The following is a 144179-nucleotide window of genomic DNA, read 5'->3' as shown; positions in this document are numbered from 1 at the left end:
CGTGAGCACATTTTGGGCAGCCCGGGCCCCCCAAAAAATGACAAAACGTGAGTATGTACAAATGGCTATGAACTATTGCACACCGTCATCGCACCCTACTCCTAGTATAGTCCCTGGCCTCCCCCATCTGCTCCCATCACAGTCGCGTGGCTCTCTCATCCCACTCCTACAAAGTACGTGGGCTTTCCCCACCCCATCACAGACCCTGGGCTCTCCCCACCCTGCTCCCACCACTATCCCAGTGCTCCCGCCCATCCTGCTCCCATCACAGTCCCTGGGCTCCCTCCACCCCGTTCCCAACACAGTCCGAGGGCCAGTGGGAGCAGGTGCATTTTTTAAGTGGAGGGGCATAAATATTCCCCACAAAAATGCTGTAGCGACTGAGCGTAGCGAGGGAGCCGGAATCAAACATGGGGGGGGTTTAGAGGTAATCCGCCTGTGAATCGTTTTAAAATAATGGGTTCAAATGTTGCGTGAGAAAGCATGGTATTTTTGACTGGACATCTATGATAGATCTCCAGTAAAAAAAATACCATCCCTGTCCCCTGGGCTCCACAGCGCCTCAGAAGGAGAGCTGATTTTGGCAGGTGGGTAGGGGGGTTGTGCAGCAAGGGCATGTTTAAAATGCCTTTGTTGTACAACCCTCCTTCCCCCCTCACTTCCCACTTGCCAAAATCAGCTCAACGGACCAAAACAAACACACATTCACACAGCATTCTCTATATCATTCATATGAGCACCCATCACCATACACTCATTCATAACACGAGCATACACGCATCCACATACATATTTAAATAAAAAATAATTGAACATAAATGTACCTTCTGCAGGGACCTGCACGTGGGTGCTGAAATGCTACGCTCCAGGTTGCTCTGTCCATATGTGCGAGGAGGCGCAGGAGCTCCCCCTCGCACATACAGACATGCAGTGCCCCAGCCACCATTTCCAATGATCTATGCAAGGCTGGTGAAGCAAAACGCCCCCAGCCTTGCATTGCTCAGTGAACATGTGTGACTGGGGAACTGAACTGTCAAAGGGAAACGGTGTTTCCCTTTGACAGTCCAGCTAGCCCAGGAGCACTCCCTCAGCTGGAAAAAGCAGCTCCTCCATTATGGGTGAGGGGGCCACTGGGTGGATGCCGCCTCACCCATGATTGATGAGTCGCCAGGCTCGGACTGGCCTGTAGGGCAATGCCTGTACCAAAAATGCAAAATTGTAGTGTAGGCCAGACAAAATGGGTCACTTTTTTGGCCAATGTGGGCCAGTTTGATGAGTTACTTCACTATGCAGCTAGTAGTTTTGACCATTGTTGCTGGATAAATATTCTTTAAATATCACAATTTGCTTACATTTTAACCCAAATAAAACCTTGGGTACTAGTCAAACAGTCTGTGACTAAAGGAATGAATATCCATTTGCAACTGCCGGCCACTTTTTCATTTGTGCCTGAGACAGTTTTATGGTCCAGTCCGACCATGTGAGCCGCCCCTGCCCATTTCCTTCAAACTAAAATAAATAATTTTTAAAAATTATCTTTTTTTACATTTTTTTAACATTTCATGCTGGGCTCTCACACCCCCCCTGGGATGTGGCCACGCCCCCACCCCCCAGGGGGACGCACCCCACAGTTTGAAGACCTCTCCCTTAATGTTTTACAAGCATTACTAAAAAAAAAGAAATGAAGCCATTGGCATAGCCAAACAAATGAGGCTATTCCCCGGCTGCATGTGTTACAGTCTACTTCATTTTTTCCTGTAACCTTGCCCTTGCACCTATATCTCAGACTACAGGATGGGTTTGTACTGCGATTTCTCGACGCCAATACATCTTTCTAAGAATAAACAATCATACATAAATAGCAGTATGACCAACTAAATATTGGCGGTTACCCTGCTTTTGGTACACTCCTGCTGTTTTATTTGGGGCCTCTTCAATAACTTTAATAGGGGCGTTTAGATTTTCTTAACTCACATTTAGGTGAGTATTATGCATTTATATCTTCTTTACTTCTGACTAGCAGCTGAAAAAAGTGAACTTTCGTAAAACAAAAAATCTTTCTTTGTGATCAAAGAAAAGGAGCAATATTCCCAGCTCAAAATGGAGGTCAGCATCATGGTTTTAGGATAAACATTCACCAACAACCCCACACCATAAACCAGTCCAGGGCAAATGAGTCATCCCTTCCTGAAGCTGCGGCATGTTCCCCAAACACGAGAGGAGAATAGTTCATCATGGAGAAGATCAAATTGACTTGGAGCTCCTCCACCACGCCATCTATTCCCAAAGGTATAGCTTCACCCTTTCTAGATGACCACTGCAAAAATAGAAGAAACAATAGTGGTAGGAGTGATAAAGCTTGCCTCTGTGTCTCTTAATAGGATTTACACCTATGATTAGATTAGATGAAAGAAGGGGGGTTTGGACATTCTATGTCAAGACCAGAGACTTCTTGTTGTGCAAGATCAGATCCCTTTCAATACAGTTACATGTTTATGGTAGAATACTTTGACTTCTGACTTCTTGACCCAGTCAGCCGGTGAATGTATCTCTTCTGAATTCCCTCCCAGTAACACTGATTCTGAAGCCATAGGCCCTGTTTTAGAATGGGCGCCAACCACAGAAAAATCAATGCTCACTTCCTTCATCACTCAAAGCATCAAATGAACGAGGGTAGCTGAAGAAACTGTCCATTGTGGTTTTCTAAATGGAAGTGTTGCTGAGAGGTTGAAGGCGGTCTGAGGACATTGCAGACATTGTAACACACAAAATGTATGATTCTCCTGAAAGGAACGATAAGACACTGAAAAGGTCATTCATTTTGTTCTTTGTTTAATGAAAAATGTTACATTGTCAGGATAATATATCTTATTGTCAACATCAAAGCTTTATCATCAAACACTCTTTAAATATACACATGGCACAATAGCATACTGAGTTTCACACAGAATTTCTGTAGGGATAGGGAGTCATTCTCAGCCAAGACTGAAATAGATGAAGGACTATATTTACATGCCAAAAAAGCAGAACACTTGGCCTGAGGTAGTACCTTAATCCAGATTTAATGCATCACCTTCCTAACTTCCTTCCCACCGGTTCACCCTTGACTTGAATGCAACCGCCAAAGTAGCTGATCTGAATCTATCTTTAAATCAGGAACTCAGGAAGTTGACAACCTCTTGTGGAGGAGCAGGTATAGGATTATTATGTCCATCCATGCACAAGCCCACCCACCACAACCTAGCAGAGGAGTATGAAGACTGGCTGGATTGTTGACACGATTCCATGATGCCTTGAAAATCATCCCCCCTGAAGGCCTGGAAAATACTGGGATGCACAGAAATCTTCTAACCCATGAAGGATAGATGACCTTCCATAACCATCTTATGACAAACTTTGTGTTGATAGATGAGGATGCAATGGGAGAAGGTTGGGATAGTCTGCTGTTATTTGAAGGAGGGCAGTAAATGAAACCCAAGAATGCCAAAATGGATAGAGTAGATCAATAGTGTACTGCTGTCTGCATATTTGAACCAGAGCTATCATTGAGAAGTGGGGAATGTCATATCCCTTTATCTAGCACCAATCCAGCAGTATGGCATCCACTGGTATGGTGTCCAGCTCTGGGTGCTGGTTGATACATTTGGGGATCTCTGACAATTGAGTCTTGAGGCAAAGAAGTCTATGTCTAATGAAACCCAAAGAGAATTGGGCAGATAAAGAATTTGAGGTCCAGCATTCATTAGTGGTTGTCCTGCAGATACCTGAAATTCCAGTCTTCTACCATGTCTGCCAACTCTCCGCTGGTAGATTAATATTTCTGTTTAGACAAAAATGCCCCTTCGTTTTTTCACTCCCAGCTTGTTCGTGTATACGACTGCTGAAATGTTGTCCTTCAGGCGGACATAGCTGAGCTGTTGGTCTTTGTTTTTACTAAGTTCTTCAGAGCAAAAGAGCCTGCCAAAGTTCTAGACAGATAAAATGCAGACTGTGTTCACCCTTTGGAGATGTCCTCCCATTGACCCCTGCATCGAAGGTTGTTTGAATCTGATTCCAATGCTATATCGGGAGTCTGACCAAAGATTACCCTACTGTTTAGGCTTCCATGTTTTGGCTCCACCAAGTATGCTACTCTCGGGCAACTGAGGGCAGCTGAATGAAGAGAGCATAGGCTAGATTGTTTCACAGATGTCTGGTCTTTAGACGCAGAAGGGCCCTGTAATGGAGGGGGCATGGACAATTGCTTGAATAGAAGCTGACTAAATCCTTACAACTCTTGCCTGAGTCTGAGGGAGGACTGAATCTCATGACAGATTCAAATATTTGGGTAAGGTATCTCAGAATATCCAAGAGACTGGCTTGGCATGACATTATGCTGAGTTCTTATGACCTTATGGTTTCATTGATCTCGTTCTTGAGGATCTATGCCCTTCTTGGCCAGGAAAGAGACCATGTACTTCTCTTATCCGTTTGTCTGGACAACCTTATCCAGGAGCACCAACCTAGGGCATTCAGAATGTAACTTGTTGCACTGTCCCTTTTCCAAAGATTTCTGGACCCAATGTCTGAGGAATGAGGCCATTCCGCTGCTGACCTGAGGGTTGTATATTATAGTGGTCAAGGACGTGCTCACCCAATTGATTTAGGATTACTAGGCCAGAAGGAGTAGAGCATTCCTAGGATTTTGCCCTTCTTTTCTCATGTTTTGGGTGTGGGGGAATAAGGACCCTCAGATAGTGAGGCGTCAAAAATGGAAAACATCAGACAGGATCCTAAATAAACTACACTCTTATGTTTGCAGGGAACTAGCAGCTCCACTTCTAGTTTTCTCTTTTTATCACTTTTGAGGGAGGAACTGATTCTGCTGCCTCAAATGCATAATTTTTCCCACATACTTTCTGTGCCCCAGAGGCTTAGAGGTGAGTGTTCTGCATTTGGAATGGATGCCGGGGTATTATCAGCCTGAACATTAGCAATTATTTGAATAAACCGATCCCTTAAAGCCAAGTCTCCAGTCGGTTGGACTAACCTAGCTATTGAAGTGAATGAGGGCTCCCCTGCTTTCAAATCAACTTCCATCCTCTCAGGAGGCTCTCCATTGCTATCTTCAGCAGTCAGAAGGGCAAGAATGCTCCACATTGTCTGAAACATTTTTGCCCACATTTTTCTCTTCATTCTGTATTGTACCCTCCAAACCTCTGAAGGTATCCATCCCCAAAATGACAATAAATACAAACTCTTTCATTTGCAGTTTTCTGTGGCATTTTGTACACAGAGAGAAGCCCCCCTCCAATGAAGGCCCAACAGTCCCGAGAGCAGGTGTGGCAGTCGTGCAAGCTGTGGGGGTTAGTGTTCAGGGAGGAGGTACCAGAGTCCGGCAGGCTCTAATACCGAGAATGGGGATCCCTGCAGGTAAACAAACCATCACAGAGATGCACAGGTAAAGAGGAGCCTGTGAAAAGAGAACCACATTTCAAAAATAGTGGTTAAGATCCACTAAGGTCTTGCATTTGGCACAAGCCCCACAGATTCAGGAGAAGCGTGCAACCCGCGTGAGTGTTCAGCTTGTGAAATAGGTATCCAGTAATGTTACCGAAATGTAAATAACAAATGAAATATTACAGAAAAGGTACAGAAAAAATACATAGAGGCTGGGGGTAAAGGGTTAAAAGGTGAGGGGGTGGTTCAGGGTGGGGTTGCAAGCATGGGCAAACAGGGTGTTTGTGGAGGGACCCCCCCAATTTAAAAAAAGAAATCAATATTTTCTTTTTCCGGCAACGTTTCATTTGTTGAACTACATTTCGTTAATATCACCTGGAACCTGTGGAATAGACTGCAGTGTTCCCTTGGTTAGAAAGGTATCCACCCAGGGACCTTGTGGAAAGGTCTGCATACGCCCCAGAGCTGTACATTTGCTCAATGGAGACAACATGCTTGTAAGCAAAAGCAAATCTCATAACAATTAAAGATGCTGATAATAGATAATATAACATATAAGCGTAGTGACAATTACCCACCAGTATATGGAAGACGGTAAGGTGCTTTAACTCGTGTTGGTGTAGCAACACACAAGAGGATGACGCATTAGCTCTTTTCCGGTTATAAATGATGTTCCTGCTCCCTGTTCACTTTTTATTCTTGTTGAGCAAAATGTTCATTTTTAGTTTGGGCTTCTAAGCGGCACTTTACCCAACCTATAATCCAATGCTATTGCATTCGAATACAGATAGGGAGAAATGGGATATGAGGAGGGACACAAAGCTTGCAGGCGTTGTTTGATTACTTGCCCACCCTTTGACTGCCCATGGCCATGCTAATCCCTATGGTCATTCACACGAAGTTCCTGCCAGCCCCCCCCCAAAACTCCTCCTCATGGGAACTCTTTGAGCTAGCTTCATTCAAGCCTTACCATCAAGCTTTGCACTCGAAGAGCCTGCCAGTGTTTTTTTTTAAATAAGTCTCGTGAGAGTTAATGACTTAATTGGAGTTGTAAACCTGCTACTGGTGCGATAACAAAAAAAATTCTAAATCAGGTCTGGTTTTAGCCAATCTATTTATAAGCACAACGCATATCCTTCACTAAAGTCCTGTGAAAAACAAGCACTGGCAAAGCCAACAGTTTGGACTTGTGTGCACGCATTGGCCATTTGTCAGGCAATGCTATTAGACACCCATGTGCTCGCCCCATTTTGCACCTGCTACCATCAATAGCCAGTTATTACATCTATGGCAGTGCCTGCTAAGTGCCTTTCCCATGCCTATACTGAAGCCCAAACTGTCGGCATTGCCAATGTTTTTTTTTTTTGTGTTGCTACTGGCTGGAAGTGAAGAAAATATACATGCATATTAAGAAGCCTTTGATCATGACACGGAAGGGCATATTCTTGCGCGAGGGGATTCTCCGCGTTTCCCAGCACTCATGCTTGGCTTGGAGGGCAAGCGGAAATAGCAGTGACATCCTGAGCCCTCAGATGTGCGCAGTCTCACAGAGACTGCCTGCTTATTGTTGCATTCCGCTGGCAGGGTGTTTTCCTGGCACATGTTTTAGCCATCTCTAGCATACTTACATTATTCTTTCTCTGCAGTGGAGCGCAGGTGCTTCTGCTTTCCTGTCGCCCCAGAGAATACAGGCATATTTATATCCACAGATGCCAATATTTCAGTCTCTCTGGGCGTATAAAGGTAAGGCCAGATCTGCAATTACTTGAGGTTTAAGGAGGCGCTCTGCTAATGACAACAAGCCATCCCAAGAGATGCGTTATAAGGTGGCTTACTAGTTAGTATACGGGTCTTCTTTCTTTTCTAATTTCTTTAATTACGCGAATGGCTGGTACTCATTCCTATGAAGTGTGAATTGTTATGTTTTTTTTCTCGAATATTCCATGAACAGCACATTTATTTTACAAGTGCACTTGGTAGGGCCTTCTCTAGATCATTAATGCTGACACTTCACTCTGCAAACAGGGGGAATGCTTCGTGCCCTGGCAGGAAGCCATACATTCCTAATGCTGGCATGCAGTTGGAAGACTTCCCTTTCTCTGATTAGGGTTTGTCTCATAGGTTTTGTTTTGCAACACTAGGAGCTCATTTTATTCAGCCACAGAGCTCGGCGGCGGGGACCCGTTACGGGTCGACATTCATGTAGGTGGGTCCCCACCTCCGAATATTGATAATTTGTATGGCCGAGTGCATGAGTGCAGGGCAAAAGGAGGCGCACAAGCGAGCACACTGCCTTGTGTCCTGCACTCCGATGCAGAAATGAAGTAAACGCTGCTTGCCATGTAAGCATGGCATTCTGTGTTTTCAATGGATCCCTATGGGGTCCGCTTGCTTTTTGCTTGAGCATAAAGCATTCAGCGCCTCTATGCCTGTGGGCTGCAGTGCGTTTTACAAATGTAAAATAAATAAAATAAAGCGGGTGGGGGCTCCCTGACATGCGCCGGCATAAAAATACATCCCTGCGCAAATGCTGCAGCATTTGTATGGTGGAGAGGAAGGGAGGCAGCAGAAACACAAGTTGTGTTCCGCCCCTCCTCTCCACCATACAAATGAATGAAAATGGGGCATGATGTAAGACTGTTTCTGGCCTCCACCATCTGGCAACTGCAGCATAGGCCTGCTTTTAGGCCAGTCAAGGTATCCTCCCTGGCCCAGTGTAGGCCTCTGCAGCAGTCACAGCCACAGCAGAGACAGTCTTTCTCGCCAGTTGGGTATCCTCCCTCCCCCTACCATAGGCCTCTGATGCCATAACATGAGCCTGCTCCTCGGCAAGGTGGGATTCCTCCACTTCTTGTGCACAGGTCTCTGTAGATGCTGCAGCAGAAGTAGCTGTGGCCTACTCTTGGTCAAGCCAAGCTGTTGACTACTGCTGGAGGAGGGCTGGGGCACGATGGTGTCAGCTGTTGGTAGGCCAGTGTCCCATGGAGCTTAAGACTCCTCAACGTGTCCATGACCTGGTTTTGTTGCAGGTGGAGGGGAAATGGGAGGTGGAAACGATACTCCTGTTCTATGCTCCCTGCCTCCAAAATGCACTTCAATAACCTTGTCTGTAAGTAAATGGGTGGAGGCCGGGGCTACACGTTTATATCCGTCTTTGAGACCTTTTGAAGCAATGTGCCAAATGCCTTCTTCATACAAAGCTGCACTGATTGGACATAGCCTGATTTTCCAATGTTTTCTCCCATGTGTCTATGCAGGCATGGATGCAAACATTTAATGGGCCTTCCAACTCTCTCCTCCATACCCCGAGCTCTATGTGAAAAACCAGACCATTCAATTGGTTAATGGCGTAATGTTGAGAGGAGGCTGCATGTGTTTCTACGTTAATGTTAAGGGGACAAGAGAGGCACGCGGATGCATATTTTAGACAGCGAGCGCTACGCCAGGCAAGGAGGGTGACTAGTGCGCAGGTAAGTGACCTATTCATTCACATCCGACAGTGCATGCAAAGCATCTTGTATTTGTTGTAGATTGTGGGACAAGGATGCCATGCATGTGTCCCCTTTGGAAGTCACATGGGCCTTCATTTCTACATCCACGGAGTGCAGAAACATGCATGCACAAATGGGTCATGGGTAGGCAAAAGATACATCATGTGTTTTGCATCTCCTGGACAATTTGTGTAGAGTGTATGTGGGTCACGAGACAAGATGGGCATTGCTGACAACACCATCTGCTCCATAAGGTCTATTTCTGAAATAACACATGCATGTGACTCCATGAGCGTTTGATGCATGTGTCCCCTATGAGCGCAGGCTGTATTGGCCAGCATTTTGAAGCTTGAGATTGCCCCCACCATGCACGTCTGATCTGTGGCTGACGCAGCATTACATGTGCTGAGCACTGAGGCCATTAGCAACAGAGACATGTGTTGGGTGAGGAGACTTTGTGAATACCACATATCCATTTTAGCAGTAACAGAGGGGTGGTGGTTGTCTTGGGAGCTTGTGGACATTTGTGGCAGGAATTTAAAGTATTTCACACTTTACCATGACGTTTTCTGTAAGTCTACCTCATGCATGCAGTGTACTCTAATCTTCCAGTTCCCTCAAGGATGCTGGCATCTGTGGGATGTTTTTACCCATGCATCCAAGCCCTACCATAAAACTGTGCAGTACTGGCATGGAAAACATCATGATGGCCAGAACTCCCCAGAGAGTGCACAGGGAAAACATGAAGAATAGGCTGCCACCCATTTTTGCATATGTTGTTAGCACAGGAGGGCACTGCCTAAAACCACCATTGGGCTACACACACAGTAGCCTGAAACCATTGGGAATGGCAATGCTGATTGCCAAAAAGCAACTCAGAACTGTGGGGAATTCATTTTCTTAATCCCAAAAATGGTTGCATTACCAGTACTCACCAATATCAGAAAGCCGGCGTTTTAAAACCACCAGATGTTTGTGTAAAAATGAACAAATGAAACAAAACCAGACCAAGGAAAGACTTGCTAAGAGGTGGATACAATGTAAAACTATATTCTGAAATGACTTGAAGGAAGTAATTATTTAATGTATAGGTAAAAATTGTCAGTTTGATTTGAATGTAGAAAACTGGGAACAAAAGGTGACATTTAGCTGAAACCTGGCTTAATGAAACTGAATTCTGCCTGACAACTACCCCCAACAGGAGTTGAAACTGGATCAACAGCCACTCTTCCCAGGCCTAGCTGCATCCTGCCGCCCCTTGCCAAAAGGAGTTGTCACCTATCTGATTAGATTAGGGGTGGAGCACCTGGGAACTGGAAGGGACAGAACAATGCAACTTCCTTGACTCAGGCAAATGTTATATCGGGGGCGTCGTAAAATAGCTTCCTCTTGGGAGGAACTGGGGGGCAGCTGTGCCTCTGTGAACAAGCTGGCTTGGGGGAAGTGGATAAACCAGTTATTCCACCCTGCGATGTGGGAAGCCACACTCCTTTTTGACCAGAGCACAATTTTAAAAAGATAGATAACTCATAGTGTGGACTTGTCAGAATTATATAAGTAATATCATTATTTTTGTGATTTTTCTGTGAACATTTTAAGAGGCGTTAGGACCCTGTGGTGTATTCTGGGGGGTTGATAGCGGAAAATAGGGTCTCACTCCAAATGTATGCATGTTAAAAATCTGACACTTTATCATCTGCAACCCATATCCCTGGTGCACATTTGTGTAAAATCTGGAAAGGTTTAGAGGTCGTTATCTGGATGAAAAGGGGAGAATTCTGTCATCAGTGGACACAACATCGTACAAAGACAGGGATCGGATGGTTTGGTGCTACAGAAAATATGTTAACTGAACCTATAATATTAGAAAAATGGTACATAGATAAATATGTATTTGGGTCAGAAATAGATTTGTGTGCAATCTGACAAGGGGAGGTTCCTCTGACCATAAAACCTACAGCATCACTCTGACTCACATTTCCTTCCCCCAATCAAGGGAGAGAGAAGGAAATGGCCAATGATAAGGGAGAGGGGCAGGTTTAGTTATGACCAACGCACACACCCACTTTCCAAAACACATAAAAAGAGACTGCTGGGACAGGTAGAGACATTCAATTCCATTTGCTGCGGAGCATGCTGACCGACGACTTCACATCCAGAGATCCAGACTTCAAATCCATCAATCTCCAGAACCTGTGGCAGAAATTAACTCCAGAATTTGCAGCAGAGAGGCCTGAATCCACCAGCTGAATCCTCTTCAGCAGGCCTCAAAACTAACCAAACTATTCAACAGCCGGGCGAGCTGTTTGAAGTTTTGCCAAGAATTTTTGCAAGAACCTGTAGCAGTACCCAGAAAGCAGTGTTACATCCAGAATCCAGAGAGGCTAGACCAGCAGAGCAGAGCTGACCCAGATCGCTGTGAGCAGAACCGGTGCCTGATTGACCCGCCGAGCAGACATAACCGCAGCCGGACGTGTTGACCAGATCCGTGACGAGGCCTAGTTCAAATTTATATTGTGAGTACCTAGCAGAACTGTGCAGAACCAATCTCTTAGTTAAAATAATCTAATCCAAACTATTTTAACCTAAGTAGAACTGCCTCCTAGAAATCGTGTCATCTGTCATTTTTAAAGCTGCACAACTGTCACCTGTCAATTCTGCAGCTGCAAGCTTTCACCTGTCATTTTGAGTTTACTTTAAATCCGAAAAACTACCTTTATTTAATCGTCCGTATCTCTGGAACCATTTGGGCTAGGAACGAAATTTAACTTTCATCCGAAAGCTTAGAATCTAGGCTGTCCAACGAACCTAGAACCTACTCCCTATACGTAATCGCGATTCACGCACTCGCGAAATGTACCACGATTTGCGATTTTGGCTCAATTTCTCCACTTGTCAAAATAGCAGCTCCATTCTTTCTTTTGTTAAAATCTGGTAATAACTCATAGAGCATTGCTAAAGTGAGCCTGAACTAATACCAACACGCATCTCCCACTCACCCTGAATCTCTAGAGGAAATTAAAATCAGTTGGCACATTTTCCCATCCATTGCCATCACATTTAAAAGCATTTTGGGCCTGTGTTTCAAACTCCTACCTGTTTCCTCTAAGCTTGCTGGGGGGAACTGAATTTCGTGTTGTATTTGATTGCATTCCTGAGAACTGTGTGCTCCTCTTTCCATCTCCTTCCATTTCTTACATTGCATAGGGAAGGTGGGTGAATTGCCAGAGAAAAAGGGATTATCTTATCTTTTGCTAAAATCATATCAAGTATTTCTGTACTGCATTTTATTCCTCATTGCTTTTCCCTTGAAACCATAAAAGTATTTTTGCTACTTTATCCATCCTATACTAACTCCTCATTGATTGTAAAGAAGTGTGCTAGTGCCAGATTACCCATTGCTGATCAACATCATATGTCTAAGTGTACTATCAGATATTCATTTATTATAAAAGTGTAATATATATATATTGTTTAATTTTTCAAATAAACCTTTTAATTTGCAAAACAGACCTACTTCTTGGCTCAGTGGGGTCAGGGGGATTCTAAGAGGGGGGTGTTATACAAGGGTTGTCATCCAGAGTACTGAACTGGATATAAAAATACATCAATAAGGGTTTTCCTCAGCATCCCCGACTAGGCATTGACTTAGCTGTAGTGTTGATTGAATATCGCTTACACATCAATGGTGGTCATCGCCTGCTCCTCCCACGGCCGTAGGCCCAGGGCGGGAGTGATGAGCCTCCTCGTGTGGGGTTTGGTGACCGGCTTCCAGCACGCATCTTCTGGTTTCAGAAGAATATTCTCAATGTATTTTTCTGGTCCTGCTAACGCTTCTGTATCTGGGTCACCCTGCGAGGTGCTGCTGCGTTTTACAAGATGGTCTTCCAGAGTGTGTTGCATTGACATTGCGAGATATTCCAGACATGCACGTAATTAACGACTCCCTCCACCAGCACCTTCACCTCCTTGTCTAAGAACTTTGTGCAGCGCTGCTGTGGCATGGACCGGGTGTGTGCCCGGTGTTGTGAGGAAGCGATGGAGTCACACTGGTTAGGCAGGGAGTGTGTCAGTGGCAGCCTCTACAGAAGCAGGGAATTGAACAATGAACTTTGGATTTTTGGGGAAGACAGAGACTGTGGATGCAGCAACTCTGGGACAAGCACATTAGGTTATAGGTACCAGATGCCAGATGGTGGTGCAAGGAGAATGGAGCTGAGGGGGGGGGATGGCTTCTTGCAGGGATGATGGTGCACAGCCATCAGGGTTCAATTGGGGGGCCCTCAGTAGGGACAAACATGGAGTGTCACTTGTCATGGGATGGGTCAGAAGGGCCAGACAGATGGTGTCACCTGTACGGGAGGCAACATAAATCGGGGGGAACAATGGACAGCAGAAATCAAGGGGCAGGCAGGCTGTATCAATACACTTTGGAAACACATGCCCGAAGTAATTAGTCTTTTGGGGAATACCCTGTGTGGAAGGTTTACGTGAGAGATGTGGACGACCACCTAGTGGTCCATATGTCTGCTCAAGAAGGTATTATGAGCTATTCAATATACCCAGCACTCTTAGTCGCGTAGGGCAGATGGAATCCTTATTGCGAGTTTTGACATAACTTAAGAAATGTCTCCATCTCTCGTGGGAGAGTGCTGTTTTGTGTTAGATGGTATATATTTGCTTTTCACTTATTAATAAAGGCCATCTCTGGGACCACCAGTCAGCCCGAGAGGGCATTCTTGCTGATTTGCGCGGGGCAGCAATATTTGCTATATTTGCTACCAGCAGTATTGCTTTTAGCGCTGGCTGATGAGCCTGGTGTGATCGCCTGTGACGTCTCTTGAATCCTCCTCAAAGGCAGGAGGTTGGCTTGACCGGCAGGGTCTAGTTGGACATTTGATTTAGTAGGTGGACCACCGCCACCCATGTGAGTTTTGGGCTTTGTCCCCATGTGTGCATGTAAGTACCTTATTCGCCCACCTCTGCCAGCATGGGCCACTGCCGTTCCCATGTGTTTGGTTCTGCTATGGCTAAGATGTCCATCCACCAAGAATTTGACCCCCCTCTCGGTGTACTGTACACTAGGGGTAGATTGTCGAAACCCTCTCAATACACAAACCCTTACTCTCTCTGGGTATGTCACTCCTAGGTCCTTATGCCAAGCATTAGCGTAGTGGGGTATGCTCTCATTCAAATTGGAGTTAAGGCATAAGTACAGACGAGAGCTTAGTTCTGTGGTGTTGTTTGCAGAGAATGCAATTGTCTGAAAGGTTGTGAGGGTCATGACAGAGTGGCCTAGTCTCAGCAGACCTAATATGTACTTGTTGGTCCCTGTGATGTGGCTGCCAGTTGCAGTAGTGGTTATGTTCGTCCAATTCAAACATACCTTTGCAAGAATCAAAGGGACTGGTTTGCCCATCTTCAAACATATGAGAGAGGAATTCTCACCCACCCCGCTTCCATTTAGAAAAAGCAGAACCCTTGTAGGATAGGGAGAACTCAGTATTCATGTGTTTGGGAGTGATCTGAAAAGGCTAAAAGGTTAGTCCCACTGTGAGGGCTAGTCCATCCCATACCTGAAGGGTCGTTTTTAGTGGGTGAGAAGTCATAAATGCTCAGGCGTGTGTCATTTCATGGGAGCCATGGCAAATACCTGAGGAATTTGCCCGTTACTGTCTTCTCCAGATGTTTCCAGCCTTTGTCTGAGTGTGGGTGGATCTCATTTGCAATTGAGAAGTCCACAAGTATTACCATGGGCTGTTCAATGACTCTCTAGCAAGCCTTATTTGCCATTCTAGAGAAGCCCAAGGGTACACTTATGTAACAAAGAGCATATGCATATGAGGTGATGATTTCTAATACATCAATCAAGGTAGTGAGGTGTAACATAATGAATCCAGCCATGTTTGTAGCCGAACCTGTAGATGAAGGTGATCATGTGCATGACTGTTCAAATTATGTAGACTTTTATGATGAAATACCCTGTGTGAAAGAAAACGCTTTACCGCGAGAGGAAATTCTCTTTATTGATGGTTATTCATAAAAATTGACCAAACTAGTGGGGAGAGGCATTCAGGCTCCACGGTTGTTCAAACAGTGAATTTGAGGTAGTGTCGTGTACAAGACTACCGTCTCATTTTTCATCACATGTGGCAGAATTGGTAGCGCTTGTTGTTGCTCTAAAAATATGAAGGGCATGAAGTGACAGTGTACAGTGACTCCGCCTATGTGACATCAACCGTACACGCAGGGCTGTCACGCTAGAAAGGAAGGGCTATCTCCACACAGACGGGACTCCAGTGCAATATGCGTCTTTATTGGACAGGCTCATTAAGGCACTACAACTCCCAGTAGTTATAGCGGTCGTAAAATGTGCAGCACATACTAAACAAATAGACTTGATCTCTCGCAGAAATGAAGCAGCAGACGTGGAAGCCAAAATAGTTGTATATTCTTCAGAAATGTTGAGTTTCGATACTGAAAATATTAAGGAAATATTGAATAGAAGTATGCTAATACAAGAGGGGTTTAATATGCTGTCTATTACGCAACTAATAGTGATACAGGGTAGAGCCCAACAAGAAGAGCAGGAGCTATGGTGATATAGCGAGTGCTCTTTATCCCCCAAAGAAGCCTTATGGAGACAGACAGCACTGGAAAGCCAGTGATGCCAGTGGCATTGTTAAAAGTCTCACACAAGCAGTTGCATTACCCTGCGCATATAACAAGAGGAAGACTTGCTGCCACAATTGCAGAAGACTGGTTTGTTCCCAATCTATTAGAACACGTTGGACAGTTCATTGTGAATTGCATCGTGTCTCAAATGTTTACAGCTGGGCATACACTGAGAACAATTAGAGGAGGAATGCCCTGCCCAAAAGGTCTGTTTCAACATTTGCATATCGATTATGTTGATATGCTGCAGACAGGTAATGGCTACAGGTATCTATTAGTGGTGGTGTGCCCCTTCTCTAATTGGATTGAAACCTGTCCCTGTACGCACCCTGATACCACTTGCACAGCAAAGGTTTTAGTGCACAAAGTATTTCCAAGATGGGGCGTGTGCAAAGTATTATGGTCCGATAATGGGCCACATTTTGTCAATGAGCTATTTGAACAAATAGGACTTCTATTGAGCATGAAGCACACATTTTCTTCTGCTTATGGATGATAAGCAGAAGAAAACAAGCAAGCAAACGGGATACCAGCAAACAGGATATGTGAGAGACTCAATGGCCTCCTCAAAGAGAGGATAGTCGAGATCAAATTAAAGTTGAAAAAGGGATGGCTATATTGCCTACCCCTAGCTTTATATGCCCTTCGAAATCAGCCAGGTTCAGATCACCATCTTACGCCCACAAGTTAGTGACATGGCGTCGCATGAGGGCACCGCTTACATCTCTATCTAGAGTCAGGATTGATGCCCATAGTGTAGCAAAGGCTCTAGGTGATGAAATGCACAATTATTTGACATGTATGACTGCCAGTGTTTCTTTTACTGCAGATCAAGTCAAGTATCGGAGGGAGGGGTCAAGAAACACTGAAGAGGACAGCCCAGTAACCAACCCAAGTGAATTATTGGCACCTCTGAATTTGTATGTTCGAGACCAAATCTGTATCAAGAATTTCACCCGGAGATGGCATGAGATGAGATTTAATGGCCCCTTTTGTGCTGAGGAAGTGTCCCCTACTGCAGTTAAGGGATCAGGAAGAAGAGGTTGGTTGCATTTAGGAGACATAAAAATCTACAAAGTGGAGAGCCTCCCTCCAGCACTCATTGACGAAGAAGCAAAACAAGAAGAATTTCTGCATGTGCAGATTGATTCGATCGATGACCAAGAAGAAGGATGATAAACAGCTTGTGGTTAGCACGTATTTCTTTTGGACTGGAATTCAGTTGACACACCTTAAAACTTGTAGCAGGAAGTGGTAGGACTTGCAGAGATTTCCAGAGGTTAAATGCACTTTTTAGAAATTCTTTGAAGGAATAAATATTGCATCAGTACTATGCCTGAATGTGAGTTTCTGATTAGAAATTGGAAGAGAGATCAATACCCAGATTCATTTCCCAAGAGCATATCTTTTTTAAGGATAATATATGATACCCATCAACAGTGACACATATCTGCTTTTAGTTGCTATTTTTGTGTTTATACTTCAGTCATATCCTGCTCTTGTTAGGAGAGATGTTAATATTCGCACCTTTCTTCATGACCCTAAAAATGGTCCAGTGATAAAGAGATGCTTAAATGCAATAATTGAGCAGATTGTGCTACTACGAATGTTAATTGAACACCTGTATTAAAAATTATTTGTGAAGAGAATAATGTGATTATAGAAAGAGCATGAGTTCAACAAGTATCAGGGTGGCACAGTGAATGTTTTTCTAGACTTCTATGCCTAATATACATATTCTTGTGCATTTTCTTCATCTTTCTGTATCTTACATTTCAAAGTCTTTATTTTCCTAATGGTCCCATTGAAAAAACAACTCCTATGATTTTTCCTAGCATGGGCACAAATAATGATAATTTCTTTGACCTCTATGGACATGTCAGGCGACATAAGAGGGATGCAGAGGAAGATAAACAGGGGATAAATACTTGCCTTGATAACTCAGCTCACCTGGGGAATAATATGTGGTACCAACACATGAAAAAGGTGGGGGAGAGAACCTCTGATGAGAATTGCTACGTGTGATTGCTCATCCCCTATGCCATGACTACAGTAAGAACCTTCATTTCAAAAGGGACGTTGGCGCAAGATGCAAAGTGCCTCAGTCATCTAGCAGCATATACTACTAGAGGACAGTTGCAAGGGGACTGTGCAACCTTGCGATGGAGATCAAGACATTAATTTCCATACCAGGATGATTATATCAAGACAACACAAATGGAAAACGAGCCTGGATGGACATACAAGATGCTGCAGGACAAGATAAAGTGATTGTTGATGAAATGAAGAGAATTAACTGTGCATTAACATGACAGAAAAGACTGGAATTGTGATACCTTTTCACCACTTGTCCTTGTGGGCAGCCTGGAAACACTGTTCGCGAGTCACAGGTGCCATTTTTCCTTCCAAGATGGAGCCCAATATTACTCCTGGAAGGCCACCCGACGGTCTAGTCCCGTGAGACAGACGCTGCCAGTGCTCAGCACATCTCAATTCTAGTTTTCCTGATACCTAGCTCAGCCCTTACCTTCCTTCCTTGTTGCTATTCCTTGTCTCGTTCCTCCTTTCCTCCTCCTGGCTCTCGTGTGCTTCCTTCTTGGTCTCCTTGTTCTGCCTCATTCAGCCATGTTCTATCCAGTGCTGCTGGGCCACAGAGCAGGTTTTTTTCCTCTGCAGAGTTTTTCCTGTTTCTGGCAGTCTTCCAGGAGTTCCCTTGCCAGAGTGTTCATCCCTCAGGAGAAGAATCTAAGTAAATCTTCATGCAAGAAAACACAGGTGATTAGTTCCTTTGCCCATTCCACCTAACCCCTGGCACACCGTATCGATGGATTATATTGTGGACCTTCCACCAGATAAAGTATGTACAACAATATTAGTGGTTGTGGATGTGTTAACCAAGGCCAGACAAATTATCCCCATCAAGGGTGCAGCTACTACCCCATCATTGGCACAGGCCTTCTTGCAAAACATTGTGAAACTTCACAAATTGCCCAATCAAGTGATCTCAGAGCGCGGAGCTCAATTTGTATCTAGGTTTTGGCAAGCCTTCTGCAAGGAGTTGAAGATTGAAATCAACTTAAACACTAGCTATCACCCAGAGGCCAATGGTCAGACTTAGAGGGTGAATCAGGAGTTGGAAATGTATTTGCGTTGCTATCTTGAACCAGATGGAAGTTGGTTGGAACTATTGTGGCCAGCAGAATTTTGTTACATTAACACTGTGAAGGATTCCACTAACATGTCTCAGTTTTTCATTAACCAGGGTTTTCATCCGCGATTTCTGAGGATTGATCTTGGAAGAAACAGGTGTGTGGAGAACAGGCTTCAAATTATGGGGCAACATCTAGAAAGAGCAATACAAGCTTTGCAAAAGAGTAAGATGAGCTACAAGAAGTTCACTGACCGCAAACGTAGACAAACACCTGAATATGAGTAGGGGGAGTTAGTTTGGCTTTCCACAAAGAATATAGCCCTTAAGGGAAAGAACGAGTTTAGTCACGTTTTATTGGTCCATTCAAAATTGTCATTTGGCCAGTTTCGGCTAAGCTGAAATTACTGCAAGGTTTAAGAGTGCATCCCACATTTCATGTGAGCCTGTTGAAGTCTTCCAATAAGGGAACTAGGTTGCACGGAGTGCCTGGTCCAGTATATTCTGTAGTTGAGAGTGAGTATGAGATACAATCTATACTGGATTCCAGAATTTGGCGTGGGAGGCTGCAGTACCTAGTGGATTGGAGAGAGTATGGTCCGGAGGAAAGATTGTGGGTAGGAGTGGAGGATGTTCATGCCCTGTGGTTGAAAATAGTTTCATTGTCTCAGGCTGGAGAAACCAGGCCCTCGGACAGGGCATTAAGGAGGGGGTACTGTCATTTTTCCCCTTAGTGCAATGTCATGTTTCCCTTTACTGTACCATTCAGGAGGGTCCATTCTTAGTCTCGAATTGAGTGCTAGCATTTACTTTCTAACAGCTGCTGTTTGTGTGTTGTTCAAGAAACCCATATGTCACCATAGTTTTCTTAACCCATACATTGCAGGAGTCTGCAGTCATCCCATTTCAAGATGGTGATAGCAGTCCTCAGATTTGATTGGACCCTGATCCTTTGCGAGGTAGTTTGGGATCCTGCCTTCCATTCTAAACTGCCTTTCATTCAGACTCTTGACCAAAAAGGTCACAGTTTTCTTAGATCCAGATTTTAACATTAGGAAAATACATCATACAGAGGATGAACTTCAAGAGAAGGTCAAGTTAAGAACTCAACCTTCAGACAGACAAAATATTCAGCTACAGCAACAGGAAGCTAAGTGGAGCTTAATTTACTTTGAAAAAGAACTGTGAACGAGTTTCAAGTAAAGCTTTATTATATTCATATGTTTATGTTTCAACAGGTTGGTAACGTGATTGGAATGGTCTGTAGTTGTGCACCCTATCTTTGAAAACATCTATTTCATGCGCACAAATCCTTGATTGAGCACAAGTGGCAATGAACCGTAAATTACATTACTAACCCTTGGTGCAGCAGCATTAATCTTATGTGCACGATCTTCGTTCTCCTTTGCAAGCGACAGGAGAGAAGACAGTGAGTCTGTAATGCTAGAGGAAGGGACCTAGTGGTGCATCGTACCTGCACACGTAATCCCCATATCTTTTCTGTCTGCATTTGCCGTCTGCATCAGAGATTACTTTGTATCTTCCCTCAGAAGTACCGCGGTCCCCCATGACAGTTGATTATAGCGCGGCAAGTCAGCACCTGTGAAGTTGGTTTACTGCATATCTTCCCTCGGAAGTACCGCAGTTTTCTGTGACAGTTTCTCATAGCACGGCGAGCCGGCAACAATGAAGGGAGACGCTTGTATTTTTATGAGTGAAAGTTAAGTAAGCAGTTCTGTGCTGTGTCACAGTTATTTTTAAAAAAAACATTTTTTAACATCTTTATCATTTTCAAACAAGCACATGTAAGATGTCACAATACATACTCAAATATTTACAATGTAGAACTGCAATCCTAACACATATATTTATTTAATATCAATCATACCCCATAAATTATACATAGATTAATCAATTACATATGCATCAGGGTAATAATTGCCAATCCTAATAACATTGTTTCTAGCTACAAAGAGATTATTTATTTTCCATTATTTAGAGTAGAAGTAGCCTTGAATTTTAAAGGCATTACGTTTTGACAAGTTTATAGCAAAACAGTTTGAAAATGGTTTTAGCTGTTAAGAGACTTGGAAACTACAGAAGTTAACAAGCGAGTTACAACAAGTTAAGGCAATTCCAGAGCAGTGAGGATTATACATTGAGGATTATACATTGAAAAATAACAATGGCACCATCTGAGAGCATAGAGAAAAGATAACCAGATCCTTCTAAGAAGATTTATTTACAGACTTTCAGCAATCTGCAGAGGCTTTCAGGTACTAGTGGGAGATAAGGGGTGGAATTCATAGAAGGGAAGGAAGTAATGAAATGTATGGATCAGTAAATAATGATGTGTTTTTGCTTTCAGATCAGTGAAGTCCTCAAACCCAGTCCAGCGATCCCAAGGCAGCAACAGAACCTGATTTGTTATTTTATCCACTTGCCCTTTCCCCTCAGGTTTGTCAGCCCTGCAATTTTTTGAATTGAGGATTGCAGAGTAGGCAAACCAGGTGGGTTTGTGGGCCGATCAGCTGCTCCTGTAGGAAGTTGGAACTGGGACCTTACAGACTCTGACAGGAATGCCTGGATGCTGAGAACGTTCACAGCTGCTAATTTATGGACGAGCGAGTACAACCAAAGGATGGGAAGATGTCCTTTGCAGCTCATCTGCTGAGGAAGGAGGGAGTGCAAAGGGTGCAGAAGGTTAATGATGTGTCTAAAGTCATAGGCCAAATACTCTAAACTGCTGACATGGGTGGAAGATGAAGCCGGCCCAGTGTCTGTAGTCCCACTGGTTAATGTGAGACTCTGCTTTCGGAGCTAGGGAAAAAATTACGTTGGACATACTAAAGGCTGCAAGAACACAATTGACGTTCCAGGGATCAGGAGAGGGACAGCTGTTTTGATTGATCGGTATTGGGCTTGCGGATCTAGAGCATATATGAAACTGCCAGGAATTGAGGTGGAGTGTGTTCCTTGGTACATATCCATGTTCTAGCATTGGTGATTCATCAGAGCGATCTAAAAATGGATGAATTTCCAAAATGTGAACAATCACCTGAGAAAAAGGATGTCACTAGAGCTCTGGTGGATGAGGAGGGGGAATTATTTCTCAGAAAAATCACTAACGGCTTAAGAAGACATTCCTGACAAGCACAAATTGTTCAGCAGGACTGCAGTAATGTTGACATCTATGTTCATGCCTGGAATTCAAACAATGGTGAATGCCAAATGGCTACAGATCACCAGATGGGAGCTGCTGCAAACAATCAATGTCACTATAAAAGGATTTAATTTCATAAAAAAAGAGCTGAGGGCCATAAGATTAATGACCCTCCAGAATAGGTATGTCCTCGACATGATTACAGCAATGGAAGGAGGTGTTTGTGGCAAGATTAGGCCATCATGTTGCGCATTCACACCATCTCATGACGGTGAGAACAGGACTTTGACAGAGGCTCTATCGATGTTGACAGATCTACACGTAAAATGATGGATGAGACAGGGGCCATTGGAGATGACAGTTGGTTCACACTCCTGTTTTCATGTATTCCTGATTGGATGGCAAACTTATTCAAGTTCCTTGGAGCAATATTGGTGATAATATTTGGATTCTGTATGATAAGGATAATAATTGGACAATGTCAGAAAACGGCAAAGAAAGCAGTGGGAATGAAGATTATGATTGATGCAAATGATGAACTAGAGGATAAAGTGCTGACCGATGATGCCATCAGAGGCCATATAAAAGCAAGTATTGTGGCACCTGAAGAAACACAATTCTGGTATCCAAAGGATTATAAGAATTATGTGGGACGTTGGGTCTGCTGTACCCCGAATGGACAATGCAATTACATGACCTGGAGTCTGGAGAAACACATTAAAACAGCAGGCACACTGAGGGGGGTGACGTAGATATGGACACCCAAGAAACACATCTTCAAAACAAAATACAAAGAAGCAGGAAAACATGAGGTGGTCGAGGACTCGACCATAGGGGGGGAATGTAGAGGAACAGATGTATAGCTCTGCAGGAGATCCCGCCCCTACCTTCTTTGTATTGGAGAAAATGAGACCGTGCCTTGCCTGACACCAGTCGTTGTACCAATACTGCAGCAAGTATTTGGAAGGAGATACCCATTGAGACAACCCTATCGAATGTACCCCTCAAGTGATGACAACCTGCAGGAAGAACTTCCTGAAGGAATATGTGTCATCCGACATGCCGGATGGCGGTTACTTCTGCGTTGGAAGCTCCATTGCGGATGATTGCAATACTAGTTCCGGCACGTTTCTTTCCATCCTTTTGGTGCAGGTCTAGTTGTTGCACGTCCTAGCGGCCGCCGGGAAGTATTTACTCGTTTCACTTCCGGCGACCGTTGCGTTGCAACCCCTTAGTTTAGGCTTTACGCTCACCTTTGGGTAAGACGCTTGTTTTCCTCTCTCTCTCGGCTTCCTCCTAGCCGCCCTCTCTTCACTCGGATTCGCTCTGCTGGCGTTTCCGCCCCTCCTCTTCTTTCCCTGATCCACTTTTCTCTGCTGCTCTTTCCTTTACTCAGCCGACACTGTCGCTGCTTGGACTTTCTTTCCTCCAGCTACTGCTTTCAGTCTAGCCTGCTGTTGTTCTCGGCAGACTCCCCTGCTTGGCGCCGGTTCCTGCTCTGCAGCCAGTTCGCCATCGTCAACACCGCTCCTCTATATTGGTTCATTCCTCACCTCATTTGGAATGGAGTTACTACAAAAGGGTTTTTTCTGCCATTCCGGCTTTTTCCCTTTAACCTGTCTGACTGCGGCAATGGGGTCACAGGACTGCTGGTTAAATAGCAGTCACTGTGGCGTCCTTTCGCGGCAGGCTAACCCCACAAAAGAAAGAGAAGGATTACCTTACGCGTCAGCATCTCAGCCCCGAAGACTTGGAGATCAACTTCTCAGGTGAGGAGAGTGGGGAGGAGGAAGTGCTAGAAATTACAAACTGGGACAGTTTGCAACGCCAAAATAAAATGTCAGCAGAGGAGCAGATCCAAAAACTGTGGAAAGCCATTCAAGGTATATCTCAAGAACTACAGACCGTAAAGGCGGAGAATGCCATTCTAAAAGAAATAGCTACAGCACGGGAACCTCCCTCGGCTGAATTACCAACAATGTCCCTCCCCTCTGGGAAGTTTGACGGTTGTCCAAAAAAGGTGAAGGAATTTCTGAAAGCCTGCATTGTGTATTTCACTTTCAGACCCCGTTCCTTCGCTACTGATCAATCTAAAGTCAGATTCTTGATATCCAACATGACGGGTAATGCACTGTCATGGGCCACTCCATTAGTAGCCAGTACAAATCCTATCTTACACGACTTTACGGCATTCCAAACTCTATTGAAACAGACCTTTGAGCAACCGGAATTAACCTTTACTGCCTGCGAAGACTTGTTAGACGTTCGACAAGAAGCTACAGACGTCCTTATCTACATATCCCGTTTCAAGACATTAGCCGCTGGTGCTGGCTGGCCTGAACAAGCACAGCATGCCATTTTTAGAAGAGGCTTAAAGGAAGAGATTAAAGACGAGCTCGCTAGGTCTTCTCGACCTCAGACTTACGTTCATCAGTGTTACAGAGAGAATACCGAATACAGGAACAGCGTTCGGAACGTCGCAGACATCGTACTACTACGCAGAGTTTGGATTCCGTGCCTTCTACATCATCTCTGCCCTCTTCCTCCCACTCCCATGAAGAAGCAATGCAAATTGGAGCCAACAGGGGCCCGCTATCCTCAGCTGAAAGAAGACGAAGAAAAGAAAAGGGACTCTGTGCGTACTGTGGTTCGGAGCAGCATCTTCTTAAAGATTGCCCGGATGTTCCAACCAAACGACAGGGAAACAAATACCCTTGGCACAAGTAGGGACTAGGTTCCGGGGGCATCTTGTGATTCACGTAGTCCCTATGTTTCTCTCTCTGTTTCTTCTCCCAATGCTCAGGAAGATTCTAGGTTGATGGTAATTCCAGTCCTCATCAAAATACCCACAATACCCACAAGACCAGTGGAATCCCTAGCCCTCCTGGATTACGGAGCAGTGGGCAACTTTGTGGACACACTTTGGGCAGAAAAAGTGGGCTTCGCAGAGTAGTTCGCAATCATAACCAAAAGGTAGAAGGAGTTGACGGTTCCCCCCTTTCTTCGGGACCCATAACACACACTACTGAGGAACTTGCTATTACCATTTTTCAACACTCAAGTCCCTTAAATTTGACATAATACGATCTGCCCATTTCCCCATTATTGTCGGAATAACCTGGCTAAGGAAGCACAATCCTCAGATAAATTGGACTAACAATCAGCTGAGTTTCAGATACTCATACTGCCAACTTCATTGCTTTCCTGTTGCTAATAAAAGCGATTTCCATACCTTGGCCACACTACCAAGCAATCACGTGGGAATACACGCTTTACCACAGTACTGTACACCATACCAAGAAGTCTTCATGGAAAAAAGGCCTGCTGCATTGCCTCCTCATAGGCCAGAGGACTGCACCATAGATTTGGAATACAACGCTCTGGTTCCCTTCGGACGAATGTTTCCTTTGACTCAAGTGGAAAGACAGGTTCTCAAAGACTATTTGGATACTGACCTGCAGAATGGTCTTATTCAGCCTTCAAAGTCTCCTGCTGGAGCCTCTCTATTCTTCATTAAGAAGAGAGATTCCACCAAAATCCGGCCCTGCATAGACAATAGGGGTCTCAATAAAGTTACCATCCATGACCGCTACCCCATGCCGCTGATATCTGAAATCATTGAGGCAGTGCAAGGTGTTCACATCTTCACCAAGTTAGAACTTCGGAATGCATATCACTTACTTTGCATTGCTGAAGGTGACGAGTGGAAGACGGCCTTCCGTACCCCTTTTGGTTTGTACGAAAATAAGGTCATGCCGTTCGGACTCGTCAATGCACCGGCTGTGTTTCAGCGGTTTATGGACCGAGTGTTTTCAGATCTACTCTCGGTAACAGTCATCGTCTACTTAGACAATATATTGATCTATTCATCCAACATAGCAGAACATACTCGCCATGTCCAACAAGTATTGGAACGTCTCAAACAATACCAGCTCCTTGTAAAACCGGAGAAATGTGTGTTTGCAGTATCCCCGTACTCTATCTGGGGTATATTCTCTCGGAAGATGGTATCTCCATGGATCCTGGCAAAGTCTCCGCTATACTAGGTTGGTCTTTACCTACCAATGTCAAAGAAGTTCAAAGATTCCTCGGTCTATCCAACTTCTACAGGAGATTCATTCACAATTTCTCAGAGATCGTCCTTCCCATCACCAAACTACTTAAAAGGAGTGCTGGGGTTTTCAAATGGTCTGCAGAGGCAGAACAAAGTTTTGATCAGCTGAAAAGATTATTCTGTTCCGCTTCCATTCTTCGTCACCCCGACCAGAAACGGCAGTTCATCGTGGAGACAGATGCCTCCGCTTCAGCCATAGGAGCGGTTCTGCTTCAATCTTACGAAGGTTTAGAACATCCAGTGGCATACCTTTCTAAAACACTGTCGCCTAGTCAACTTAACTATTCTGTACTGGAGAAAGAGCTACTCGCTATCAAACAGGCTTGTGAGGAATGGTGACACTTACTTATGGGATCTCGTCACCAGTTTCTCATTCGTACTGATCATAAGAACCTACGAGGTTTGCAGAACATGGAGTGCGTTAACTCAAGACAAGCCAGATGGGCTTATTTCTTCGCCCAATACAACTTCCTAATCACTTATCTACCGGGTACTCACAACAAAGTAGCCGATGCCTTGTCTAGAAAAGAGACCACCGGCAAGGGGGATATCCTTCCCACGGAACGCATGTTCCAAAGAAACAAGATACTGGGTCTGACTGCAACTTTTTTCCAAGAGATCAAGACTGCCCTGACAACCGAAATGCCTCAACTATTACATCAGGAAGGTATGGACTACACCGAGAAGGATGGCCTAGTATTTCATGGTAGTCGCCTTTACATCCCTTCCGGTACGTGGCGATAGAGGATTATTAGTTGGTGTCACGATCCACCCACAGCAGGTCACAGAGGATTGCAGAACACCACTGAACTTGTAGCAAGATCATTCTTCTGGCCTGGATTTAGGAAGGACGTCAAAGAATATCTCAAAGCTTGCCCGGTATATACCACCGCCAAATATCCTTCTGGTAAACCGTTAGGACTGCTCACTCAATCCGAGATGCCTACTCATCCTTGGGGTCTGATTTCGACTGACTTTATAGTTGACTTACCTGTTTCAAATTCCTGTACCTGCATTATGGTGACAATAGATACGTTCACCAAGTTGGCACACTTTTCTCCACTGCCGGGATTACCAACGGTCACTGAGATGGCAGAAACTTTTGCACAAGACGTATTTCGTCTACACGGCCTTCCAGACAAGATTATATCTGATCGAGGAAGCCAATACATCTCAAATTTCCGGAAGGCCCTCTGTGCCCGGGTTGGAATTGAAAGAGCCTTGTCCTCGGGATTTCATCCCCAGTCAAACAGCCAGACCGAATGACTAAATGGCACTTTAGAGCAGTATCTACGATGCTACAGCAACAAATACCAGGATAACTGGGTTTCTTTATTGCCAACGGCAGAATTCACATATAATAACTCAAAACATTCAGCCATCGGTCACACTCCATTCTATTGTACTTAAGGTGTACACCCCAAATCCTTTCTTCCCACTCTTCCTGTTCCCACTAACTCTCCTACTGCTGAAGCTGTCCTCCAATCCATTCGAGAAGCCCACTACTCAGCCAAACAGTGCTTAGTAAGAAGTAGGAAACAGAACAAGGTCCAGGCAGATAAACACCGCCGGAACTGTCCTAATTGGGAGAAAGGTGACAGAGTATGGCTCTCTACCAAGTATTTGCCCAAATGGGTTCATCCTTCCAAACGTTCTCCCCGTTTCTTGGGTCCTTTCACTATTCTCTCTAAGATCAACCCTGTTTCTTACAAACTTCCTCCTCATCTCAGTAGAATATACCCTGTTTTTCACTTTTCTCTCCTCAAACCTTTTGTGCCCGATACTTACCAGAGGACATTTCCCAGTCAATCTTTTGCCCATTCCAAAAAGGAAGACGAATATGAGGTCTCCGCTATTAGGGATTCCCGGTATTACCGGGGACGCTTGGAATACTTGATTTCATGGAAGGGGTACCCTGAGTCGGAGGACACTTGGGAACCAGCTTTTCATGTCCATGCCCCTAGGTTGCTGAGCCGGTTTCACCGGTTAAACCCTAGTAAACCCGGGGTCCTTCGTACTGGAAGGGGGCATACTGACATCCGACGTGCTGGATGGCAGTTACTTCCGCGTTGGAAGCTCCATCGCAGACGATTGCAATACTAGTTCTGGCATGTTTCTTTACATCCTTGCGGTGCAGGTCTAGTTGTTGCACATCCTGGCGGCCTCCGGGAAGTATTTACTCATTTCACTTCCGGCGACCGTTGCGTTGCAACCCCTTAGTTTAGGCTTTTCGCTCACCTTTGGGTAAGACGCTTGTTTTCCTCTCTCTCTCGGCTTCCTCCTAGCCACCCTCTCTTCACTCGGATTCGCTCTGCTGGCATTTCCGACCCTCCTCCTCTCTCCCTGGTCCACTTTTCTCTGCTGCTCTCTCCTTTACTCAGCCGACACTGTCGCCGCTTGGACTTTCTTTCCTCCAGCTACTGCTTTCAGTCTAGCCTGCTGTTGTTCTCGGCAGACTCCTCTGCTTGGCGCCGGTTTCTGCTCTGCAGCCAGGTCGCCATCGCCAACACCGCTCCTCTATACCGGTTCATTCCTCACCTCATTTGGAACGGAGTTACTACAAAAGGGTTTTTTCTGCCATTCCGTCTTTTTCCCTTTAACCTGTCTGACCGCGGGAACAGAGCCACAGGACTGCTTGTTAAATAGCGGTCACTGTGGCTTCCTCTCACGGCAGGCTAAGCCCACAAAAGAAAGAGAAGGATTACCTTACACGTCGGCATCTCAGCCCCAAAGACTTGGAGATCAACTTCTCAGGTGAGGAGAGTGGGGAGAAGGAGGGGCTAGAAATTACAAATTGGGACAATATGAGCAAGAGCTAAGAAAATTAACGGATGATGTCATAAGAAAGTGTGCACAACGTCCTTAGATACTGAATGAAGATGATATATGATATATGGTATGATATTTTCCTAGAGGACAAATGATGGAAGTAAAGAACCGTGTGGACTATCAAAGTGGAAAAAATGAAGATTGCATGTTAACAAAGTGCTACAGACTCTGAAACGCAAGGTAGATCAAGTCATCGTAATACGCTAGCTATGAGTAGTGAATAGAATGCAGGTGAAAACGCCATTGTACAGATAATGGACTTTGGTACCATGCAATAGTAAGCCAAAAAACCATGAAGGGAGTATCAAAAGCTCTTTCGCAGCAGAATAAGCAGGCTAGTGGAGCTGCGTGGCGAGGCTGTCTGGCCTGAAATCAAGATTCTAGAAAGTGAGGTCAGCTATCTACTCTGAAGAGAGCGAGTGTGCAGATGATGAATCCTCTCAGGTTAAGATGCAAGAAAGAATACAAAGGTTGCAAACTTTGAATTCATTTAAAGCATTTAAAAGCTGCAGAATGGACCAACTCGTGGTCTCTTGTCACGTGAGCCAAAGATGGAAATAGGGCTCGAACTTGGAGTTCCAGACAAATTACTCAGGACGGAAATACTTTTCAAGGCAAAGTACAAAGACAATTTGTTGGCAGAAGACATGTGTGATGAGAGATGCTGGGCTAGTTGGGTGGTGAGGTAGCTTCATGCCCTTGCACCTGGGTTTTGGCTTACGTGCTGCTAAATGAACCAAACGTTCCAGACATGGCAAAAGCGTGCCAACCAATTGGATTAGTACATATAACAAAGGACCTTATAGCTTAGGATATCAATGAAACACAATGTAACGAGTGTTTCTGAAATGACATGTTTGAAGAGGTAGGTATAAGTTGTCCACCTGATAAAGGACAGCTAATAAAAATCCTAGCTCCCATATGATTGTATATCTAGATGTTTCCCATAACCAATCCTGACCCTTGATGGGTTTTTCACTATTGCCACGTAGTATGACGTCACTCTGACGCATAAAGGAGTATATGAATTGTATTTTTTGTTTTAGATCATAGTTAATAAAACACTAACTTGCAATCTTCTTGAGTTTGTCTGTTTATTTGGACTCAGAATTATTCTGGTGTAGTCCCATTCATTACATATGCAGGTTCCAAAGGGCCATAAGCTCACTGGAATATCAGTAGATGGAAAATGTTATCCCCATTCCTGTGGAGTCCGATTGGACTCCACGGGAATGGGGACTCAGAAACACCGGCACCGTTAGTAATGGTGCCGGTGCTTCCATAACAAGTGTGCCTACCGGGCCCGATGCACCCGGCATTTATGACCTGCTCTGACAGGCAGAGTTGTAGATTGTCGGTCCGAAACTGGTGCCACTACGTTGCTACCGGCACCCTTATTTCCGTACTGGCAGACTCGTAATGAGGCCCAATTTGTCTGATACATTATCATGAATTACACTAATTCATATATGTCTTTTGGAAGATAAAAGGGTTGGCATCCCAGTACCTGATGTATGGTCACTAAGCACAATTTATAGCAACATGTGGAGGTCTGTACCCTGTTGATCCCAGATGTTTTGTGCCAGAACTCCCATAATCCCTTACCATTGATCATGCTGGCTGGGGCTGATGGGAGCTGTAATGAAAAATATCTGTAGAGCTGAAACTTGTAGATCTATGATTTGTACATTGCCAAGAACGCCCCTTCGTAATGCTTCTCATGGTTTCAATTACACTCTTAAAGTATGTGAATGCTGCCGACTTTCGACAATGAATAGCAGTATATTCAGTGACCATAAATCTGTCATTGGGAATTACCATGTTAATCTTGTCCTTTGACAGAACAGAAATTGCATGTCTGAAAGCTCTGCTCAGCATAATCACTGACTCTGGTTTTCATTGAGTCGGGTTGCATTGTCATGGGTATTAAAGACTGGTTTAGAAAAAGAGGAAGTAGTCTATAATTGTTCCGTTTAAAATGTTGCACTGGCCATGACCCTGCCCCGAGCACTGCAACTCCAACGTTACAACAGCCACTGGCTGAGGTCAGGCACCAAACGTGCATTAGAGAGTTGATTGGCAATTGCAGCAACTTAGTGTCTTTGGGGGAATGGGCACTGCAATGGTAGCAATGTTAAAGATAGCTTTTATGGAACCCCAATGTGAATGTGCCAGAAGGGAGTGGAAAAGCCTATAGTTCCTGCCACACAGTCTTTGACTAGCTATGGTCCTGTTAAAATGCCATTACCAGAGTCGATATCAAGTGAGTGGCTTAAAATAAGGTGTGGATGCGCCGCCCTGCTCTTAGAGGAGTCAGATGTAGAGAGGCAAGAGAATATAAGTGTGGGTCAAGGGGATAGGGCGGAATAACGAAAATAAAAGACAAAAAGTGTGTGCTGCCTTCTCAGTCATGCAGTAATTATACAGTATGCTCAAGAGGGGTGCTGATCATGTTACTGTTGGGGCACAAGGGTTTGGCTAGTGAAACCTATACTGTATCCTAACAGTGAACGCTGGCAACTGATTGTCACCTTGAAGCTCAGTGCATTGTACATTCGTAATTGAGTGCATTGTGAGGGTTTAGGTCTACTTGATCGAAAAATGTGGACCTTTTTCAATTTGACCTAATTTTTTGGGGTTGTTTATTTGTTCGAAAATGCGGTGGTAGACCAGGCGCATCCACACCCCTGCTTTCCCCCACCTTAGCCTATTCCCTTACCCCACCCCATATATATATTTAATTACATTTGACCAAAATTCCCCCCAAAATGATCAAATAAATGTGATCAAATTTAAAAGGTCAATTTGTTTTTCGACCAAGTATGCTAATACCCATTGTGAGACATGGGGATAAGTTGAATCTCATATATGCTTCTCTAGGCTTCGTCATCACAGTGCTAGTTGTGAAGCAGCAAGAGCATTCACCTCCAGCCGGCAGTACCTGGGTTTCATTCCTAACGCCTTTTGGAATTGGCCTGTTTGTATTAATGCTGCAAGGTCTCAAAAGCTGGAGGAGGGGAGGTAAGCCATGGGAGAACAGCGTGAGCCGATACCGCTTTTGAGGAAGGTGGTGTAGTAGCATGGGGGGTCCATCCAGAAGTGTACTGCACAGTAAATTGTAAAACAAAAATGAAAATTATGAATAGATAATTAATATATTTTTCTGGTGTCAAATGTACACATTAAGTAACACCATTTTTTAAAAAAAGGATTTGATGCTTTTGCAATGCACGAAAGAATAAGAAAATAGCAATCTCTTTAGTAAAAAGACATACAAAGCAGGGGGTGGAATAAAAACTTTCAAAAAGGGAACTCAAAAATATTTATAAAAATATACATGCAGCAGCTATAAAATGAACAAATTAACAAATGCATGAAAAGTAGCAGCAATGGGGAGATCAAAACCAGGAATCTAGTTGACTGAGGGAGTCACCCAATTAATGAGGCTCACACAAGCTTTGAACCCTGGCCCCAAATCTGTCACAGGTGCACAAGGTAGGAGTTCAATAACATGGCCAATGCCGTTACAAGGAGTAGCCTATGCATTTGAAAGGATGCTTACATCACACTCTCCTCCCACTAGCAGCGGGCCTTCTGGCTAGGGTCAGCGCATAAAGGGGCAGGTAGACCCACCCCCATTTAAAGGCAAGGAGGCAGCTAGTAGTAAGATAATTAACAGCAACTTGAAAGCTGTGAATGATCAATATCAAAGGTAGATAGGGGCCAAACCAGCACCAAGATCTGTGGCCGATACAGCCAATAAAACAATCAATATGTACATAATGCACTTTCAGGTAGTATATATCATATGCATTTTAAAGAGTCTTTAACCCCCGCTGAATGTGATATAAATTGGATACACTTTAATAGAATTTTTTTGTTTGTCATTTTTTATCCAATGTACATGGTTTAGTTGAAGGCATATATAGTAGTAAGCGCAGTTCGTAGATAACACGTACATTTTTTAGGTTGTATGTTTTTTCAACTGCCAATGTCAAAAATATAGTTCCATTTTTTATATTTTTAATTGTTTACGTTTTGACGGAAGTCATGTTTCTGGTTTTGCTAGAGCATTTTTCAAAATGTTTCCCCTAAAATCGTGAGGATGGTAAACTTCACATTTGTGGCAAAACTTTCAGAGGTTCAAGCTGCCAATGTTCAGAAATTATGTTGTAAAAATGCATTTTCCATATCATCTGCGCAACAGGGGTGCGAAATTAAGGTGGCTTTAACTGAATTCCAGGGGTTTTGTTGCATTAAGTTCTCACCTTAACGTCCCTGCAACTAAAGTTTTTTCCTTGAATTCCATAGGTTTTGTTACAATGTATTGCTCACCTTAACATCCCTGCAACAAGAGTTTGTTCCTTGAATTTCAAGGGTTTTGTTATTCTATAGATTTTAGAATGCTTCCAGACCACTAGAATGGTCTTCGGCCATGGTCAGTGGGAATGGTGTTTGGCTGTGTGCACTGTCCATTTTAAAACGCTACAAGAGTGAACCGGAGGCTTCCAGCCCTTTAAGATGAGTAGCAATACCCTGGAGATGGATGGGGATGCAGATTTTAATCAAACATCAATAATTCAGATGACACAAATAGCTTGGCAAAGGTTTGTCTGTTTTAATGCAAGTAATTAAAACAGGGAGTACAACGAACATCAGCAATCGCTCGATACTCGGCTCTCTCCACATTTCATTAAAAAGCTGGGTTCTTAAACCCAAAATTGGTCATAGCTGACGGGCTGACCTGCGTCATTACCAACGTCATCCTATGTGGCAAACTTCTAAAACCTATCGGGATGCGGGATTGGTTCCAAGTGAATAACTAAGCATAAGTGTTATATCTGTATAGAGGAACAGAGCGAAATAATTGGATATTTAACATCAGGTGCAGCAACTAAGCCCTCCCTTCAAAATGGCCAGTATGAACATCACTAAATGTACGACGTCCCATTGGCTAGACAACCTATAGGGCCCCCAACTACGTGGTCCTCTACAATTGTTTGGCTACTAACCCCGTCAGTAACTTTCCACCTACATGAGCAGCACGCAGACTGAACAACCAGGTGGGGGCAAGCTTGTCTTGATACCAGCTTCCCACCAATTAAAAGTACACTCCATCATCACCTCAATGGTTCAGTGTCAATTAGTGTTTTGAAGTTGCCCTTGAGTTTGTACTGTACTCTGGGACTTTTTAAGGAGTATGGGTACTGTCTGGCTTCCATGCGTAGGTGTGATCGTCTCATGCATCCAACGTTTTTCCATCACGTGACTGGACACCACGATTTGAGCCCTTTTTCGTGTATTTGATTTTATTCTCCAATAGTCCTATGATGTTTTTTGTTTTCATTTGACCTTCTTGAACAGGAGCTTCTTTTCTTTCATGTTAATTGTATCCAGTGTCAGCCAATTTCTAGTTCTGATAAGACCTTGGCTTTCTTGGCTCAGCAAACTCCTTAACTGCACTATATTCTGTTTAATGTAATTGCTTTTGTAACTGCGACACTGAATTGAGGCCTTCCTCGTTGCTCAAGACTGCTTTATACTTCGTGGAACATTCATTCTTTTCTCAATCCATATGTATCTATGAGGTATATATGTATATGTTGGCGCTTGCCACAGTCTATGCACTATTAAAAGCATGTGGCTAGCTTCATGATTGCTTTGCTGCTTGCGTTTCATTGCATCTGTACACGTTTAAACTAACTATGTATCTTCATCATACTTATGGCATAAGTCTCTTCATCTTGATCCCAAGATGTCACTTATCCTTGGTACTTTTTTGTTCTTCATACATCGTCTGCCTCTCTGGTCTAGTTATCTTCTATATGGGGTCGATTCAGCTTTGTATGATGTCACCATTCATCTTGGCCATTCAGTTTCTTTGTCTTGGATGTAGGTATGGTTTCCTCAATGGGTACTTCACTTCCCATATTCTCTTAGGTATAGGTATTCTTATGGGTACTGAACAGAGTCATTGCTCTTCTTGCTTTCTTATTGGTGTAGTTGTTAAGGATTTCAAACAGGCGATACACTCTGCTCTCGGCCTAGTGTAAAGCGCAATGAAAAAACTTATTTGATATATAGATTCAATTATTTGAAAGATGTACCACTCGTATCACACCCCTTAAAAATACCCCGGGTCACGATGGACCAGGAATCAGGCTGGTTTGTAAAATGTATTATTTATTTATTTAAGATCAAAATCACAATATATATTTTAATAGATACAACAATCACCAATGGGGTGACAGTACACAGAATAATATCTTTAATGCACTGGGAATCAATTTATAAACACAAGCAGAATGCAGCGGAGAACACAAAACTTTTAATGGGTCTGAAACAGATAGCACTGTGGTTAACAATTCCCCCTGCAACACACCTCCACCCACCAATAAGCAAATTTAAATAGCACCATGGTTACTGAATACCGCGTAATGAGGCCCACTTCCCCCTCCCCCTTACACAGAAAGAGAAAAACAAAGTGGGCTTTCAACTGTCAGAATGACTTTTAAAGTGGCTGAGCAAGAACTCTAAATGTGTGGGAAAATGCTTAACTGATTATAAATTCCTACAGGAGTCGCTTTGAACAAATGCAAACAATCACAAGCAATGGTTTAATCAGAAGAAAGTAGTTTGGATCTCAAAGGCAAAGTGGGAAAATTATAGAAAGAGTGTTCACACGTTTAAGGTTTTGGCAAAGATGTAAATTTGCGGCAAACCTTTCCTTGCGCGATATTCGCAATAATTGGAGAATCACACTGTTTTGCAATGCGGTTTCTATGGATAGCTATGGATGTTAGGTGCAAGTAGGAATTGGAATTTTGTTTCTAGCTATAAAGGTGAAAAGTTACAGAGGCTTTAGTGAGGGGCGTTTTTCAAAAATATAGGCACGAATTTGGACAGAGGCTTCAGTTTTAAAATCAGAGAAATATTGACTATGGACTAGAGCATCCCAGCTAAGCCACCAGGCCGGCACAATGTAAGAATCAGGAGTGATTTGCGACTCAATCCTGGTTCTTCGATGTCCACCTTGGAACGCTAGGCTGGTCACTCGAATTAAATTAATAGATCAAATTTGACAAAATGACTAGGAAAAGGATGCTTTTACAGATAGACAGAATAAGATTTCACTACGGATTTAGACAATGTTACTGATTATGGAAGTAAGGATAGTTCAGAAGTTAGGAGGGGACAAGATAATGCACAGTAATCAACAGTTTCTAGATTTCTGTTAATACTGACAAAACAAATGAATTTAAGATTTTGGACCGTCAGGATTCTGGACCATTGAATCGGCTCTATCAGGGACTGACAGCTGGGCACATCTGACTGGACAGGGTCAGCAAGGCTCTTTGGTCACAGCAAGGCACAGGACTGCACAGGATCTGCCCTTCTTGGTTCTGAGGCACGCCCGGCTGTTTTATGATGCTTTCCCTAGGCTTTTGGGATTCTTTTCTATAATTTGAGACCTAGCTGAGAATGCTTCAGCTATGCATAGGCCTTTGCTTTGCCAAGTTCCTGGAGTCTGGAACAAGGAAGATGTAGATTTCAGCAGCAGAGCGCTCCGCCAGCAGTCAGGAGAGTTGTCAGCTGTCCCTATACATTTTGCCAGATGACATCACGAAAGGGGAGTATTGGGGCGGCTTAGCTAAGCTTGCCCCTGTGAAAGGTGATTGGGTCAGAGTCTACTCTCTGCCTTGATAGGAGGAGAGAAACAGAGTGTCATCTTTATGGTATCATTTTATGATGCTGAGAATCCACCCCTAGCCACTGGAACACAAAGTCTAATTTTGGCAAAATACATATTTACACATGTGCAACCTCTATAAAAGTTACATACACAGATTTAATGGAGTATCTGCTCCTCAAAATCCCATAGCTCTGAGACTTTGTTTTGCCTTTCTGCAGAATTTTGTGAATTTTGTAATGAGAATAGGTTCCAATATTTCTGTAAATTTCCACAAATATGCACATTTACCATGGGAATGTGTATATCACAATTCTAGCTGAAATACAGTCCCCATAAACCCACATTTATTGTCATTCCTGTTTGAATAAGCTGCACGGTAATATTAAGTTGTCAAAGATAGTGCTAAAATTAGGTTAATTAATCTGCCATTTTCAGATTTTGCACCCCTTCTGATAATAAGTTATACATCTTCTAAAAATGTCCATTACATATCCTGTTAACACCAAATGGTCTGTATTTGTCACTCCTTGAAGCATGTGGTTGCCCCGTACTTAGGAATTTTCTTCTGTCAGCCAGGAGTTTCCTGGGGCTGCAGCAGTTTTACGACCTTTCACACCTTCAATATCCTGGGTTGGAGGATGTCCATTGTTTAGTCCTGGGCTGGAGACAATAGTCTGCCCTAGCCTGTAATTAGCACAGTTCAGCCAGCATCTGCTGAAAGGAATACCCTCCCCCTGGATAGAATTACATCCCCTAGCCAGGCTTAATTTAATTGTTGAATTCTTTTGGCTTTACTTTAGCACAAAACAGACTTGTTGCATCAAATAACAGATAGAATTCTCATTCAAGATTTTAAACCTATGGGATCAAAAACAACTACAATATTGGTTACTATCAGTAACAGGTCTCTTATATTGCAAACAATTGACTTTCAGTTTATAACCATTTAAAGTTCAATCAGGAAGACCCCTGACAGCTGTCATCACAGGTCGCCCTCTGCTGCACAGAGATTCTTTGACAGATCCACAGGCAGGCCACTTTTGCTGTGGAGATTTCTTTTTGCTCTTATCCTTTCAGGACCTTGTAAATTCAAAGTGATTCCTTAAACTAAGTGAATTGTAGCACCCAGCGAGAATTTTGAATATTTTGAAGGGGTTATGTACCGGCATTCTGAAGTTTCAGCAGCGAAGACGAGGTGATTTAAAGCAATATTTGAAGTTTTATTTAGCAAAGCACTGCTTTTTCCTTCTGTACTCCACTTTCAATTGTTGTGGAGCCCAGTGACACATTTCAGTAGTGAGAGCTCTCTTCCACCACTGACAACATGCATGGCAGATTGGGCAGTCATCTTTTTGTGTGTTAAAAAGTGTGATTTTCAGGGGTTTTGGGCGCGCACAAGGGTTTTGCGGCCATTTTGCTCTTTCTGTCACCATAACTGGCAGGGTGGTGCCGCATAGCATAGCGGGGTGGGTCAATACATTCCACAGAGTCCCCCCTTCCGACTTGGTTTTCACCTCCCGTCACGGCTAAGTCGGGAGATTGGGATGTTCTTTTTCTGTCTGTGTGGAGAATTTCAGTTGCTTCTCCCGTCAGTGCTGGAGGTGACCCGCTCTCCTCGCCGGTTCCGGTCAGGAGTATTGCTGGTTCTGGTTGGGCGTATTGCTGGTTTTGGTTGGGAGTATGGAGCGGCACTCCGGGCTCCTTGGGTCTTTCTTCCCGGTCCCCGAGTGGTGCTCCTTGGTAATCCTTAGGATGATTCTTAGTCCAGATGCTAGAAGATAGAACATAACATGGTTATGGATATTTTCTCACTACTGTGTCCACACGTCATCTGGGGATGTCAGCAGTGGGAAAGACACTTGCATAGCTTATAATTGGCAATATTCCCCATCTATGTTTACTAATGGTCTTAACACACTTCTTGCACATACACGGTGAACATTTAGTGATTCTTTTATGTTTCCGGATTTTCCCCCTCTGGATTTCCGGTTGGCTCCTCTATTTGCCGCAAAGTATGCCTGGGATGGCAACTCTTCAGCTGGTTTATGTGGACCCACTTGTCTTCCCCTTCTGCCAAACTGCCCTTCGGGATGTAGATTCTGTAGGCGACTGGTGAGATTCTGTCCACAATTTCAAAAGGACCCCGCCAAGTTGGGAGGAATTTGCGCTCTTTGGCTTGGTTCCTTTGGAAATTGTAGAAGTAGACCCGGTCTCCTACTTAATATTCCTTTTTAGTCGTCTTAAGGTCGTAGTGGGTCTTCATACTGTCTGCAGATCTTTCTAGATTCTGCTGAGCATAGGCAAAAGCATGTTGAAGGTGTTTTCTCAGATTCTCGACATACTCATGAGTTGTGGAGGCATTTATCAAGGTCTGTTCTTGGGTTCTGTAGAGCAGATGCTGGGGTAGCATCATCCTTCGTCCAGTCATCAGCTCAAATGGAGACATTCTTGTTGCAGAAGAAGGGGTATATCTGATGGCCATCAGGACAAGGGGTAATCGAATGTCCCTACTTGGCCCAGAATCTGCCACAAACATTTTTAATATGCTCACAATAGTTTTATTGTACCTCTCAACTCCACCACTAGAGGACTGGCGGTAGGCAATATGTAGTTTCCTTTTGACCCCAAGCATCTCCCACATCTTTGTCATCACTTCACTGGTGAAGTGCCTGCCTCGGTCTGACTCAATCCTTTGGGGTAGTCCAAAACACGAACAGATGTGATTGATCATCAGGGCAGCTGCTGTTTCTGCCTTGCAATTTGGGGCCGGGAGACATTACACCCATTTAGTAAACAAGCATGTTACGGTCAACATGTACTTGTTCCCCCTAGAGGAGAGAATCACAGACCCGATAAAGTCGACTTGTAAATCTGACCAAGGTAGTGTCATCCCCCGATTTTGGAGGGGAGCACGGTGTGATGTTGTTGATGTTGGCTGAAATTGTGCACACAGAAGACACCCCTTCAAGTATTGGTCGAGGTCCTTCCCCATGTGTGGTCAGTATGCAACCTATCGCAAGATTTTTAATGTTGTATAAAACCCCCGATGGCCGGCTGTGGCTGCATCATGGGTGTGACTTAGCATCAGGATTCGGAATGAGGTAGGGACCACCCACTGGTCATGGCCAGATATGGATATCCTCACTAGCAAACCGTCTTGGATTCTGAAAATGTTTAGACATTTCATCAACACTCTGAGGTCCTCTTTCCCAATGTAATCGGTAGCCATCAAGGGAAAGTTCTCAGGGTCCTCAATGTGTTGATAAAACTTACCAATTATTGGATCCCCTTTTTGAGGCATAATCAAATCAGCATCTGGGGTCTCCTTACTCCATTGTGCAGTTGAGAGTTCATTGTGAGCATTTGTCTGGGACCTAGTGATAGCAGTGACCTGGATTTCCCCCAACCGGGACTCAATCTCATGTATATCCCCTTGGATGGCTCTGGTTTTGGCCAGCTGATCAGCGAGGTAATTTCCAGTTTTGTCTGTTCCCTCTACTTTAGAATGACCCTTAATCTTTTTCCAGTAGATGGTCATCCCATTCGATGTGAGAAAATCATAAATATTTTATATTAATTTTCCGTGTTTTAAAGGTTTATTATTAGCACATAGCATGCCTCTGGTTTTCCAGTTAACCAGGTGCTCCACGAACCCGTTCCGTACATAATCTGAATCAGTGATTATGACCAGTTCGTGGAGTTTGTGTTGGACAGCAGTGAGGATGGCTTAATGCACATCGATATGCTCTGCCACTTGACTATTTTGGGGACCAATTTTGTACCCAGCGAAGGGTTCTGGGGCATCATTCACCCATGCAGTCCCCACGCCAGCCACAAGTTCCTTTTCCCGTTGTTGTCAACATGGTAGGAGCACCCCTCCACATAGACAGTGGGTATTCCCTCACACTTGTCTTCTTCATAGACTTTGTGTGGGGAATTAAGGTATGCTTCCATGTTGTCCTTGATTTTAAGACTTTCGTCCTCGAGACAGTTTTCTCTGGCACAATCATGCAAGTCAGCCAGACCTTGCACGAGGGGACTCTTCTTGTTTTGGCCATATCTGACCTCCACAGGAAAGCCTTGCATTGACAGAATCCAGGAAGTAATTCGGGAATTACTCACATTTTTGGCCCGGATTCAGTCACTTTGAAGATATTACAAAGGTTGGTGTGGAGTCTCCACTATGATGTGTTCCCCCTGGATAAACGGGCGGTAATTCTTCAATGCCCACACCGTTGCCAGGAGCGCCTTCTCACAATCGTTGAATTTTTCCTCCACCGAGGATAAAGTCTTACTCGCATAGGAGATTACTTTATTGACCTTGTCATGCTTTTGATATAATACTGCAGTCAAGCATGTATTTGAGAACCCTTTCTCCAAGAAGAATTCTTTTTTTTGACAGGGTAAGCTAGGCAAGGCGCTTGTGAGAGGCTTTTTTTGAGTTGTCTTACTGCCTTGGCTTGTTCTAGAGCCCACTCACACTTTACCCCCCTTTCAACAGATGGATCCAGGGTCTTGTGATCTCTGCGTAGTCCTCAATGAACTTTCTGCTGTAAGTAGTTAGTCCAAGGAGGCTCCTTAGTTCCTGCAGAGTTGTGGGGTCTTTTATTTTCTGGAGTGCTTCTACTTTCTTTTCCTGGGGACAGAGACCCTCGGGAGTTATCTCATGCCCCAAGAAATTGACACGGGTTCTGCACCACTGTGCCTTTTGGAAAGAGAGTTTTGCTCCGGCAGCCCTCAACTGTGTCAGAACATAACAGATCTCCACTATATGTTCCTCCACACCTGAGCTTTTGATTAGAACATCATCTACATAGGACAGGTTACCCCTTTCACCCAAGTTGGGCATGGCCTTATGCAGAAAGATGTTAAATTAATTGCCGGAGTTGATGTATCCGAAGGGAGTCCGGGTCCAAGTGTACTGCTGCCCCCCCCGAAGGTAAAGGCCAGTTTGTATAGGTCCTCCCTACTGACAGGTACAGTCCAGTACCCATTGGTCAGGTCAATTGCAGTGAATACCTTTGACCCTTGGATCTGGGCCAGCCCTTGGTCAATGTAGGGAAGAGGCCACTGGGAAGTATGGACCCGTTTGTTGAGCTCCTGTCATGCACCCTTTGGCCCATAACCCTCATTTGTGCAAACACTCCACAACACAACAGAAAACACACCCATTTGACCATGTTGCCCACCTGCAGCATCGGAGAGGCGGAGCGGTGCTGCCAGGCTCACGGTCACCATTCCTCCATGCCTGGCAGCTTCCGTGGCGGAAATGGGCTCCCTTGGCTGACAGGCAAAAAATCACCATCCCGGTGCACAGAGAGAACGGCAGAAACGGGACCCGATCACGTGACAGGATTCCATGGACTACAACCCGTTATGCATTCCGGTCACGTGATACACTTAACAAGATGACATGCTCCAACCGGAAATAAAACAGCACCTCTCCCGACGAACATTGCTTCTCAGCTGTTTTTCTGGCGAGTGGCGTTTTTCTGCATTACGGATGCCTTCTTGGCTTTTGAACTTGGATCGTATCTTGGACTGCCTTGCATACTCCTTCTGTTTACCTTGCTTGACCTCGGATTGTTGACTGGATTACTTTTGGATTTACCCTTGACACTTGGATACCTTTGGAAATTACCTGACCTGAACCCTTTTGCCACGCGGTACTGGTAGCCTTGGTTCATTGACTCTGTCATCCTTGATACAGGTGCTGCTGGTGGGATAACTGGTTGTTTTCACCCTGTCTCTTCAGTCCTACTTCAGTCCTCCATAAGGAACAGGATACAGTAACCCAATCCTCCTTCAGTTCCATCCTCTGCTATTCCAATGGGTAGGTGATTGTGTTTTTGTCACTAAGCACTGTAGAGTGTGTTATTGGCCACTTCCCTTAACCTGCATATTCTTTTGCAGCAGCCGCCTGGAGGTCTCGGTGTTCCTGTTCCATCCACCACCTGTGGCTCTAATCCTCAAACAGCGTGTGGATTCTATTCTTCGCTGTTTGTTGATTAGGGACGGAGACCCATTTACTCCACGCTACAATCAAGTCTTAACAGACTGAGAAGCCGTTGGCCTGGAGTATGGATCCCTTCACCGGAGACCCAGTGGCTACATTGGTCCAAGCTATTGCTGTGCTCTGCTCCGATATGGCAGAGGCCACGGCAACGATCCATCAGCACCTGGACACCATCCAGAGCAGGCGTCATGCATTACCTGCAGACCCTGAATTTGGTGACCCCGAACCACAACCAAGCACTCCCCAACCCGGCCCAGCAGTTCCCACGCAGGTCTTTGTCCCGACTCCTTTCCCTTTAGAAGCTCCAGAAAAGTTCCAGGGTGACCCCCGTAAATTCCGGACATTCCTGAACCAATGCAAGTTACACTTCCTATGTAGACCCCAAGCATTCCCGGATGCAACCACCAAGTCCGCCTTCACTTTGTCACACTTAGGGGGTATCGCTGCCACCTGGGCCAACCCACTGCTTGAAAATGACAGTCCTGTACTCTATGATTTCGATCTCCTGGTTGCCGAAATGACCAAAGGTTTCGACACACGGCACAAAGCACAATCCGGAGATCTAGAGCTCCTTAATTTAACACAGGGAAAGTACTCTCTCATTGAGTACATTACCCGTTATAACCAGTTGGCTGTTGAGACAGCCTGGGCCGAAGCCAAAAAGGCGGTAGTATTCTACAAGGGTTTAAGTGAAAGCATGAAAGATGCCTTGGCTGTAGTCCCTTCTTTGCCTGCTCAATACCATGAGCTTGTGGATTTAGCGTTACAGGTTGACGCCCGCCGTTCTGAACGTAAGGCAGAGGCCAGTTTTGGTCCTGCTAAGCCGTTCACGGTTAGTGAACCATCGGGAGAGCCTATGCAAATCGGCAGGGTCCATAGTCCAATTACGGCCGTCGAGAGGGAACGAAGGTCAGCCAAGGCATGCTTTTACTGTGGTCTCAATGGGCACTATGTTAAGGAATGTCCCCGCCGGCCCAAACTAAAGACACCAGGTTTTCCCAAGGCACGTCCCTAGACCAGGGGGCAGGGACGGGCCAGGACAGGACCCCCTCTCACCCTCAGAAGATCTGGCCCTCAAGGACTATATACAGAACGCACTACGCCTGGGTCATATTCAACCGTCGGTATCTCCTGCAGAAAGTCCCATCTTCTTTGTCCCAAAACGTGAAGGGGATCTCCTCCCCTGTGTTGACTACAGGAAGTTAAATGCCATCACCATCAAAGATCGTTACCCCATAGCCCTTATTGGGCCCTTATTAGACCGATTGTCTCATGCTTTTGTTTATACCAAGTTGGATTTAAGGGGTGCTTACAACCTGGTCCGGGTACGCAAAGGCGATGAGTGGAAGACTGCTTTCTGTATCAGGTATGGGTTGTACAAATACATGTTCATGCCATTTGGCCTCTGCAACGCACCTGCAACCTTTCAAAGATTTATGAACGACATCTTTAGTGACATACTAGACACTTTTGTTATCGTCTATCTTGACGGTATTCTGACATTCTCCTCTTCCCTGCAAGAACATATGGCCCATGTACGTGAAGTACTGTGACATCTTTGTACGCATACCCTCTTTGCCAAACCTGAAAAATGCCTGTTTCATGTAGACCACATGGATTTCTTGGGCTTCTCTATTTCACCACAGGGATTGGCCATGAACATCGCCAAAATACGGGCTGTGTTAGACTGCCCTGTTCCTAATTCTGTAAAGGCCCTACAATCATTTCTTGGTTTCGCCAATTTTTACAGGCGTTTCATATCAGGTTTCTCTTCAATTACCGCACCACTTACAGCACTCACTAGTCCCCAGGTCCCTTACGTTTGGACTTCTATGCACCAAGAATCATTCTATGCATTAAAAAATGCTTTCACATCAGCGCCCGTCCTACAGCATCCAAACCCGGATCTACCATTTGTGGTAGAGGCGGTTGCTTCCTCGTTTGCCTTGGGTGCTGTTGTTTCCCAGTTCTGCCCTGATACCGGCCTCCTACACCCTGTGGCCTTTCATTCTCGCAAGTTTACCCCCGCTGAAACCCACTATACGTCACTGAAAAAGAGTTGTTAGCCATAAAGGAGGCTTTCCAGGTATGGAGGCATCACCTCCTCGCGGCTAGCCATCAGACCATGGTCTACACGGACCATCGAAACCTACAGGACTTGGCATCCATGAAATGTTCAAACAGCAGACAAGTACGGTGGCATTTGTTTTTTTCTGCATATGATTTTGTTGTCAGACATAGAGCTGGCAGTTCTCATGGGAAATCTGCTGCTTGTCCCGATCTCCGGGGGTGTCTCTTTACCCATCTACCCTGAATTTTTGTTAGAGAAAAAACATTTTGTTTGTTTGTGTACACCTCCACCCGATCTTCATTCTTCCATTCGAGATTCGGTTTCCACCCACCTAGAACAACTGATTGAATGGGATTTTGTGATACATGAAGGCCTACCCTTTCTTCAGGAGTAACTATTCCTCCCTACTCCAGACACTCATGTCCGAGCTTTGGAGTGGTCCCATGACGCGCCAATCAATGCACATCCTGGTCAAAAACGTACCTTGGCGTTACTCCAATGATGGTTTTGGTGGCCATCAATTTCGCAAGGACGTTCAAGCATATGTCAATACCTGCTCAATATGCGCTCAATGTAAAAGTAGAAAGGGACGCCCGTTGGGTTTACTCCAACCCCTACCCGTACCTCCCCGACCATGGCAAACAGTCTCTTTGGATTTTGTTACGGATCTAACCAAAGTAAATAGTTTTAACACAGTATCGGTGATTGTGTATTCCTTCACAAAGATGGCCAGGTTTATTCCCTGTCCTGGTGTTCCATCTGCTCCCAAGTTAGCACGCATGTTCTTTAGGAGGGAACCCGCTACTGATGTCCATGCCTCGCTCCTGATTTCCCGTTTCCATAGGGAGAACCTGTCCAGCCCACGGGGTCGTGGGCCATTGGGGGGGGTTCTGTCATGCACCCTTCGGCCCATAACCCTCATTTGTGCAAACACTCCACAACACAACAAAAAACACACCCTTTCCACCATGTTGCCCACCTGCAGCATCGGAAAGGTGGAGCAGCACTGCCGGGCTCACGGCCACCATTCCTCCATGCCTAGCGGCTTCCGTGGCGGAAATGGGCTCCCTTGGCTGGCAGGCAAAAAATCGCCATCCCGGTGCACAGAAAGAATGGCAGGCACGGGACCCGATCACGTGACAGGATTCCATGGACTACAACCCGTTATGCATTCCTGTCACATGATACACATAACAAGATCACATGCTCCAACCGGAAATAAAACAGCACCTCTCCCGACGAACATTGCTTCTCAGCTGTTTTTCTGGCGAGTGGCGTTTTTCTGCATTACGGATGCCTTCTTGGCTTTTGAACTCGGATCGTATCTTGGACTGCCTTGCGTACTCCTTCTGCTACTTCTCGACCACGTGTTTACCTGGCTTGACCTCGAATTGTTGACTGGATTACTTTTGGATTTACCCTTGACACTTGGATACCTTTGGAAATTACATGACCTGAACCCTTTTGCTTTCAGGGCCACACGATACTGGTAGCCTTGGTTCATTGACTCTGTCATCCTTGATACAGGTGCTGCTGGTGGGCTAACTGGTTGTTTTCACCCTGTCTCTTCAGTCCTACTTCCAGTCCCCCATAAGGAACAGGATACAGTTACCCAATCCTCCTTCAGTTCCATCCTCTGCTATTCCAACGGGTAGGTGATTGTGTTTTTGTCACTAAGTACTGTAGAGTGTGTTATTGGCCACTTCCCTTAACCTGCATATTCTTTTGCAGCAGCCACCCGGAGGTCTAGGTGTTCCTGTTCCATCAACCACCTGTGGCTCTAATCCTCAAACAGCGAGTGGATTCTATTCTACGCTGTTTGTTGCTTAGGGACGGAGGCCCATTTACTCCATGCTACAATCAAGTCTTAACAGCTCCCTTAGATCAGCACAGAGTCTCCACTGGCTGTTCGGTTTCAAAATCCCCAGCACCAAATTATTGAAGTTGCTGTGGACTGGACTAATTATCCCATGGGACTCAAGGTTCTTAATTATTTCAATAAGGGATTCCATTGATGCGAGAGGCAAGCGATATTGCTTCACAAACACTGGAGTCATGCCAGGGTCCGTGGGAATTTTTGTTGTGTGGATTTCGGTGTGACCACAGTCATATGAGTCCACCGCAAAGAGATCTTGAAAATCTAAGAAAACTTGTTTCAATTTTTGCTTTTGCTCCAGAGGCTCACAGGCATCAGCTAGGTTGACTCTCTCTTCAACCATCTGCCTGAATCCCGGAAAGACTTCTGGTTTGGCTATCTCAGCGGCCTCCTCCAGCGGGGTGGAGAAGTCCCTGGTCAAAGTACTGACTTGGACTGATGGCTTCGGGTGGGGAAGGCAGTCCAGGTGGACATGAAAGATCACATCTTCCTTACCATAAGGGCATGAAGAGTACACCAGGAAATTCCCCCCATTGCGGGTGTAGATCCTGTCTGGTGTTGTGTCATTGTCGCTATCACTGTGAAAACAGTCCTTGGGGATCGGTCCTATAAGTTTGTTACATAAATCTATGGAAAAATATCAGTCATCAACCGCCATTTCAATAATGGTGCCTGCGCCCAGAGTGATACTCTTTAGGTCGCTGTTATCCACCTCTATTGGAATGGTGTTGTGTTCTGTATTGACTAGTGGTGTTGGGTTCACCCCCAACCCTTGCTGTTGGAAATTAGCATTGAGATGAACATAGGCATCAGGATGTTTCAGTTTATGTCCTCTTTTAATTTTGACTTCAAGTGAGAATTGTCAGGTCCGTTCTGGGATGGTGACTTCCTCTCCAATCTGAATTTCAACTGCATATGGCAGCAATTGAGCTGACTGAAATGCTTTCTCTGGGTCATCAAAGTCCATGGGATTACCCACTAATCGGGACCAGGCTTTGAAGTTTATTAGGTCCAAACTAATGGCAAAGCAATTGAGAATGTCACTGCCTAAATAAAATGCAGCAGGGACATCTCGCAAGACCCAACAATTATGGACTATGCTCTTGTTACCTATGGACATTTTGAGCATACACCTGCTAGGCGGGAGATGTTTGGAATTGGGTGTTTCCAGGTCCATTTCCCATTTGTCTAACAGTTTACATGTGGGAATGGCTGGATCTTTTGAGAGTTTTCGGAACATGGCTTCGCTGATGAAGCTCTTACCATTGTTCACGCACACTCGGGCGAGAACAGAGTCCTTACCCTCATTTAACTGAATAGGGATGAACAACTGCTCTCCAATTTTCTGAATGTCAGCCAAGCTTTGAGCTGGTTTCTAATCATTTTGGACTATAGGAGTGGGATTTTCTGATTGTGAATTTGTATAGAATTTCAGAGTGTTCCTTTTCAGTATGGAATGCCACTTGAGACTGAAAGGAAGGTTGATTTTCAGAAATAGAGAGGACTTCCCTTCACCAGTTTGTTGTCCTACTGCAATTACTGTCACGTCAGGGACTTGGTTATTTTGGAAATGGAATTCAATTTGGTCAGGTTTTTGTTCAACCATGTGGCATGTGCCATTTAAACTAACATGGTTGACACTATGTTTTAATTTTATCGGTCGGTTAGTCTGGGTCTAGGACCTTGTTTACACAATCTATGAGGGGAGATAATCTACGCAGGATGTCATTCCCTAGTAAACATTTTGTGCCCTCTGAAGTCACAACTATGATCGGGTGCTTCACCTTGTGTTGCCCAATTTTAATGTCTAAATCCGCATTCCCCTCAACAGGAATTTCCTTCCCATCGAAGTTCTGAAGTTGTCCAGGAAGAGGGGTGAGAGGGATTTGGTATTTCTCCCCCCTTCCCGACTTCAGCTGATCAAAGGCCCTTTTTGAAGGAAGGGTGGTTTGGGATCCAGTGTCCACCAGTGCCAAAAATGTACATTGCCCCTGTATTTGGACCGGGGCATAAAATCTTCCTTCCTTCTCCTCAAGTGGGCAAAGATAATGCGCATTTTTGGCCAATTGGTGGGTTAATTTCTTTGCTTTGGATTCTGACAGAGGGGTGATTTGGGCAGGATTTTGTTTGGGATCTTGGGAACCTGTAAGAAAAAGGTGACAGCTGGATATGGGGGGAGTTTTGGACTCCCCTGGTTCTGATTCTGGGCTGCCCCCTCACCCCCGTTTTGGAGGCAGTCACCAGAATTGGTTTGAACAAGGTGATTTCCTTGCTGGTCATTCTGGGGTTAAATGCGGGCGCTTTAGACTCAGTCCCCACATCCACCCAGTCTTGATCAGGATTTCTAGGGACCCATTTTTCTTTGGGAGGAGTTCCCCCCCATCCCTGAAGGAGAATATCCTTTTCCCAGAATCCTCTAAGGACCCCTCTCTTTCAAATTGGAAGATTCACATCTCCTCCACAAAATGGGTCTTTTTAGGCTCTTTCTTTCTCCTACCTGCCCTCTGTTCCTTGGGTTGCAGATTTTCGGGGGCAGGAGATTCTGGTTCCGGTTCCTGGGTTGCTAGGGGCTTTTCACAAGTGGGGAATGAAGTTTCCTCTAAGGCTTTACACCCCCCCTTCCCCTTGTGCCTCCTCCCTGGGACCCGGTGGGTTGTCGGGGTTCCCTCCCTGTCATTGCTCTGGAGCACCAGACCCTTGATTTAAGGAGTTCTGAGTCACCATGTTCATTGCAGGGTTTTGCTGCACCCTCAACATACAACCCAGATCCTGTGCCAAGTTCTGGACCTGGCGCTCCAGTTGGGACACCCACTCTGGCTGGTACGGGGTTCTCTGGTCTACCCTAGGTTAATCACAGGAAGGGTAACTGTCCCTTCTCCCATAATACCCTTGGTTGGGATAGTTTTGGTACCCCTCCACCCTTGGCCTCCCCTCTCCCGGATTGGGCTTTCTGGGCTCAGGAAAGTGGGGAAAGAAAGAGGGGATGTTTTGGAGGTTGGTGTTTGGCGGGTACCGGGGAAAGAAATTTAACCCGGCATCTGGGGGATTACTGCCCTCCTGGGGAAAGTGAGGAGGGAAGTTTCCTTGGTTGGCGGCTGCCTGGTTGGACCCCCCGCTTGGGCTGGGGGAGTCCACACATAGCCCAGGATGGGTCTATTGCCCTTGTAACAGGGGCTGATGTAGTCAGGGGACTTAAGGGTCCCATTTGTGGGGTTATTTCCTTTACTCCCTGTTTGGGATTGGCCCGAGGGCCTTCTGGGTCTTTGGTTTTTGGGATTTTGCACGGGAATGTTTTTAGGCCCCCCATCTCCAGATCAAAAGTGAGGGCAACGTTCACCTCCGCCACCTTAGCAGCAGCAGGGGTGTTGGTTGGTTTTGGGTTTTTATTAGCACTTTTACTTTCTACTGGCTTCTGCACTTCGTAGATGCGAGTTGCTTGTTCAATGACCCAGTCTAGTGATCCTTTCTCTTGAAAGTCCCTCACCAGCTGGTTCATAATGTGTTTAGGGAGGGCATGAAAGAAGGTATTGATAAATTCCCTACTGTCGGTACACACCCTCCTGGTGGTCTGCGCAAAGGCACGTTTCAGCTCTTGGACAAATTATTGTGGGGCCTGGTCTTCCCCACATTGCAGGTTGTAGGCTGCCTTGCGGGCCTTTTGAGGGTGTCTATGGATTGAAAATGCTTTAAGATGGCCGCCCTATAGGTGGACCATCTTGAACGGTTCTGATCCTCCAGCCCCGCAAAGAAGCTGGAGTATTCAGGTGAAAATGTCCATTTGACATACTGAATACAGCTTTGGCTGTCCTTCAGGTGGAAAGTCTCCATCATTTGCTCAAACAATTCGTGCTCCTAAACTGAATATTTGGCATTTTTATGGTAGGGCGTGATGACTCTCCTAATAGCCTTGATTTGCTTCAGGGGATCTTTCAGCAGAGCCCTCTTAATTTTGTTGGCCTTTTTAGTTTTGGTCACCCTGGTCCACTCATCCTCTGACTCATGGTACTGCTGCCATAGGTGGCTGTCTGTTCCTCTAGGCTCTCCTTGATTCTGCGAGCTTGGGAATGGCTGGCAGAATGTGGGGGCCTAGTCTCTTGAAACCTGTGGCACTTAGAAGAGTCTTCTGACTCTCCCTTGTTCCCAGGATTGGCTGAGTAGCCCCCCCCGCCCCACTGTCCCAGCTGGGAAGAGGTTTTTAAGATGCTTTTTGTGGTTATATTTTCATAAAATTCCCCACCACATTTTACTGACTGATCTCTTGGTAGGTGATCTTTCTGAGGATCCAGTTCTCAGATTCTCCCCTCACTGGAGTCTCCCTGATCAGAGAGGCTGGCCCTAGCATTTGCGAACCTGCACATAGATGCCCGCCCAGACATTTCTGGGTGGTGCCGATCTATCAGTCCCATATTTCCCATTGTGTTGAAGTCTGCCATTCCGTGGCCCTTGGTCCATGTGAGCCAGTGGACATGAGGGTGGCAGAGTCCATGGAATTGAAGGGATTAAAGGATTAAAGGATTAAAGTCCCTGATGCCAGGGTTCCTGAGGTTATGCTCATGGGTTTCTCTCTCCCATCTTACCTCATCTTTTTCAGCCCCTATTGCCTGATGACATGCCAAAATCTGACCTTTTTGCTCCTCTATTAAGGCCTTACTGGTCTCTATGAGTTGTTATTGCATGGCTATCTGTTTGTGGAGCCTGTCATTCTTTTCACAGAGAGCCACAGAGAGCCTCGTGGTCTCTGTGCTTCCTGCCTGAATTGGGAGAACTGGTCCAATCTCTGCTGCAGGCGATTCAACTCCTGAGTTATAGCATCTTTGGCCTGATTGCTCTCTCCCATCTTCCACCCTCCTGGTATGCTCTAGTAGCTTCTCATATTCGTTTTTGACTCCACTAAGCTCTTGGAGGGCCAACTTTCTTTCTTCTAACCTGGTTTTTAACTGGCTCATTTCCTGGCCTAAGGTGTCCCTCTCTTGACATAGAGTTCCCCTCTGCTCAGCCAGGTCGTCCCTTTGTTTTCTAATGGCATATAATTTCTGGCGCTCCTCATCAAAATCTGTTTGAGTGTGGAGATCCTTCAATATTAATTTATTATTTTCCTCCTTTATTTCATCAATCTGACTTTCTAGGGCAATTATCTACCCTGCGCAGGCTCTATTATAATTTAGTTGTTGTGCCAGCTTGTGTTGACTCTCTTGCAGAGAGTCCACCCTTTCCTGACACTCCTTTTTCAGTGTCTGTAATTTGGTATCTTGCTCTGCCTTCTCTTGCTGCAGGAGAGCCAGATCTTCATTTAATTTTGCCAGGCACTGTTTGGTTACTATCTCTGATTCTTGGCTCTTTTGTAGCCTTTGCTCTGCAGAGTCCAGATCAGTTTGGGTTTTCTCTGGGGATTGTACTTGCCTCTTTGCCAGATTTAGGCTTTCGGCATGTTTTTCCTGTATTACCCCAATGTGGAGGTACAGGTATGCCACTATTTTGGCAATTTTGCATTGCTCTTCTTTTACTTTTGGGGCCATATACAGTTCACTAAGTGCCTGGTCTAATGGACCCTGGTCCTGCCATGTATCTAAGTCTATGGCAGTGACTTGTTGTTTGATTTCCTGCAGCCAGGCTTTCTCATCCTGCTCTGGCCACTCGCCCCAGACAAACAGTTTGTGCAGGAGGTGTTCCCTAGCAATAGTGATTTCCATTGGGGTTGTCATTTTGGAAATATCAATTTCCTAGATTAATTATTTCAGGGTAAATTTACTTTTACATACAGCCCTGATTTCTAGTGTATTTATTTTAGGGGTGCTTATACAGTGTAGCACAGTACTCACACCACACAAAGTATTATTACTCTGCAGGTTAGACTGCTGTGTTAGACTGTCACGGGTGGCAATCAATCAAACCCCGAACTCGAGCCCCCAGATTTGTTAAGGATTTCAATCAGACGATACACTCTGCTCTCGGCCTAGTGTACAGCGCAATGGAAACACTTATTTGATATATAGATTAAATTATTTGAAAGATGTACCACTCGTATCACACCCCTTACTTAAAAATACCCCGGGTCACGCTGGACCAGGAATCAGGCCGGTTTGTAAAAGGTATTATTTATTTATTTAAGATCAAAATCACAATATTTATTTTAATAGATACAACAATCACCAATGGGGTGACAGTACACAGAATAATATCTGTAATGCACTGGGAATCAATTTATAAACACAAGCAGAATGCAGCATAGAACATAACACTTTGAATGGGTCTGAAACAGATAGCACTGTGGTTAACAATTCCCCCTGCAACACATCTCCACCCACCAATAAGCAAATTTAAATATATGTGAGGAGATAGCAGGAATTCAGAAATAGTACAGATCAAACAGTGTCTCACTCCCCCCCTTACACAGAAAGAGAAAAACGAAGTGGGCTTTTCAACTGTCAGAATGACTTTTAAAGTGGCTGAGTAAGAACTCTAAATGTGTGGAGAAATGCTTAAATTATAAATTCCTACGGGAGCCGCTTTGAACAAATGCAAATAATCACAAGCAATGGTTTAATCAGAAGAAAGTAGTTTGGATCTCAAAGGCAAAGTGGGAAATTATAGAAAGAGATTTCACACGTTTAAGGTTTTGGCAAAAATGCAAATTCGTGGCAAACTTTTCCTTGCGCGATATTCGCGATGACGGGAGAATCGCACTGTTTTACAATGCGGTTTTGGGTTCTATGGATAGCTATTGATGTTAGGTACAAGTAGGAATTGGAATGTCGTTTCTAGCTATAAAGGTAAAAAAGTTACAGAGGCTTTAGTGAGGGGCATTTTTCAAAAATATAGGCACAAATTTGGACAGAGGGTTCAGTTTTAAAATCAGAGAATGGACTAGAGCATCCAAGCTAAGCCACCAGGACGGCAAGACGTAAGAGTCAGGAGTGATTCACGACTCAATCCTGGTTCCTTGATGTCCACCTTGGAGTGCTAGGCTGGTCAATCGAATGAAATTAATAGATCAAAGTTGACAAAATGACTAGGAAAAGGATGCTTTTACAGATAGACAGAATAAGATTTCACTACGGATTTAGACAATGTTACTGATTATGGAAGTAAGGATAGTTCAGAAGTTAGGATGAGACAAGATAATGCACGGTAATCAACTGTTTCTAGCTTCCTGTTAATACTCACAAAACAAATTAATTTAAGATTTTGGACCGTCAGGATTCTGGACCATTGAATCGGATCTATCAGGGACTGACAGCTGGGCATATCGGACTGGACAGGGTCAGCAAGGCTCTTTGGTCACAGCACGGCACAGGACTGCACGGGATCTGCCCGTCTTGGTTCTGAGGATATTTCAATTCAGCAGGCAAGCATTAACAGCACGCCCGGCTGTATTATGATGCTTCCCCTAGGCTTTTGGGATTCTTTTCTAAAATTTGAGGCCTAGCTGAGAATGGTTCAGCTATGCATAGGCCTTTGCTTTGCCAAGTTTTCGGACTCTGGAACAAGGAAGATGTAGATTTCAGCAGCAGAGGGCTCCGCCAGCAGTCAGGGGATAGAAAAATTGTAATCGTCCCTATGTGTTGTCAGCTGTCCCTATATATTATGCCAGATGACATCACGAAAGGGGAGTATTGGGGCGGTTTAGCTAAGCTTGCCCCTGTGAAAGGTGATTGGGTCAGAGTCTACTCTCTGCCTTGATAGGAGGAGAGAAACAGAGTGTCATCTTTATGGTATAGTTTTATGATGCTGATAATCCACCCCTAGCCACTGGAACACAAAGTCGAGCCCACATTTATTGCCATTCCTGATCAGAATAAGCTACTCGGTTGTACTAGGTTTTCAAAGGTAGTGCTAAAAATTAGGTTAATTAATCTGCCATTTTCAGATTTTACACCCCTTCTGATAATAAGTTAAACACCTTTTAAAAATGTCCATTACATATCCTGTTAACACCAAATGGTCAGTATTTGCATGTGTTAGCCCACTCCTTTGGAATTTTCTTTTGTCAGCCAGGAGTTTCCTGGGCTGCAGCAGTTTTATGACCTTTCACACCTTCAATATCCTGGGTTGGAGGATGTCCATTGATTAATCCTGGGCTGGAGACAATAGTCTGGCCTAGCCTGTAATTAACACAGTTCAGCCAGCATCTGCTGAGAGGAATGCCCTCCCCCTGGATAGAATTACATCCCCCAACCAGGCTTAATTTAATTGTTAAATTATTTTGGCTTTACTTTAGCACAAAACAGACTTGTTGCATCAAATAACAGATAGAATTCTCATTCAAGATTTTAAACCTATAGGATCAAAAACAACTACAATATGGGTTACTATCAGTAACAGGCCTCTTATATTGCAAACAATTGACTTTCAGTTTATAACCTTTTAAAGTTTAATCAGGAAGGCCCCTGACAGCTGTCATCACAGGTAGCCCTCTGCTGCACAGAGATTCTTTGACAGATCCACAGGCAGGCCACTTCTGCTGTGGAGATCTCTTTTTGCTCTTAGCCTTTCAGAACCTTGTATGTTCACAGTGATTCCTTAAACTAAGTGAATTGTAGCACACAGCGAGAATTTTGAATATTTGGAAGGGGTTATGTACCGGCATTCTGAAGTTTCAGCAGTGAAGAAAAGGTGATTTAAAGCAATATTTGAAGTTTTATTCAGCAAAGCACTGCTTTTTCCTTCTGTACTCCACTTTCAATTGTTGTGGAGCCCAGTGACACATTTCAGTAGTGAGAGCTCTGTTCCACCACTGACAACATGTGTGGCAGATTGGGCAGCCATCTTTTTGTGTGTTAAAAAGTACAATTTTCAGGGGTTTTGGGAGCGCACAAGGGTTTTGTGGCCATTTTGCTGTTTCTGTCACCATAACTGGCAGGGTGATGCTGCATAGCATAGCGGAGTGGGTCAATACATCCCACAGAGTATACGTCACATACTTTGGTTCATACTTTTCTGGTAATGTAGGCGGGGCAGGTGGAGTGGGGGTACCTGGCTTCTCCTCTGCACTCCCCCCTCTGGGTGATTTATCAACCACTCTCACATCGTCTTCTATTCCTAGACATCCTTGTCTGAAGAAGTGCCTCTTAGGGACCCATATTTTTATGACTCCCTTTAGGCATCCAGTTGATTTCACATGCTCATCTTTGTTCCATGTCATGAGCATGCACTTTCCACTTGGACTGCAGTAGATACATCTTCACACATATTTCTTGTGGTCCTTTGGATACAAGAACTTTGCTCCCTCTGGTGTATGGATACCAGACTTCACAAAGTCTCTGATTTCTTCATCAGTCAAGTCTTTAGGCTTCCATCCTGGTTCAACTTCGATCATGATCTTCATTCCTATGGCTTTCTTTGCTGTCTTCTTAAATTGTGAGATTATTATCTTGATCACACAGAATCCAAGCATCACTAATAATAGCAAAGCTCCAAGACATTTGAACGTATCTGCCATCCATTGTGGAACCCATGAGAAGAGTGATCCAATCCAGCTGTCATCAGCAATATCTTCTACTTGTTCTATCATCTGGCCATGGAGATTCGTCAACATGTCTATGGCCTCTGTCAAAGTTCCATTCTCGTCATCGTGAGAAGGTATAAATGTGCAATATGATTCTCCAATTGTGGCACAAACAACTCCATCCATGGCTGTGATCATGTCCAGGACATATCTGTTCTGGAGAGCCATTAATCTAGCTGCTCTCAGTTCTTCGCTGATTGCATTGAATCCTTTTATAGTTGTGTTAAATGTCTGCAGCAATTCCCACCTGGTGATTTGTAACCACTTGGTATTTGTTCCAACCTGGATTCTTGGCATAAAGATCATCGTGAACACTGATGAGGTCCTGCTGAACAGCATGTGTTCATACGGATAGCACCAAAGGCTTCTATTGATTTAGCAGAGAAGTAGTTCTCTCTCTCTGTTCGATTTATCAGTTCTACAGATCTCTTCTTCCTCAGGTGAGCATCTGCTTTTGGGAAACTATCAATGTTCAGGTCACCTTTAGGAATCTTTTACGAAAAATGGGGGGGGATGAAAGAGTGAGTTAACAGAGAAGTGCCCTTACTCTATGAACATGATACCACAAAATGTAGGGCAAATGCCAACTGTGATTCTAATTTAGTTAAAACCAAAGCACGTCTGATCTCCAAAAACAGGCAAGCCACCTGCTTTATGGATAAAACTACTGTGGTTGAGGGCAGAATTAGTTTTAAAGGGAGACAACAGAAAACTGCTGTGGATTTAGCCACTCGCAGAAAAAACAAGGCTGTGGAAGAGGACAGAAAGGGATAGAGTTGAATTTCTGAATATCCCTTCCTCCTACCCAAATCTGTCCCTGTGTAGCGCTGGTGTATCGCCTACAAATAGGAGACAGAATAAGAAAATAAACTATTTACTTTTAGTTGTTGTTAATAACATTCAGCCTTGTTGAAGTCATGCTCCTCAACCACTCTCTTCCACTATGTGACTGTATTGGAAGAGACAAATAGCCAGGTTTACAAGCGGTAGTGTAGTGGTTGGGTGTGTACACATCCACTGGGTTATAAAATCTTTAATGACCTCGGGATTGTGTAACAACCACACACATCAAAGTTTAAAAAGAAGAAACACAAATACAAACACAATGTATAAAAACTCAAAAATTGTGTTTTAAACCAACATAAAGACGATCCTCACTTCAGTATGAGTTTCCCTAGATGTTATTCTTACTGCATATAGTGGAGTGAGGTAAAAAATTGCTCATATATTGAAAGTTGCATTTGTATCTATAGACTGTAGCAATTACTGTCTACCGGTTTCAGCGACAGCGTGTGTGATGTGGTCGCTTTCTTCAGGACAGTCTTATGGTTGTCAACTAGGAGGTAGGTCTAATTAGTACATACCAATAGTTGGATTTCAAGCAAATAAAGAAGGTGGGAGAGTTACTTTACCACCTCCTTAGTGTGTCTTTTGGCTGGGACAGACGCGTGACCCTGTGTAACAAAAACAACAATATACACACGTCACCGTTGGATTAATAACTGCCATTAATGGCTTTCGAATGAACAGTTCTATTGGTACTATTCAAACTGTAAATACACAACACAAGATATGATTGGTTCTTGCCTCTTATCATAATTCACAATCTGGTGTTAGTCTATGTTCCATTTACTATTTTCCCACAACTTTGCATATTTTCGCCTACTGGTGTTATTTTGTACTCTATGCATCTATGCATGCCATTTGCTGTGTATTATTCAACAGGACCCTGGTGTATACAATATATATAATGTATATATATACATCATATCGCGTTGGCGACCATTAGGGGTCACTAACCTGATTGTTACAGTTGACTTGACATGGTGTTTTCATCTGGGGTCATGCGGAAAAGATTCCTACGGTAAATTGTGTCCTCGGTGGTCAGAGGTGGAGTCCTGACCTGGCAAAAGTGAGCGGGGATTAGTATGCGCCCTATCTTATGTCCTGGTCTTTTTACTCTCAGAATTATAAAACAATTGTAAAGCAATGCGGAGAGTAGATGATAAAACAGCCTAGAGCCGAAAAGTGTGTGACGCGAGTCACTTACTCCCGGGCCGTAATCCCTCCGCATTTGTCTTTGTTTCCGGCCCGTGGATTCTAGGTCTTACCTGGTTGTTTCAGGTGCTATGTGCTATAGTTCGTCCGTACATGAAAGGACATCTGCAGTGTCCGTCTGCCTGGCCGTTGTGCAGTCCGTCACAGGTCATGTGACTGTTGCCGAACGTATAGCGTTATATTATTTGACCTGAGCATGCGTTCGCAATCTGCCACAGGTCATGTGACGGCTGCCAGGAAAAACGTTGCATTTCATTGGTTGTCGCGAATGCACGTTACCCGGAAGACAGGCACCTCTGTCAGTCAGACACTGGTGCCTGGCCACTTCGGTCTCGGCTCACCCTGCACATATTATTGTGCCGGGGCCGTGTTGGATAATTGAGAACGGGTGTGTGCAATTGCTCTCACTTGTACAGGCTGATATCGTTCCTTGCCCATATTCTGGGTCTGCAGGTTGTCACTCTTTTGTAAACGTCATACCTGCAAGATGTTTTGTGGATAAACACCCACAATTGTACATATCCATGTGGATTTAAATTGGCGGGCATGGTTTTATTTGGGATCTATACATATAGGTGACTGAATTCATGTCATTTGCTGGCATATTTGGAGGACATTTAGAACATATTGTATCTGTGCCCAGAGGTTTAGCTAATCATAGCTAAAGTTTGCCAGGGGATATTCTCATTCAGCCCTAATTGGTCTGATTTCAGGCAGAGTCCCATTTTTGCACTCTTTTTAGGAGCAAATTGGCCATGTCCCAACCACTCCTCGGACAGGTCACTTTGGGCCTGATCATGACCTTGGCGGTAACGCTAACGCTATTAGCGCGGGGGCTATTAGCGTGACCGCCATAGCCCCCAGCGCTAATAGCGCGGGATCACGGGTTGGGCGGACTTGGAAGTCCCCATTCCTCATTGAGCCCATTCGGGAATGCCCCATTCCCCATTAGGCTCAATGGGGAAAATTCGCGCTCTTACCGCCGGCGGATTTCCCGCCGGCGGTAATAGCGCGAATTTTCGGCAGATTTCCCCCCAGCCAAGAGCTGGGGCGAAATCCGCCAAAGCCCTGATTCGGCAGACCCTTAAATCCGGCGGTAATAGCGCTACCGCCGGATTTAAGGGTTACCGCCGAGGTCATGATCAGGCCCTTTCTCTATTATTGTCCATGGCCCTCATTACGACCCTGGCGGAGATCGTGGTGCAATATGCACCATGGAGCACGGCGGAAAGCTGCCGATACCGCCATGGGGGTTGGCGGATTTACCGCCCCATTCCGACCTTGGCGGGGCGGTAAATCCCCATTCCCCATTTTACCCTTCCCCATTCCCATTTTTGCCCCATAGGGTATAATGGGAGTGGGGAAGGCGTTAATTACGCCACCGTAAAATACGGTGGCGTAATTAACAACAAGGTCCCGTAGCGGCATGGATTTCTCCGCCCGGAAAAACCAGGCGGAAACCGCTCCATGGCGCTACGGGAACTCGTAGTAGGGCGGACGGGTCCGCCGCGAATACCGCTGGCGTAAACCCACTCCGCCAGGGTCGTAATGAGGGCCCATGTGATTTTGTTGGCTTTATGTTTATTTAGTTTAAAGTGTTCCACCAATGGGGCATTTTCCCGTTCTGTTCTTATACACGACTGGTGCTCTTGTATGCATTTTTTATAGGTCTGGTGGTCATGCCTATGTATTTTTTATTGCATGGGCAGTTAATCATGTAAATAACGTTTGAAGTATTGCAGTTGGTCAGCGACTGTTGCCGCCATGGAGTCGTTAGATAAAGGTCCAAGGTTTGAGATCTTTTTGTGAGGAAGCAAACATTGCATTGACCGCATGGAGAGTGTCCAGATGCTGGTGTTGTCTCCCAAAGAGTGGTTTGGTTGGGAGCTGACTGGGATTGCATATAGGAATGTATGAGATTGTCTCTCAAATTTTTCCTCTTTTTGATGGCAAAACGTAGTAGTGGGAGGGTCACCGGGCACATGTTTAGTAATGGCCAAAGTTTCACGATTTCTCTTTTGATTTGGTTCACCTTATTGGAATAACTGAACACTGCCGTTATTGTTTTTTCACCTATTGGGCGTATTTTCTGCTGTAAAGTAATGGCTCTAGGGATGTTTCTGGCTCTTTTTCTGGCCATTTTGATGTTTTTTTGGGGTATCCCCGTTCTGATAGTTTGTTTGCCAGAGTCTGTGCTTGGATGTCGTATTCTTGTAAGCTCGAGCAGTTGCGCCTATAGCGTAAAAATTGGCCAAAGGGTAAATTCTCACATAGGCTCCTTGGATGGAAGTTTGTGTATTCTAATAGGGCATTGCGGTCTGTGGGTTTCCTAAAGACAGTCGTGGTCAGTTGTCCCTCGTTTGTTCTTATTTCTACATCTAGGAAGTGTATCACTTCTTTCAAAATGCAGTGTGTGAATTTCAAGAAAGGATTTTGAGAATTTAACCAGTCCAGGAATTCCAAGAAAGATGTTTGCGTCCCTGTGTAGATCGCCAAGATATCATCAATGTATCTCGTCCACAGGGATACATGTGATCTATTGTTACGCTCACCTGATTCCCACGGGGGCGTCGATCTGGACTGGCCCGCTGTTGCTTCCACCAGAGTAACACGTAGAGCCGAGATGACAGACTGGACAGACCCACTTAGCTTCGTTTGTTGGACTCGTACGAATATCTTTCTGCAATGGAGAAAGGGAATTAACCTCCCGTAATCTGAGCGTTAACCCACCTTCCCACTCCCCTTGTCTGCCCACAGAACACTCCTGAAGTTCCCTCTTAATCTCACCTGAAGATTTGAAAAGATGAGCTCTCCATCCTGCGTCGAGCGCAGGGGCGCGTAGACGACCAGTTACTTCACTGGCGTGGAGGAATTGGTGAGTTCCAGTATTGACTCTAAGTCCAATTGTTCGTAAAAGTTCAAAAGTCTGATCTTCACTCTGCCAGATTCCTTGCAGGTTGCGGATTTAAACCACCAGAAGAGTTCCAAGTGGCAATTGGTAAGATCCTGGTAAGTCTATTGTGGTTCTCCCCTTTGGGGCCGGGGTACAGCGATGATGCAGAATTAACTGCGCCCACCTGAAATGAGGTAAGTACCCCCCTGTGATAAATCAGGTAAGTCTTCGGGGTTAGGTTGTATTGTCCTTGTTTTTTCCCCTTAGGGGCCGGGGTGCGGCGGTGATGCGGGATGGACTGCACCGACCCGAGATGAGGTGAGTACCCCCCTGTGGTAATCAGGTAAGTCTTTGGGGGTGATTTGTATTGTCCTTGTTTTTCCCCTTAGGGGCCGGGGTGCGGCAGTGATGCAGAATTAACTGCGCCGACCTGAAATGAGGTGAGTACCCCCCTGTGGTAAATCAGGTAAGTCTTTGGGGTTAGGTTGTATTGTCCTTGTTTTTTCCCCTTAGGGGCCGGGGTGCGGCGGAGATGCAGAATGGACTGTGCCGACCCGAGATGAGGTGAGTACCCCCCTATGGTAAATCAGGTAAGTCTTTGGGGGTGGTTTGTATTGCCCTTGCTCACCTATCTGTTCTTGTCTCCCCCAGGTGTTGAAGAATGGCCTGGAGATGCTGGATTCGCGATGGAGTAAAGGAATGCAGTCTCGGTTGGTGAGTTCAGCGCGGCTCTGCGAGGTGCGTGGCAATGCACCTGAGAAGGCTTCTCTCCTCCAGATCGACGATGTGCTGGATAAAGGATTCAGGTAAGGGTTTTGTTCTGACCTCTTCTCCTTCTCCTTTTCTTGTTCCAGGTGTTCCAGGGCTGAAGCGGGCGTGGCTGAAGACTGGAGCTGCTGAAGACACAGGGAGCGTTACGCTGCAGCAAGCAGAATAACGCGAAGCACGTGTGGCTGTCCGGGTGTGGCTTAAATAGCCTTGGAAGAAGTCCCAGGTAAGTATTCTTCCACAGCCCCACCGAGAGGAAAGGAGTCCCTGAGGTAAAGTAGTCCCTTTAAGCCTCATTTGGCTTGTGGCTTCGTGCAGCATGGTCTGCAACAGGTAAGATTTCTGTAATGAGCCTGGCACCCATGTCGCCAGGACTGACTTTATTCTTATGAGCCTGGCGCCATAGGCGCCAGGACTGTAGCCAAAGAGCCCCTAACGGGTTTTTGGGCATGCTTCAAGTGGCATGATGCCTGCTTCCGGAGTTGCTGGGCCTGGTCTGGCTTTCCGGGGGCAGGCATCGTGACAGCACTCCCCCTCAAGGCTCCTCCTAAAGCTGTTCTCCCTCTCGGCCTTGGTTTGTCTGGAAATTCTTGGTGGAACCTTTTCACTAATTGAGGTGCATGCACATGTTCACTAGGCTCCCAAGATCTTTCTTGTGGACCATACCCTTTCCAATCAATGAGATAGAAGAGTTTTGATCTCACCCTTTTAGAGTCCAAAATATTCTTGACTTCGAATTCGGGTTCCCCGTCTATGAGGATAGGTTCAGGTGGGGTGGTTAGTCTAGTTCCTGGTTGCACAGGCTTCAAAAGAGACACGTGAAAAACAGGATGAACACGCATATGACCAGGCAGGTCCAACTTGACGGCCACTGGGTTAATAATAGCCTTAATAGAATAAGGTCCCAAGTACCTGGGGTTAAAAGTCTGTGTTCCCTTGAGTGGTAAGTACTTGTTGGCTAACCATACTTGGTCCCCTACTTGGTATTGCGGTGCTTCACTCCTGTGTTGATCAGCATCCTTCTTGTATTTATCCTTAGCCTTTTGTAAATGTGCAGTCGCTTCTTTAAAGGCTTGTGTGATAACAGCGTTGAGATGGTCCACCACAGGCATCTCTAAATGCTGGGGAGAATCTAAGTCTGAGGTTCGAGGATGGTGACCATATATGGTAAAAAAAGGGCTTTGTTTAGTTCCTGAGTGTACAGAATTATTGTATGCATACTCGGCGATCCAAAGAATGTCTTTCCAATCCTCCTCAGATTGATGTTGCATACAAAGTAGGTATTGCTCAAGAGTCTGGTTGGTTCTCTCAGTTTGACCGTCGGTCTGGGGATGGTGGCTGGTTGAAAGCCTAACATCAATTTGTGCCAGCTGGCAGCACTTCCTCCAAAAATGTGAAATAAATTGACTTCCTCGGTCTGAAATTAACACGGAAGGAAAACCATGTAGACGGACAACATTTTCAAGGAACTCCTTGGCCAGGATTGAAGCTGAAGGTATTCCTTTTAAAGGAATGAAATGGGCCATTTTAGAAAAAAGATCTACAATAACTAGAATGGTGTTATAACCTTTGCACAGGGGTAAATCTGTGATAAAGTCTAATGACAAGGTATGCCAAGGAGTAGGTGGTATGTCTAACGGTTGTAATAATCCATCGGGTTTTTTCTTTTCCCCTTTATTTTGAGCGCAAATGCCACAAGACATGACAAACAACTTGACATCTTTTCGCCAGGTGGGCCACCAAAACTGTTTCTTGATTTTGGCTTCAGTTTTAGCAATGCCAGGATGTCCTTCCATCAAGGTGTCGTGGTAATGAGAAATGACAAGTTTCTGTAGTTCCTCTAGTGGCAAAAATAGCCGGCCTTGGTAATCAGGTAGATTGTTGGTGACAGAATACTCTGGGCCTTTCCTTGCCCAGCCCTGTAAGGCATCGGAATCAAAGAGTTGATGGACCTTTTCTTGAATGTCCTCCAGAGAGTGTATGGATGTCAGACCAAGGATCCTCTGTTCAGGAATTATGGGTACAGGTTCTAAAGCTCTTTCTGTTTCTCCCATTCCTATTCGGGACAGGGCGTCAGCTTTTCCATTTTTTCAACCTGGTCGATAGGTTATTACAAAATCAAACTCGGCGAAGAACAATGCCCAACGGAGTTGGCGTGAAGATTGGGCCTTGGCTACCTTTAGGTATTGTAAGTTGCCGTGATCAGTGATGACCGTAATGGTATGCCTGGCACCCAGCAGATAGTGCCGCCAAGCCTTGAAGGCGGACTTGATGGCCAACAGTTCCTTGTCGGTTATAGCATAATTTAATTCGGGAGCCGAAAACTTTCTTGACCAAAACGCCACTGGCTGCAGCTGGTTAGTTTCGGGATCCTTTTGGGAGAGCACTGCTCCCATAGCTGAACTGGATGCATCTGTTTCCACTATGTAGGGAAGCTCTGGGCGCGAGTGTCGTAATACAGGAGCGGACGTGAATTTCTTTTTTAACTCTTGGAAGGCGTTCTCGGCTTCTTCTGTCCATGTAAAGCGTTTATTCTTTCGCAATAGTGTTGTAATGGGATGTACAATGTGTGAGAAGTCCGGGATAAACCTGCGGTAGAAATTGGCAAAGCCGAGCATGCTTTGCACTCCTTTAACTGAGCTTGGCGAAGGCCAATTAAGAATTGCGTCCACCTTCCGTGTATCCATCCGGATTCCTTTCGGGGTCAGAATAAATCCAAGAAACTCTACTTCCGTAGTGTGAAAGATGCACTTTTCCAGTTTATCGTATAACTTATACTGGTGTAACTTTTCTAGGACTGCTCGGACGTGCTTTACATGATCGGATTCTGATAGGGAGTATACTAAGATATCGTCGATGTAAACGACTACACAAACATTGATGAGCTCTCGGAAGACATCGTTCATGAAGAACTGGAAGGCTGCTGGTGCATTACACAGTCCGAAAGGCATCACCTGGTACTCAAATTAATCCGTACTTGGTGCGAAAAGCAGTCTTCCATTCGTCACCCTCTTTGACGCGTACCAGATGATATGCCCCCCGAAGGTCTAATTTTGTGTATATACAAGCGTTCTTTACCTGGTCTAGTAGTTCAGGGATCAAAGGCAATGGGTACCGATTCTTGATAGTTATCTGATTCAGCGCGCGGTAGTTAATGCATGTTCTAAGGTCGCCTTCCTTTTTTGGCACGAAGAACAAAGCGGAAGATGCAGGGGACTTGGACGGGCGGATGAAGCCATTAGCAAGATACTGGTCTAGGTACTGGCGCAAGTGGAGATTTTCAGGTTCCATGAGGGCATAGATTCTGCTGCAAGGTGGTTGTGCTCCTGGTATGAGATCTATTTGACAATCACACGATCTGTGCGGTGGTAAGGTGTTTGCCTGCTCCTTTTGAAAGACATCCTGAAAGTCTTGGTATTCAGCAGGTAATTGTATGGCAGCTGGGATTATTGGGGCCAGTACTGAATTTAGAGTTCGGAGACGAGTTCAGTCTGCTGCAGAACCCGGTGTCTGAGCCCCTGTGAGGAGCTGCTGCGACGGACTCTGCTCCTTTAAGGCAGAGGACCTGCCTACAAAAGCTGTGTGTCAGCGCGGAGCGCGGCGCAGAGTTCGGAGACGAGTTCTGTCCGCTGCAGTCCGCTGCACGTCCGATTGCAGGCTATCACATCCTGGTAGCGGGCTGAGCTGCAGCTATAATACAATACAAAATGGTGAATACGATATTGAAGGAGGGACCGCAGACTCGGCAAAAATCACTGTTACATCGAAGGAAGCCACCCCAGAGGCTAAACAAGGAGGTAAGCCTGGTGGAATTGTCTGCGCCGAATGATTCAACTGGGTCAATTATAAATATGGATAGACTGGAAACCAGTCGACCGTTGAAAGGCACAGTGCCTTCCCTAGTCTATTTGTCACAGACGGTAATGGGTCTCCCGCAGCCTGAGACTGTTTACACAGGAAATGAGAGTAATGATGTCATAATATCTCATCAAAATATGCATTTAGACAAATTTGAGAGCGGCATCGTTGAACCGGAAAAAGCTTTTTCGCCTTCGGTCTACATTGACGCTTATGAAACCCCACAAATCTCTCCCTATGAATTAACTGACCTTGTTGGGTATTAACATTCCAAATGTCCTATCTCAGACCAAAGTCTCACTGCCTCCCCCCCTGGCAGATCATAGAAGAGCAGGAATGCAGTCCACACCTTTTTCTCCAATGTTGCCACTTGTCACAAAAAACATACCTATGTCTTCAATACCTTTCAGTACTATGAAAGCGGTTGGCGTGAACACAGTTAATGAAATAAACTCGGGGGAGGGGGCAAGTTTTGATCCTATGCCGACTGAATTGCTGAATGTAAGGATGCCTGAAATCGCCATAGCGGCGGAGAAAGACCTTAGTCAAGGGGTCTGCCTTGAGGCCGTGGGCACAAATAAAACACAGGCACTTCAGAGGCAAAAATCACAAGACTTTTCCAGAGGCAAGAAACCTACAGAAGTACCATCGACTGAACTCTCAGGACGCGAAGCAAGGTTAGCTACAAGGCTAAAAGCCGACTTCTTAGCAACCTATGAGCGCTTAAACGATAGCTTTCGGCAAAATCAAATGGCACATTCATCTAGAAAAGAACCGGCAGACATCAATTTAGTAGGGAATTCATCTTGGAATACATCATTCAGGTCTGAGGGTTCTATGTCAGCTGTAGACAACTTGATATTTCAAAAATCGGACGCAAACTTGGAATCGGTAGGCTCAAAGGATGCAGAGGCCAGAGCTGTCATGAGCAACTCTAAGTTGACTGGTCGGAGAAAGGAAAAGAGAGCCCCCCCTGGAGAGAACCAAGATGCCTCTGAACAAGAAAGGCCTGAACCCCCCTCTAAAAGCTCACTATCCACAGCGGCCGGAATACAAATCCACAATAATGTATTGGCCGCAACATCAATTGCCTTATTACCTTTTATGAAATTGTATGAATCCCTGCATGATGCTGTGAGTGACCAATTGACGCTTCTGGCTTCTGTTAATGCAAAGATTTCAACTTTAGAAACCTTTTCCCAAGCAATAACGCACAGAATGGATTATGAAGCTGAAACATCCCTTAAATGGCAAAACAGATTATGCGAACTTGCTCGCCAGGCAAATGGTGATAATGCGGGCTTAATTGATGCAGTAATCGAATGCACAAAATGGATGCGCCATAATAATCCAACGAATAGCCGGACAGGAAGGGCGGGAGCTTATGACTTGCCTAGATTACCACCATCGACTGAATCATCAAATGATAAGCCCGGCGTGATTCCAAAGCCTTGCTTCAAGCTCTCAGGACTGTCCAGCTGTAATACGGGCACTGCGTGTCCAGTTAATGAGCAAACGAATATTGAGAAAAACGTCGTTGACGTAAGTGACAGGGGCGCGAAGTCAAACGAAGCAAGCACAAAGCAAACGTTGCGTGTCCAGCTCAACTCCCTGTCCCAACAAGAAGCATCCGACAATACCAATAATGGTGTTGTGATTAAAGCATCAGCGGAGCAGGAGCAAGCACAAGGGGAACGGTTCCCATGGCCAGAGGTGGAAAGAACTGTCCCAGGAAACTTATCCGAAATACTCTCATTTGGGATCTTTAATAAATCCACAACAGCAGAGAAAGCGAGTAAAAACCAACCCCTGGATAAAAAGAGAGGGGGAAAAAACTTACAGACGCGATCTACCCAGAGGCAAGTGGCCAAACGCGCGCGTAAAACGAGCAGCAAAAAATTCATTCGGAATTTATCAACACCGCCACGCCTGTCTATGTTTCAACGTCAGGCGAAACAACCAAAGGAGTCTGATAATCCTATAAAAGAAACCGAATCAACGAGAGTGCCTAAACGGTGCTTGAAAAGAACAAGAAACTGTTCAGGTTGTAAGGACAACGAAACATATGAGTCATCTATTGACTTATGTGAATTCTCAACCTACTCAATTGACGACGACGAAGAAAGAGAAGTGGCTGACCCCACGGTAGAAGAATCACCGGGTGACACGGGTAAAGCCAAAGAGACTCAGCCCAGACCGGGTCTTCGAACGGTCATTCCACCACAAGTAAGTGGGCAAGCAAGCAAAAACAACAAAAAGGTGCCTCTGCCTTTGCCATCAAGTACGGAAGTAGAAGAGCAGAGCAGTAAATCGCCAGCTGCCCGTGCCCAGCCAAATGAAATGTGCGGCAAATTAAATCCGAAATAAACAAGAGCACAAATTGAAAAGCTTGGTAGAAATTCTAATTTGAAAAACACAGAGTCGAATGCTCCATTCGTGAGAGGCATCTGGAAAATACAAATCAAAAATGTCCTGCCAGAACAAAAAGAAGTAAATTTGAATCGTCGGAACATACTAAAACTTCTACAATGCATCCCAACTCTCCGAGCTACCAAATCAGATGACATAGCGGTAGTTGAGTGTATGTCTGAAGACCATCTGGACTGGGTAAACTTGCATCTTAATTCCAGCACGCTAAAGAAAGCCGTAAAGGATGCTGCTGCCGACTTTTTGTTCTTCGGATTCGAAATTATATGTGCTGATGCTCAGGACGTAGAAAGCTTCCCCTACTCTTCTATGGAACAAACAGAGAATGAAAGAAGAAGAAAAGAACTGTGGGACCATATAAGGATAAAGCGATCATCGTGCCGAAGTCACGCAACACAAACTAGACAGTAGCTCAGCGTAGATGGATTTGACAGTAACAATCAATTAATATCATGGAACACACGAGGTTTTTCCCATCTTTTTGAAGGACAATGGCAATTAGCAGACAAAACTTCAATTATATGCTTACAAGAAACATGGCTACGTGAATGCGCAGTGTGCGATGGATATACAGTCCTTTTCAACCCGGCAGGAAAGAACTTGTTTGGTCGTCACTTCTCTGGTTTGATAACCATGATAAATAACAGCGAGGACTGGAAGATTCTGTCAACTAAGAATCCAAACATGTTCGCACAAGTCACGACAATTCAAGATTCCAGGTCCTTAAACTCCAGAGACCAGGTGACTCTGATAGTGAACATTTATTGGAACCCAGCAATGATTTCACAATCAAGATTTATTTCTGAGGTTATGTCCGCAATCGACGAATGTTTACTCTCCTATACTGATCCTGCAATTATAATATGTGGGGATTTCAACTATTCTTGGGTAAATAACCCTCCGACAAAAAGTATAACATCTACATCGAGCAGCAATGAACATATGCAGGATCGGGGTGAAAGATGGGCAAAGGAACTTGCCCTTAGAGACTGCTCTATGCTGAATGGCTGCACTCGTGGCGACATCCCCCCGGGTCCTACCTGGAAGGGAGGAGATTTAAAGAAGACGCTCGATTATATATGGGTATCTAGGAACTTTTTGGAACAAATAATCACTCTCAAAGTCACCGAGACAATAAAAAGTGACCATGACGCACTAGTGCTGAAATGGCTGAAAGTTCAAAAAACAACCTTGATAAAATACTCGGAGAGGATAACCATAAACAATGGAGCAAATAGACTACGTCTGAATGCACCAAAGCTGGTCAAGACAATATCCCGTTTTGCTAACGCGATCGACACAACGGCAAGGATAAATTATATATTGTTATTACATCAATACAAAACGAAGTCAAACAAACGAAAAAGGCAAGATGTCGAAGTAAAACATACTTTTAACCCAATAATAAAACAAGAGAAGCAAAATCTTCGGAACGACATCAGGCTCTTAAGAAAGGATCCTAATGCCTGTAATAATATACTAATTCAAAAAAGAAAACAGCGTTACCGAAACTGGATGAAATCTTTCAACTTGAGTCGAGTCCAAGCCCAAGCCGAACAAATGCTGAAACTTATTATGCAAAAAGATAGTAGACATATTTGGGAGATAATTAACACAGGTGGGATTAAACATACTTATGCAATGTCAAATGGAGTAAGTGGAGCAAGCTGGGTGGCGCATTTTACTACCATATTTGATGATTGCAACTGCATTAAGGTCCCCCAATTAGTGCTCCCTGATGTAAGATGGAATGTGGCAGACGCAGAGGAAGATATTAATCGGGAAATCCAGAAGCTAAACTCTTCCAGAGCAGTCGGCCCCGATGGTATTTCAAACATGATGCTAAAAAACCACAGCTCTATATGGGCAAATCTGATGAGTATTCTATTCGAAAGAATTGCTCTGGAATGAGTACTGCCTGACTCTTGGTCCAAGGCGGTGGTTGTTCCGATATTCAAAAAGGGTAATCGGGACGACCCAAACAATTATCGCCCGATTGCCCTTTTGGATACAATTGGAAAAGTATTTGGGTCCTTTCTCCAGAAACGTCTAGCTCACTGGGCTGAAGATGTTGCAGCTGTTGATCGACGTCAAACCGGATTTACAAAAGGTGTGGGGGTTGAGCTTAACCTGGTGCTTTTGAACTGCCTAAAACTAGATGCACTGAGGCGTAAGAAAAAACTATATATCGCCTTTATAGATCTGAGTCAGGCTTTCGACAGCATAAATCGTAACCTGCTGTGGAAAAAACTTCATGATTGGAAATGTCCAAGTGAGCTGCTAGCCCCTCTGATTGCGCTACATTCCAACACATCCATTAGAGTTCGGCTAAATGAGCAAGGCGACTTATCTGATGAGATATTGACAAAACGAGGAGTCAAACAGGGTTGCCCTTTAGCAGCCCAGTTATTTAAGCTCTTCATTTCTGATCTATCTCTAATATTAAGTGAATTAAGAGTTTTTCCTCCGTTGGTGAATGGTCATGAATTAAGTTGGGCTGTCTACGCCGACGATATTGTGTTTATGGACTCCACTCCTATCGGACTGCAGCGCCTGCTAAATGAATTCCAGAAATATTGCATGCAAAATGACCTACGAATTAATACCAAAAAGTCAAAAATCATCGAGGTGGGTCACTGTAAACCAAAGAAGACATGTAACTTTGAATGGAGGATAAATAATGAACTCCTTGCGATAACTGATAGCATAAGATACTTAGGTGTTTTGTTTAACAACTCAATTCGAGAATGGGAGTGGTCTCAAGACTTGGTGGCCCGGATGAAAATGTTTGCTTTGCAAGGGGCAAAATTGCATGCAGCTTACGGAAAATTCACTCTAAAGCCGGTTCTATCATTCTACCTTCAAAAGGTAGTTCCCGCTATAACTTTTGGGAGTGAAACATGTTGGAATCTTCCAGAAGACTTGTGGGACAAGCTTGAAGGTAGATTTTGGCGTAAAGTGTTGAGATTACCAAATAGCTCATCAACTGTGGCAATACGATATGAGCTATGTATTGAGGCTCTATATGGAACTGTTCTGTGGAAATCAATCTCCTTGTTTAGGAAAATGCGGACGGAGATGGTAGTAAAACCATATGAAATACTACACTCTGTTTCTGAACATTCATCTGCCTTTTTATTAAAGGAGTGGGAGAAAAAACGACTTCTTGTATTAGAAGATGCTGGAGTTTCTGTAGAGACTGTAATACTTCGCCCCCAAATTGCGAAGAAAAAAATTCGTCACCATAACTGGCTAAAAAATGAAGAACGCCGAAACAAACTGACAACTTCTCTGGACCTTGGAAGTGCGCTAAACAAACTTGATGCAATTCCAAAATTTTTGGAGAAATTTCCTTCACAATCCCATCGTAATATGTTCCTGCGGATGAGACTAAATCTATATAAAACTAGGGAGATACAGCTCCTGAGGCATGATCCACTGGTGCAGACGGCAGAATGTAGATTCTGCAAACTTGGCCAAGAATCGGTGAGACACGTAATATTAGACTGTGAAGCCATTACAGCGCAGCGTAGTCTGCATTTAGACCGCTTTGCTCCCTCGTCAGGAAACATGGATGCCTGGTGGTGTTACCTGATCGCAGGTTTCAACACTCAGTTAACCTGCGCAATAATAAATTTTATGGACGCACTACAGCTAAACAATTTGTAATGTAATTAGTGATTTTAGCTAGTGAAGACCTTGAGGACTTGAGGCACAAATGTAACAAATGTAACAAAAGGTTTTTCTTTCTTTTGTAATAAACTAATGTTACAATAAAAAAAAAATAAAAAAAAATTTAGAGTTCTCTTTGGGTAACAGGTGTTAGCACATTCTGGGAAGGTTAGTCTCTTCTCTCGCCAATCAATACAGGGATTGTGTTTTTCCGACCAAGGGATTCCCAGTATCAGTTGAAACTGTGGAGCCTTGATTAAATCAAACACCATAACCTCTTGGTGTCCATCCTGACCCAGCAAAGTCATCTCTGCAGTGGAATGAGTTACGGGCCCAGAGGCAATTTCAGTTCCATCAACAGTGGTGACGACATCGGTAGTGGTCTTTCGGGTGAGAGGTAGATTCATCCTGGAAGCCAATCCGTAGTCCAAATAGTTTCCTATGGCTCCACTATCTACGTACGCCTTTACCGCGTGCATGCGTGATGGCTGCTCTGGATATATAAGGACCATGGGTATGGTGAAATGCGAGGTCAGAGTGTCCTTCTTTAAGCTCGGCAAGCTGACCTCTACGATTGCCGGGCGTGATCGTTTCCCGAGTCAGGTTTCAAGTGGTTTTCGTCTGCTGCTCCTATAGTTTTCTTTAGTTGGTTTTACAGGGCAGTTCCGAAGGAAATGACCAGTAGCTCCACAATATAAACATAATTGCTGTTGCCGTCTTCTTTCCCTTTCCTTCTCGGTTAAGGGTCCTCTAACCCCCCCGATTTGCATGGGTTCTGAGGCATCTACCCCCTTCGAGGGTACGTAGGTTTTAACCAAGACCTTGTTTTCAAACTTGGTTCGATCAGCCTTTCTGGTTTGAAGTCTGTGATCTAACTGGACCACAAAATCTATATATTCAGCACAGTCTAAAGGCGGGTTCACGACTTGGGCTAAAACATCCTTGAGTTCTCCCCGAAGCCCTCGATGGAATAATGTAATTCGCTTGGCTTCAGGCCATTCGGTTTCCACAACTAATCTATTGAAAGTTGCAATGTAAGATAAAAGATCCTGATTACCTTGCCGTAAGGATAAAAGTTCGTTATCCAAAGCCTGTCCTTGGGAATGTCGGGCGAACAGTCTTTCCATGCTAGTTCGAAAACCTTGGAAATCTCGAAGAATCGGGCCATCCTGATTTACTAGCGGAATGGACCAGTCCGCTGCACTGCCGCTGAGATATGACAGTACAAAAGCTACCTTGGCTTGATCGTTTGGGAAAGCTCCAGGTCTACATAAAAAGTGTAAGCGACATTGATTCATGAATATACCAAACCTTTTAGGGTCTCCGGCGAAGCGTTCAGGCGGAGCCAAGGGAACGGCTCCAGGAAGGTTTATCTGCACAGGGTTACTCGGTGGCACCGGAGCTGGGCTGGCCCCGAGTCCAGGTAGAGGTGTTTGTCCAGCCTGGCTTTGTAATAGCTGTCTGGCCAAATCATCAGTTTGTTCTTTTGACACTATCAATTCTCTCCTGAGGGCATTGGCTTCCTGGCGGGCGGAATGCACTTCGGCCCTTAGTTCCCCTAATAATTGGGCCAACTGATCGGTTTCCGAGGTCTCCATGACGCCCAGGTGGGTATTTGTGGGTAGGCTTCGCGTTCTGTTACGCTCACCTGATTCCCACGGGGGCGTCGATCTGGACTGGCTCGCTGTTGCTTCCACCAGAGTAACACGTAGAGCCGAGATGACAGACTGGACAGACCCACTTAGCTTCGTTTGTTGGACTCGTACGAATATCTTTCTGCAATGGAGAAAGGGAATTAACCTCCCGTAATCTGAGCGTTAACCCGCCTTCCCACTCCCCTTGTCTGCCCACAGAACACTCCTGAAGTTCCCTCTTAATCTCACCTGAAGATTTGGAAAGATGAGCTCTCCATCCTACGTCGAGCGCAGGGGCACGTAGACGACCAGTTACTTCACTGGCGTGGAGGAATTGGTGAGTTCCAGTATTGACTCTAAGTCCAATTGTTCGTAAGAGTTCAAAAGTCTGATCTTCACTCTGCCAGATTCCTTGCAGGTTGCGGATTTAAACCACCAGAAGAGTTCCAAGTGGCAATTGGTAAGATCCTGGTAAGTCTATTGTGGTTCTCCCCTTTGGGGCCGGGGTACAGCGATGATGCAGAATTAACTGCGCCGACCCGAAATGATGTGAGTACCCCCCTGTGGTAAATCAGGTAAGTCTTTGGGGTTAGGTTGTATTGTCCTTGTTTTTTCCCCTTAGGGGCCGGGGTGCGGCGGTGATGCGGGATTGACTGGGCCGACCCGAGATGAGGTGAGCACCCCCCTGTGGTAATCAGGTAAGTCTTTGGGGGTGATTTGTATTGTCCTTGTTTTTCCCCTTAGGGGCCGGGGTGTGGCAGTGATGCAGAATTGACTACGCCGACACGAGATGTGGTGAGTACCCCCCTATGGTAAATCAGGTAAGTCTTTGGGGGTGGTTTGTATTGCCCTTGTTCACCTATCTGTTCTTGTCTCCCCCAAGTGTTGAAGAATGGCCTGGAGATGCTGGATTCGCGATGGAGTAAAGGAATGCAGCCTCGGTTGGTGAGTTCAGCGCGGCTCTGCGAGGTGCATGGCAATGCACCTGAGAAGGCTTCTCTCTTCCAGATCGACGATGTGCTGGATCAAGGATTCAGGTAAGGGTTTTCTTCTGACCTCTTCTCCTTCTCCTTTTCTTGTTCCAGGTGTTCCAGGTGTTCCAGGGCTGAAGCAGGCGTGGCTGAAGACTGGAGCTGCTGAAGACACGGTGAGCGTTACGCTGCAGCAAGCAGAATAACGCGAAGCACGTGTGGCTGTCCGGGTGTGGCTTAAATAGCCTTGGAAGAAGTCCCAGGTAAGTATTCTTCCACAGCCCCACCCGAGAGGAAAGGAGTCCCTGAGGTAAAGTAGTCCCTTTAAGCCTCATTTGGCTTGTGGCTTCGTGCAGCATGGTCTGCATCAGGTAGGTATGCAGCATGGTCTGCAACAGGTAAGATTTCTGTTATGAGCCTGGCGCCCATGGCGCCAGGACTGACTTTATTCTTATGAGCCTGGCGCCATAGGCGCCAGGACTGTAGCCAAAGAGCCTCTAACTGGGGTTTTTGGGCATGCTTCAAGTGGCATGATGCCTGCTTCCGGGGTTGCTGGGCCTGGTCTGGCTTTCCGGGGGCAGGCATCGTGACATCTATAGGGGTTGGTTGGTGTGTAGATGTTTAGCTCTTTAAATTCTGCTACGTAGAGATTAGCGAGGGCCGGTGCAAATGTAGCCCCCATGGCGGTCCCTGAACATTGTTGGTAGAAGGTCTCTTTGTGTAGGAAGAAGTTTCGAGTTAGTGCTAGTTCGGCCATCTGCATAATTGTTTCTATTGGTACTGCCGGTGGGGTCTCCAATTCTCGTAGTACTTTTTCCACAATTTGCAATGTGGCTGTTTGTGGAATGTTGGTATATAATGCTTTGATGTCTAGTGTCACCAAAAATTGAGTTGCTGGATCAAAAGTGACCTCGTGAAGCATGTTCAAGACGCTCATTGTATCTTTCAAGTAGGAGCGCATCTTTGGGATTTCCGGTCTTAGAAAGAAATCGACGAATTGTGATAAAGGTTCCAAGATGGATTCAATCCCTGCTACGATAGGTCTTCCCGGCGGGGGTGTTATGCCCTTGTGCACTTTTGGTAGCACATAGAATACTGGTAATTTTGTGGGGACATGGCCAATTTGCTCCTAAAAAGAGAGCAAAAATGGGTCTTCCGGCTGAAATCAGACCAATTAGGGCTGAATGAGAATATCCCCTGGCAAACTATGATTAGCTAAACCTCTGGGCACAAATACAATAAGTTCTAAATGTCCTCCAGATATGCCAGCAAATGACATGAATTCAGTCACCTACATGTATAAATCCCATATAAAACCATGCCCACCAATTTCAATCCACATGGATATGTACAATTGTGGGTGTTTATCCACAAAACATCTTGCAGGTATGACGTTTACAAAACAGTGACAACCTGCAGACCCAGAATGAAGCCATTTAACCTTTGAGCTACAAGATGACATATATAACAACATATGGGCAAGGAACGATATCAGCCTGTACAAGTAAGAGCAATTGCACACTCCCGTTCTCAATTATCCAACACGGCCCCGGCACAATAATATGTGCAGGGTGAGCAGAGACCAAAGTGGCCAGGCACCAGTGTCTGACTGACAGAGATGCCTGTCTTCCGGGTAACACGCATTTGCGACAACCAATGCAATGCAACGTTTTTCCTGGCAGCCAACACATGACCTGTGGCGGATTGTGAACGCACGCTCAGGTCAAATAATATAACGCGATGCGTTCGGCAACAGTCACATGACCTGTGACGGACTGCACAACGGGCCAGGCAGACGGACGCTGCAGATGTCCTTTCGTGTACGGACGAACTACAGCACATAGCACCTGAAACAACCAGGTAAGACCTAGTATCCACGGGCCGGAATCAAAGACAAATGCGGAGGGATTACGGCCCGGGAGTAAGTGACTTGCGTCACACACTTTTCGGCTCCGGGTTGTTTTATCATCTCGCTCCCCGCATTGCTTTACAATTGTTTTATAATTCTGAGAGTAAAAAGACCAGGACATAGAGATAGGGCGCATACTAACCCCCGCTCACTTTTGCCAGGTCAGGACTCCACCTCTGACCACCGAGGACACAATTTACCGTAGGAATCTTTTCCGCATGACCCCAGATGAAAACACCATGTCAGGTCAACTGTAACAATCAGGTTAGTGACCCCTAATGGTTCCCAACGCGATATGATGTATATATATATATATATTATAGATATTGTATACACCAGGGTCCTGTTGAATAATGCACTGCAAATGGCATGCATAGACTACAAAATAACACCAGTAGGCGAAAATATGCAAAGTTGTGGGAAAATAGTAAATGGAACATAGACTAACACCAGATTGTGAATTATGATAAGAGGCAAGAACCAATCATATCTCGTGTTGTGTATTTACAGTTTGAATAGTACCAATAGAACTGTTCATTAGAAAGCCATGAATGGCAGTTATTAACGAAACGGTGACGTGTGTATATTGTTGTTTTTGTTACACAGGGTCACCCGTCTGTCCCAGCCAAAGGACACATTAAGGAGGTGGTAAAGTAACTCTCCCGCCTTCTTTATTTGCTTGAAATCCAACTATTGGTATGTACTAATTAGACCTACCTCCTAGTTGAAAACCATAAGACTGTCCTGAAGAAAGTGACCACATCACACACGCTGTCGCTGAAACCGGTATACAGTAATTGCTACAGTCTATTGATACAAATGCAACTTTCTATATATGAGCAATATTTTACCTCACTCCACTATATGCAGTAAGAATAACATCTAGGGAAACTTATACTCAAGTGAGGATCGTCTTTATGTTGGTTTAAAACACAATTTGTGAGTTTTTATACAATTTGTTTGTATTTGTGTTTCTTCTTTTTAAACTTTGATGTGTGTGGTTGTTACACAATCCCAGAGTCATTAAAGATTTTATAACCCAGTGGATGTGTACACACCCAACCACTACACTACCGAGTGTAAACCTGGCTATTTGTTTCTTCCAATACAGACACATAGTGGAAGAGAGTGGTTGAGGAGCATGACTTCAACAAGGCTGAATGTTATTAACAACAACTAGAAGTAAATAGTTTATTTTCTTATTCTGTCTCCTATTTGTAGGCGATACACCAGCGCTACACAGGGACAGATTTGGGTAGGAGAAAGGGATTTTCAGAAATTCAACTCTATCCCTTTCTGTCCTCTCCCACAGCCTTGTTTTTTCTGCGAGTGGCTAAATCCACAACAGTTTTCTGTTGTCTCCCTTTAAAACTAATTCTGCCCTCAACCACAGTAGTTTTATCCATAAAGCAGGCGGCTTGCCTGTTTTTGAAGATCAGACGTGCTTTGGTTTTAACCAAATTAGAATCACAGTTGCCATTTGCCCTACAATTTGTGGTATCACCTTTAGGAATCAACAGTGTAGGAACATGGACATTCACCAATGTGCAAATTCCTCCCCAATTTTTAGGCAGTCTGATGTAGGCTCTTGATCCACAAGCCCAATAGTGATCCATGATTACTGCTGTTCCATGCATCATTCCTGGTGCATTGAACATTCGTCCACAGTTCTGATTTCCCCCATTTTTCTTGTACCATTGTTCCTGAAGCTTAACTTAGAACTGTCCAATGGTACTATCTGCAAGGGTCCTCCTCTGTCTTCGACCCATGTAAGTAGTCCAGCAAGTCTTGGCCACAATGACTTGCATAACATTTGTGCATTCTCAATTGTTTCTTTGTCGTATCTGATGATCATCCATGCACTGCAGATCACCACTCCTTTCTCCCATCCGTCTGGTGACAGAACTGTTCCCCAAATTTGCATTTGTCCTCTGTTCTTCCATCTTTGAGTGTCTTCTGCAGATTTTCCTTTGACATCAAGTTTTTTGTTCACTTCTCATCCAATGCTAGCTCCTTTCACTCCTGGTTTCTCATATCTGATCACATGATTTCTCGTATGGGCTCTGTGTCCTGTCTTTATATCTTGTATGTAGTCATCTTCATCTGGACCTGTCTTTTCAGTTGCCCATTTAAGAGAAGCATCACTTCCCATAAACTGACCTCTGGTTTTGCAAATTGCTATGTGCGAAAAGCAATGAGCTGTAGGAAAATCAATTTCCGTTGCTATGAAGATCTTTGACTACCCCATGCTGTATGGCAAGAGTGCACATATGAAGCATACTTCATCTGACTTCCTTCTTCCAACTTCTTTCATGTGTTGGTACCATGTGTTGTTTCCCACGTTTGTTGTGCTGGCTAGATAATCATTTAGTTCATAATTGTCTTCTGGGGTGCTTCTTTTAATTCTCAAGGTCTTCATGTAGTTTTCTATAACCACATCTCTGAATACATCAGTATAACTTCTTCTGGCTGGTTGAAATGCAGCAACATCCATCCGGGTTATCTGCGTAGAAGAAAGTTCAGCAAGTATTTCTTTATCCCTCTGTTCCTTTCTGACAATAGCTAAAATTGGCCATATAGATTCTGCTATCATCTCTGCACGTGATTTTTCTGTGGGACTTGTGCTTGGGCTTTGTGTTACTGGACCAGGTGTGTCTGCATCTGTGTGGGCCCAACCTTTGTCAACCCCTTATTTTGCCTGTTCCGCCGACCCTGTCTCCAGCGTTCAAAAGTAGTGTTTGAAAAAAGTGCTGTGTGTGATGTATTACTAATAACATCTATTTCGATCTCAGGTATCTGTCCATTTTTTCTAGGGACAGGAATGCCAATGAATGGCCTGGGTTGCCTTGTAGTTGCCATGTTTACATTTTCCTTCTGCTCAGAAACATATCCAGGAATGTATGCATCATGCTCTCCTATATAAAAAGCTGTCCTAACTGTCAGTGAAAGCAATATGAGTATGAATACAATACATGTGTAAACAATGCAGTGGTAGGTGATCCTACAGCATCTGCTTCTGGGCAAATCTGCTCTTCTGTCCTCTTGGGGCAACACAAAGTTGCTGCTTTGATTGCCCATCTCAATCATTTGATGCTAAGGAAGGAAAAACACTTTTTAATGACTGCATTTTTAGATTGCTTCTGGAAACTTGTTGTTTTTTTCAGCATTCGTCCTCAATCAACTAGCTGCTTTCTGGAAGCAATTCCTTCACCAGTCGCGGTGCAAATGTTCCTTTATCGTCAAAAAAGATGATTTCTGCGAGCTTCTATAAATTCTGCTTCATTAACCAGTTCCAATCAATGCCTCGAAGCTGCTTCAGTCCAGATGACATTGTAGCTTCCCTGTCAGCATGAACAAAGTTTTAGGTTTTATCACTTCTTGGATCTGTCCCTCAGAGGAAAGTGTCCACACAGCTCTGTGATTTCTTTCAGAATAGATCATTACCTGGATGATGATCCCTTCCAGGATCACATTCAAATTTACAGTATTTCTTGGGTCTCTAAGAAATGTTACCCCATCAGTGTGTCTTCCAAAGATATGCGGGTAGTCTTCAATTAAACAAAAAAACACCACACTAACCAGTCTATGTGCTGCGTCGGGTGATAGGGGCATTTGTGTTTTCCTCACTGTACTCAGGCAACTTCAAAAACTCTTCAGTGATGATTATGCGCAATCTTCTAATGAGCTTTTCATTATCGGAATTACCAATAAAATCTGGATTGCAGCAAGTTCTCCCCACCAGTGATGGATACGAACGTAACATCAACTCAAAATACAGAAATCTGTGCCTAGAAAGGTCATCACTGGGTAACACCATGAGTAACACTGAACAAGAGCACCGTATAGAAGGAATCAAGGTACTGTATCCTTTTCCAATTGCTGCGTCCACAATCAAAATTTGGCATATCCTTATTCTTATCAAGGCGTAAGTGTGCCTCAGTCCAAAGTTAATAAGCTACTTGTGGCTTTCAAGAATGCAGATCTTATGTTACTCTGCAACTAAGATGCACAGAGTGTTCGAATGTGTCCTTTTACCCTTTTATTTATAGCCAAAAAGGGATTGTCCAAATTAAGCCATGGTCCAACTAAAAAGTTCTTCACGCTTTCCACTTGTCGGGTTATGCGTCCTTCTTCCTCATCATGGATCTTGTCTGCACGTGCTGTGGTTCTTCCCTGATGTTTGTAGCTTCTTCGCGGTGGGGTGTAAGCAGAGGCGTCTCTCCGGTGTAGATTTTTGTGTCTCCCAGGAAGATCCAAGCTCGCCTACCCTGCACTTTGACAACAGATGGCATTTCGTCCTCGACAATGAAAGGACCATGAAAGTGGGGCTTGTCCCACTTTTTCCTTGTGTGATTACGAATCAATATTTTGTCTCCTGGGTAGATTCTTGGACGTAGAAATTCGGGAGTTTGGATTGTTGAAGCACCTCCTTCTGTGTTCTGTACTGCCTTACACCCTCATCTCTGCAACTGTCCTGAAATTACAGAAAAACTAGATGTTAAACAGCTAAAGTAGTTTTGCGGTTCAATTCCTAACATTTCTGGCGTTGGCTGAGCAGCACTTCTAACTTGGGATGGAGGCATTAAAGGCGTTCTCATTCTCCTGCCCATCACTATCTTGTGCGGTGTAAGATGGTGGTCAGAACCTGGTTGGTTCCTTAATGCATACAATGCAGTAGTAGGCAGTTCAACCACCCTTTTTTCAAAGTAAGCTTCAACTTAGCTATTTTTTCTTTTAACAGGCCATTGAGCTTTTCACAGATACCATTTCCTTGTGGATGATAAGCCGAAGAAAACTTGTGTTTTATACCAAGCAGCGAGGTGATTTGCTCGAAAGCTGTATTATCAAAGTGAGGTCCATTATCTGAATTCATGCACCAAGAACTTGGCTGCACAGGTAGAGTCTGGGTGCGTACATGGACCTGCCTCTATCTATCTGGAGAAAGGACATACTACAACAAATAGGTATCTATATCCATTACAAACTTGTACCATGTCGACATAGTCGATATGCAAGTGCTGAAAAGGGCCATTGGGTCTTGGGATGACCCCCCTTTCTATGCGCAGCATATGCCCAGCCGTGAATTGCTGGCAAACAATACAATTTACCATAAAAAATGCAACATGCTCTATTAGGTTCAGTACAAACCAATCCTCAGCAATGGTTACAGCAAGATTCTCTGTAGTTGTATGTGCTGGGGAGTGTAGCTGTTCTAGCGCTAACCATAATAAGGCTATAGGCATCACAGGTTTACCAGTGCTGTCTTGTTGCCACAATGCTTCAGAGCGGTTTAAAGAACTCCCTCTTCACTTCCATAAGTTTTTTTCTTCTTGCGGTGCTTCCCTTGGAGTTCCACTATTTGTGTTTTAGACATATGATTATATCCCTTGTCCACACTTGTCATCACAGTCATTCTTTCATTCACATCAGTGGTTTAGATATTCATTATTCCTATATCTGTATTTGCTGTGCGCTTGGCTTCAGCGTCTGCTGCTTAATTTCTGCACGAGATAAAATCTGTCCCTTTTGTGTGAGCTGTGCATTTGACGACTGCTATGCCCACTGGGAGTTGTGGTGCCTTAATGAGCCTGTCAAATAAAGCTGCGTGCTGCACTGGTGTGCCGTCTGCTCGGAGTTAGCCCTTCCTTTTCCAGCACGCTAATGTTGCATGCACTGTCAGCGTCACATAGGCGGAGTCGCTGTACACTGTCACTTCCTGGTCTGTTTGATTCTCGACTGCGAGCATCAACGCCAATAATTATGCAGCTTGCGCTGAATAATGTGATGGCAATCAAGTATTCACAAGCACTCGAAATTCTCCATTTGTCAAATGTTTCACTACCGCAGCACCTGTATATATTTGCCCATCATTTTGATCAATCCGTGAAGAGCCGTCAATGAAGACAATCCCTCCCCCCACAAGTGCATTCACTTTTACTCCAGGGAGCTCATCACAGAACTCTTCATAGTTCGCACAATCGTGTATAGGTTCTCCTTCGGTAATAGGCTCAGCTATAAACATAGCTGGATTCACTATTTTACATCAGACTATTTTAATCGCTGGGGTCGATATGATTACCTCATAGGCAGAAGCCCATTGAGTAGTCAACGTGCCTTTTTGGTTTTTCTAAAATTGCAAATAATACATGTTCAACGAATAACATCATTGAGCATCCCATCACTATGTTTGTAGCTTTTCTATGGCGAACGCGGTGGCTGCTAAACTTTGTTTGCATGTAAAGTGACCTCTCCATGCTGGGTCCAAAATTCCACTGTAATATGCAAGGGATTTATACCCCAATGTAGTTCTCTGTGTGAGTACTGCTGTCATAAAAGTACCAATCCCTAAAACTGGAGCCGTGCAAATGGCTTTTTTCAATTCGTCAAACCCTTCTTCCATTGCCTCAGTCCACACGATATTCTCTTGCGTTGCCTATGCTTTCTTTAGGGCCTGTACGAGCAGCCTAGTATACGAGCTGTAGTCAAAGACCCATGCTCTGACATAATTACATAGTCCTAGAAACTCTGCATCTGTTTTATCGTGGGTGGCTTAGCTGTTTTAAAAAAATGCCTCAGCTCTTTCAGGAGTAACTCTCTTTACCTCATGTGAAATCAATTGGCCTATGTACAACACTTCTTGTTGACAATATTGTAACTTTTCGTTATCAACCTTATATCCTTTGTAAGCAAGTATAATCATTAGCTGAACAGAATCGCGTCAGCACTCTTCCTCTGTTGTGCTGCAAACTAAAATTTCATCTACGTACTGCAACAAAACGCTCTCTAAAGCAATATTGCTGAAGTCCATCTGGAGGACTCTATTAAATATTGATGGGGACTCACAGTACCCCTGGGGCAGCCTCGTGCTTTTTAATCGCACTTGTCTAAAAGTGAATGATGTCAAATCTTGTGAGTCTTTGTGCAATGGGATTGAGAAAAACAAATTTTTCAAGTCAATCACTGTGAAATATCAAGCATCAACAGGTATATTACACAGAATTGTAGACGGGTTTGGGACTATAGGGAACTCGGCCTCTACAATCTTGTTTATTGGGTGAAGGTCTTGGATTAGCCTCACAACCCCCCTTTCCCTTTTTTCACTGGGTAAATCGAAGTATTACATGCTGACTCTGACTTCACTAAGATACTTTAGTCCATCATGGCAGAAATTGTCTTGAAAATTCCTTCATCTGCCTCTCGAGACATGGGATAGTGCTGTGCTTGAGGCAAAATTGCTCCTGGTTTCATTGTAATCTTCACTTCCCCAACTCGTTTCAGTAAGCCTACGTCATCGGGGCCAGTGGTCCATACTGAAATTGGCACTTTCGCCATATCTTCATCAAAATATTCAGGATGCTTCTTTACTAACATCATTCTCTGCGGGACCTCTCTCTTAATCGCTTTGACCCAATAAGTAATGCACATTTCAAATATCACAAAATCGTAATATCTGTCATCTCCAAACAAATCTTCATCAGTGACGTCAGTCACTCTGCAGCTTTCCTCAATGGCAATTATTGTGCTCCATCGTCTACCCTTGTCATCAGTTGCATCAAGCAAAGCCATATTTCCTTGGACATTTGCTGCTTCTAAGGATAAGGGGAAAATATGCCCTTCTTCCTCATCGATAGATATCTGTGGTCTAAATAGAAACTCATCATGTATTCTTATGGTTCTGCCGGCTAGACCTGGCAGCCATGTCAACAAAATGGTATTACATAATAGAACACCTCGGGTTCAAGCAGTATTGCTCTAGGCGCTATTTGTCCTGTGTATGCCCTAATCATTTCGCACACGTTCAAATAATACATTCCCGGTGTTGAGCATACTATACTATCTTCTGTAAACTAAATGGTCATATTCATTTTTGTCATTAAATCTGGTCCTAATATGTTGACAGGTGTTTGCCTCGAATAAAGCAGTGGCACCTTCATATCACATTCTCCTATGGAGACTCGTAATTCTTCGGTAAAAGGAACTTGACTTGTAGTTCCTGTAAAGCCCTGAGTATTCATTGCATCACCAGACATTGAAAATGTGTCCTCACGTATACACGAGCGTGTTGCCCCTGTCTCCACTAAGAAGGAAAAAGCTTTGCCGCCTACAATTACGTCTACCCATGGCTCCTCAGGAGGATTGGGCGTAATAGATAGGACTGAACACATCAGGTCTCCCAGTGAGCTGTCCTATTGCGGGTACAGCCTCACTCCATCACTCGTGAATGGATTTCCTCTATCAACAGTGACATCTCCTATTCTACGCATCATAGGTTGCTCTGTGTTCTGCTGAAGTTGCATAGGAGATTGCTGCGATTGTCTTTGTGGTTGATTACATGTCACTTGCTGTGGTTGTAAGCTTTGCTGCACTCTCGGTGCTTGCTGCTGCATTGTTTGATCTTGCACAACTCCATTTCCGCTCTGCTGTGAATATGCAGATGGATTTGGCATTCCCTGTCTCGAAAACTGAGCATTCTGCACCATCCCTTGGCTTCTACACATACGAGCTATGTGCCCTGTCATTCCACATGTCCAATATACAAGAGGTTGTCTCCCCATCTGCCCATTTTGCATGTTTGATTTACCATTTTGTATATTCTGAAACCCTTGCTGGTTATTCTGATAACTTCCCTGATTATTCTGCCAATACCCTTGATTACCTTGCCAACCTCTCCCTTCATATCCCCTTCCTCTTGGAGCATGTCCATTATTTGTCTGATCAAACTGTCTTTGGTTATTTACTTGCGGCATGTGCACTGCCTGCTGCGAATTGGATCCACCCACGTTAGTTAGCATTGCCTCTTCAATGGCATATTTGGATAACATTTTCTGCACTATGCTTCTTCACCTCTTCGTGCATTGTCTTTTTTGAGATTCTTTTCCTGCAGGCGTCTGCAATAATGTGCAATAGTTAACTGAATTTCCAACCATGGTTTTGCTTCTATCCCCACTATTTTCTTGAGCTGTTTCTGCACCTGCTCTGGTAGCCCTTGGCATAATATATGATAAAATACAGGTATAGACTTCCCCGAAGCCACAATTGTTTCAAGCGCCCATGCGTCTTGAACATTTTGAATATAAAGCAACGGGTCCTCTCCTTCTTTCAATTTTCTTGTCATTATAGCTCCCATATCAGAAGTATCCGGATGTAGTACTCGGAGCACTTTCCAAATGGCTGCTCTACAAATGTTAAACAGTGCTCCATCATGCGCAGTGTTGACTGTAGTCACACCAGGGTATCCTGCCCTTGTACATACGTCATCAGCTCTCTCACCAAGTATGGCGATTAGAAGACCTTTAATATCCCTTATAGCTAATGTATTCCCTCCCGTCATTTTTTCTAACTCATGTTCCTGCGCCAGAAGTTAAATTTGGGAGTTTACCTTTTAAGTTTTCCCTGTCCATCTGGGGCCATGGTATATACTGTGGCCTGGCCCCTCCCTTTTCTAACAAGGGGAACTCTGATGCTCCAAACTCATTCTCATCTTTCATCATTTGTCTATCTACTGCTGGAGTAATATTTCCACATCGTTGTCTACCTGGCAATGACCTTAGCCTGCTTACATAGGGCGGAGACTCCTCCTATGACCATGGGGTTTCCCCTTATGTCTGTCTGACTGTGTCAGTCGCTCTGATGCCCTGGATATAGGTATCTTTAGATCTGACCATCTTACTTCCTTATTCAAAGGCGGATGTTCTTCTAGATCACATATATCACTCCTAACCTCCCTCGAGTAAGTTCCCATTTCTTCCTCTGATATTTCTTGTGCCCAACTCGTGCAACTCCTCTCATCAACATCTCTATTTAATGTTAATCTGTCTAAAGACAGCTCCTTCTGTCTCATACTACCTGAGGCTTCCTCCTTGTCATACAACTGAGTACTCCCGAGACAATCATTTTTTCCCTTCCTTTGTGCTTCCTTCTGGGCTTGCATTTCGTGGTATACTTTATCGATTGTTTCCCCAATGCTTTGCGAGTCAAATTCTTCTAGATTTACTCTAGACATACCTGGCAATGACTCGGACTCGGGAAAGAATTCCTCTATGTCTTCCCATGCTACCCGTGGATTGGGATCTCTTACTTCCCTTTCAAAATACTGAAGACCATGTGCTCTCTGTCTCCTTTTGCGTTCCATGTCATCATCGACTTCTCAGTGCTTTCTCGCTTCTTCTCTTATTCTATCTTCCTCTTTCTTTTTCCTATCCCTTCGTTCATATGCACTTCGTACTTCCTCATCTGTTCGTCTCTGTATTATTTTCTCTCTTATCCTTTCCTGTTCATCGGCTTCTATTCTTTTCTCTTTCAGCCTTTCTTTTTCATCGGCTGTTCTTCTTTTATTATCACGCTTTCTTTGCTCTTCTGCTCTCTCTTGTTTTTTAGCTTGCTCATCTTGATATAACTGTTCTTGTCTTTGTCTATCTTTTCTTTTCACTCCTTCATATTTCAATCGTTCCTCCCTTTGGCGTACATCTTCGATGCCCTTAGCATCGAGTTTAAGTAAAATTTGACTTCCCAACCATTTGTTATGTACGAGCGATATCTCATCAGTTTTATCCTTATCTCCCTTCCATCTCTTCATTTCTCTCCTTGTGTCTAGAGATGTGCTTGCTTGATCACTTTTCTCCTTATCACGTCTCTCCTTGTCCCTCTGTGGAGGTTACATCTTTCTCTGTATCTCTCTCTGGGCCCTCGTCACTACCTTGCGTAGGTGACTCAGATTGCTATATCCCTTCTTAATGGGTATAATCCTAAATCTTTCTTAATCTTGTCTTTTATTTCAGACGGGGTGGGCGGAGCAGAAGGCTCTTCAGCCCCCTCTTTCCATATATTGAGTAACCAATCTAAAGGAGGCTCCTCCTCCTTCTCGTGTTAATACATTTTCCAAAGCTCTAGGCATGCTAGGCGCTTTTCTAACTTTTTTCCTGTATACACAGCATGCAAATATGTCATCATATGCTGTATACCTGCTCTCAATAATGATTTGCCTTGTGGCCATGGCATAAACTTTTGTCTGCTGTCCCTTTAACCCATTCTGCACTGTATTTTTTAAGTTTAAGCACGTGCTTTGGTAGCTGTTTGCAAAGATGCACTAATGGCATAACTTTTACTTCTCTTTTTACTACAAATTCGCTTATGCTTTAGCTACAGTTTTCCATTTTATGTCTCAATCAACATACACTTATGAGCGAGCACCAATCGTCGCAAGCTCCAATCCCTTCATAATGCAATTTTTTACTTTAATCTTGCTAAAAAACAGCCATCAAAGTTTAATCTCAAAATAATCACTTTTCGCATTTTAACTTTACGTTTCTCTATTACTTAAAACATTTCTTTTTTCAACTCTGATGTCATCACACTTTACAACCACATGAAACAAAACAGACAGACTTGACCGGCCACATGTATGTTCACCTCACAATCCTCTCTTAGGACTCGTCTTACCCTCTAAAATCTGCTCCGATTGGAATTTAAGCTAATTCCCCTTAGAAAGTTTTAAAACTTATCTCGTCTCCTATATGTCCCTCATAAAGGGGGCTCTGAATTGAAGCTTCTGCTAGCACTTTTTAAAGTTTAGGAACAGGGCGTATCCTCATAGCGTGGCTACACCTTACAACTATTTTCCTCATATATTACTTGGCAACCCTCAAGTCAATATCTTTTCCCCATACACATATATATATATTCAATGAAAAAACTTTGTTAAAGGGACGTTATGGGTAAGTTGCGCTACTAAAAACCTATCAAATTCAGTGAACAAACTTTGTTAAAGGGACGTTATGGTTACAAGTAAAACCGAAAACCCCCTGAAATTCGCCAGTTATGGTAAGCTAAGCAACCATAACTCACGCCACCACCGTGGACTGCTAAGACTAAGACTCAGGACATCAAAGATGACATCACAAATATCATTGATGACATCACTGATGACATCACACGTCTAGCACCTTCTTTTTTGTTCACTGTCATATCTAGGCCAGGTGGTCAGAAACTTAACTTTCAAAGGGTATTACATTTATAGATATTGCTATTCTCACATGTTCTTACACTACTTTCCTTAGAATTTAATCGCATCTTATGATGTACATATAATGAGGAAGAAGCAGGCCTGAAACACAGCAATCATTTTTGTGCGTGAATACAATCATGTAGATTATACACAGTTGCTAATGATACTGCCTCTTGTTTGCTTACTTCACTCTCCATATATAAGCCCCATATTTGTATGCGTTGTACTCTATTTATGTTTTGTGTGTATTAGTAGAAATATGTAGTAAGTGATCCATTATTAGCTACTTAGTACATGTTTCACAGTACGGAAAAGTCTGATACAGAACATTCACCGTTTTATTATATAACTTTGGAAAATTACAAATATAGCACTTCTGTGGTGTATACTGCAGCCAATACTTACATTTCTGTATGAGTAGCTTCCTGTACTAGAAAGAACACTGCAATGGAATGTTCTTTAGAACACTACATTGCGTAGTGAAGTATGTACTTTATTACACATTTCCCGATAATCCCTGATACTTTTTTGCCAACATTGCATTAACAACCCCTTGTATGAAAAGTAAATGCACATGTGATGTCATCAATGATATTTGTGATGTAATCTTTGATGTCCTGGGTGTTAGTCTTAGCAGTGCACGGTGGTGGCGCGAGTTATGGTTGCTTAGCTTACCATGACTGGCGAATTTCAGGGGTTTTCGGTTTTACTTGTAACCATAACGTCCCTTTAACAAAGTTTTTTCATTGAATTTCATAGGTTTTTATTAGTCCAACTGAACCATAACGCCCCTTTAACAAGGTTTTTTCAGTTAATTTCATAGTTCTTTACCAGTGCATGCTATTTTCCTACAACTTACTAATATCATACTTACCCAATATAGCAATATTTGTGTCCCATTTACAAAGTGTTACCTTAAAACTCACCTTCTGGAATCATTTTTAACACTTCTATACACTTTTTGCAACTAATTCAACTAGTTTTGCATCCGTAGCCATCTACGAACATCATAGCGGACCTTCCAGACAATGCCACATGACCATACTCTGGAGCGTGGCATGATGACGTGTCCGAGAACCCGTCCGCACTTCATGATGAGATCCCTGCTTCGTGGACAGTTCAGAACTGCATTTTCTACTGGTTTAGGAACTTTCAACTTCAAAAATTCCCTTGCGCAGCTCCAACACCTATTCCTACTCATTATCCATTAATAATCTAGTACACAGTACATACTTTTAGCAAAACTGCTATTTATCTTAAAATGGCATCAGCTAATGCCATCCCTCCTCCCCAAGAGCCACCACCACTGCTGTAATCAAAGAGCATGAGAAACACTGCCCCCACCTTAGAAATAACACACGCGCAACATTTTCCCTTGTCCACCTACCCCTCCATATTAGTGTTTGGTTCTTCTTCCCTCATTTCCCTCCCCACCTTTCATTCTCACATCTCCTGCCAAAAAGAATACATCCAAAAACAACAAAAGACATAGGGTCTCATTACACGGATGGCGGTAAGGGTTACCGGTACCGGTATTTTACCGGTACCAGTAAATCCTTACTGCCTTACTACGAGGTCCCTTTGCGGGTTGGGGAATTTAACGCCTGCATTTTGCAGGCACTAAAAACCAACCCGCAAAGAGACCAGGGAGCTAATTACGTTACCGCAATTTGTGGTACCGTAATTAGCGCCTTCCCCATTCCCATAGAGCCCTATGGGGCAAAAATGGGAATGGGGAAGGGCAATGGTGGAAGGGGGAATTACCGCCCGCCAACCTTGGAATAGGGCGGTAATTCCCCTTTCCACCAAGGCGGTGCCGGTATTTTACCGGCATGAACCATGGCGCTAACAGTGCCATGGTTCACCCCCATCCGTGTAATGAGGCCCATATTCCTTTAGGAACCACCTTTCACAGTTAAAAAATAGAACTAAAAAATACATGTATAGACTCCATCTACTTTATATTTCGCAGTAAAGTACATAGACTCAATAAGATTTTCTAACATTTCCATTTGCATTTTGTGTTATGCTAATGGGAATATTGTGCTGTTCAGCCTCCGTTCCAGGGACTGGAACGGTCTATATCGGCCCAGCTGACCAAGTTATCAGGCCAAACAAAGCGATGGTGGATAACGAGGTCTCTGGACCATTATCCCCCCATTCCAGCCCCTGAAATGGGGGATGAAGGCCATTAGCAACCTAGGTTCCCAAAGCGGGAACCCGTTGTGCTAAAAAAGAGGATTGTTCTTCCTACGCCAGTGGCGTCCCGTTGTAGGAAGGAAAATCCTTTTCCAAGATGGCCACCATGGAAAGGGAAGGCGAGGGCTCCATACAGGACCCTCTTCACTTTCCATGGCAGCCTGCAGAAGGCAAAAAGAGAACCCAATGACATATTACCACGTGCACATTTTTCTTCCCTTTCAGATCTATCCTAATTTCGAATAACTTTACCACAAAGCCAGTCCCAGGTGGACATGGCCACTTTAATCCTATGTTTTGTCCCTTGTGGTCATGGCCAGTAGAGAGATTGTCCGGATCATGACCTTATTCCATGACACAGACAATCTGGCCACTGCCCATGGCCACAGGCTACCTCTCAGTCACTAAAGGTATACCACTATTTTTTGTAGCTACATTATGACACTTGTCAAATAATAAAACACTGGCACATTTGCAAAACCATGCTTGTAAGTCCTTGCCAATGCTCCTTACGCATGTTTGCTGGAAATCCACCCATGTTTTATTTTTTCAAAAGTGTCAAATGTATGCACATACAATCGTCATATAACCTAGCCCCACTTGACAAAATCAATTCAGACTTTACGAAAACATCTACATCTAGATCTATAATCTTTTTGCAAACCTTTGTGTAGGTTTGTCAAATGGCACCACATTTATAATCCTTTAAAACATTTTGGGACTCCACTCTAATTTGGCTCCCTCTTGACAGAATTCCACCAAACTTCGCGAAAACATGTATATCTTGATCTATGATCAGTTTGCCAAATTAAGTGTAGATTCATCAAATGGCACCTCATTTATAAGCCTTTACATTATTTTGGGACCCCCCTCTAATTTTGCCCGCTCTTTACAAAATCCCATCAAACTTCAGAAAAACATTCAAATCTAAATGTATTATCAGTTTCCCAGATTAAGTATAGATTCATCAAATGGCACCTCATTTATAAGCCTTTCCATTATTATGGGACCCCCTCTAATTTTGCCCCCTCATGACAGAATCCCACCAAACTTTGCATACTCACTGAGAATCAGCTCAGAAATATACATGCACAATTTCATGCAGTTCCATTAAGTGGCGCCAAAGTTATAAGCCATCCAACAACTGCATTTCACCAACTCTGTAATGCTGAGATGTCCGCAAACTTTCACATGACTGTTCGCGAACATCCAAACTGTTCGCTGACTTTTGTGGCAAAAACCACCCGTTTTTTTGCTTCTTGCAGCCATATCCCATCCATCCTCATCACCCCTCACTTCCCCAGAGATTATTTGATAAGTTTGACAAGTGCAATGTTGTGTTTTTTAATATGTTTTTAGCGCGATGTCCGGGACAGTGGCGAAGTCTGCGAATCCAAGATGGCGGGTGTTTCCAAAATTCTGACGCACTTCATGCTCTTCACCATCCAATCAGCGAACACGTTGCATGTCTGCGGACATGACGCAAGCCGATTAACCAATCTGTGTCCTGTCCGCGGAGCGCACAGGGAAGTGTCTCCGCGGAGCGGACATAGAGATCATTCATTTTTTGTGACCTACTTTTTGGTTGTTTTAAAAAAAACTACTGGATGGATTTTCACCAAATTTACAAAAGCACGCTTTCGGGACCAAGCCGCTGCTCCTGCTGCAAATTTGATGAAAATCCCTCCAGCGGTTTGGGCTGTAGGCGTGAGCAATTTTTTTCCCCATTCAGTCTATGGGAAAAAAATACATTTTGAGACCCGTCTATAACAATTCCCCCCACTGGACCAAACCTCACCAACCTTTGCAAAGAAATTCAGAGTGGGCCATATACTTTTTTTTGCAAAGTTTGGTGTGGATTTGTCCAGGGGGAGTGAAGTTATAAGCCGCCCAAAAAGTGCTCCTCCTATGGGTTTAGCAACTTAACCATAACTACACATTACACTCTTACTCTTGCATTATATTTTATCCTGCTTCCCTCCGTTACTCTGAGTTATTTACTATGCATGTGTCCCTTTTGCCACACTCTGTTACACTCACCTTGTCTCTGCGGGGGCATCGAATCCAAGCAAGGTCGAGTGGTCTGTTGTCCAGCGGGGTTGAACTCCACTCTCTAGCTGGTTTGCACAGGTGCCCCTTGTCTCTGCTTGAACTGGCCTGGGGTCGGCTTCCTGATGGAGAAACAGAGTAAATATGAGAGGCTGGTACCTTCCCTTGCGTCTTCAAATTGGAGTCTTTCTGGTTACTCAGCGCAGTGTTTGCTCACCTTAGAGATTTTAAAGATGTGCTCTCCTTCCTGCTCGTCTCAGCAGTGGTGCAAGTTGCTCTCTTGAATAGTCTAGCAGTACTGATTCCGGTGCAGGAGTCTTATGGATCAAGTTGCTTCACTGATCCGTTACGAAGGAACTTGGATCGAGTTGCTCCACTGATCCGGTGCAGGTAAGTCTTTCTGTTTCAGTATGCTATAGAACACTGTTCGTTTATTCACTGTTCCCTTGCCAATGTTCTCTAATGTCTCCAATGTCTCTTCTCTCAACAGGTTCCGAACGTCGAAACAAGTGGGAATAGCAGAAGCACAGGTGAAGCTGCCACGTGAAGCGCTGGACGCTGTTGAAGGTATGTAAGCTGCTGTCGCGAGAGAGAACTATGCTCACAAGCTTTTCCTCTGAACTGACCTTGTTTGCTTTTCTCTTCTTTCTTTGTAGATGCAGCGGGTATGCAGAAGTTGGAGCGGAGCATCAGAGATGTACCGGAGGCTGAATCAGCTGCTGTGCGGGACGACGTAGGTTGCGGACCGCTGCAGATGCCGGGGGTCACCAGGTAAGTGTCAGGTAAACTGAAATCCTCATGTACTTGCAGGTTTCTAGAAGGTCGCGGACCACTGCGGATGCCGAAGGTCCCCAGGTAGGCTTCTGATAAGCTGGAATCTTCGCGCGCTTTCAGAATTCTGGAATGTTTTCGGATGTCAGCGGAGAGCGTTCTGCTGCCATGGGCAGTTCAACGCAAAGCGTCTGACATGGCCTGGGCGGGGTTTATATAGTCAGGCTCGGCCACACCCAAGATCTTGGAGCACGTTCTGCTGTCCACACCCATACTTGCCACACCCATTCCAGAAGAATGTTGAGGCCTGCAGACAGTCCGTGCCAGTTGTTGAGCAGGCTTCATACTATGAGTCTGGTGCCAAAGGCACCAGGACAGGGTCCAGGTGGGCCTTCCTTGATCTCTCCGGCGTTTTATCTGGACTGGGTGTCTTTTAGGCCCCAAAGACCGAAGGGCAGGATTGCTTTGACCCCCGGAGGTGCTGGTCATGACACACTCTTTGGTCTTATTCTTTCACTGTTTGCATGTTTTTCATCTTCGGACCCTCGGGATCACCGCCTTCATTACCGTCTCTTCGAGCCACTTACCGATCAACTTCTCGTAGATGTGGGAGGGGTTTCTATTGAAATTAGGGGTCCCGTCACACCCTCCTTGCAAGGATTTTGTCCTATTGTAACCATGATCTACGGGGAGCTTCACATCCTGTCAGCCGAATGTGAAAGATCGTGTGATATTGCAGAGACTCTAAAGTTACTTATGTCGACGGCCGATGGTATCTTATCTAACCATCAATCTCTGCTACCAAGTGAAATGGTGGCTTCCAGCCCTTTACGATGAGTAGCAATACCCTGGAGATGGATGGGGATGCAGATTTTAATCAAACATCAATAATTCAGACGACACAAATAGCTTGGCAAAGGTTTGTCTGTTTTAATGAAAGTAATTAAAACAGGGAGTATAACGAACATCAGCAATCGCTCGATACTCCACTTTCTCCACATTTCATAAAAAAGCTGGGTTCTTAAACCCAAATTTGGTAATAGCTGACGTGCTGACCTGCGTCATTGGCAACCTCATTCTACGTGGAAAACTTCTAAAACCGATCGGGATGCGGGATTGGTTCTAAATGAATAACTAAGCATATGTGTTATATCTCTATAGAGTAACAGAGACACATAATTGGATATTTAATATCAGGTGGGACAACTAAGCCCTCCCTTGAAAATGGCCACTATGAACGTCACTAAATCTACAACGTCGCATTGGCTACATAACCTATAGGACCCCAACTACGTGGTCCTCTACAATTGGTTGGCTACTAACCCCCGTCAGTAACTTTCCACCTACCTGAGCAGCACACAGACTGAACAACCAGGTGAGGGTGAGCTTGTCTTGATACCAGCTTCCCACCAATTAAAAGTACACTCCATCATCACCTCAATGGTTCAGTGTCAATTAGTGTTTTGAAGTTGGCCTTGAGTCTGTACTGTTCTCTGGGGCTTTTTAAGGAGTATGGGTACTGTCTGGCTTCCATGCGTAGGTGTGATCGTCTCATGCATCCAACTTTCTTCCATCATCTGACTGGACACCATGATTTGAGCCTTTTCGTGTATTTTATTTTATTCTCCAATAGTCCTCTGACGTCTTTTGTTTTCACTTGACCTCCTTGAACAGGACCTTCTGTTCTTTCACGTTAATTGTATCCAATATCAGCCAATTTCTAGTTCTGATAAGACCTTGGCTTTCTTGGCTCAGCCAACTCTTTAGCTGCACTATATTCTGTTTAATTCAGTTGCTTTTGTAACTGCGAAACTGAATTGAGGCCTTCCTCGTTGCTCAAGACTGCTTTATACGTAGTGGAACACTCATTCTTTATTCAATCCATATGTATCTATGAGGTATATATGTATAGATTGGCGCTTGCTGCTGTCTATTCACTATTAAAAGCATGTGGCTAGCTTCACGATTGCTTTGCTGCTTGCGTTTCATTGCATTTGTACACAGTCATAATAAAATCACTATTCATTTGTTTAGAGGAACACAACAAAGCCGATGTGTGCATAAGACAGTAAAGTACAACCAGCTCTAGAGTAAATAATGCATTCATCCACCTCCACCGGAATAGAGAAGAAAGGGTCGGGAATGTGAATCACGGTGCATAAAAACACTACTACTCAAGACAACACTATGTCATAATCTGTGATGAGCCTGATTATGGCTATTAGTGTTGTGTTGGTTGAAGAGAGGGAGATATGTTATAATCTGTGCTGGGCTTGATTATGGCTATGAGTGGGCTGGATGGATGTCTCAGTGCTTTCTCTACTTTACAACTAAGAGAAATAAACCTACATGTAAACTACTTACCTTCTGGTGTTCCTGATTGAGAAGGAGGCATAGTTTACCACATTGGCGTTGTGTTGGTTGAAGAGAGGGAGATATGTCATAATCTGTGCTGGGCTTGATTATGGCTATGAGTGTTGGTGTGGTGATGACTCTAGGTGGAATGTTGATGGATGTTTGGAGTGCAGGGTTCTACTGGAGTCAGTTGGACCTAATGTGCTGGGCTGGATGGATGTCCCAGTGCTTTATCTACTTATGAACAAGAGAAATAAACCTACATGTAAACTACTTACCTTCTGGTGTTCTGGTTCTGTGAAGGAGGCTTAGTTTACCTCACTGGCCCAGCACAGATTATGACATATCTCCTTCTCTTCAACTAACGCAACACTAGACCCATAATCAGGCCCAGCACAGACTATGACACACTACTACCCAAGACAACACTACTACCCAAGACAACACCACTACCCAAGACAACACTACTACTCAAGCCAACACTACTACCCAAGACAACACTACTACTCAAGACAACACTACTACTCAAGACAACACCACTACTCAACACAACACTACTACTCAAGACAACACTACTACCCAAGACACACTACTACTCAAGACAACACTACTACCCAAGACAACACTACTACTCAAGACAACACTGCTACCCAAGACAACACTACTACTCAAGACAACACTACTACTCAAGACAAAACAAGAAATCAATCAGAGAGTGAATGCTGTTAAATTAAAGTTTCGTTCAAAATTGTTAAAACTTGTTTTTATATTCCCTTATTAAGGATTGAGGCTGGTGAACTGACTGCATATGAGATGTCGCCAAGTTCCAATCATACATTGTGTCTGCTTCCCTGCCTGGGGTTGCAACCTTTGTTTGAAGCCAAAACCAGACCTGTAGCCCCACCCACATTTTCAGAAGTCCCTCCCCCTCTAAACCCTAGTTCTAAGACTGATTTCCTACTCGAAAACAGAATAAACGTGTGCTTGTCGGGACATCTTAAAAAGAGACTCAGTCCTCCGTTCAAAGCTTAGCTATCCTAACCTCTGGCATAGCACCACGAAAAGAAAAAGAACAAAATAAGCCTTATTTCAGGATAGATTTACTCCCTGTTAGCTGAGGTAGTGGTGGCTGTTTATCTGACCCTCGACAAAGCTTTCTCAAATTGTTTTTTAAGGCTTTGCCTGCTGTAGTAGTTCACACAGAGAAAAATCTCTCTCTGTTTTTCTTTTTGCCAAAGCAGCGGCCTTGTCAGGCAGTTCAAACGGTTCCCAGGATGTAATCTTCTTTTTAGAAGTAACTGTTTTCCTAACCTGGGTTGGCTGGTATTAACGAAAACAAACTTCTATCTCCCCTCGTGGGGTATTCCCATTCTCAGCCTCACGTGGGCTACGGGCCTCTGCAGTCCAACTATGGTTATCCATTGCTTCTGACAACCGCTCCTGGGATATTCGGATTCTCAGCCCTGCGTGGTTATGGGTTTCTCCAACCCTACTTTGTTGTTCTCTTGTGTCACCCTCTCCTAGGGTATGCACATTCTCAGCCTGTTGTGGGTTCACGTTTCTTCTTCCTCTCTGGGATTTTGTCGTCAGACAGGGAGGAATCTGGTACGTCCTCTCAGGCGTGGCTTTGCTTCTTTCCTCTGCGGCTCAGGACATGGTGGGTTTACCGCTTTTGTCGAAGTGGCAGCGTTCTGCCTTAGGACCCCACTCACCACGCCGACTGTGTGGCTCATCTGCTCTGTTCCTCCTGCAACAGAGAGGCTCCCTCTGCTGCGTGGCTGAGCATGCCAGTGTTTCTCACTCTCCGGCTGATTCTACCTTCCTCCGTTTACGTCCCTATGTCTTTATGTGCCTCCCTGGGATGGATTTGGTTCTTGTCTTTATGACGAGGTGGCAACACATACAGACCAGAAACCAGGCCATCCACTTTAAAAGGGCCCTGTACATGATTGCCCTGTTCAACTCCCATATTTGTATTTGTATTTATTTTATTTGTATCGCGTGCCAGGCCCAGGGGCACCTGGGCGCAAAAACGTAGTAGGCATATTTACATATATTTCACAACATATGCATAAAACTTAGTAGCCATATTTACATATATTCCACAACCTATACAAAAATAACAATAGCGTAAATTTACAATATAGTACATTAGTGATCACAATGGGTGGTTGTCGTATGAACACAATTTAGGCGAGGAAAAGATTAGAGGAGGCAGATAGCTCAGGTGATTTCAGCAGGCGGAGGCTCCCTCAGATTTGAGTGAAAAGCCAAGATTTGGTTTTCAATTTGAAAGAATTGAAGGAAGGCTCAGTCCGGATATTGGATGGAAGGGTGTTCCATAGCTTAGTGGCCAGAACAGGGAAGCTTACGCCACCGGCTTTTTGGAGTTTGAATTTTGACAAGGATAGGCAATGTATCTGGGACGTTCTTTGGGGTCGAGAGGAAGTATGCAGGGAGAGGCTGTTAGAAAGGTAGAGGGGGGCCTTGTTTGACAAGCATTTGTGGGTGAGGGCAAGTATTTTCAGCACAATTCTTTGTTTCACAGGGAGCCAATGCAGGTTGGTCCTAATATCAGCTATGTGTTGGTTTCCTGGAATATTTAACGCCGCTCTAATGGCGTTGTTCTGGGTAATTTGCAGTTTGTTAAGGTTGGCCTGGCTGGTCCCCAGATAGAGGGCACTACAGTAGTCAATCTTAGACATGATAAGCGTTCTAGCTAGAATGATGCTGCTGGGGGTGGTCAGAAAAGGTCTGCAGGCCGCAATGAGTTTGCAGGTATATGCTGACGCTGATCTAACAGCATTAGTTTGTCTTGTCAGGGACAAGGTGGAGTCAAGATAGATGCCCAAGGTTTTAGTATCCTTGGACACTTTAATGACATTGCCGTCAATGGTGAAGGACTGATGCAAGTGATCTAATTTATTGAGCCGTTGAGAGGAGCCCAAATTGAGGAGCTCCGTCTCATCATCATTGAGACAAAGTTCGTGTTGGGCCATCCAAGCCTGGATTACCAAGTATACTTCATTCAGTGCCTTGGTATCTGCAATGTGATCACCTGTGATGGGGATGAGTATCTGGGTGTCATCAGCATAAACATCAAAGAGTGGTTTGATGAACACATTGTAGAGTGTAAATGACACACACGAGACTTGTGGGACCCCACATTGGATAGGGGCTGGGTCAGCGGCCGCTAAGGGGGAGAAAACCCTCATATGTCTGTTGCTGAGAAAGGAGCTGATCCACGCAGTGGCTGAATCAGAAAAGTAGGCGGCAGAGCGGAGGTGCTGACACAGGATTTTGTGATTGACCAGATCGAAGGCCGCAGACAGGTCTAGGAGTAATAGCAGGGCTAGTTTCCCATTATCTTTCAGGATTTCGATTTGAGTTTTCAAATCTATCAGGGCCGTTTCCGTCCCGTGCCTGGGACGGAAGCCAGGTTGTCTTAGTCCAAGGAGGTTGTTGAGTTCCAAGTAGTCTTGAATCTGCAGGTAGGCTGCGCAATCAAGAATTATGAGCATGAACGGGGCAGTTGTAATAGGCCTGTAATTGGTTGGTATGCTCAGGTCTAAGGTGGGTTTTTTTAGCAGTGGGATCACCCAGGCATCCGTAAGATTGTCAGGAACAATACCAGTTTTAAAGGAGGAGTTGATAAATGCCGTTATGAAGGGGGCAATGTCATAGGCTGATTCCTTGATGATGGAGGCAGTACAGGGATCGCCCTGGCGGTTTGACGGTATAATTCTATTGATGATGACTTCCACTTCGGCAATGGTGAGTGGGGATAAGACAAACGGTTTGATATTGGGTGATACCAAGGGAGGAGTTGTGATAGGAGTGGGCTGACGATTATCCTGCTTCAATCCATTTTGTTTATCTTTAATTTTAGATTCGAGGGAAGCGATTTTATTCAGTAGGGCTGTCTGGATATTAGCGCACCAATTGCTGTCTTTGATACACGTATCAGAGGGAGTGGCAGGAGATTCCAGTTCCTTTAAGATCTTGAATAGTACTCTGGTATTCGAGTCTGCTTGCATGATGCAGGTATTAAAGGACTCTTTTTTGGCAAGGTAGGTGGCTTCTTTATAGTTAAGGGTGGCTAGGATAAGGCCATCCTTGTGGGCATCTGACTGATGGCTTCTCCAGCGGTTTTCCGCACAACGTTTAGATTTGCGGAGCACTCTTAGCTGCAGTGTAAACCAGGAGTTAAGGTGCGCATGCTGTTTAGGCTTTCTCAGTTTAATAGGGGCAATAGAGTTTAAAGCTGAGAGTATTGCTTGATTGTAAGTATCAGAAAGGATTGTAGGATCAGAGCAGGAGTATGTAACTTTGTTAAAGGAGGGGAGTAAAAGAGGGAGCAGTTTATCTCTAGTTATGTCTTTTTTGTTTCTAGAAGGGATGGCAGGAGCCAATGTAGGTGAAGGGCATGCGGCTGTTTCAATTGTGAAGGTAATGAAATGGTGGTCAGACCATAGGCTGGGTAAGTTAGATATTACATTAATGTTGCAGTTAGTATCAGCTAGCCAGTCAAGTGTCCTGCCTTTGATGTGGGTGGGTTCTAGGATGTGCTGATTGAATCCGAGGTCGGTTAGAGTATTAACAAGGTCAATGGCGGAAGGGTCATTGGGGTCACAGAATCCCAAATTGGGGTCTCCTAGGAGAATGATTTGCGAGTTGGTTTTGGATTTGTCAAGTAATAAGGTAGAGACGTCATCCGCAAAGGAGGAGGCTGGGCCGGGTGGTCTGTAGATAAGGTGTAAGGTGGCAGTTTGGTTTGGCGTTAGAGGTAGTTTGACTGAGATGAGCGCCGCAGACTCCAAGTTGACATTGGGTATAGCTCTAAGACCAAGTGAGTTTTTGTGGATAAAGGCAACTCCACCCCCTCTAGATTGGGCAGTGTTGCGATCGCAGCTCATAATATTGTAATCTGGAGGTATGGCCAGAGATAGTGTAGGTCCAGATGCTGCATGTAACCATGTCTCAGATATGCAATAAAGTCCGGCCCTTGGGTTGTGATCAGGTCAGCAATGTCTAGAGCGTGTGCTGTGATCGATCTAGCATTAATAAGTGCGCCCTTGATCTGAGTAACTTTGGCTAATGGGGCTACAGTTGTAGGGTTGTTGCTAGTAAGGGGCGTACATGTGGCAAGGGGGCTGTGTCTAGGTAAGGTGAGTTTGGGCAGGGTGTGGGCAGAATAGCGTTTCTTCACATGACAGAACCTGGATCCTAGTCTCTTATTTCTCGTGTGGACGGCACAAGGTTGATTCGGTGTGGGTTTCTTTGCGAAGTGTTCTAGCCAGAGAGCAGGGGCATTGAGGTACTGGTTAGTGGGGGTAACGTTCAGATTGTGCTCATTAACCGCTGGCAGGAGACAGCCCATAATGTAACAGGGTGAATGCAGTAGCTGATAGTGAGCAAGGTATGCAGGTACGGCGGTGGGTAGGGGAGGGCAAGCGAGGTGGATAGGTGGTGTATGAGTGGGCAGCCTTGCCGCGAAGGACAGGAGTGAGAGCAATAGAAGGACAAAGTTTAATAACATGCGGGGGCACATGATAAAAAGCAATGTTGTAGATGCAATTGGAGAACCAGGGGACAGTACATACCTCAGGGTCAATGGTAGGTAGGAAGGACACAATCAAGGCTAAATCTAGGCACAATCAAGACACAATCTAGGCTATATACAAAATACAAAGTCCATACTAAATGCGATAACAGGCCATGAAGGCTAGAAATGAATCGGGTGCTGGTTGCGGTAACACGGGAGCTAGGGCAACATACTATATCAAATGTTATGAGCAGTAACAAGGCCCCAAGGCTGGAGGCAGTGTCAAATACTAGCAGCAATAACAGGCTAGATACGGAGTCTAACACTAGCAGGAGTAAGGCATGGAGAATACAGTAACAGGCTAGATGCAGTCTCTAACACTGGCAGCAATAACAGGCTAGATGCAGTCTCTAACACTGGCAGCAATAACAGGCTGGATGCGGAGTCTAACACTAGCAACAGTAAGGCATGGAGGATACCATAACCGGCTGGATGCAGAGTCCGTGCTAAATGCAGTGACTACAGTATGCCAGACTCAGGTATAGGGCAGCTGAAGGCAATGTCAGTGGCGCCCTGGGAGAGAGGCAAGAGAGGCAATCATAATAGCGGTCGTACTGAGTGTGCTAAGCTATGCGCGATCACAGGTTCAGTGCAGGCTAGACATGGGTCACAGTAAGGCAGGTGCAGACATCCATAGACAGATGTGCTAAGCTGTACATGTATTACCACTACAAGTAAGCATTACTGGGTAGATGCGCTGCAAAGTGTGGTGCAGTATTATATTACATCAACAAAGCTAACAGAATGGAGGCAGAAGTCCAAAGTCTATGATGCGCAAAGGCACATACGCAGGGTGCACCGCATGTGGGGATTGTTGGGTAGGCAAGGTTATGATCTGGCGAAGAGACAGCAAGCTGCAAGGTCAGGGCAAGCTTACCGAGATGTGGCCAGGGTCCGTGGCCCAGGCCTCGGACGCCTCCGGACAGGCTCCAGACAGGAAGGGATCCTTGTGTCGAGGATCCTTAGGGAGAGGGCCGGCGTTCCAACCAACCAAACACGTGGGACTCTGGAGTAAAGGGAGTTGGAATAAAACCATGCCTTGGGCATTCCTTGCCCTCAAAGGGGGGTTTATTCCCATTGGGATTCCGCTTGCCCTGTCCCCTAGAGAGGGTATTGTGTAGCAGGCTCACCTCACTAGTACCAAAGAGGGTGACTTCCCCTTGGGGAGAAGGGACAAATTCCATAGATGGGTCACAGTATAACCACTTTTTTTTATCAATCTGCAATATTAAAATCAAAATCATTCTGTAAGGCTGAAAATGACATTTCACTAAATTCGATGTCATACATTTTTTAGTCTAGGAAAGATGAACACCTGAGCTGGTTCTGACAAAATTGGATCCACTGACTGCCAAGATATTCAGATTTTACCAAAATATGCCTTAACCCACTTGCCCGATCAATAGATGTCACTAATCATTTAATTTCTGAAAATGTTACTAGTTTTAAAAACAGCCGTAAAGAGATTCCAATTGGTCTTATTTTAAGATATGAAATCCATGGTCTCCTCATAAGAGCACAGTGGGTTAAGAACCTGGAACAGAGCACAAGCTGCACGTTCCACATACATTACCGCAGTGAGAACATTAAACCCACCAAGCAAGTATTCTAAAATAATCTTACGGGAGAAAAGGTTAGCGTGATCCTTGAACCGTTTTATAACGTGCACACCAATAACAGAATGGTGTGTTGCAATTTTTAAGAAACATTGCCATTATTGCCATACCAAATTAATTTTAAAGTAGCAAGAACGTTTAAAAGCTGGTTTAGGTATATATAGCATTAAGCTAGCTCTTCCCAATCGCTACCAACCTTTGAGAAGCATAGGCCAGTCACAAAATATTGCCAGATAATATTTTCCACCAGAATCATATTCATTTTCTCAGATGAGAAGAGGCAGAGACAGGTACACTGTCTTACAACTGACTTTTACTTGTTCCTCTTAACCTTTCCTGTTGTCGTACTTGGCAAGTGCCCCATACAGCAAGAGTATTGATATCTTGCGATGAGCTAGATGGGCAGCTGTGTGCAAGAAAGCAGAGGGGGAGTGGTAGGCCAGAGAGGTAGCCGTCCAAAGAGGTCAAGAAAGAGAGGGAGTGGTGAGCTAAAGGGGGAGCAGTGTGCCCCAAAGAGAGGCAGTGGTGGGCCAGGGCGGCCTGCAGATTGGGAGAAAGGATGGGGAAGAGTGTGAGGGACTGGGAGAACGGTTGCGAAAGGTGTGAGTGGAGAGCACGGTTGGGCGTGTAGTAGGGCCTGTGGAGCGAGAGTTGTGACTTGACAGAGTGACAGAGCAAGGATGTATGCACAGAGATTTGAGAGTGTAGTTTTTGATGGAGAATTGGTGAGTGTGAGGAATGTTGGTGAATGGGGGAATGGAGCACATAGAAGCAGAATATTTACAACTGATAATGATCAATAAATGTAATAATATAACATATGATTAATGGGAGGAAGTCCTTAATGTTAGGACCTGGGGTAAAAGTACTAATATAACAAAAGAGGTGTCCTAACATGCCACATTGATATGCACTTCCATGTGCATTACAGTTTTCTGTGAATCTGACACTCAATGAATACATGGGTTTGAGTCTCACCTATGTCCCTAGAATCCACTATACCCTAAAATCTATGGCTTGAAATTGCTTATAAAAATGGGCACTCATTTAGTAAGTAGAGGCCCCTTCCACATTTCGTGTTTTGCACATTATTTTTGAGTGTTTGTGCTATAAATGGTTCTGTTGTATATATTGTGTATATTGTGTACACCCAGGTATCTGTAGCACTATTGTATCCGTGCCTGTGTCTTTCTTTGAATACATGTTTATGTGAGTATCTCAGAAAGTACAGTAGCCCACAATCAAAGAGTTTAGAAATGTACTCAGAAAATGAGTCAGTATGAATAATATTGCAAAATAGTTTATATAAAAAATGTAAATAAGATTGATGGGTGATCAATACGCACATGCTTGTCAATGAATTTGTTTGTTGGAAGACTACTCGAAATAAATAGGAATTCAATAGTGTAAAATAGATACGTGCATTACACCAAAAAGGTTGAACAAAACAAACACTGTTCAGTTAAGTCGTGGACATCTAGGACTCTAAGGGCCTCATTACACGGAAGGCGGAGAACCATGGCGCTATTAGCGCCATGGTTCATGCCGGTAAAATACCGGCACCGCCTTGGTGGAAAGGGGAATTACTGCCCCATTCCAAGGTTGGCGGGGCGGTAATTCCCCCTTCCACCATTGCCCTTCCCCATTCCCATTTTTGCCCCATAGGGCTCTATGGGAATGGGGAAGGCGCTAATTACGGTACCGCAAATTGCGGTACCGTAATTAGCCCCACTGGTCCCTTTGCGGTTTGGTTTTTAACACCTGCAAAAAGCAGGCGTTAAATTCCCCAATGCACAAAGGGACCTCGTAGTAAGGCGGTAAGGATTTACTGATACCGGTAACCCTTACCGCCTACCGTGTAATGAGGCAAATAATGTCTCTTCTCTACACACACACACACACACACACACACACACACCACCCCCCCCCCCGTCTTTCAAGCAACCTTACACCATGGTCCTCCAGCACTGCACAATCATTAAACATATCTTCCACTAAAATGTTTCAATAAATACAATTTTGTGCTGTAAATGTAGCTGTTTTATGTCACAAAATGTTCAATTTAATGCTGCAATATCCTCGAGGGTCTGAATAATGAACTTTCAGTTTCCAAACGGAGATGCAGAGCTACACGTAGCAGTCTTGAAGGTTGATATGGGCCTGGAGGCAATGAGTGGTATAGCTCTCACTTGAAATTGGTTAGCCAGATAGAGCTGACGGTGGTCAGGGGGGAGTGTCTGCTGAATTCCCCAAAAAATGTAAGTATTGAGAAGTGGTCCCGTAACATGTCTGAGAGTTCCCAAACACCCTCTTTGTTCATTCAACAGCAGTTTGAATTCTGGGACTTGTAGTTTAGGTTTTTCCAAATGTGGGTGCCTCAAATGAAATGCTGATTGGCATTTGCTAAAAAGCAAACATTAGTCAGCTTCTTTCCCACCACCTCCTCCTAACTCTATATGGTGGTTGTAAAGCACCAATGTATATTACCTCTCGCCATGTCGGTCAGGTCTGAGTGGTGCATCCTGCGCTGAGTGTTTCCCTGTATTCTGGTATTTATACTTATGCTATTAACTTATCATTGCAGAGATGTAAGTGACATAATGCAATGCAAAAGAGGAAGCCGCCCTGGATGTTCTACTCACATATTGCACTGGAACAACTTGAGGTGTGGGTGAAGTCTTCTGAGGGTTGTGTTTATGGATAATTAATGCTGCTTACTTTTTTATTATTAAAAACAGGCTTTCGGCATTTTGTTTACATAGGCGTAAATAAAGTGTGCAGTTTTGCCCAAAAATACATGTTTTTCCCCTTTCAAACAAACAGGGAGCTTTGAACATTTCAATAAATATACAGCTGACCTTTTCTTTCACAAATAAACACAATCGCATGTGAGACTGTTGCCGGGACTTGGGATGCACATGGGAGACAGCCCTAGCATTAGGTCTTGGCGTGAAGAGTTGAATTTTTTTACATGAATGGGTTACATAAAATTATAACTAATGAAATATTAACTAATAAAAAAGTAATGAATAAAAAACAACTAATTCCAAAATAACACTTCTTTTTCGTTGATTTTGTGGTGTATGGGTCCACCCCTCATTGCCCCCCTTTTTTTGTAATAATACTTTTCCCCCACCCCCAAAACCACTATTCTGTCTCACAACCCCATTTTTAGTTTTTTTTCCCAGAATTAGTTATTTTGGGTTTAGTTCTTTTTTCATTAGTTGTTTTGTATTTGATATAATCACTGCATACAGGTCCCCTGAGGTGAACTTGCCCTCATGACCTAGTTTCCATTCAATGCTGCCTACTGGGCAGCTCTTCTCTGACAATTGAACTGGCAATTACTCCAAGGAACACTGCAGGAAGACCGTCCAGTTCTGGCTATGTTTCTGGTTTATAGTCTTGAAACTCAGACTGCGATCCACAGGAGAGATACAATCCGGATTTATTGTTTGTAAATCAGACAACGGGACAAAGTTCTAAAAAAAAAAAACGGTCAGTCAGAACTAAATCCGGGTGGGTGGCACTGTCTACTCTGTCCTTGTCGCTTCCATGACCAATCCCAAGCGTGAGCTCACAAGGTGCATCTTCTCTGTTCTATCTTGGTCTCTGACGCCCTCTAGTGGCAGTTTGGAAATGCTCTCATACGAGTCGTAGTCCAGAACATCTCTCGATTAAAACGCATGCTGCAGAGTAAGAAAGTAATTTGTGTTATTGGGAAAGGCTGAACAGGTGTGTCATATATTTCGAGGATTAGATATAATTTTCCCAGATAAAACAAAGTGCTTCTAACAGTGGCACAAATGTGTGCACTGCATATTTTTGTCCAATGAAACCATAACATTTAAATAAGAACAAGCCAATGCGTTTGGCTCGTGGGCTGCAAAGCTTCTACAAACCCACAACAATATGTCCTTCTTAAATCGGCTCTGCAAAATAATAGCTTGCCAGACTTAGAGACATCTCTAGGGATGCTATCAGGGAAGGTAAGGTGTAAGGATCTGGGTTCTGGTTTGCCCTTGAACAGAGAATGTCATCAAAAAGCCGAAGATTGTACACAATTTAGCATTTTGTGGAAAATACTGGGAAAACCATGTTTATCTCGCCCCGATTTCCCACATCATCATCCCACAGTTAAGTTAATATGTTGTGCTTGCTTTTAATTGCCCAATCGGTAATAGCTACAATTCGTGATTGGTACAGTCATATCTCTGTGTATTGCTGTTAGGGAACTGAAAAGTCTTCGTCCTGATCAGCTCAGCCATGTGAATAAAGCACTTGCATCACACGCCAAGGATGTATGCACATCATATGCCAGATACTAATATCAAATGTCCAGGCACTGGCATCATATGGAAGGTATTCCGGTGAAATGTCCAGGCACTCGCATCATTTGCCAGTCATTACCATCAAATCGCGAGGCACACACACCATTTATCAGGTTTTGTGTCGTTTGGCAAGGTGCTCAGATCATGCCTGGGTTTGCCATGCCGAGTTACTCACCCCACTGCATGGGATATGCCCAGCCCAGCAGTTTTCGGCCTGATTAGGCCCACTTAGCAGTTTGGTTATTATTATGTCGAGTTATTCAACAGTGCCAGATTTGATTATGTCCAAATAACACAGCATGGGAAAGATTCCATTATGCCCAGGTAGCATAACAGTCCGAAACTCCACTATCCCTTATTAACACAGTCGTTTGCCCCCAATTTGCCATACACCATTTATTTATACCACTTATCCGAAATTGGGATATGTGTTACCTAATTGCGTGCCCTGTGCCGTGGCATAGCACAAGATTTGATGTCCCCAGGGGGCGCGCCGCACTCTGGACCAGCCTGGACCACCATGTGTGCGCAATGTCCATGATTATCATAACGCTTCTTTGGCACGCACTGCTCCAAGTGAAAGTTGTGAGTATGTTTTTCAATCAAAGCTTAAATGTTTCACCTAACGTAGAAAGAAGAGGGGCGGTGCCTGGTCCCCAGATATACAAGCCACCAGGGTGGCTGGCGAGTTTTATTGGAGGGTGTAAATATTTGCCACAAGTATGCGATTGTGACCAAGCGTAGTGAGGGAGCCTGCACCAAAGAAAACAGGATTGGGGAGTCGAGGAGATTCCTCCCCCCACCCCAAGAGCATTTTTTGAATAATGGTTTAAAATGACGCATTATACAGCACAATTTCTGTGAGAAATTGAGTAAAAGGCCAGACAGTAGTTTGCAATCGGTTTTGTAGGGTAACTGAAATGAGGTGCGCGACACACATTTGTCAGTTTTTGGGACTTTCTTTGATTGCATCCTTGCAAAGTTGTGGGTGACATAGCCCCCAGCTACAGTGCCCTCCTCACTCTCCACTCTCCAACTGCTCATTCCCAACATTCTTCCACAACTACCTTCCAAAACAGAATTTAGAATGTATTTAACTATATACAAGTGATGCTGCAGCTTGCCCACAACAACACAGCGATTCATATATGAACACCCATTACTACGCACCATGTATCTGTCATGATTCCTACCCCCGGGCATCCGGACCAGGTCCATCTGTCCCGGGAGCAGGCATCCAGATACTTGGGAAAAACCCAGCAGCCCCGGCTAGGGCTATCTGGGTACAGTCCTGGCGCCATAGGCGCCAGGCTCATAGAAGGGGTCAGTCCTGGCGCCATAGGCACCAGGCTCATTTGCTTTCACTTACCTCATGCAGACCATGCTGCTCAGCATTCAAGCCAATGTGAAGTCTGAAGGGGGACTACTTTATGTCAGGGACTATTTTCTTACTTGGGTGTGGTCTTGGGAACTTCTTACCTGGGACTACTTTGAAGGCTATTTAAACCACGCCCGAAGAGCAGCTCACGCTTCGCGTTATTCTGCATCCTGCAGCGTAACGCTCACCGTGCCTGCAAGCCAGCATCCAGTCTTCTGCCACGCCCGCCTCGAGTCTGGGGCTCCTAGAGAAAAGGGAGAAAGAAGGAAAAAGGTTAGAACAAGAACAATACTTTTTCCTCACCTGATTCTGGATCCATTGCGCCTTCGAATAGGAAGAAAGACATTATTTGATGCGCGTCGCATCGCCTGCTGCAGCGCCGCGCTATATTCACCAGCCTTCGCAGCACCTCCACGATCCACCTCTGTCTTCTTCATTTCTTCGCCAAACTCCGGCACCTAAGAGGAATAAAGAACAGCAAGGTGAGCCGAGAGAATAATAAGGCAATATTAGTCACCACAATAGTCTTACCTGATTTTACCGCCGGAGGCATTCTTCACCTCCACGGGCCGGCGCAGTCTCCTTTCATCTTCGCCGAACTCTGGCATCTAAGGGGAACAAAAGGACAGCCAGGTGAGCCGAAAGAACAAACCAAGGGAATCTCCTTCACCATAATAGAATTACCTGATTTTACCGCCGGAGGTATTATTCCTCAAAACACCATAATTCTCACTCAGCACCTGTAATAAGGGAGACAGCAACAGATTACATACAGGTGTCATTTACCGGACAGTGTTGGATACTACAGACTCTTACCTGAACTTTACCAGCCGCACGAGGCAATCTTCTCTAGGGTCAAGCCGCAAGCTGCAAGGAATCGGACAAGAGTGAAAGTCAGACATTTTGAACTCTTACGAACTATATACTTACAGCTCCTCGCCAGGAACCTCAGAGTCAATATTGTTCTGGAACTCTCCAATTCCTTCAGACCAGTGAAGTAACTGGTTATCCACGCGCCCCTGCATTCTACGCAGGATGGAGAGCTCATCCTTTAAAAACCTAAGGTGAGAATATAAAAAGAGACATCGGAGGTGATTAGAGGCGAGAACTGTGGGGGGGGGGGTTATCACTCAAATCCATGGGTGGCTAATTCCCTTTCTCCACTTTCAGGAGAATACTTCTTTGGGTCAGGCAGACGAGATTAGGTTGGCCAGTCCAGTCTGTCATCTCTGCACTACACGTCACGTGGGTGGAAACCGCAGCTGTCCAGTTCCAGGTGAGCGTAACAGAACGCAAAGCCTACCCACAAATTCCCACCCGGGCGTTATGGAGACCTCAGAAACTGACCAACTGGCCCAATTACTAGGGCTGAAGTACATTTTGCCCGCCAAGAAATGAATGCGCTCAGGAGAGAACTGATTTGGTCAAAGGAGCAATCTGATGACCTTACTAGGCAATTGCTGCAAAGCCAGGCTGGACAAACACCCATGCCTGGGCTAGGGGGAAACCCAACTCCTGTTTCATCAAGCAACCCTGTGCAAGTAATACTACCAGGAACTATTCCTTTAGCTCCGCCCAAACGCTTTGCTGGGGACCCCAAAAGGTTCGCCGTGTTTATGAATCAATGCTGCCTGCACTTTTTATGCAGACCTGGAGCCTTTCCAAATGATCAAGCCAAAGTAGCCTTCGTACTATCATATCTCAGAGGTAGCGCAGCCGATTGGTCGATTCCTCTAGTCAACCAGGACGACCCTCTTCTTCGTGACTTTCAGGGTTTTCAGTTGAGCATGGAAAGACTATTCGATCGACATTCACAGGGACAGGCCCTGGATAACGAACTTTTGTCCCTGCGACAGGGTAACCAGGATCTACTAACCTATATCGCTACCTTCAATAGGTTGGTGGTGGAAACAGGATGGCCCGAGGTAAAGCGAATTACATTATTCCATCGTGGACTGCGAGGAGAACTCAAAGATGTTTTGGCTCAAGTTGTGAACCCACCTCAGGATTGTGCTGAATATATAGACTTAGTGGTCCAGTTAGATCACCGACTTCAGAATAGAAAGGCGGATCGAGCTAAATTCGAGAATCGAGTGTTGGTTAAACCCAATGTTACCCACAAAGGAACTGATGCACCAGAACCCATGCAGATCAGGGGTGTCAGGAGACCTTTAACTCAGAAGGAAAGAGAAAAGCGACGACAGTTGCACTTGTGTCTGTACTGTGGAACCTTGGGACATTTTCTACGGGATTGCCCGGTAAAACCACCCAAAAAGGTGGTAGGAGCTGCGGACAAGAGTCAAATAGAGTCTGATCCGGGAAACGACCACGCCCGACAAGCATAGAGGTCCGCTTGTCGAGCTTAAAGAAGGACATTCAGACCTCGCACCTAATCCTGCCAATGGTCCTCATTGATCCTAGGCAGCCATCACGTATGCACGCAGTAAGAGCGTACATAGATAGCGGGGCCATAGGAAACTATATGGATCAAGAACTGGCTTCAAGGATGAACCTATCTCTTTGCAAAAGAACCATTACAGATGTCATCACTACCGTTGATGGAACTGAAATTGCCTCTGGGCCAGTAACTCATTCCACTACAGAGATGACACTCTTGGGTCAAGATGGGCATCGAGAAAGCATTGTGTTTGACTTAATTAAGGCTCCACAATTCCAAATAATTCTGGGAATGCCATGGTTGGAAACACATAATCCTTGTATAGAATGGTGAGAGAAGAGGATGACCTTCCCAGATTGTACACACACCTGTTACCGAAACAAAACCTTGAACAAGGGCCTGGCCACAGTCACTAACCCACCTGTTCAGTTACCTCAGGAATATCAAGAATATCTGGATGTTTTTCAGAAAGAACAGGTAAACACTTTACCACCTCACAGATATTACGATTGTCAGATCGATCTTGTACCCGGTGCACAACCCCCATGCAGCAGGATCTACACCCTTACAGAGCCTGAAAACCTTCACCTACGACAATACCTGGATCAATTCCTTGCTAATGGCTTCATTCGCCCATCCAAGTCTCCTGCTTCCTCAGCTCTGTTCTTCGTACCTAAAAAGGAAGGTGACCTTAGAACATGTATAGATTACTGCGCATTAAACCAAATTACGGTAAAAAACCGATACCCTTTGTCTCTGATCCCCGAATTACTGGACCAAGTTAAGGATGCTTGTATCTATACTAAGTTAGATCTCCGAGGGGCATATCACCTGGTACGCGTGAAGAAAGGCGATGAATGGAAGACTGCCTTTCGCACCAAGTACGGATTATTCGAATATCAGGTGATGCCTTTCGGGTTGTGCAATGCACCGGCAGCCTTCCAGTATTTTATGAACAATGTTTTTTGCAAACTCATTGACATCTGTGTTGTTGTTTACATAGACGACATTCTAGTGTCAAAATCGGACCATGTTAAGCACGTTCGAGCAGTCCTTGAAAAATTATGCCAGCAAAAGCTGTATGCAAAGTTGGAAAAATTTGTCTTTCATTCCACAGAAGTTGAATTTCTAGGTTTTATCCTGACCCCAAAAGGAGTTCGAATGGACTCTCGAAAAGTGGATGCTATTCACAAATGGCCATCACCCAGTTCAGTTAAAGGAGTTCAAAGCATGCTTGGCTTCGCTAATTTCTACCGGAGATTTATCCCTGAATTCTCTCATATTGTACATCCCATCACAGCCCTTTTGAAACAGAGCAAGTGCTTCTTGTGGACTGAAGAAGCTGAAAGGCCTTCTAAGACCTAAAACTGAAATTCACGTCTGCACATGTTTTAAAGCATCCTCGCCCCGAGCTTCCATACGTAGTTGAAACGGATGCATCCAGTTTAGCCATGGTAGCTGTCCTGTCTCAGAAGGATCCGGAAGCCGGGCAACTTCATCCAGTAGCATTCTGGTCAAGAAAATTCTCGGCACCCGAATTAAACTATGCGGTTACCGATAAAGAGTTATTGGCCATCAAATCTGCTTTCAAGGCTTGGCGGCATTATCTTCTCGGCGCCAGGAATACCATCACTGTAATCACTGATCACAGGAATTTGCAATATTTGAAGACAGCCAAGGCCCAATCATCACGTCAACTTAGGTGGCATTATTTTTTGCAGAATTCGATTTTGTGATCACTTACCGACCAGGTTGTAAAAATGGCAAGGCCAAACGCCTATCCCGAATAGGAATGGGAGAAACATACTCGAACCCGGAACCTGCACCTATAATTTCAGAAAGAAGAATCCTTGGCATAACTACTCTACAAACTCTATAAGACATTCATTCAAAAAGCAAGCAATGTTTTAATCCAGCAGTCCTACAGGACAGGGTAAAGAAAGGCAGAGATTATTCAGTTATCATTGATCTACCGTACTATCAAGGTCGTCTGTTCATACCACACAAGGAGCTACAGGAATTAGTCATCTCCAACTATCATGATGCGCTGATTGAAGGACATCCAGGGGTCGCAAAAACTGAAGCTAAAATTAAGAGACAATTTTGGTGGCCCACCTGGCGAAAAGACATTAAATCATTTGTGCTATCTTGTGGAATCTGTGCCCAAAACAAAAGCCAGAAGAAGAAACCAGCTGGTTTTTTACAACCTTTGGATGTTCCACCTATGCCATGGCACACTTTGTCTCTTGACTTCATTACTGATCTGCCTCCATGTAGTGGATTTAACACCATTCTAGTGGTAGTAGATCTTTTTCCAAGATGGCCCACTTTATTCCTTTAAAGGGATTGCCGTCCGCTGCAATTTTAGCCAAGGAATTTCTTGAAAATATTGTTCGACTACATGGATTCCCTTCCGTATTGGTCTCAGACCGAGGTAGTCAATTCATCTCACAATTTTGGAAAAAATGCTGCCAACTGGCGCAAATCAACGTGAGGTTATCTACCAGTCACCATCCCCAGACCGATGGTCAAACTGAGAGGACCAACCAGACTCTTGAACAATACCTACGTTGCATGCTACACCAAACCGAAGGTAATTGGAAGGATATTCTGTGGATTTCTGAATAAGCATACAACAATTCTGTACATTCAGGAACTGGACAAAGCCCCTTTTTTACCATGTGTGGGCATCACCCTCGAACCTCTGAACTCGATTTGCCCCAACACCTAGAAATGCCAGAGGTGAATCATTTGCACTCTACTATTACATAAGCCTTCAAGGAAGCAACAGAGCATTTAAAAAGGGCAAAAGAGAAATACAAAAGAAATGCTGACCAACATAGGAGTGATGCTCCACAATACCAGATTGGGGATCAAGTCTGGCTGGCTACTAAACACATACCCCTGAAAGGAACTCAGACTTTTAACCCTAGATATTTGGGACCTTACACCATTAAGGCCATCATCAACCCAGTGGCCGTTAAATTGGAACTACCTTCTAACATGCAAATTCACCCCGTCTTTCATGTTTCACTCCTGAAACCAGTCCAACCTGGGACAAGATTAACCAATCCACCTGATCCTATCCTAATTGATGGGGAACCCGAATTTGAAGTTCAAAATATCCTGGACTCTAAGATAGTTAACTTTTTTATTTAATTGACTGGAAAGGTTACGGACCACAAGAAAGATCCTGGGAACCTAGTGACCACGTTCATTCACCCCGACTGGTGAAAAAATTCCATCAGAACTTCCCAGACAAACCGTGGCCAAGAGGAAGAACGACCGTGGGAGGGGCCTTGGGGGGAGTGCTGTCATGATTCCTACCCCCGGGCATCCGGACCAGGTCCATCTGCCCCGGGAGCAGGCATCCAGATACTTGGGAAAAACCCAGCAGCCCCAGCTAGGGGCTATCTGGGTACAGTCCTGGCGCCGTAGGTGCCAGGCTCATAGAAGGGGTCAGTCCTGGCGCCATAGGCGCCAGGTTCATTTGCTTTCACTTAACTAATGCAGACCATGCTGCTCAGCATTCAAGCCAATGTGAAGTCTGAAGGGGGACTACTTTATGTCAGGGACTATTTTCTTACTCGGGTGTGGTCTTGGGAACATCTTACCTGGGACTACTTTGAAGGCTATTTAAACCACGCCCGAAGAGCAGCTCACGCTTCGTGTTATTCTGCATCCTGCAGCGTAACGCTCACTGTGCCTGCAAGCCAGCATCCAGTCTTCTGCCACGCCCGCCTCGAGTCTGGAGCTCCTGGAGAAAAGGGAGAAAGAAGGAAAAAGGTTAGAACAAGAGCAATACTTTTTTCTCACCTGATTCTGGATCCATCGCACCTTCGAATAGGAAGAAAGACATTATTTGATGCGCGTCCCATCGCCTGCTGCAGCGCCGCGCTATATTCACCAGCCTTCGCAGCACCTCCACGATCCACCTCTGTCTTCTTCATTTCTTCGCCAAACTCTGGCACCTAAGAGGAATAAAGAACAGCAAGGTAAGCCAAGAGAATAATAAGGCAATATTAGTCACCACAATAGACTTACCTGATTTTACCGCCGGAGGCATTCTTCATCTCCATGGGCCGGCGCAGTCTCCTTTCATCTTCGCCGAACTCCGGCATCTAAGGGGAACAAAAGGACAGCCAGGTGAGCCAAAAGAACAAACCAAGGGAATCTCCTTCACCATAATAGACTTACCTGATTTTACCGCCAGAGGTATTATTCCTCAAAACACCATGATTCTCACTCAGCAGGGAGAAAGCAACAGATTACATACAGGTGTCATTTACCGGACAGTGTTGGATACTACAGACTTTTACCTGAACTTTACCAGCCGCACAAGGCAATCTTCTCTAGGGTCAAGCTGCAAGCTGCAAGGAATCGGACAAGAGTGAAAGTCAGACATTTTGAACTCTTACGAACTATATACTTACGGCTCCTCGCCAGGAACCTCAGAGTCAATATTGTTCTGGAACTCTCCAATTCCTTCGGACCAGTGAAGTAACTGGTTATCCACGCACCTCTGCATTCTACACAAGATGGAGCGCTCATCCTTTAAAAACCTAAGGTGAGAATATAAAAAGAGACATCGGAGGTGATTAGAGGGGAGAACAGTGGGGGGGGGGTTATCACTTAAATCCACGGGTGGCTAATTCCCTTTCTCCACTTTCAGGAGAATACTTCTTCGGGTCAAGCAGCCGAGATTAGGTGGGCCGGGCCAGTCCAGTCTGTCATCTCTGCACTACGCGTCACGTGGGTGGAAATCGCAGCTGTCCAGTTCTGATCGACGCCCCTGTGGGAGCCAGGTGAGCGTAACAGTATCAGTAAATCATGAAATAATCCCCAGGTGTCTAACCTTTGACCCTGGCTTTTCAACCAATACCTGGCAACTCCCGCCCACTGCATTGCCATTTTCTGCTCCAATTTCCAGTGCTATGCTGACGACACTCAACTCATCTTCAGGCTTCTCTCAGCCACCTCCTCTCCTTCTCTCATCTCTGATTGCCTAACTGCCATTCAGGGTTGGTGTGCCACCAATGATCTCTGCCTGAATGCCAGCAAGACAGAGATCCTCCTCATAGGCACACATTCACCCGTCTTTCCCCTCACTCTCTGGTCGGCCTTGCTTGGCCCTTCTCCTACCCCACCTGTGAGGCTAAGAAGCTCAGGCTCATCTTTGATTCCAAGTTTTACTTCTCTACCCACATCTCTGATGTCTCTAAAAAATCAAACTTCCTACTGCACCTCCTCAGATGTACTCTGCCTTTCCTCTCCTTCCTCCAGAAGCTCACTGTCTTCCGAGCCCTGGTTCTCTCTAGGTTGGCCTATTGTAACAGCCTCTTTCTAAATCTACCTGCCTCTACTCTCCGCCCTTTACAACTCATCCAGAACAGGACTGCGAGACTTGTCCTTGGCCTCAAGCCCTGGGATCGTATCTCTCCAGCTCTGAAATCTCTCCATTGGCTCCCGGTGGATACAAGGATTAAATTCAAAACCCTCTGCATTGTCCACAAGGCTTTCTGGGGCCTGGATCCAAAATACCTTCAGCTGTCCCTCTGTCAATACCTCCCCTCTTTAGCTCTTTGTTCCGCTACCTTTAACTCCCTCAGGGTCAGTCATTTTTCAAAGAAACCAGCTGGGGGTATATCTCTATCTTCAGCGGGGGCCTCCCTCTGGAACAGCCTCCCTGCCACTCTGAAACTTGAGGAGAACCATCTCTGGTTCCGATAGCACCTCAAGAACTTCCTCTTTGCTTCTGCCTTTGCCCCTCATCTCCAATGCTGATCTTTTCTCTCTCTGCATCGTGCACCTGGCCTACCCTCTGTCTTCCGGGCCCAGCTACCTACTCACCCTGCCACAGACCCGCACTGTCTCCTGGCACTGCCTCCTGGCAATCCCTGCCTCCTGGCACTGCCTCATGGCAATCCCTGCACTGGGATATGTAGCCATAAATACCCCCCCCCCCCCTTTTTTTCCTGCACTTATCAAACTCTGTCTGCTGCCTCAACTCAGCACTTGCCTCTTGCTGGCTGTACTACCACTGTTTTTGTTGCCTTTGTTATTTATTTATTTGTTTTATTATTTATCAGTTTTTCCTTTGCTCCGCGCTTTTAACTTCTCCCCCCTTCCATGCACCTTTCCCACTCCCATGCACTTGTGCGTTCTCAATGTCACTGGTCCTAGTAAGATCGTTATTTTTTGTCCTGCCTTGTTCCCCCTCCTTGGCTTGTCGCACTCTGAAACACTTGTGTATGAGCATGATACAAATAAAATATCATATCAAGTCATATCCAATAGATGCAAGTCACCAAAAGTGCATAGGTGCATTTCCCAATGCATTTTCATACCTTTCCTCTCCATATAGGCCAGTATAAAAAACATTTCTATGCTGGCTCCACCAATATATGCTTGTATTTCCATGTTCACTTCGTGCACAATGCCAGTACTATAAAAAAATGTCAACGTTGACTCTGCCAATATTTGTCAGTACCATGTGTGACAACATACCCCTTTTGGATTGTCTGTTGAACATGTCATGCCACAATAAGAACACATTTTCAAACTGCTTCCAATGTAGGCCAGTCTAGACACGTAAGAACACTTATCATGCTTGCTTTATCATAGATGCCCAGTAAAAAAAAAGTCATGCCACTGCTTGCAATGGCTAGACTGGCTACACACACACACACACACACACACACTCACACTCACACACTCACATTCACACACTCACACTCACACACACACACTCACTCTCACTCTCACTCTCACACACACTCTCACACACACTCACTCACTCACTCACTCACTCACTCTCACAACCATTCCCATTGCCTTCTCCAAAAAGGCACCCACCCACACAGAAGATTTAACACACAAAATCACATTCATACACATTCAGCCACCAGTCATTCTCCAATATGCCTTCTCTCACATTCACTGACACTGCATTCTCCACACGTGCACCCAGCCAGAACATTCAGACACCCACATAATCACATCCATGCCCATTCACCCACCAGTAACTCACCCATACACCTTCTCTCACATCTACTCACATGGCATTCTCCCCACAGCCACCCAGAACATACACACACACACACACACACACACCCACATATTCTCTCACAACCACTCCCATTGCATTCTCCACAAAGGTACCCACCCACCCAGCACATTTTTACACACACACACACACTAACACCCACACACACACACACACCCACACCCACACCCACACACACACACGCACACGCACACACACACCCACAATCAAATTCATACCCATTCACCCTGCAGTCAGTTACCCATATACCTTCTCTCACACTTATAGTGGCACCCACCCACCCAGAACATTCACACACCCACATAATCACATTCATATCCATCCACCTACCAGTCACTCAACCACCTTCCCCCACATCCACTCACACTGCATTCTCCACACAGGTACCCACCCATCCAGAATATGAATACACACACAAACACACACACACAGTCACATTCCTACTCATTCACCTACCAATCACTCACTCATAAACCCTCTCTCACATTCTCTCCCACTGCATTCTTCACACAGGAACGCACCCACCCAGAACATTCAAACACACACTATCACGTTCCTACTCAGTCACCCACCAGTCACTCAACCATAAACATTCTTTCACATCCACTCACACTGCATTCTCCATACAGGCACACACGCACCCACCCAAAACATTCAAACACACACTATCACATTCCTACTCATTCATCCACCAGTTACTTATCCATACCACATACATACATCTGACAGGTACCTTACACATGCAAAATACACATACAATTCTTTTCTTAAAAAGCCTTACCTGTTGCCCGCATAAGCTTTTGACCCACTGTAGTGTCACTCGAGGCTTCCGGTTTTTCCATGTTGCTCACAGTCAGGAACCAGGAAGCTGGAATAGCTTCCTGGTTCCTGTATATGATGCAGCACGAGTTAGCCGGAGGAGAAGGTGTAGCAGCTGAATGTGGCATTTGACAGGTGGCACATGTCTCGTTCGCTGTGGTCCCCACTTAGTCGCAGGCAGAGTGCCTCCTTCCTGCGCTACGAGCCCTGGCCCAGCTTTCACCCTGGTGGGTGATGACTGGTTTCGGGCCCCACACACCACGGGGGCTGCAGGGACCTCGCTATGCCAGTGTGCATGCTCCGTTTGGTGCAGTGGAATGTGCAGATTTGAAGGCCGTGGGTGAGTGACAGTTAAGGAGTAATGGAGGCAAGGAGGTGGCTGAAACGAAGGGGGAGAGGTGAGGCAGACATTCGGTTAGCAAGGGGTCAAGGCGAAGGTGGGCCATGGGTTGCATGGGAAATAGAGAACTGGTATACTCTATATACTGTTAGGCTGTTTGGGTTTCCCTGAATTGTAAGACCTGTGCAGTGAGAGTAAGGGACCCATGAATATTTTGCCACAGCATGGAAAGTGGGCCTGCGGAGGCAGAGCCACAGCATGGAAAGTGAGCCTGCGGAGGCGCAGCCACAGCATGGAAAGTGAGCGTGCGGAGCCGCAGCCACAGCATGGAAAGTGAGCCTGCGGAGGCGGAGCCACAGCATGGAAAGTGGGCATGCGGAGGCAGAGCCACAGCATGGAAAGTGAGCGTGCGGAGCCGCAGCCACAGCATGGAAAGTGGGCCTGCGGAGGCAGAGCCACAGCATGGAAAGTGGGCATGCGGAGGCAGAGCCACAGCATGGAAAGTGAGCGTGCGGAGCCGCAGCCACAGCATGGAAAGTGAGCCTGCGGAGGCGGAGCCACAGCATGGAAAGTGGGCATGCGGAGGCATAGCCACAGCATGGAAAGTGAGCCTGCGGAGGCAGAGCCACAGCATGGAAAGTGAGCCTGCGGAGGCCCAGCCACATCATGGAAAGTGAGCCTGCGGAGGCGCAGCCACAGCATGGAAAGTGAGCCTGTGGAGGCGCAGCCACAGCATGGAAAGTGAGCCTGCGGAGGCGGAGCCACAGCATGGAAAGTGGGCATGCGGAGGCATAGCCACAGCATGGAAAGTGGGCCTGCGGAGGCGGACGTCACCAAACCGCACTGCAAGAATCCATAATGGATCCAGTACAGCATGGGTAGGTTCCATTATGTCTACTTATGTCAGCAGTACCAGATTGCTTTATGTCGGCTGAAAGAATTTGTATGTGTAATGATTGAAAATGCAAAGCACAACCCTTTTCAAAGGGGCACAGTTTTAGCTGTCAGATTAAAGATGTGGTCTGGATTTGTTGATTAGGCTGATGGGTCGCCACCCACTGCAGATCTCAACCTGCATTTGAGTTAATTTCGTAACCATTTTAACAACAGTGAGCAAATATATCGGCCCTTCTCCCTCCACTAGAGCGCATGTCTTGTTCAATTGATTTCCACAAAGCTAAGATAGAACCCGATTTTTCCTATAATAGAATCAACAACACAACTTTAATGTTTTGCAAGTTGTAGACCCCAGTTCCCATATTGCAAACAGCGCTGCAGTGCAATTTTAATGTGTGTGGCAAGAATAGCACCTGTGTATATGCATATTGTTTCCATACATTTTTGAAGTGGTACCATTTTTTCCTACTGCCAAACTGTACTGTGCCAGCACAACGTTTCAGTAATACTGGAGTATCTTCTGTTAAGATGATGGGCCGACATATTATGCTGTGACCTGCCCCACAAAGCATGATTTGGTTCTATGCCATTTCATCGCGGGATATTTTTTCGCAGGGTTTTTTACCACCATTTTTTTTATGGAAAAAAACATTGATTCTTTTTTTTGGGGGGGTTCCTTCCCAACCCCCCCATTTTCTTTAATTTGTATTTATTCCCAAACAATCACACCCCATAAATATAATTTACTAACGCCCCCTAAAAAATTTGATGGCCTTTTTCAAAAAAAGATTGGCGTCAAAAAACCATGAGAAAAAAACATCCCACGATGAAAGGACGTCGTACCCATGAATTGCAGTGATCAGCATGTTATAGACTTCCTTTCAATGGCAGCAGGGGAGCCAGCAGTGTTGAAATGTTGCGGGGGACACAAAGGACCGGACCAGATGTACATAGGGTTGGAAATGGTTGGGGGGAGGAGCCTATCTATTCATAGGGCTGAATGAAGAGGTCCACATTTACACCACCTCAAAGTGTGTTTGTTGTGACTTGATGCTTGCAGCAAAACTGCATTGCTCTGAGTTGCACTACTGGAGCTAAATGAAACATGTGCTTCCAGCATTGGGCAAAACCAATTAAAATTCCTAAATCAATGTTTAATTTGGAATATCATAATGAACCATAGATTGTCTGCATGTTGAACATAAGAATGTTTTAATGTAGTTTATAAAATAAATACACCTGTGCAAATCTTTCCACAGTCAGGGGCGTTGCTATGTTTGTGAAAGAGCCGGGGATAGTGCCGATTGCAAGTTTGGATGTCATAGAACGATATCATTTTAACGCACGCGCTGCGTTGCGCTTTCATGCTTTAATATTGCATACCATACTGCTGATACTCAAGTACTGCTAACATGTAGCTATACTGCCACATTCATCCAGTAGCGCTAGGTAATACTTTATAAGGTTACGTAAGACAAAGAAAAGCCCTTGGACAGGACAGCCAAAGACTTGCTGTGGATTGAGAAACTGTATTTAAGAAGCAGCTGGAGACCTGTTTGCCACGTTAACCATACAGCCACAGGGGGCAGCTAGTGGGCTTAAAACTTGATGGGGCATGATTAATGTTGTTATACAATGTAGCGAGCGAACGCAGCGAGCGAGCCTGAACTTGACCAGGTGGGAACGGGAGGGGTTGGGGGTTGTCCTCCATGAGAACATTTTTGAAGAAATCCTGTCAAAATCGCACATATTTCTGCAAGATTTTTCCAAAATGACCAGAAAAGTGTGTATGTTTCTTAGTGATCTAACGGCCAGGATACCAATATACCCAATATAACATAAATTATAAATTAATTACATTTTAAATTCGAACATAGCTTTTTAAACAATGACATTTGTGGTTTTAATTCATTACCGTGTGAGTTGCATTTAGTACAAATGCAGTATGGACAGAACATACTGCAGTAAAAATGAAAGATGCATTTACAATTCCAACATAGATTAGCCAATTGTTAATACATTTAAATTCAAAGATTCGTAATACAAAACATTTATGATTTTTTGAAACAACTGTGAACTGTACCTTGATATTGGATTTGGTTCCTATACAAACCAATTCAAACAAACCATGTCAAATATGTTATGCCGCAACATTAGTCGTATTGTCCTCAGCTTTTCCTTGATAGCATTGAATCCGTTCATGGTGCTGTTGATCGTCTGCAGGAGCTCCCATCTTGTGATCTGCAACCACTTAGCATTGGCCATCCTCTGGATGCCAGGCATGAATATAGTTGTAAATATTGAAGCCGTCTTGCTGAACAACCTGTGTTCATAAGGAATGGAGTCATGATTCTATTGACTTGGCTGAAAAGTAATTCCCTGCTCTGGTTTGATCGAGAAATTCAAGCAATCTTCTTTTTCTCAAATGGGCATCTACTTTTGGAAATTCTCCATTGTTCAGGTTACTCTGAGGAATCACTAATGCTGGAACATGGATGAGCACCAAGGAGCACGTTCCTTCCCAATCCTTGGGCAACTTCATGTCAGCCATAGGCCCACAAACCCAGTACCGATCCGTCCGAATGGCTGTCCCTGCTCCCATCCTAGAAACGTCAACTGTGGTTTTGCAGCCTTTGTTATCTCCAACATGCTTCTTCCTTCTCTTCGGAAGCACAATGTCGCATTCGCCAATGGGATCACAACCATTGGGCCTGATTCATCTTCTACCCATGACAGTAGTTTGGCATGTTTGGCCCATGACTTCAAACATCCATTGTTCACTCTCTGCACCTCTTGCACATTTTCTGGCTTCAGTAGATGAGCTGCACAGTACATCAGTCCTCCTTCCCATCCCTTCTTGGACTTCACTCATCCGTAGACTAAGACTTGAGTTCATTCTCAACATCCTGGTGATCCAGCTATTTATGTTATATCAGGGCAGTCCATTCTCTTCATGTCTTCAATGACTACCTCTTCCTGTCCTGCTGCAGGATACACAAGCTTCTTGCTTTCCCAACCAGGTTCATTTTCCATCTGTTTAGTCTCGATATAATCATCGTGGAATGGAAACAACCACTTTAATCTCCATTGTAAAGTGGCCCAACTTCCCTGAAATTTTCCTCTAGTCATACATGCTGCAAGATGAACGAGATACCTGGCATTGGCCCTCCTTACGAACCTTGGCGGAAAGTGACTGACATGACCGCCATAGCGTAAATAGCGTTTCCGCCACGGCACGACGGAGGAAAGTGCGGCCAATTCCGACCCATCGGGCACGAGCATCACGCCATGGCGGAAGTGCAAAGTCCGCGATGGCGGAAATGACCCCAAAACGCCCCTTACCGCCGTCGTACTTCGCCCTAGGTGCAATTCCGCCACCCATCCAAGCGGACACCGTAATGAGCGGTCTGCGCTAAATACGGTCACCGTAAATATACGGAAACGGAAGTAAAAACATGGGGCCGGAACGGGAAACTGCACGCCGCACACCTATACATAGAGAATCCCAACACAACCATTAAAAATCCGACCCTGAGACACATCCCAACCCGTTAGCCACCCCAGGTAAAATAATAAATATGGGCAAAGTAGCAAAAAAAGCGTGCGACCGCAAGCGGCAGGTCCACTTCTCCCACGAGGAACTCACCGTGCTCACTGAGACCCTCCAGGAGAATGCTGCCGTCGTCTTCTCCACGCAAATGACCAGGACGGCACTTGCGAACAAGAAAGCTATATGGGCCCTGGTGGCACAGCGGGTAAGTGCGGAGGGGACCGCACCCCGCAACCCACAGCAATGCAGAAAGCGATGGGACGACCTACGGATACGCGTCCGGAGCATACTCTCTGCCAACCGGAACATTGCCACAGCTACCGGGGGAGGATCGGAATCACCCATCAAGTTGACCCCCTGGGAAGAAATCTGTGCCTCCACCATTGGAATGGAGAGCATAGAGGGAGTCGGAGGGATGGAGAAAGGAGTGCAGACATCAGAAGAATCAGGTAGGTGGCCCAAAATAAACTATGCCAAATCCACATTCACTAACCATGTGAAGTACCATGTGTCCCCATAGTGCAACAGAAACACATGTCCAGGAGAACGACCACATACATTGCCATGACAGCGACCCTTAAAAGCCAGATTAAACAAATAAATAAATAAAAATCCAACAAACACACTCTACATGTGCACCATGCACACCCAACTGCAGACTGCAAAATAACTGCATCCCCAATCCACACAGAAATGAGACCACCCCCAAGGCCCTGACCCAAATCACCCCCAGGTACCACCCCAATGCATGTGATGCAATTGCCATTCCAATACCACAGACCCATGAATAACGCTCGCCCTCCTTTACTCCACCACACGGTCCGATTCCAACGACGAGCTCCAGGACACCCCTACCAGCACACCTGCAAAGAGGGCCAAGACCAACGGCCAAAGACCCTCCACCTCAGCTGCACGGATCAGGACACGGCAGCTGCACAAATCGAGTGGCAGCACACTGGAGGGGACTCCAACAGGCACCCCAGCAGCCAGCATGTCCACAACATCAGCACCACAGGTACCCCCAATGGATGCCACAGAAGGCACTGCTTCTGGTGGCAGCAGCACCCCAGGTGACACTGCATACATGCCAGCATGTCCGACACAGAAAACGGTGCTGTCGAAGCAGGAAACAGCCATGACCTGTCACAATCCCCCTGTTTGTTCCATCCCGTACACCATGAGGAAACCACGCAGGGGCACCCACAAGACGACGACTGGCCAACCCCCACAAGGCCTGTTGCAAGGCAACATGAGGCGTCCAGCCCCTCTGTGACACCACCGCAAATGGGCATGGCCCAGCAGAGGCAACAGTCACTCGAGCAGATGGTAGAGCAACAGCAGCAACTGGCCACGCTCCTCAAGGAGCATGCTGCTGAATGTGGGGGTACCAAGGCAGCCATTGAAACCTCTACTGAGACACTTAGGGCAGAAATGGAGAGAAGTACCGAGATCCTGAGGGCAGAAATGCAGAGAAGCACCGAGAGCCTGAGGGGGGAACTGCATGCGACGTCCAAAGACGTATGTGGTGAACTTGCCGCTGTGCGCCGTGTGCTCACTGAGCTCTCACAAACCCTCAGGGACATGCATGGACGTGAGCAGGCAGAGACATCATCCGTTGCAAGTTCCGTCCAGGGCAGCCCCCAACGTAGATCTGGGAGGACCCGCCGCTCCACAGGCAGGGGTGCCCCTGATACCCGGAAAGGGGGCTTGCAATAGCGTCAGCCCTCTGACATTGAGCGCCATTGGACACTGGTGTGTGTGGGGGGGGTAGGAGGGTGGAGGGGGTGTGTTGTGCTTCATCGGGTGGCGGGTCGATTGGGTGTGTAATGTCATTTCACATCTGCAATACAAATCTTCACATCCATCAAATGAGTAGCGTGGACATTGATCTCTGTGTACGAGGCCTATCTTGGCGTACAGTCCACATTGTGCATGTTCCAGACACACACAGCGCCACAAGTCCCGTGTCCATGTAACAGCCACCAGGCGTGAGTGCTAGAAGCATACATCTATGAGATTTTGATGGATCTCACGGGCCTCCTGTGCCTCGTGGACCCCTTCAGGTGCTGCCACATCCCCACCCTCATCTTGACCATCATCAGGTGCTAGCAGTTCTGCGTCGGGGGCATGGCCACATTCCTACGTACGCACATGTTGTGTAGCATGACACATGCCATGACCATCTTTGCCACCTTCTCATGGCGGTACAGGAGTGCCCCGCCAGACCTGCTGAGGCAGCGGAAACGACCCTTCAGTAGGCCGAATGCCTGTTCTATGACCACACGGGTACGTGAGTGGGCATGGTTGTAGTCCTCCTCATGCTGGTCCCGTGGGTTCCGGATTGGTGTAAGGAGCCATCTCTTCAGTGGATACCCGCAATCACCTGCATGTGGACAACAAAGGATGTTTGTGGAATGTCATTACTACGTACGCATCCCCCCCCTTCCTGCCAGGTCACTCACGCATCACCTACCCCACATAAACATGCATTTAATGAGACTCACCAAGTAGCCAGGATCGGCGCCCTGCGTGTCGCTCCATGTAGCGTGGTATTCTAGAGTTCCGCAAGACCATAGAATCATGTGTTGATCCTGGGAATCGGGCAGAACAATGTGTGAAGATCCTGTTGGAGTCACACACCATTTGTACATTGATAGAATGATATTGCTTCCGGTTGCGGTACTGGGCCTCCATGGCATGTGGGACAACCAATTCCACATGGGTGCAGTCGATGGCACCAATGCAACCCGGTATGCCGCCAAGTGCATGGAATCCCACTTTTGTGTTTGTAAGCTCTTGCTCCGTGCGTGGTAAAGTGATGTAGTCGTCTGAGTGCTTCAGGAGGGCATCAAGTACTTGGAATAGTGTCCGTGAGAATAGTGGCTGTGAAATGCCATGCAACTGTCCGACTGTGTGCTGGTAGGTGCCTGTGGCCAGGAAGTGTAGTACAGACACCACCTTCAGTAGGGGTGGGATGGCGGTTGGGCTATCTATCATGCTGACAAGGTCAGCGTGTGTCATGTCGACAATGGCGGTTATGGTGTCCCGGTCCAAACGGTAGAGGGTGTGGATCTGCTCAGCTGTGAGGTTGAACGGATTAGCTCGGAGCCATGGGATTGTGGGCTGCCTGCGTGGTGGTAGTGGCTGTGCTGGTGGGGCTTGCTGGCCATGCCTTGCCCTCCTCCTCCTCCTCCTCCTCCTGCGTCTCCTCTGTGCGGCCGCTTGTTGTAGTAGTTGGCGTTCGTCTTCTTCTTCAAGTTGGAGTACTTGCAGTGCAATCAGGTTCCCCAGGCCCAAAATCGCTAGTCCTGCCGGTAGCATTCTGGAGTGGGTGTGGTTGTGGGAGGGGGTTGGGTGTGCAATTTATGTGTTTACAGGCTGTATTGCCTTCACCTGTGGTGATTCATTCCACCTGTGTCAGCTGCAATGCCTTTCGTGCGAGCACGTCCCGCACACGACGCTGCTATTAGACGCATGGCATCTTGCTTTTGCATTCATGTTCTTAATCCCGATGTCAGTGGAATATTGGTTTATACGCGAATTCTTCTATGGTCACATTGTTGCACATACTACATTTGCATTTGCGAGCAGACTTGTGAAGGGTCGGTGGAATGTAGTGCCCGATCAGCGGTGGACCCTCATGCAGCACTGCACCGACGTTAACCGACGGCGGGGAGTCCCATCAGTGATTGTGGCCAGTTACCATTTTCACACACAGCCGCACTGCATAGATGTATTTGTGGATGCAAGCGTTCACAGCTGCCTTTTGAACGTGATGTTGCAAATTAGGAATTCGAAGGGCAGCGCTTTTGGTTTTCGACTAGTGGCGTGGAGACGCCCACAGGTCTGACTGGAAAAGTAACGTTCTATTGTTGAATGTCCTTGGGACAGGGCCCATGACGGGAATGCAATGAATGATATGATTTGAATGGGATGCGCTATAGCGTAGTGGACGATAAGGCAGGACGTTCCCAAATACATGTGACTTCACTACACAAGGAATCCGGCCAAGAGCACAGTGGATTTTGAAGGCTGCATTACGCACAGACTCAATGGAAATTTCGAATGTGATGTGAGTGAATATTCAGGCGTCTTCATAACGGGATGAGGGAATGATGAATGGATGCATGGACAGTTAATTTAAATGGGAGTCTGCCATGTACATGGCTATTTGGAATCTATCCCCTTACCCTGCGCTATGTGATGCAAGGCTGCCATGGTGGGACGATCGTCTGTCTGCCCTTGTTGTACCCTCCCTGTCTCGACGCGCCTTCTATCACTTGTGTCTATGCACGTTAATGATCCCATCTGATGCATCCTGTTCTGACAGGCGCATGCACACAGACACTCGTTTGTAATGGAGTATTCACATCGATTTGGGTCGTTATGATTCGCTAGTGGTTTTTGGGTGCAATTGGTCCTTATGAGTGGGCTAACATGCATGTGGTTGTAGGTTTGGTGTGTTGAATGATGTGAGTGATACAAGAGAAGTTCGGATGCCCATTTTATCTTCTTTTTTCTTTTGGGTGACAGGTATCTCCTCCCCTTCTGCCGCTGCCATCTGTACGCCACTCCTGCAGATGGCTTCTACAGTCGACACCTGCATCTTCGAGTTAATCAGTGGAGCACCATTACGATCTTATGGGACGATCGCCAATGGCCCACATGCCCTTACGCAGTACTTGTGGCTAGGTGCAGCATACCTAGCTTCCAGCTGGACTAGTGCCTACCTCATGGGACGGCCCTGCGGTCCTAGGCGCTTCCATGTTGCCTTTTTGGAGGTTGATGTTGCCCCTGTGTGCCATGAGGGTACAGGGCGTCACACTTGGGGTAGCTGGTCATTTATTGCGGATGCAGCCCACAGTAATGCTGATCATTTGTGAGTTCCTGTTGTAATGGCTGTATGGCCTTGGTGATTTCGATGTGCATTAAATTTGTATTCAGATGTTAAGCGTGTAGCGTTATTCTTTGCTAGTAATGTGGCATAATCCGTTTTGTGGCGCAATGTTTTGTGAGGTGTTCTGCATTGGGTTCCGGCTCCTGGGTACAGTTGTGTGGTACCTGCTTATGCTGATGGTCGGTTTGACTACTGGCATGTGTACAGGGCTGGTGCAGTCTCCCTCAGGTTGCTGCTTTGGATGTTGATTTGCACTGGTGGCAGGCGATGGGGGACAGTTGTTGTTTTGTGTCATGATGGTATCTTCAGTTCATTTTGGTGTACTTGCACCTTCAGATGCCTGTGCTGCATCGGTACGGCAATGGTGTGTTGCCAATTGTGGGTGGCCACTCACAGGGCACTTGGGGCCCCTGCATGCATTTGTTCGTTGGCATGCTTGGGTGACTTGTGCATTTCACTGGTTGCATGGTGTGACTGCATTGCGCCTACGAGGAGTTGTGCAATGTGGGCAGGGAGTGGAGTACAGGCACTCAGTAGGGCCATTTACGGTTGGTTCGCGATGCCGTATTTCTCACCATGGCGGAATGGTACTTTCCGCCATGCTTGATGGCGTAAAGTACATGTACGCTAGGGTCGGAATTCGCGTGCCGTTGCGACATGGAGGTAATTACGGTTTTGCAAGGCGCGCGTGCGCGTACTTGGTGCAGTTAGCGTTGGCGTTCACTGCGGTGTCGCTAATGGCATCGTACTTTACGGTGACGGGTCATGATCGCAACGGGCGCTATTCGATGGCGGTATTACATTTCCGCCATCGTTTTTCCTATTCCGCCAGGGTCGTAATGAGGGCCATTGTGTTCTGGGACTTCTCTGGAGATTAAAGTTTGCACTGTATTCATGGTATAGGGGATGAGAGCACAGATGTAGCAACTCACCTTAGATGTTTTTCCCCTTCTTCCCTCATGTGCTGATACCACATGTTATTACACAAGTGTGCTGCATTATCTAGATCAGTTTTTATCCCCTCATTATCTTCCTCTGCATCTCTCCTGTGTCTTTTAGAAGCCTTGTACCATTCATGAAGTATAGCAAGGAAGTTACCATAGTAGGAAGAATCATAGGGACCTCTACCTCAGCGAAGTACTAACATTTATTTATTTGTATTTGTAGAGGGTGCTACAGCCCAGAGGCATTGAGACGCTGTTACAGGCGATTGTAAGTAGGCTTTGTTCAGGGTTACATAGAAAGCTGCCCAACAGTAAGTTTCTTGGTTACACAATAAAATAGGTAGTTACTACATTCGTATACAGGGCAATATCAGGTAAGTTCCATACCAGGTGTTACCATCTAACAAAAAGGCAAGGCAAGCTGACAGTAAGGTAACAGGCTACAGAATCATAAAAATAATGTGGTTTTGATTGCTTTACGGAAGGCTATGTGCGAGTCAATCATTCTAATGTGGGATGGAAGGGCATTCCAAAAAGAGGCAGCCAAGGTGGGGAAACTGGTGCTTCCTGCACAAACACTCCGGGTCTTAGGAATGGAAATACTATTAGCGTAGGCCATCCTGGTAGGCCTAGAAGAAGTAGGCTTCACTATTCTTTGGACCAGGTAGGGAGGTGCCATGTCATGGACACATTTATGTTTGAGGGCAAGGTTTTTAAAGACAATTCTTTCTTTAACTGGGAGCCAATGAACCTGCCTACTAACCTCAGAGATGTGGTCCCTTTTGGAGATCCCAGTGGTGGCCCTAAGGGCATTGTTTTGTACCATTTGCAATTTAGCAATATTCTTACAAGAGGCCCCTGCAAAGAGAGCGTTGCAGTAATCCAATCTTGATCCAATTATTGCCCTAACAAAGGTGAGGCAGTTCTTTTGAGATAGGAAAGGTCTGGCTCCATTAAGCAATTTAGAGTAGTACGCAGTGGATGAATCAATGGCATTCACCTATCTGTTCATGGTAAGATTAGAGTCAAGATAGATGCCCAAAGTCTTGACAGTTTGAGACACCATGATAGGTGTATTATCAATGGTGAACAAACTCTACTGTTTGCCCAATTTACCCAGGGTGGCAGAGGATCCAATTAAAAGAAGTTCAGTTTTCTCAGTGTTGAGGCAAAGCCAATTCTCTGCCATCCAGGATTGGATCGTTTAGTAAATGGAAATGAGGGTGCTCATGTCAGACTGGTAATCCTGAGAGGGCGATAAGCACCTGGGTGTCATCTGCATAGTTAGTGTATGAGATACCCAGTGCGTCCAGAAGGATGAACAGCGTCCTTGTGAAAAGGTGACTAGGAGTGGCAGAAGCTGAGTCAGAGAAGACTTTCATAGCCCTTTCCTGTAGAAAAGAGGTAATCCAAGTACAAGCCTTGGGGGAGAAGTTAGTCTCGGTGGAGTGATGGTGGCATAGTGTCTTGTGGCCCACCAAGTCAAATGTAGCAGATAAATCAAGGAGCAGAAGGAGCGCAAGTTTGTCTGCGTCTCTAAGGTCATCCATTTGGTTTTTCAAGTCTAATAGAGCCGTTTCAGTGCCATGTCATGGACGGAAGCCAGACTGCCGAAGTCCAAGGAGACAGCTGTCTTTGAGGAATTTATGGACTTGCAGGTAGGCAGCTTTATCCAGGGTTTTTAGTAAAAAAGGGACAGTAGTGATGGGTCTGTAATTTCCTGGGTCTGCAGGGTCAAGGGAAGGTTTCTTAAGGAGAGGGCATACCCAAGCTTCCTTAAGGCCATTTGGGACATGGCCAGACTGGAAGGATGCGTTAATAAAGGCAGTGAGGAAAGGGGCAAGGGTCAAGGGTAGGGGCACAATCCTTGATGAGCTGGGCAGGGCAGACATCCCCCTTGCAATTGGATGGTTTAATAGATTTGAGAAGGGCGATGACTTCAGGTTCACTCATGTCCTTGAAGTCAAAGGGCGGATATTCAACAGAAGTGGTAACGGGACATGTTGCAGTGAAGGTTGCCTATAAGGTGAGTGAGAACCTGTTGATGAGCTAGGATTTTAGTTTGCAAGGTGTTAAGGTTATCCAGCATGGCAGATTGAATGTTATTACACCAGTTTTCATCTTTACAAAGAGTGGGAGGCGGGCTGGCTGGGTTTTCCAACTCTCTAAAAAAGACAAAGATGTCTTTAATCCCTGATTTAGCATTAGCTATCCTTGTATTAAATGAGGCGGTTTTGGCCTTAATAGTAGCAGATTTGTGCTCTTTCGAGATAACCTGGCGGAGAGGAAGTGGAGAAGCAAGTGGTCTGTCGTGGGCTACTCCACTAACTTTATTCGAGTCTGCCAACTGTGGTGACTATTGGAGGAGGAGCAACCCCTGTGGCAGCTACCAGCTACCACCATAAAACATAATTTGCAGCGCGGAGCGCACGCGGAGAGGAAGTGGAGAAGCAAGTGGTCTGTCGTGGGCTACTCCACTAACTTTATTCAAGTCTGTCTACTGTGGTGACTATTGGAGGAGGAGCAACCCCTGTGGCAGCTACCAGCATAAAACATCATTTGCAGCGTGGAGCGTGCGCGGAGAGGAAGTGGGGAAGCGAGTGGTCTGTCGTGGTCCGGCGGGAGGCCGAGGGGGCCAAAGAAAACTTTCAGAAGATCAAGTTTGTCTGCCACACCCGACCGTCACCAATTCCGTGCTACTGATCCATGGTAAGACACATAAACTGTGCTTGATTTTTACCCCCACTCTTTCCATCTTAACAGCCCTCTTGAGCCAAACACAGTCAAAGAAGCGAGATGACCTTAACACCAAAATTGACTAATTCAGTGAATAATGACGCCAAGTGTGATGAGGAAAACAGTCGTAGTCTACGCAGCTCAAAGAAAGGCTGTGGAAGACTAGGCCATGGTTCCATAATACAGGGAAAGGGTGGAATACAACCCACAAATGGTTCTTCTAACAGCAGTACATGTCCCAAAAGGGCAAACAAAGAAATAGCCTGCACATATATCCATAGCCCCCCCACGCTTCCATCTGAAGTCTCCGACTTACCCAATGGCGAAGAGGAGGAAACGCCATGTGAGGTTGGAAACACACCTCCAGTACGGGCGACCGGCGCCGAGCCGCAGAGGGGCCCAGCTTCCATACCTGGCGCCATAGCGTTGCTCCTGCCGCGGACTCCCGGAGGGAAGTCGAGACAGGACAACAGCGGCTCCAGGGCGGACGCTGGAGTCTCATATGCCAGCAGCCGGGCGGATAGTGAAAAGCACAGATGCACGGCGGCCGTAGAAGAGCAACTACTTGAATTGTCTGATCGCAGCGCGGGCCTGCAGGGGGCGGTGCAGGAGCCGAGAGGCGAGATGAGACCAGGGTGCGAAGTGAAGGTCAACGTGACGCTCACGTAAAATGGCAAACAAGATGATCCCAAGACTTGCACAGCTACACCACAAAAGGCTGCTCGGACGGTGACTGCGCAAGTACATGTCAATGGAGACAAGCCCAGCGCGTGTGTCACAGAAACAACACCCCAGCAAGATATTATGCAGCACAGCCCGGATCAAGCAGCAGACTTACCAACGGCGGCAAAAAACAGAAAACAAAAGATCACGAGAAAGCGCAAGCAGCCAAATAACAATAAAAAAAAACAAGCAAAATAAAACAACGAAGAACTGCATATTCACGGGTGCTTAACAAGCACACCCAGAACTTTAATAAAGAAGGTGCCATGAAAAACCCAAGTCTAACGGGGGGAAAAAAATCATGCAGGATGCGATACTTGACAGATTTCTTTGATTCGCAAATATTCACAAAAACCAAAAAATACACTGAACTGTCTGACGCTGAAATGTTGGCCGCCGTAAGGGATCCACTACCTCTTGCCAAGCAACGTAAATTAAACAACTTACCAAGGATAACACAGGAGTTAGTGGAAACTATAGATCTCCCGTTGATAGAAGACCCTGCAGAAACAATAGCCTACCAAGAGGCACCAAAAAGGACTACAATTGCTCACAAGCAAAACGCATCCTCCAGCAGCTCCCCACCGCAGAGTCAACCCAACTCATCAGGTGAGGGAGGCGATGGAGGGGATGAAGACAACACATCCCTCGAAAATGCGAAAGAAGTAAATAAAGAAGCACATGTGCCAGCCAAGGGAATGACGCACAAGCCTGAAGCAAAAAAACAAAATACAGATTTGGAAGCCATGCAGGAATTAACATTGGGCCAGAGTGTACCATATTCCTGCACCTCGACATCCAAGGCATATGACCCAAGTCTGCTCCAGGAGATAGACAGCAATAACAAACCAGATTCAATAAATCCCAAAGAAAAAGAGAAACTGACTAGTGAAATGCTTGCTGCCATAAAATCTCCAAATAAGGCTTCCTCTGAAGTAGAACATGATATACAGGGCATCCATCATGACATAAGGAAACACGCCATGGCCTTAGCAGGCAATCTTTCACCGCTCAAACTACCCAGAGCCACCTTCGTGCCACAAACTCCACGAAGAAGACTAAGTGATTATATACAGACTCATGGCAGAGGCACCATGCCGCAGACGCCAGGTTCCAATCAAGACTCATCCTCAAGAAAAAACGACTTGTTAAGCATAATGTCGGCAATAACAATTGCCCTTAATCCTTACTGCAAATTGTACGAAGCGATAAACGACACAGTCAAGGACCAACAAGTCATTCAAGCCACGATCCTGACCAAAGTCTTACACCTTGAAGGATATATAACAGCCAAAGAAGACAACAACATTAATAAGGAGACGATGATCAGGCAACTGACGAGTGAACTAATGAATACAATTAAATCCACAATCAACAAATCACATGGAACAAAAAACTTCAAATGGCCTTAACACAAAGAATTCAAGCACTCAAACAAAAACATTAATCAACTTAACGTCTGACAATAACCAGTTAGAGCAGACAAAACCACCGACTCAACGTAAAAACGCACACCACAACAAGTCGCCAGATGCTCAAAAGACCTTGACCCAATGTAACGATCTCAATAATAAAACAACCAGCTTACATCAAGTTATGGCTGAGCAAAAGAAAAAGGAGGTCGAAAAAGTAGTCTTAGTACTGAACAAACCGACTTTAACCAACAAAACGATTAAGGAGGTTCCAGAAACTTCATATGCAATATTTGAGTCACATAACTGCAAAGAAAAAGCTGATGATTCAACCCATACATTGCCGACTAACGTCAGACATCAGCGATCGACCAACACTAGCCAACCTGAACTGGCCACTGCGACTACTAGTAAGCGGCACGTTGCAACGACAGCCTCTCCAAAAAAGGATCAGCAAAAGGGACCAGGTACCATTGTATCAGCAGACAACAAAGTCACCAATACTCCTCCGGAAACTTTAACCTCAGCAGGTATTTCTGATTCAGATGAGACATTAATGAATTTAAGTACATATCAAGATGAAGATTCAAATCAGCCATTTACTCCAGTTTCAACCAAGCAAGCAAAAGCGCAGAATCATCGCTCAGTTTTTGAAGCATCACCCAGGAGAACAAATAAAGACAAAAGTAACATCAAAGAGCAAAACGAATGAGATTTTGAAACACTGGAAGACAAATGAAATCGATTATTGTACAAAATGCAGACGAGAGAACACAATCAAGTGCAAAACAACAATCCATCGCGAGAAGGGCCTTCAAAAAAGATGGAACAAAAAGACACCAGTAACAACATTGATGAAAGACACAAAAACTCCAAAGAAGACAGAAAAAAGATACAGCAAACAAGAGAATGGCCGAGATCTCGACATTATACACCCAAATTTAACAAGCAGCAGCAAGATCCAAAAGAAAAAACATCAATACGAACCAAAACACAACTATGACGCTAGATCACCAACAAAACCTCAGGTCGAAGCACATAACCGGCAACAAAAAAGAGGACGAACACCAAGCAAAAGGCGCAATAAAGCAAATAACAACTCTCAAACCAGACCGATTTACCAGAAAAACATCTATTATAGTCAAAAAAAGAATAACCTTAGATGGTCAATCAAAATGACACAAAGATCTAACAATAAAGATGAGCTTGTTCTAAACAGAAGAACCGTACTATCAATCTTGCACCAAATTGGTAGTTTAAGAAGCCTTCAATCAGAAGACATAAGTATTGTCGATCCCTGGAACAATCGACACGGTGCAGCGGCAATACTTTATTTTAAATCAGCAGTCATCCACAAACAAATCCAGACGCAGGAACATAACATCTACAAATGTGATTTTAATGTGGAAGACGTAAAGAAGTGTGAGCAACAAGTGGATATGCAAACATCTAATAAAAATCACGAAGCTACAGAAGGATTTGAGAAACGCGAGTCAGATAACAATACGTACAATAAGACAACGTCAGTAAAAAGACAGAAAAACGAAAATGGAACAGACAAGCCATATAAATCTGTTGAGGATTCAAATACACAAGACGAATCAGCCAACACCAGAGAAGACCAATGAAGAAAAACTTACACAAGGTCCACCCCCTCAAATAATCAAAAAATAGTGAAAGAACAACAGCGGTCAAAAAAAAGTGAGCACAACACGATAAGAACCATAGTACAAACAGAGGGTGACTCTGCTCTGCACCAAAAGGCAAAAGCACCGCAAATAGACAAACAAGGAATATGGGCTTGGTTACCTAAAGCTCTCACAATGCAATGTAAGAAATAGCCATCCAAGATTACAGAGGCATTGTCAACGCCACAGGAAGAGGAGTACTTACAAAAAATCACGTTTTGTTCATGGAACACGCGAGGTCACGCGCATCTTACTCAACCAGGGGAGCTAAACCTCAGAGAATATGACATTATCTGCCTCCAAGAAACATGGTTGCAAAACGCACCACCTCTAAATGGCTATCATGTCATTTTAGCTCCAGCAGCCAGAGGTAGTACAGGACGCCCAACCTCAGGATTAATGACGGCATGTCGTAATGGATGTGGTGCAGTCATCAAAAAGACAATAATTGCAAATCAATCAATCTTGGCAATTGAATTTGTTTACAAGACTGATCGCAATATGGAAGTCCCGTCTTATAAAGTTGTAATAATAAACAACTATTGGAACCCGGCAGCAATAACTACAAACAACTTCATCACTTTGTGTGAACATACGATTGATGTAGTAACAACTAAAGACCCCACGACTAACATAATCTTATGCGGCGATCTAAATGCAGTTTGTAAACTTCAGCAGAAAACCCCAGCAAGCAACTTATCCACTGCAGAACAACGAGGCAAAACATGGCTCAATTTTACTACCTCTCGCGTACTACATAACCTGAGCGATGCGCTCCCACAAACCATCAGTAAACCAACCTGGCAGCGAGGCAACTCTGCAACAACAATTGATGACATCTTTGTCTCCCAGCCACTCCTACACATCATAAAGTCATTCAATGTACGTTGCACTACAGCCAGCGATCATAATTTGCTTGAGACAGCATGGCAGTTAGCAACCAAGCAACGCTCCCAAACAAATTTCCTACTTGAGCCAAATGCCCAAGGCACCAGGCTAAAGCTAAGTGCTGCGGCTATCAACGACCTAACGTCAAAATACAATGCAAGTGCACAATTGAAAACAACTAATCCAATTGAATATCAGCCCTTGCTAATACCACACAGACAAGTGAAAAAAGTCTTACGTAATACAAGACAAAATACAAATCACTTCTATAATAAGGAGCTTGTTGATAGAAGACGCATCTATAGAAGAGCTTTGCGCTTAGCAAAAAAACAATCTGTAACGCTAGATGCACAGACGAACATCAAAGGCCTGAAAATGGCTTACAAAACTTGGGTGAGACTTTACAGGCATAAACTGTACCAGGCGGATGCTGAGCAAATTACGAAAACACTAGTTACAAATAACAGCAGAAAATTCTGGTCGTTGTTGAGATCCATAGACAAACCTTTGGAGAATCAAATCTTGAACAATATCAATCAAGTAACTTGGGAAAAACATTTTGAAATAGTGTTCAAATCGGTCACTGAGGATACAACCTATGACCATTGCCTAGGGTTCGAGAAGTGGGACAACTTTTAAAACAGAGATGCCATTTTGGATATCATCAAAAAACTCAAAAATTCTAGAGCACCAGGGCCGGACGGCCTGACAAACGCCGAATTAAAGACCCACCCCAATGAGTGGGCTGATTTCTTGAGTGCCATCTTTCAGCGCTGTGCGGACACAAGATCCATACCATCAACATGGACTAAGGCAACAATTATACCAATCTACAAAAAAGGCGATCTTGCGGATCCATCGAATTTTCACCCAATAGCCTTACTGGATGTTATGGGCAAAGTTTACGCTACGCTTCTACTAAAGAAATTCCAACTATGGGCTAGCTCTGCCCCATGCAATGACGATCTGCAAGCAGGTTTAAAAAAATGCAGGGACAACTTGCAACATCCTAGCCTTTAACATTCTAAAAGGCAAAGCCCTACAAACGAACCAACGTCAGTTCACAGTGTTTATTGACTTCACTCAAGCGTTTGACCGTGTTGAAAGATCTCGCTTGTGGAATAAACTAAAAACCTGGAACTGCCCGGAGGGCATTCTTGCCCCAATACAAGCACTTCATCATAACACCACGTTGAGAGTGCGCTTGAGTCATAAAGGTGAATTGTCATCCGAAATTCCAAGAACCCGTGGGGTGAAGCAAGGCTGTCCACTACCTTCAGCACTTTTTCTCGCCTATATTGCAGACATTCAAACAATGGAAGCATCAACAAGAGTTTTTCCGCCAAAGATTGGCAACACCACAATAGGACGCCTGCTTTACGCAGACAACCTCACGTTGTTCGACCAAACACAAATTGGACTGCAACGCCAACTAAACGGCCTGCTACAATATGCAAACAACAATCACCTTGAAATTAACAAAGCCAAAACTAAAATTATGATTCTCCAAAAACACAAAACGACAAATAAAGACTTCAATTGGTGTTTAGGGGGGAAAAAAACAGATTGTTAAATCATTTAAATATTTGGGAGTACACCTAGACAGCTCACAGAATGAAATAACCATGCAACATGAGCTACAGATAAAAATAAAAAAACTCGTGGCCCAAGTCAAGGCTGTAGACAACAAATTTGGAAAATTTTCCCTGATGCCAATCATCAACTTCTATAAAATGAAAGTTGTACCTGCCGTCACATACGGCACTGAAGCAATGCCCACCATCCCCAAGCAAATATGGGCCAAACTAGAAGCCTCGTTTTGGCGACAGGGGCTTAAACTCCCGAATTCAACAGCAGGAGTAGCAATTAGCCACAAATTAAGCCTACAGCCCTTAGAATGTATGGTAAGCTGCAACTCCATCATGCTCTTTAGAAAATGCAGAATGGAAAACAGTCACGCAATTTTCCGCATGATCAAACTTGAGATGGATGGGCAAAAAATCTGACATGCTAACCAAATGGCAAAGTGAAAACCAAATCGTGCTCCAGACAATCGCTTCAGATGAGGAGGAACTAATTACAAATCCTTGCAGAGTTCTGCGTAAACTCAAAGACGCGGACTGGGCAAAGACCAATGACATGGCAGCAAAACTACAACTTACATCACATCTCCCAAGCAATACAACAAACCAAAATGAATTACAGCAGCTAATAAAGCAATTTCCAAACAAAAAAGCCTGTAATCTAATCCTTCGAGCTTGTTTGAACCTATTCAAAACGAACGAAATTCTACATATCAGAGGTCTCAGTCAATCGCCGCATTGCCGATTCTGTCATGACATTACCCCTCCGCCAATTGAAACAATTCGACATCTCTTGATGGCATGTCCAGCAACCAAAGAAATCAGACAACGTTATCTGTACAACATGGTAGGATTTTATATCCTACAAGAAGAAGAGACATAGTGGCCCAGGCTCATTGGTGGTACCCGCACAGCCTGGCAAATCGCCACAGCAAAAATTTTAGAACATATTGATAGCAAGTTGCTCACTGCTGATTTCTGACTTAACTGAGTGCACGTCCACAATTAACCAGAAACAATAAACAATCAAGAACAGCTGAATCACCAAAGATAAAAATGGACTTTATAAGCACTTGGTGGATAGGTGTAAGCAAGAGTGATTGCCCAATATTGTAAAAATCTTATTTTGATTAAACAAAAACAAAAAAAAAAAGGCTACCTTAAAAGTGTCATTGGGCTTTGCTTTCTATATTGAGAGTGCTACTCTCTTTTTGGAGCGTAGTTCAAGAAGCTCCTGAGAGAACCAAGTATTAGAGTGCTTAGCCCTCTTGGCTTTCCTCATGGTGAGTGGAGCAACGGCCTCAACAGCATGTGTGACAGCCAATTTAAATGTATGTGTGAGGGTTTCAGGGTCATTGGAGAAGGGGGGCAAGAATGCAGACACGTTAAGGTAAGGTGTGATCTTTCCTTAGTGAGCTGAGGGGTACTTCTCATGAAAGCCGCAGGCAGTGGCATCACCGGCTTAGGAGGCCCTTTAGATGTATTAAGGTGAAATTGGATGTAATGGTGGTCAGACCATGGTATGGGGGTAATGTCAGTGACCCAAATAGAACAGCTGTGATGGCTTACCCAATCAAGCGTGCAACCTTTAATGTGGGTAGGTTCAGAGATTGCTTGAGAGAACCCTAAGGTGGACAGGGCTTTATTCAAGGCACCCGCATGGGCATCATTAGGGTCATTAAGACCTAAATTGAGATCTCCCAAAAGCATAACTTTAGAAGTATTTTTTTAATTGTCAGAGAGAGAGAATCAAGGCTTCATGAAAGTCAGCAATTGGACCAGGAGGTCGATAGACAGTGTGAATAAATATGGTACAATTTGGGTTAAGACTTATTTTGAGTAGAAGCTAGTCAGAATTATGGCCAAGTTCTCATTCAATCTTCCTAATTGCGATAGACTCCTTGGTGATGAGAGCTACCGAACCCCCTCTACGTAGGGTACGGTCTTGCCTAAAGATGGTATAGCCATCTGGGATGGCTACGGAAAGGGAGGGGCCAGATGTGTCATTTAACCAAGTTTCACTAAGAAAAAGTAGGTTGATGTTGTCCTTAATGATAAGGTCATGAACATATAAGGCGTGGGCTGGGAGGGAACAGGCATTAACCAAGGCACACTTAAGAGGGCCAGTGGGTGAGGGGGAGCGAGAGGAGGTAGGACGAAGAATGGGCACTTGTGGGACATTAGTGGCAGTGTTAGGGCGTACTGGTGCAAGGTTAACAGGCCCTGCCACCTGTGAGTCACTAATCATGGACGGCAGAGGTGCGTGCAGATCAGGCCGACTGGACTTGAGCATTTGTAGCTCTGCTTGCAGGACTGGAGTGATAAGGAGAGGCAGTGTGGCATCAGTAACATCATGAGAAGGCAACTGCTTGGCATGGGACAATGGCAACGTGACATCAGCAGCATCGTGGGGTTGCATAGACTCAACAAGGGGCACAGGCATTGTGACTTCAGCAGCATCATAGGGAGGCAAATGCTCTACATGGGATACAGGCAATGCGCCTACAATAGCATTGTGTCAAAGCAAATGCTTGGCAGGGGACAACAGCAATGTGACATCACCAGCATTATGGGGGTGCATAGGCTCAACATGGGACACAGGCAAAGTGGCTACAAAAGCAAGGTGTGAAAGCAAATGCACATCATATGGGGCTGGCACTCTAACATGGGGAACAGTGGTGGGGAGCAGAACAAACCAAGCAGTGTCGTGATTAGAACAACCCAAGTGAGAAGGAGTGTGCTGGTGCAAGTCTTGGCTAGCAAACTTAGACATGGTAGAAGCAACAACATTAGTATTAATGGACAATACCGGTGCAAAATATACATCAGCAAGCTGAGGGGAATAAGAGGTGAGCATTAGTATCGAGTCATTAACAGCACCCACAGTGGGTGACGGAGTGTCATGCACATTCCCACACGGAGGCTCCAGCATTGCCTAGGTAGTGGCAGGCAGCAAAGCCCTTAGGCAACTGACCGGTGTGGGTTGCTGCTGCGTAGAGGAGGGTGACACGGGAGGGCAGTCCAAAATAGATACTGGGGAGCATGACTCACGTGCTACAGAGGTATAGCGATGGCTGACTGGTGCAGGTAACATGGAACGGGTGAGTGATGCGCCAAGTGACTGAGCAGACGTGTGAGGGGTGCTCAGACCCTGGGCCTAAGAGCTGATCTTAGTACCTCGAGCACCTAGTCGAGCATTCCTGCAGTAAGGGTGCGCAATAAACGTAGTGGGAGGGGCCAGCAGAGTGCGCAAACTGATTTGCATGTTACGCCAGGACCATAATGCAGGCGTACAGTGGCGAGGGGTTTTGCGACCGACTCAAAATTGATTTCAAGCAAGTTGGTGCGCATCATGGTTACAACCTGACCCTTACCTTGGGTAGGAGTGCGTGTATCACAGGACAGCAACAGCCAGCAGGGAAGAGCTGCAGAGAGGGAGCTAGGCTTTATCTCCAGGCCTTTGCTCCACAGCTTTGCCTGCCGGCGCACCTCCCCTCCATTTAAAACCGGAGGGGAGGGCTGGGCAGGGTGCTGGGGCCAATCCAGTTTCTGTTGACTTCTGGATGCTGGGGCAACCACGGCGGCGGTCATATTGAGGTTCCTCGATACCTCGTGGGGGCCTGCATCAAAAACGGCAGGCTTTTTCCGACAATCCGGTGCTGAATGTTCCATCGTAGCAGCTGATGTAAATAACAGCTGATCCTCCCCTCGTAGCAGAGCTGCAAAGAGGGGGCTAGGCCTTATCTTCAGGCCTTTGCATGACAGAGACTGTGAAAGATGAGGACCAGAAAGACAAAGAGAGTAATCATACAGGCATATATTATGCACAAAAACATAGGTATCAATTTTCGCGCCATTCTGGTACTTGTTGTACTTGTTCATTCTCTAGAACCGTGCCAGCTTCTATATTTCTCATTTTTAATAAATCATCACATTTCTTTATACTTGCAACTGTACAATTTGCTGAATTATTGTGATGAGAAGCCTTCTTAGCACTGGGCCATTTTTAGGATGATGTAAAAAAGTGTGAATATCTACGTCTCTTCTGACAAGAGCAGGGTAAGCTTGAAGTATAAACACAAAGACAGCAAGCACAAGTCAATGAACATCAATGACAGTAATTAACCTTGTGTTTAACTGCTTAGAACAGGTATGCACCACAAAATGAATCTAGATACTGATTTAATTTCCAAATTCTGACGTTTAGGCATAACTTTGATGCTCCAATGTGTATTTCTAAAGTTCATTTTTGGCCTATTGAAAGTCTTTGCACTCCTACTGAAATATCTATAAGGAGTGTCCTTTTAAATTTCAGCCCAAGATAAATATGTTTCATCCACTGGTAGTTGCGTTATCGTCCTTTTTCTTTGTCAACAGTCGAGCCTGCACACGCTGAATTCTTCTTCTTGTCTTGCTTCTGGATCGGCAATGGTGGAAGGGCCGGTTTCACCTTTATAGGCTTTTAGGTCCCCCAGGTGAAGCCAATCTCGTCTTCCTTGGACCTGTACAGCTGAAGGGGGTTATATTCTCAACACAAAAGGGACCATTGAATCGTGGCTCATGCCACTTTCTAGTAAAATTCTTGATTAGGACTAGGGGGCTCATTACAAGTATGCCGGTCCGGAAAGAGCGGTGCCGGTTGTACCGTACTGGCACCATTTTCCAGACCACCACATTCAGAGTCGCAAGTGCGGAAACACTGTTACCGCAAAGTGACACCCACTGTGCTACCGCACCCGGTAGCACCGTGACCGTAAACTGCGGAAAGAGTCTCTGGATGTGCCTGAAATACTGGCACTGGCACATTCAGAGTACTGCCTGCATGGAAACACTGCCATAAAAATGCTGGTGGCCCCCTGAGCACTGCCCCTGTAATACCGGCAACGCAGACCAGGCGTTAAACAATGCCAGGTGAGCAGCAACACTGCTGAACACCTCATTACCCATTGTTGTGCACGATTCCCGGGATCCACACATGACTCAATGGTCTTGCGGAACTTCACGTTGCCAGGTTACATGGCATGGCACATCAGAGAGTGCACATGGCTGCTGAGTGAGTAGAATGACCAATGCATGACCTCTGTTTAGTGGGGGGGTAAATAGGCACTCACCAGAGTGCACCTGGCTGTTGGGTGAGTAGAATGACCAGTGCATGACCTCTGTGTAGTGGGTAGGGGGTAAATAGGCACTCACCAGAGTGCACCTGGCTGTTGGGTGAGTAGAATGACCAATGCATGAACTCTGTGTAGTGTGGGGGGTAAATAGGCACTCACCAGCGTGCACCTGGTTGTTGGGTGAGTAGAATGCCCAATGCATGACCTCTGTGTAGTGGGGGGCTGTTGGGTGAGTAGAATGACAAATGCATGACCTCTGTGGGGGAAGAAGCACAGTCAGCAGAGCATGTGGCAAATGCAACCTAACACACATACATTGCATCCCTTATTCCTGAGGCATGCTATGCATGTACCAAACAGGCATATGGATCACACCCAATCCCTATCAATTATAAGTCAAATGAGGCAACACAAAAGTACCACATGTACCAGAATGCATCAGACAACTTGCAAAAGTGCCTGCTAAAAGACTGTGCACATCCCCCACCGCCTGCATCTCAGACAAGTCACATTAATGATATCCCACACACCCTCATCAGTGAAGCCCACAGCTTGCATCCAGTACACATGCCTACACAACTGTTCAGCAAGCACCAAGCGCTCATT

The sequence above is a fragment of the Ambystoma mexicanum genome, chromosome 6p (assembly GCF_040938575.1).
Source record: "Ambystoma mexicanum isolate Mex_15411 chromosome 6p, UKY_AmexF1_1, whole genome shotgun sequence".
NCBI lineage: Eukaryota > Metazoa > Chordata > Amphibia > Caudata > Ambystomatidae > Ambystoma > Ambystoma mexicanum.
This window is presented reverse-complemented; position numbering follows the sequence as displayed.